The 119821-nt window shown below is 38.0% G+C and overlaps 2 protein-coding genes across 7 annotated transcripts; one reads left to right on the top strand and one right to left on the bottom strand.

Annotated features, from left to right (window-relative positions):
* Positions 1-20433: 20433 nt before the first annotated feature.
* On the top strand, positions 20434-45696 carry CCNH (cyclin H). 6 transcript variants are annotated; one of them, XR_009934191.1, is made up of 10 exons: positions 20434-21232; positions 22370-22443; positions 22703-22913; positions 23217-23380; positions 25111-25181; positions 27619-27730; positions 28274-28334; positions 29940-30030; positions 34502-34607; positions 45515-45696. XR_009934191.1 is itself a non-coding variant. In XM_062514026.1 (9 exons), the coding sequence occupies exons 1-8, from the start codon at positions 20906-20908 to the stop codon at positions 29982-29984; spliced, it is 1065 nt and encodes a 354-aa protein (XP_062370010.1). In that variant the 5' UTR covers positions 20434-20905; the 3' UTR covers positions 29985-30030; positions 45515-45696. The 6 variants fall into 6 exon arrangements, 5 of the variants coding, with proteins under 5 accessions (XP_062370010.1, XP_062370012.1, XP_062370009.1 ...); XM_062514026.1 differs by lacking the exon at positions 34502-34607; XM_062514028.1 differs by lacking the exons at positions 34502-34607; positions 45515-45696 and having other exon boundaries at positions 20434-21022; positions 21110-21232; positions 29940-30120.
* RASA1 (RAS p21 protein activator 1) lies at positions 31266-85501 on the bottom strand. Its single transcript, XM_062514023.1, has 25 exons — positions 85128-85501; positions 69299-69448; positions 67802-67937; positions 66973-67043; positions 64038-64155; positions 63142-63173; positions 60734-60786; positions 59967-60117; positions 56972-57050; positions 53905-54025; positions 51672-51828; positions 49977-50064; positions 47847-47924; positions 46541-46698; positions 46174-46250; positions 41877-42049; positions 41499-41658; positions 41177-41319; positions 40299-40414; positions 39048-39134; positions 36847-36914; positions 35143-35231; positions 34283-34360; positions 32950-33084; positions 31266-32298 (listed from the first exon to the last, which is right to left on the bottom strand). Exons 1-25 carry the CDS (start codon positions 85499-85501, stop codon positions 32215-32217), a joined length of 2976 nt encoding a protein of 991 aa, XP_062370007.1. The 3' UTR covers positions 31266-32214.
* Between the last annotated feature and the right edge of the window lie 34320 nt (positions 85502-119821).

The raw sequence follows: 119821 nt of genomic DNA, 5'->3' as shown, positions 1-119821 counted from the left end.
GTGAGTCACCTTCTCCTGATCCCATGGCTCATGCCATAAATACCATACCTTTGCTGTGCAAATGTGCAGCACCAGATTGCAGCCTCTTGTCTCAGGTTTCCAACATTTTCCCCATCCAGAGTTCAACTTGCAGCTGCACACTCAGCTGCCTGCACTAAATGTATTCCTCAACAACTCAGTGCTGGAAAAAAATTGTTATGCCATCCCTCCAGATCAAGAAAATCTCTTTAATCAGGCAAATGCCTACTGTGAGAGTTTTGACTGCCTAAAGATTTCATCAGGGCTTCAGAATTGTCTTGGAGTGATTTCCTATTCCCGTGATTGTCTACTCTATGCCCCGAAATGGTTGCTGTAACTTTAAGGTGGGTTCAGGGCAGGGGGGAACCATGGGGGCTTTTCTGTAGGGTTTTTCAGACCCTGACTCCCCAGGCATCCTTCATGCCATGTGGGAAAAGACCACGAGATCAGAAGCAAGAAAAGGAGCGGGGCTCAGCTTCCAGGCTGGAGCAGCCTGTCCTTGGAGGACTGCACCCCGTGGGAAGAGGGAGCCACACCGCAGCAGTTTTGGGAGGGCTGTGTGCCGTGGGGGGAGTTCAGGCTGCAGCAGGTGTGCTATGGCTGCTTCTCCTGAGAGTGGACCCACGCTGGGGAAGTTCATGGAGAGCTGTCTCCCGTGGGAGGGACCCCACAGCCTCACAGGGGAAGGACTGCTCTCCTGGAGCAGAGGAAGAAAATCTCGGTGATGAACTGACCAAAACCCCCACACCTTGATTCCCTGCACTGCCGGTGGGGAGGAGGGAGGGTCTGGGGGAAGAAAAGGTGTTTCAAGGGCTTATTTTTACTTCTCATTATCCTCCTCTGATTCCGTTAGTAATAAATTTCACTGTGCAACTTAAGTTGAGCCAGCTTTGCCCTTGGAATAATTCTCCCAGTCTTTATCTCATTCATGAAGCCTTCATTAATTTTTTTCCCCCTTTTTCCCTCCTCTGCCCAGCTGTAGCAGGGGAGGGTGAGGGAGCTAGTCTTATGGGTGCCTGGCATTAGGCCAGTGTCAAACCATGACAATAATGTAGAGCAGTGACAAAACCATTATATCAGATCAGAATTTATGGGGTTTTGGCTTTCTTGAATCTAATTCAAACAAAACATTTAGCTTGATTTAAGATGCAGAAAAGGCATGCATGTATGTATGTACGTACCATAAAACAGTTGTAATCACGTCTATTGATACTGAAATTTTAATAACTCCCACAAGTCAACCTACAAGTAAACCAGGAGAAAAATTCAGAAACTAAGAACAGTATATGTTAGTCATGGGGAATTGCCACGAAGGAAATGGTTGCCAGCACTGAACTACCACCAAAATTCACTGAGGACTTCACAAAATACATCTCTGATACATTCAGGATTAGCATTTGACTCTTCTCATTTAACTTTCCTTCCATGCTAGTAATGTTTTTACTAAGTTTTGCTAAGTGGGATTGGGAACAGCATCATCCTGAAAGACATTTCTGAGTGTGAGGTTTTGCAGCAGCACAAGTTTGCCCAGTCTCTGGAAGCTTCAATGCATCTTGTTCTTCTACAAGGAAAATGTTTCTCCTCTGTTCCACCATCCTGCACCCCAATACAGGACATCACAGCACTTTTCAGCACTCAGATCTGCTCCAGATCTAACAGTCTCCAGACCTTGCATTCAAGTTAATAGTGAGGAAGCATGCCACCACCAGCAAAAGATGCCAGTAATAAAAATAATTGTACAGTTACTGAAATGATACCCAGTGAACAGTCTACTCAGAAAGGAGAGGGCCACAAGAATGAAAATCCTTGCAATTACAGAAAAACGTAAAAAGCAGTTTCAGATATACAGTTTTTTTTCTTCCATTATTGATTGTATCTTGGCAGGATGGAGATACAAAAGGTAGATGTGATGAGGATGATTTTATGATCCACTTCTGATGAGACCGAACTCCTCTGTAAGATGCTAAGCACTTAAACCAAGTTACTGAATACTAGTCAGAAAAAGTGGTTTTAAGGAAAGTGCCTCACTAAGGTTGCTTACCTCTACTGTATCATATATATTTTATGACAAAATAATGTTTAAATTAAGTTATTCTTCTCAGCAATCACTGTGAAATTAATACAATTGCGCTCCACATCAGGGGCATGACCTAATGACACAGTGGTATCTCTGAGTTTATCTATGGGTGACCCCATAGTTTACAAATTCCTCTCTTATAATTTCTTGATGAGCATTTCCATTCACTGACTCATCTTCTTTGGTGTACAATCAGTTTAACATTCGTTCCTGCCTCTCAGTGGTTCGTTTCAGCTCAGCTCACCTTCATGGATTACCACAATAGGTATCTCATGACCATTCTGGATCAGCTGATTTGATCACCCTTAGGACCTCAGTTAGTCAAGTGATTTGGCCAAGCACTTGCAGTTCACTGTGTCAACAGGATCTGGTTGTACCCATAATCCTGAACATCCAGGTGTCTTTGAGGACTGGAGTTGTTGTGTTTGTACTTAGATTGTTGGTTTCCGACTGTGGAAAGCACAGCCTCAGCTATTTCTTCTGGCTCCAGCAGGGCCCTTCTGGCTTTCACCTATTGAGAAACAGGCTTGAGAGCCTCTCAGTGCTTTGGCAGGCACTGAAATTACTATTTAAGCCATGTCTTCAATTAATCAACAATTCTTCTTATTGGAAATAAAGGGCCACCTGCCAGAACATCTTCATTAGAATTCCTCTCTATTAAATGATCAGAACCAAATGAACCAAAACAGGTTTTCTCCTCTTTTTCTTTTTCTTTTTCTTTTTCTTTTTCCTTTTCTTTTTCTTTTTCTTTTTCTTTTTCTTTTTCTTTTTCTTTTTCTTTTTTTTTTCTTTTTCTTTTTCTTTTTCTTTTTCTTTTTCTTTTTCTTTTTCTTTTTCTTTTTCTTTTGTTTTTTTTTTTAAGGCTTAGAATTATTTAATGCACAAGAACTTTGTACCCTTGCTCCTCACCCAGGAGAAATAAATTTAAAAGGCCACCACCACTAAAAAGAACCCCAAGCCAAAAAATGAACAACAACCACAACAACTAAAACCAACCAAACAAAAAAGACCACACCCCCCCAAAAAAAACCAAAACATGCAACAACAGAAAAACAACAAAAACTAAAACAAACCTCAAAACCTGTATTTCCCCCACAAATTCCACAAGCTAACTTAACTTTTTGTCTTTCCACCACATTTAATCACAAAAAAAAATCTCATAAAAACCTGATTTAGTGCAAGGTTTGCTAAAAAGTGTCTGAGTTCGTGAAACTTATTTGGGTATTTGGTTAGTAACAAACCATTCAATCTGGCAACTTCATTGATTTAGAATTTGCACGTTTCTGGAAAAAGAAGCTTCTCTTCTGCAGTGATTAGAAGAATGAAAGGTGCTTTATGGTTTAGCAAATTGTTAAATAGTTTTTATGGACATTTGTGAGTTTCAATGAAAGAACTGATGTTATCACAGAATCAAAACAAAAACCTTCGCTAGAATTTTGCAGAGGAATAGAAAGGAGTGCTTCCTTTTAAATATTTCCAAATGTTTATTAGCAACATTTAGGAATCAGTTTTCAAAATAGTAAATAAATAGTGCAGGAGCATATAGAGCAAACATAGTTGTTTAAGCCATCACTTGTCTTGCACTCTGGGGAGCTCAGAAGTTGTGTTTATTCATTTAGTCCTTTATTTGCCTTAGTCAGGACATGAGTAAGAAAAATATAGTTTTCAGGCAACCTATTAGAAGTGAGCTGCCAAGGACTTGAAATACCAAATGCTTGACATCATCTGTTGATGTTAAAAAAAAAAAAAAACAAAAAACAAACATTTCAGCATTGTGTTTTGGTTGCTTAGATGTGATGTGCAATCAGCAGATAAAACTAAAAATTTACAAAGTTACTTATATAAGTAGCAGAGAGTTATATGGCAGTATCCTCTGCTATTAAAAATATTAATCAAACCTGTGAGAACCTGTACATGACCTAATCATCTACAGCTACAATTAAGCATGTTGTGAAACTGTTTGATAAAGCAACCTTAGATACTCTCTTATAGTACTAAAAGAAAGCAGAAAAAAATTCAAATAATAAACAGATACAAGAATTCCTAAAACAAACTGTTTTTGTGCATCTGACTAAAATTGAATTATGTTTATGGGTGAATAGTCAGGCTGCCACACTGACCTTCATTTTATTTCAGGAAAAATACTACTTTCATCAACATGCCTGAAAAGCTTGGAAAATTATTGTTCAAATCATAAACAGCAATAGCTTTAACTAGTCTTGTTAATAAATGATAGTTTGAAAGGAAAAGAAGAATAGGATAAAACCCTATTTTCTTTCTTTATAAGTGTATAGACTAAGGTATTGCTAAAACAAAAGTAAAACGTTTGTGCGTCTTGGTTAATTAACACTTTGTTCTCTATTAAAAATGCATGTTTAATATCAGAATAATCTATATGGTGTAACAACATCAACTGACTTGAATGAAAATGAAGAATGTACATTTCAGAAGCAATTTCATTCTCCTGGGGGAAAAACAAAACAATCTAAAATCTCTAAATGAAATTAAAATCAAAACTAAAATCTCTATACTTTAACTTTTTAAAGTCAATATATTTAAACTTCTTAAAGCATTTGTTAGCATTGTCTTGTAATTTTCACTTGAGAAACCCTGAGAGTCTGATGGTTCTTTAATATACCTCAAGCTCACATTTATGCAAATGGAGAAAAAATGCAGCTATATTCTCAAAACTCAAACCACAGATCTGACTCAATCCACAAAGAAACAGTAACGAACCATTTAATGTGTTCTTCCCTGGGAAACAAAATCAAGGAAAAATAATTTCACACAAATCTTTGCGATACAATTGCCTTGAAAAGACTACAAATATTTCTTACAAAATGAATATTGTCCATTCCTGTCAGCCTTTTCAACCTCTGTTGTGTTCCCAGAAATTACCAGTAATGAAATCGGAGCAGAGCCAATCATATTGTTCTATAAACTACTGCACCATGGGAGATAGGAGCCTTGCCTTTAAAATAAGTCTTACGCATTATTCACATATTATGTAGGCTTATGTAAATTATGAAGAAGAGTATACTAAAGCAGAATAAGAAGTAAAACAGTGATGTTAAAAATATGAGCGGGGAGATAGAGAGAGAGATGTGTTTTATGTATATGTATATGTATATGTATATGTATATCTATATCTATATCTATATCTATATCTATATCTATATCTATATCTATATCTATATATCTATATCTATATCTATATCTATATCTATATCTATATCTATATCTATATCTATATCTATATCTATATCTATATCTATATGCATGTATGTATATGTATGTGTGTATATATATATGTATATATAAAAATATTAAAATATAAATACCCTTTCTAGTCCTCCTAGTTAAAAGAGTGTGAAAAGGACATATCCCACATAAAAAACCTGCTTCCTGGCTTCCAGGACCAGACATATGTTTCAAAATTTATATTGGAACAAGTATATAAATATAAAACAGGGTATGTGATCCTTTCAGTTAGTCAGAAAGGCACTGGGAAGGTTTGGTAGTGCTATTTCTAGAGAAGATACATATATTTAAAACTACATAAGGGAATGTGCAGAAACAGGCACCTGCAAATTTATAACAACTGAAAAGAATCTTGAACTTACTTTTTCCAACAAACCCAGAACATTTCCAGGTAAAAGCTGCCTTTTCCTGTTTATTTACACTTTCTGTTATCAAGGTATATATCCAATTTTCTGAAAGGAAGTGTTTTAGAAAAGATCACATTCAGTACACAAATACAAGCAAGGATTAAAATGTTAATTTCATTCAGACATTTTGAGCAACAAAAGGAGGAGGAGCATTTACATAAAAGGCCTTTCTATTTAGAAGTCAACTCCGCAGCCCTCTGCAGCTGAGTAGCACACATGGCAGAAACACATTGGTGCTCTTGTATTCACATATTTGCATCCAAAATGTAGTATCTTCCCTCTAAGGCATTTAAATTTTACATTATATAATTTCAAAATACATACCTAACTTACATGCTATCTATTATATATGTTAAGCAATATAAATGACTATAACACATAATATATTAAGTGAATGTTACATTACATAAATCATTCTCCTTTTCATTCTTTAAATGAAACTATTGTTTCTTCTAAGCTCAGAGTATAATTTAGTGAGTGACCACAGCTAGAGAATTCCACATTTATCACGAACAGGAAATTGTTTTTCTCATCTGTATTGCAGTCTTCTTTTAATGCTTTATAACAAAACCATTACTTTTCAGAATATTGCAGATTTGTAACTTGCACCTCAAACAATCTGAGTTGCTTTAAAAAGAAATGGGTATTTTGAGTATTCCACACAAACCAGAAGCAGAAACAGAAAAAACTTGGGCTCAATATGACTGATAGGAAAGTAGAGTTTTGAGAGACATTTTTCCACTCTACCACAGTGCTGATTTTTGAAAGTTATTATCAGGATTATATTGTGACAATATCTCCAAAACTTTATTGTTGAGATTGTTCTAGCATGTAGAGAATACTGTAGGATGCAGTTGGACCTATAATCCTGCAGGACCAAAAACCAGTCAGTGAGTAACTGCCTTCTTGTGCCAAACATCTCCCTCCAAAACACTGTTCCATACCCTTTCTTTTCCTACATGTACTCAGAGATGAAAAACCTCTCCATCACCATTTTCCTAGAAGTGTATTAAAGAGATCATTTGAGAATGCCCATAATGAAACAGGCAAGTAAAAGTCTGGGTTGTTATCTGTGCATTAGCATAAAAAATCCCTGAGGGGAAAAAGGGCCTGTACCACCATGACAATTTTCCTGTCTCTGGGCTGTAGTCAGAAATGGTCAATGACATTTAAGTCTGAGAATAGAGCACTATAATTAGTTTTTACTGTTAACCCAGAAATAAGCAGGATCCAGTCAAAAGTCTTCCAGAGAAGAACCTTCTGCCTTCAGACCTCCCTGGAAAGACTTTATGTCTTTGAGTCATATGTTGTACCAAACAAGTATTGAAATCCCAGACAGCAGTTATTTGATACAAGCATCTTACAATATTCAATGACAGTACTCAACATCTCTGATACTAGGGAATACAATGGTTGGCTACAAACTTTACCTGGTATTTCCTGCATATAATATATAGAAACATCAAATATGTCAGATGTGTGATACTGTGTAATATATTGTGTTATATAACATAGAAGATTAACATATACACGTTTCTGATAATATTGTGACTATAAAATGAGTTATTAAGTAAGGAAATCAAACCATATTGTGCATTTTTAGGAAGAAACATGGATATTTAATCCCCTGCTGGGGCTGACCAAAGAAAAATAAACAGTAAAAGTTTTGTTTTGTCTAGAGTGTGCAAAGTTTATTTGAGAAAAATTATCAGTGTAACCCTTGGGATGTATAAAATCCATACTGGTGTCCTATAATTTTTCAGCCTTTGTTCTTCTTACTGAGGTCTTTTAGTTAATGATTGTGTTTCTTGTATGTTTCTGAAAATAACCTCTCAAGTAGCAGCATTAGCATACTCATCATGGTTCAAAAGGGCAGCTGTCCATCTTCAAATAAAACACTCTTCCTGGTGCTGAATGTTGTCACTGAAAAGTACTATGACCTGCCAAATTAGAAAGAAAAGCTCTGTTGTTTTTGAAAGGTCGCCTTGGTATATCCAGTCTGTAACTCTGGAAGACTGCAATAGCTGGCTACAAAACAGAGGAATTTAAATTAGTGACATACAGAAATTTAACAACTGCTATGTAATGATCCTCTTTCAGTTTATGGTGAGTACAATTCCAGTGAATACCTTTCAGAAGCAGACATCTCAGAGGATGGTTCTTAGTACAAGGCAGGCTCTCTGGGTTTGTATGGGGGTCAACAGTCCTCTAAAAAAATTACCTCCATACTCACTAGTGAGTGATGTTATGTAAAAGTACCTGGACATGTATTGTATGCACAATTTCACATCCTCATTTTCAAATTGTTTGTAGAAGTACCACTCTTGGAGGTTTTATTTGGACCACTCCAAGATATGCTGTCAGTGCAGAATAACTATGGTGTCTCCAATGCTGCTCTTTCAGGTGCCCAGATGGGGTGGCAAAGCAAGACACTAAAAAAATATAAATGTTGGACAATGGGACAGCACTTGATACCTGTCATTTAAAACTCTTTATGACCTCGCCAGCTCAAGTAAAAGGGATTGCCATCTTGTGGTTACAGGAAAAAGGGTGCCACTATGGGTGTAATCAAACTATGTACTCTACTTCCATCTACATCATGAACTGATAACGGTGGATCACTTGCAACAGCTTCCCAGCACACACTGCACCCCTCAGACTATGAGGTGGGTGTTTGAGATAAGGAAAAGAAAGAGCCAAACTTGAGAGGCAGGGTAATTACTCAGCCCTGATAGCTCCCTCCAAGGATACACAGACACACCCATTTTGAGGGAGTCATGCCTGTTAATAGGCCATCAAAAACTCAAGGCTACAATGAGCATCAAGGACTCAAAAAATACCCTATGACTCAGGATTACATCATTCCATTGTGCAACTCCCTGCTGTGGGGGTGGTACTACCTGAATCTGACCAGGTATAATCTCCATGTCTGAGGACTTGGAACACCACCACCACTGAACATCCATAGGTGGACCCCAGCTTCCACAGGAGGACCAGACCTTTCCACAGGACTCCTGCTTTCAACAAGACCAGAGCCATCACTCCGATGGGACTGCAACCACTGCTTAAATGGACTGTGAGCACCACTCTGACCAACCAAGGTGTCAGGTTGTACTCTGACCGCGTTGGTTTAAGTCAGTGTTTCTGTGCTACTGCATTTATTGTAATCATTCTAATAAATTGCATTTCCACCCTGAAATCTTTCTCAAAGTGATTGTGTGGGGGTTGACTTTTCCTGCTGGTTTACCAGCACACGCTACTGAGATATTCTATACAGATATAATCCAAATTAGGCATGAACCTTGCAGTATAACTTGACCTAAAATTTTGTCAGTAAACACTTGGTGAGAAAGCAGCTGAAGGATGGACTGGGGCTCCTATTCCAACCCTTTCATATGACACAGGAGAATTAGATCCAGGTAGTGTAGCTTAGCTAAAATTGGAGGATGTCAGTTCATTAAATCATATGTGCAGTGGCATTACAACCATACTTGCTGAACAGTCATTGACCGAATGAATATTAAATCAATGAAAAGGTATTTCTAAACACTACAACAAAAAATATAAAAGTCACCAGGATGGCGAGAGATTATTTGTGACAATTTTCTTTATGAAAATCTCTCTCTCAAATGTACACTAAGCAGTAATGTGAAAATGGCATTATTGCAAAATGCCACCAATTACTGTGCAAACTGTGCTTCCGCTGGCATGAAGGTGCAGCTGATTTACAAATAATATAGCTGGAAATGAAGTAATGTGACACACAAGACTTCAGATCAGACAATCCTGCTATAAATTCTACTGGCACCTGCAAATAAATGCTGCCTCTTACAGACCAAAGGCAGCACTACAACTGTTACATGTTCACCGTAAAACTCTAAAAATACTTGACTTTCCTTTTAATGAGATTGGAACAGGGAACTCCAAAGTAGCAAGGCAATAATTTCTCAAATAAACTAAACTAACATGGTTTTCAGCTTATCATGGGAAGATACAGATATTTTCAGTTAGACTGCCAGGATTTTTTGGAACAAGAAATTGTGCAGTGAAAGGATAAAAGTCTTCAGGAACTGGACACTCTGAGCAAACAACATGTACACAATCTCATATTGTTATGTAAAGAGCACTACTGTAGTAACAGCTTCATCCTGAACTGAAACTTTGGGATAAAATCACAAGGTTTTATACAGAAATGTCCTGTTTGAAATATGCTGATATTTTTACATGAAACTCTGGCTATTCCAAATCATGCTTCAGTAAAGTGCCCTTCAATGCTGTAACACGGATGCCATGTCAAGAATAAAAACATGAAATTTACCTCTTAAAATACCAGAATAAATCCATGGTAGATGCATACGTTACTCTATGATTTCTAAGTTAATTTCAAAGAAATCATAAATGGCTTGGGTGGGAAGCAGCCTTAACAATCATCAGTTTCCAAAACCCATTCCAATAGACCACATTGCTCAGAGTAACAAAATGTTTCCACGGACATGAACAAAACAGATTAAATGGAAGCATGATCCTGGATTCCATGGACACAGAAATTTGAGATGCAATGTGTTGTTTTGGCACTAGATATTAGATTATAATTGTTGGTCTATAACTGATGGCAAACAGGTGTTAGTATTGGCCTATATAACTGAGACTACAGATATCACTAGTGGTGCTTCCAGCAGTAGTCAAGAAGGATTGAGAACTGTGAATGCAAAATAAATTTTAAAGATACTTCTAGATATTGCCAGTGTTTAGTCTTCCTAAATTTCCAAAGTAAATGACCCAGGTGCCTCAGCTGCTAAATATTCACAGTCTCATGATATATTAACAGGGACAAAAGCAGCAAGGATGGAGTTAGAAGAGTAATTGTACTCCTTTGAGAATGTAGGATAAACATGGCAAGCATAACCACACCCTTCTGACTGCCACCACCATTGCTACTGATGACAAAAGAGCTAGTGTTGAGGTAATGGTGTAAGGTAGGAGCACATAAAAAATTGGGGAACACAGTCATTTTCAGCTGGAGGACAACAGCACTTAAGGACATGTGCTTTTTCCTCAAGATTAAACTGAAAATAATTTTTGAAGACTAAAATTTACTCCTCCTGGATTATCTGGAATACCACCTGCTTTGACAATGAGTCTTCACCGTTCCATGTTTTGGGGATAAATTTTAATACAAAGATGGCATTTACCATGGTTTTGTATTGAAGAATGTTACCCCTTACAGTATCTCCTGAATTTTACTAATTTTTCATAATGCCCATTGCTGTACACAGAGAAGGGATGACTAGTAACACTTCTGTCCTGTCTTCCAGCATACAAGCAGCAGCCCCATATTTTCATTTCATATAAACCTGTTTTATTAACAGGTTTAATTTACAGTATCAATACTCCTGACTCCAGCCACTCCAAATGACAGCATTGGCATGGACTCGTGAGGGTGAAAGAAAGTGCTAGACTTCGATGTACAATGCAATTTCAGATGCTGCGGGCTATCCGGACCCAGCAGGTGGAAATTGGTGGTAGGTGCTAGGGAAGCCTGTTTCATTCTTTGTGTCTGTCATTGGGATAGCAGAGCTGCTGAGGTGTCTTCAAGGGGGGACAGGAATGAAATCTGATCACGTAGAGCAAATCTGTAAGGAAATCTGTGTAGTTAGGCGAGTCTGGGAATAATTACTGCAGTCCATGGTGTCATAGAAATGCTCCTGGAAAAAGGTTCAGGCATAGCTAAACTAAGCTCATTGTATCTAAAGAAAATGGTTTTAGCATACTTAATTACCAGAACACTAATATCAGCAGTTATAAAAAAACAGAATCATCATATGACAGCAGAAATTAGACCTTTTTTGATTTGAATTAGGTTTGTACCAGGCTTATAGTTTTGTTATACAGAACTTAAATTCCATTAAGTTGTGTTTTATTCACAGTATCAGTAAAACAAACTCCATAATAAAAACAATGCAAAACATAGTTTTTAAAAATTCTTTATTTGATAGACACCAACATGCACTGACACTGACTAGATTTTTCACCTTTTTTTCTTTTGAAAATAGAATAAAAAGTGTGAAAAACATTGGAATTTTTGTACAATGAGAAAACATGTAGAGAAATCTTTTGAATATGTGTGAATAGGCTGCAACACATTTGCTAATATAATTGTCATCTAACCTGTTTCTGCTGATTTTCAGTAACACACAACAGCTGATATCTCCTCAGGTCTCTAACAGCTGAAATTTCTGCAGCAAGATCATTTTGGAAAGTCAATTCCCTCTTTGAAAAAATCTTATTTCACTATCCTGTGAACTCACTAAGTGTTTGGCAGCAAGGGCAGAAGATAAAATACTTCGAAGGGCATAGATTCATCCGACCATGGAATCACATTAAGATTGCAAAATCCAGATTTTCCAAAACAATAAAAGGACTACAAAATATATTAAATTCCAGTGAAGGACAAACCCACTCATATATCCTAAAAACCTGTATTCTGCATCACAGATACCTTTCCATGGGAAAAGAAAAAAAATCACTACGTTTTGCAATATGATCACTGAGTGGTGGAGGGTGGTGCCACAGAAGGGCAGATTGTGACACTCCAGAACCTGGCTCTCTAGCAATACTGACCTTCCTGGTGTTCTCTTCTGCTGGCCCATCTCAGAAACGATGTCTGTTAGGGCAAAGCTTCTTGTACTCTGCCCAGCTTCCAGAACACACAGGAATTCTATGAACTAGTCATTCATCAGCTTCTCGATTTCAAGAGAATAAGAGCTTCTCTAAAGGTCCAGACCAAATAACACATAGAAATTACTCCTATTACTTGGTAAAAAAGTAATTTTTAATTTTTTTTTAATTACTTGGCAAAAAAAATCAGTTTTGAAAATATGGTCAGCAAGTTTTTATAATCCTTACTCATTTTTTGGATAAAAAAGCACCTCAGATCATCTTATGTATTGGACCCCCTAGTCTGAGACTAACAGGGATAATCAAAAGAACTCTCATTCATCAGCAGACAAGCCACATAACTGAAAACATGAGGATGTAAATTATTTTCCTGCCTCTGAATGTCATGCAGCCTTTGTGTACCCTTGTCTGCATTAAATGAAGGATGCTCAACAGGACAAGCAATGTGATTCACCCCAACTACCTCAGCAAACCGTACATTTCTTCCCCAAGGCGCTGAGCCGAAATGGTGCAAGGCATTCCTATGGCTTTCCATTGCTTGCTTGAGGAAAGCCTGATCAGTCTTTCACTTATGACTCCTCTCTAAGCACTGTCCTAGTTTCAAAGACAGGTATTTATTAAGAAAGCAGAAGCCTCCCTTTGAAATGAAGAGTGTGATCCCTCCTCCCTACAAATTTTTATAAGATTGGAATTAAGGGAGCTCTCAGGTAAAGATATGGAGATAGGAATAACAGCTCTTTACTAGTATATCTAACAAGACAAACAAGAACAACAACAACTATGAAATTACCCACAAACAGAACAGTAACTCAGTCCCAGTCCTTTTTGGCTGCAGGCACCTTTTCCCTGAGCTGCAGTTCCCGGTGCTGGGGGCGGGCAGGTCCCACAGAGCTGCAGGAGGGCTGGGGGTGATGGCAGAGCTGTCCCAGGGGGAGACAGAGATGGAGAGAGCCCTCCGCTCACAGTGTGGGTCCTGGTGCTCAGCAGAGTGCTGGATGGTGGCAGGTTACAGCGAGAAGGCAGCAGGGCAGGGTCTGACAGCAGTGAGGATGGCTCCTGGAGCTGGGATGGCAGAGATGGAGCTGAGGCACCGATCGTCCTTCTCGTCCGAACTCCACGGGGGAAATGGGCCGAGCCAGAGCCTTCTGTCTGCTCTTCTGGATGTTTGGATATCGAGGGGGTTCCCTCTTCTCTCCCCTCCCCCTTTCCACCAGGGCCCAGTCAACAGGTATCTTAACATGACAATGGGGAAAATTCCACAGAGGGAAAAGGGAAAGAACCAACCCCCAACAGCACCCACCTCAGTGCTTTCTCACGAGCATCATTGTGGCTGCAGCAGCATTTCCTGGGAGAGGCAGCTCTGCAACTCAGCCCTAGGGCTCCAGAAGGCTTTGGCTGACACTTGGGTGTAAGGGTAAAGGAAAAATGCTTCAGGAGAAGAGGAAGTAAAAAGCAACCTGAGACTGAATTAAGGAAATAGCCATTTATTTAATTTTCTTGAATAAAAGCCTTCTGTGGCCTTTCTAGAGCTGATCATGGCGCTGCCTCTTGCTAGAATGGGAGGCATCTGGGGACCCAGGGGTCCTCCTTTTTCGGCACCGCTGGGATGTCGCAGGTGAGGGGTCACTGCCCTGGCCTGGGGCAGAGGAAGCTGCAACCACTCTTGTCTCCCCCAGCTCTTCCTGGGGCTGTTCCTGCTCTGCAGGGCTGGACACAGAGGGAGAGTAGCTGTGATGTCCATGGGGGGCAGTCTCTGATATGCTGGCTTCCTCCTCCACGTTGGAATTTGCGACACCACTGGATGGAGCCTGGCTGAGGGTGGGAGCACCCTCCTGGGAGGCAAGGGGATCAGAGCTGGCAGCAGGGATCTCATCCTCCTCCCTGGCAACGTGAGACTGCCGCAGCCTCCGAACCTCTTCACTGCACTGAGTCTCAATGATATTGAGGATGCCATGGACCAGTGATGCTGTGTATTGCTGGAGACGGGGCTGCAATCTCTGGACCAAGACTTCCCTGTCTGGACCATAGACACAGAGAGCAAGCACGATGCCACTCTCTGCATTCTTCACCTGATACCACTCACCCCCATATATCAACTCTAGCGCCTGGCGCAGCCATGGCCGCACGGGGTTCAGGAGGTTCCGCTGTCTTCGGAAAAGTTCTGCCCAAAGCTCAGGCAGGATGTCACCCACGGCCTCTGGCCCTGCAGCCTGCTGCAGAGCAGCAGCTGTTATTCCTTGTGAAGAGGAAGCAAGGGAATCTTCAGAGCCATGGGATGTGTTCTCAGCAAGGCCTCTAGGAGCTTCTGCTGCCTGGCTGATGGTCTCCGGCAACTCTCTGGGAGGTGTGATGACAGAATGTAGGTAGTCATCTCCACCACGGTCAGAAAACTTCACTGTCAAGATGGATCTTCTGCAGAGTGGGCAGGCAGGATTTCTTTCTGCCCAACGTAGGATGCAGCCAAGGCAGAATGTGTGGCTGCAGGGCATTGCACAAGCAACGTCATCTGGTGCATCGCAGCAGATGGGACAGCTCCACTCCTTCCCTGTGGCCATGTGTGCTTGTTCCCATAGGCAGCCCTAGGCTCTGACAGCACCTTAATTTACAGACCAACAAATGTGAGGTCACAGTCATAATCTACCACCAGGATTATAATTACTCCTGGGATTATTATTGGGATTACTATCACCTCCACCACCCAGTGATGTTACAATGTCATGTCTGCACCTGTGGCTCTTGGAAATACACTTCTAGTTGGAGGCTGCCCTCTGCAGAAGTCTCTGCGGCAACCCAGGAAGGAGGGCATTACCAAACGATGAGATCTAAGTTAATGGATCCATGGCTGTGGAGAAACAGCAAGGTTAAAGTCTGGTCTATCACAGATGACCAGAAATTCAGCACAGGGGATTCAGGAAGCCAGGAAAAGTTTCAGATGGCACAAGGCAGAATGGCTGGATTTCATAATCCATGAAGGAGTGTTTCCCAAGAGATGGCCAAAATGCACAGATAACCTCAACAGGAGAACTAGAGACATGCTGGGAAAGGGAGCCTTGCAAGAAAAAAAGCATTGTTGCATCTACAACATCCTGTAAATTTGACATTGCCTAAATAATGCTGTCCCAAATCCCAAGTCTAGGACCAGCTCAATTCATGTTGGAAGTAATGGGGAAGAGGGTCACTGGGTGGAGTTATGTCGGTAGAGGCAGGACTGAAGAAAGCGAAGTGCAAGGGCATCTGAGGAGGGGAAGACAAGACAGAGCCTTTGGTGACTGGTATGAAATACCTATGGTGAGCAGAAGACATGGGTCAGAAGTAGAAAGTGGAGCTGCTGTAACCCCAGACATGTGCAGAAGTGCAGTGGAACATTGGGACAGACAACCCTTGTGCATCACTGAACTATGGAGGTTGACGTCACAGAGTGGCAGACTGTGACCCTCCAAAGCCTGGATCTTCAACAACAGTGACCTGTCTGGTGCTCACTGCTGTTTATGACTCATCTCCAAGCATCACCTCAGTGCTTTCTGAGAAGCTCTTCATGATCTGGAACATTATGGCACTCCTTCCACATTTTGTTTGTTGTGACAGATTGGAGAGAGCAGAGAATTAATGTTACTACCCCTCACTGGTGTCACATATTGCTGAAGGGTCATGGTCTTACTCATGGTCACCAGCTGTCCTGAGAATGGAAAAAATTCAAGAAATGTCCAGACCCTCAATAATGACACCCTCCTGGTTCCCCAAGCCTCAAACTCACCCCAAGGCCAGCCCCAGGGAGGTGTTTCATTGCACAGCTCACCTGCACTGTTACAAGTATTCTGTGGTACTTGGCTACTTGAACTAGGGAAAAACATTGATGGGGAGACAGAAACAATGACTCCTGGATGGGCACTGATAGCTGATGGCCACCTCCAAAGCACCACCCAGCACCAGGAAGATCATGGATCAGTAATCAAGACTCTACATGCACACTTGGCACACGAGGCCTCATGTAAGGCTGGGAGCACTCACCTTCATTGTTGTTGAAGATTGTAATTTAAGAGGTTCTCCTTAATACATTTCTGATTTGACAGAAGACAGTTTCTAACCTCACTGAAATTAAAGGAAATTTGTTCTTTAATCTGAAGTATTTTATGCTTAGGTTGTTCAGAGATCTTGTTTCAGAAACAAGGGTTTGGTGGCTTTTCCCTCAAGTGTGAATTCAGTGCCAAAAATACTTTTTTTTTATATTATGAAATAAAAAAATATTTTTAGTAGTGATCTATATATATACATCCAGACTTTATTGTATAAAATAATTTAAAAGACTGTAGTTCTACAAATGCTAAGCATAGATCTAACCCAAGAAAATCTGTAGATGCACTTTTAATTATTTCTTCAACTTACCAGTTCTGGACATAATAGAAGGACATGAAGGAAAAATGTCCAGCTTGTTGTTGTTGTTTTTTGACATTTATCATGACTGCAGGACCAAGAGGGAAACTAAAATATTCTTAGCTTTTATCTATAATGAAACCAGCCTCTTTTATTCTCCAAATACATAAAGCTTTTAGTAAACATTGTACTTTAGAATAGTCATAACTCTTCTCCAAGCTTTTGTTGATCAATTAGTCTCCTACCTTACAGTTATATAAATGTATATTTAGTTGTATATCACTAGAAACACAGAAAGGTCCTTAAATAATTATGGTATTCAACTAGATGACATTAATATTGCTCTCACATTAGGATATACCTTTACACTTGAGACCAAATGAATGTTTTGTGTTGTTTAAAATTCTGAGCTTCTGTGCTATGACTACCCACTGTGTCCACTGCCACATTACCTGGGATGGCTGTAGCTTAAGTCACTCTGATTACCTAAGCAGCTAGATAAATACAATAGCAACCAATATAATTTAGCCACTGTCTTCATTTAAACATGCAATAGTATTCACTTTGTACTAATGTCTAAAGCACAGATCTAATCGAAAAGCTCTTTGGCTTGGTTTGAAAGACAGGTGTCTGCAAAGGAAGGCAAGAGCATTTCTTGAAATGGAAAAATGAAAACCCCTTCCCTCTAAATTATTGTAATTTTGAAATTAAGGAGCTCTCAGGCAAAGATATGGGAATAGGAATAACAGCCTTTTACTAGGAAAATTAAAATAAGAATACAGTAACACAAAACAACAAGACACTGACAGAGTCATAATACAAGCTGACACCCCATCAGTCAGGGTGTTGGTAGCAATCCCATTAAATGGTGGCTGCAGTCCTTCTGGGGTGACAGATGTGGTTCACTTGAAGCAGTGGTCTTGTAGAAGGGTGCAGTTTTCTTCTGAAGGTCCGGTGATGATGTAGAAGGGTATAGTTTTCCTCTGGAATGCAGTGGAAAAAGGCTGCTCTGATGTTCTGAATCTCAGATTTTATCTAGGGAGGAAATGCTTGGCTCCTCCCCCTGGCTGGAGCATCTCCCAGGGGGATGATGGAATTTTATCAGTCCTACAGTAGGACTCAATGGCCCATGAACACACTGATATATCCCTGGAAGGAAGGATGGGTTGTGGGAAAGATAAAGAACACTGTCCCACCTGGTTTTAATAGATGGCCAATCAACATAAGATACCTCCCCCAGAGATAAGGATCTCTGCCTCACCTGGTTTCAACAGATGTTTGGTTACATACTTTTGGTTGCATCCTGCCTTACAAACCAAGACACCCCTATATGTTAGTACACATGGAAGGAGGCCTGTGAATTTATTGAAGAATACTGGCAGTAGGAATAGCTGCTTGCTGATGCCACGTCCAGGCCTTGACTTCAGACACGGTTTACTGCATACATTAGTCATACAGAAACTGAAAACCAAGCAAGAATATTTCCTCACTCAAACGAACCTCAGTGTACAGAGCCATGTCAAATAATCTAAGAAAAGGAGGGGATTTATTTAGCTTGAACAATCCATTTGAATGCACAGGGATTAGCAAAAATTGAGGCAGACTTTGAAAAGGAACATGTGTTTTCCTCAGAAAAAAATACTCCATATGGATAATTAATATGCTTACATATTGCTGTGTTTGTATCAGAGTAAGGCATATTGACCGTACTCTGTAGGATGCACAAATTCTTTATGTTCCTCTTTTTAGCTTGTGTTTATGTATGATGGGGTCACCCTATATAGGGCTCAACATTTTATATCTTTCTTAACATACTAATGCCAAATTGTATGGTGTAGGAGAGGTAGGATTTATTGAGGAGATGTGATGGCTACATATTTTTCCAATATTTATTCTAGAGTCTTTTGTAGCACCCATTTCCATAGTAACATAATAGCTTATACCCTCATTCTTCACTTTTCTGAAGGTAAAAATGTAGGAATTGAGATTCACAGCTGAAAATACTAAAATATGTCAGAACTGGATTTTTGCACCAGTACTAAAATTTAGATCTCTGTAGAGAAGACAAATCTCTCTTCAGATAGCCCTGTGAGGTCCCCTTGGCACTTACTCTGAGATAAGAAAAAATACTTGCTTAGAATGACTCATGCTAGAAAAAATGTAAGTTCTTCCTCTTATCTTTTTAGAATATTTTTGGTTAGGTTCGGTTCTTTATAATTTGTTGCCCCAAACAAAGAAAGATAATGTAGTTGGCCAAAATGTGTTAACCCTGTTTTTTATTGGTTTACTTGTGATCCCCCCCCAAACCCTTTAACATTACAAGTGTGATCCCCCATCTTTGGATTTGTAGCCTGATCCCCCCCTTTCAAGGATGAAAATAAAGTCTGTGGAAAAAAGTCTGAGCTGCTCTCCCGGTCTTTTTATGCTGGAAAAAGGTTAAATACCTTATAACTTTCCTCTGCCCAAGAGCAACAGGGGCAGGGGAGACAAGAAAAAGTTACAGATCTCTATAGTCCTGAAGCACTAATCTTAGAGAAATTAGGATTTTAGTTAAAAGTTAGTTATTTACTAGAATTAATTAAATGGAGATGGATAGGCCTTGCTGAAAATAATTCAAAGTTAGAAGTTAATTAGGAGAAACTGGGCTTGAGATAGTTATCTCAGATTTAAATAATTACTTGCCTGTCATTTTTATGTTTGCTCAGCTGTGCTTGCAATGGGAAAATAAGAAACTAGTAAATAGATCCAGAGAAACACGAACAACTGCTACCAGAAATTTATTCAAAATCACAAAGGGAGGAAATCGGAGTGCTCCCAGAGGTCATTTGTATTGTCATCAATAGAAAAGGTTGAGAGTTCAGACTGAGGAAGACTTGCCTTTCTTCCTCTTTTTAAGACCCCCACCAGGCAAAAACAACCCCAGACCTAATTCAAGAAGCCAAGCACACGTGCCTAATAGCCATTCAAGCTAATTATCATAGGAAACAAGGAATGGGAGGTGCTGGTGTTATGAACATGTAATCATTCAAAATTTTTGTAAATAAATAGACTCTGTGCTCGCCTGTGATTTTGCAGTGTGTATTAGGGGGTTACCCCACGAAGCTGCCCTGCACTGAATAAACATGCACTTTGTAACTTTAAATTTTTAGAGAATCTTTTATCTGTCAGAGTTGGGTATCAGTATTAGACCAATAGTCATATTTTAGTACATCAGTCCTGATGCATTGTTTTAATCAAAATTCATCTAGACCTTTACTGGAGGTCAAAGTAATTAATTAATTATTCACCAAATAAAATAATAATAATGGTTTTCATTTTTTAGTGTTTCTTAAATCATCTCCACTTGACTGATGTATCTATACCAGGGAAAATGAAGAGACAACATCTGTCGTTTTGAATATTTTGAGAGAATATTTCATAAAAATTTTCTCATTCTCAGATCAAGAATTCTGCCTCAGTATAAGGATGTAGAATATGTACTGGATAAACCTAGAAGAGAAGTGTCTGTCTCTGGATCACGTGGAATGTCCTCTTCTACAATACCGGATTCAGATGGAAACTGAGTGTTTAGATAAAATGCCCTGAAATCACGAAGAACAGGTGCAGTGCCAATAAGTTTAGACCACGTATCTCTTTGTGGGGAAAACGGCATCATGAGCGTGAGAGGTTTCAGCATCTGCTACCATTTTAGATGCCACCTGTTTCTGAGGAAGCTATGTTTTCTAGAAACTATGTGCTCTGGAATGAAGCACACAGGTTTAAAACCCTCAGTGCCTTGCGGCATGACTCGAGTTTCTGTAGCACGGCAGCCCCTTTAGTCGGGAAGTCAACACGGAGTCACTGCCAGGAGCAGTTTCTGATTTTTTGTTTTTTTGGTTTTTTTTTTGTTTTGTTTTGTTTTTTTGTTTTTTCCCCCAGTTTCCACGAAGGTTTACGACACGCCGTTTCGACACACCCCTTCCCTCCTCAGGAAGCCAAGCTCCGCAGAAGGGACGGATCCCTCCCCTCCCGGCACGGAGGGTCCGAGGCCCGCCCCGCGGCCTGAGGCGGCTCCCAGCATGCCCCGCGCGGGTGCGGCCATGTTGCCGCAGCCATGTTCCACAGCAGCACGCAGCGCCGGCACTGGACTTTCCGCAGCGAGGAGGAGCTGGCGCGGCGCCGCGCTGAGGGCAACCGCCGGGCCCAGGCCAGGGCGGTGGCCAGCGGGAAGGTGTGCGGGGCCGCAGGGGTTGCGGGGCGGGGCGGGGCGCCAGGGTGCGACTGCGGCGGACTCAGGCGCGGCTTTGCTTCTCCCAAGGTGCCGCAGGGCGACCCGGTGCTGCTGGAGCCGCACGAGGAGCTGGCACTGTGCAAGTACTATGAGAAGAGGCTGCTGGACTTCTGCGTCGCGTTCAAGCCCGCGATGCCGCGGTCCGTGGTGGTAAGCGAGGCGAGGACGGTGCCGCACCCTCCGCCCCCCTTATTCCTTCGCTTACTGCCTGCGTGGATTGTTCTGGAGAGCGCGGATGCCTTTGAAGCCTCTTTGCTCTCTTCTAGCACCACAGTCTGTGGCCGCTTTCTCTCTTTTTTTTTTTGTTTCGTTTTCTGACGTATACAGCAATTTCAAAACTTTATGTCTTTCAAGGTGATCTTTCGCCTGTGGCTCTTAAACTTGCTTGGGTTTCTGAATTGTTTTGCTTCTCTTTAGCAAAGAATAGAAACAAAATAGTCGTATATGGTTGATGATACAATGAAACAGTCTCCCAGTAGTTAAAGGAGACGGTCCCAAATTTGGGCTGTCATTCAGATGTTTTTCCAGCACTCTGACCACAAAATAATGTACTGACAATTATGTTAGAACATGTACTGGCAAAATAATAACCTGCGAAAAAACAAAATTACCTTGACTTGCTTGTCTTGAATGCCAGTGCAGACTTAGGGCTGAAGAACGGAGTGAAATTGTGCCTCTCTCACTAAGCCATTAAGATTTATGATTTACACTGTCCCCTGTTAGTCCTTCCTTTTTCAGGCAGGTATGGTGAAGAGTGCCGTGCCTGAGGATGATTTTAAAAGATGACAGTCGGTGTCATGGCATGTTCTGTGAAGCCAGGCTGATGTTTGAGAAGTAGCTTCTGCAGAGTCTCATTTTGGAAAGCATTGGTTTTCATGCTGATAAACATGCTGCAGAATTTAGTGATGTAAAAGGTCAATGGTTAGGATTGCTCACAGCTTTCAGGATGAATTTTTTCAGCCTTTGATTTTTGAATTTAATACCAATTTTTTTCCATACAGATACTGTTGGCTTTTTACACATTGTCTTCCAAAACATGTCCAAATAAAAAAAAATATTTGCTATGACAGTTGTAGTGTAAGGTTTTTGCAGGCAAAAATAAAGACTTTGAAATATTTAGTGACATAAAATGGCTATATGTGTCTTAGTGCCTCAGTGTATTATGTGTGCTTGTAGTATATATCCAAACTTGCCTGTTTTGTGGTTTTTTTTGTTTGTTTTTATGTACTTATTTATTTTTTTCTTAATCCATTTTTATTTTTTCCCTCCCCTTTTTTTTTGATTTAGGGGACAGCTTGCATGTATTTCAAACGCTTTTACCTCAATAACTCAGTGATGGAGTATCATCCTCGGATAATAATGTGAGTTATCAACACTTCTTGAGTTCCTCTGTCAAATGGAATATTAGACGTATGATCTTTATATTTTAAAGACTGAAAAAAAAACAATAAAGAAAATCTGAGAGCTTGAGTAAAGACAAAATATAGCCAGTTTTACTATCCTTTGGCTGTGTTCAGAACATGGTGTTTTAAATAGACACAAATTTTCTGAGCAGAACATAGGAGAATGGACACTGCATATGTCAATTGTTTTTTTGTTTTTTTTTTTCCCCTCCTCAAGGCTAACATGTGCATTTTTAGCCTGTAAAGTAGATGAATTTAATGTATCCAGTGCACAGTTTGTTGGTAACCTTCAAGAAAGTCCTCTTGGACAGGAAAAAGCTCTTGAACAAATATTGGAATATGAACTGCTACTTATTCAGCAACTGAACTTCCATCTCATCATCCACAATCCATACAGACCATTTGAGGGATTTCTAATTGATATTAAGGTAATACTCTCTGATATACAATGTGCTCTGTGTAGTAAATTAATACCAGTCTGTCACGAATCATCTTAAAAAACTTTACTTCCTTTTGTGCCTGTGAGTTGAAAGATCTAATTTCTATAGTGATAGACAAATACCTGAAAGGTAGTTGTTTTACTTGTGGTCTCTAAGTTTTTTAGGATATTTTTGGAATAAATAAGTGGTCTGCTACTTTTTAGCTTTATAAAATATTGTTGAATTGTGTGTTCTGAGCTCATGAACAGGAATGACGAAAGCTGCTTATTTTCCTAAATCACTACTTTTTAGACTCGCTATCCAGTGTTGGAAAATCCTGAAGTTTTGAGAAAAACAGCTGATGACTTCCTTAACCGAGTGGCTCTGACAGATGCATATATGCTCTTTACACCCTCACAGATTGCTCTTACTGCCATATTATCTAGTGGCTCAAGAGCGGGAATTAATATGGAAAGGTACTATTTTCTTTCTTTTATGTGTGACTTAAGCAGTTTATTTGCTTCTTGTATAAAATTGTTTTGCTTTAGACATTCTTAACTACTAGAATTGTGTATTTACTGATGGATAGCACTTGTCTCTTTATGTTTTAGAATGGCAGTCGTACTGTTCATTTTAACAAATAGGCAATGAAAGCAGCAGGTTGCTGTCTTGTTTTTTATATTCCTTTGGAAGAAGTTAAAAAAAGCTCCTGATGACTCTGCCTTAATTAGAACAGCATACGATTTTCAGACTCAGTTTAAGGGTTACACAGGGAAGAGAATGGCAATATGGTGGAAGCTGAGAGTCAACTGGAATTACCCTGAACTGACAGCTAATGGGCATGGTGTAACATGATGTGTTTGGCTGCTGCAACTGTTCAGTTTCCATGGATATGAACCAGGGCTAAGGCATTGTTTTAAATCAATCTTTTCTTTCCCTTTTGTGTCCTTGCCACTGGTGTTTGCACAGGCTTATCAAACACTTTGATGCTTTTGCTGAAATGTGTACTTTGTTTGGTTTAGTTCTCTTACGGACAAATCATATACTTTTCTTCAGATGAACAGCTGAGGTGGTTACTGTAAGGAGCTGTATCTGGCATGTTATAATACCATGCCACTGCCTGTGAGCATTTTGCATCTGGAGTGTAACATCTGCTCTAAATCCAAAAAGTTCTTTTAAAATAAAATCTTCAATTTGTTCTAAATCTCTCTAGTTCTAAAAGGAGTGTTAGGAGTATCCTCTACAGGATGCACTGTCTTCTCAGAATTGTGTAAAAACATTCAGGTGCTTACTTTAACTTGAAACTTGATCTCATTCCTAGACCTGTATTTTGTACTTATTCTGTACTGCTTGTGCCAAAATTCAGAAAGCTATGCTTGCAAAAAGAATTAAAATAATTTGTAGATAATGTGTGATTCAGCGTGTGTAAGCATTGCACATTCAGAAAGAATTCAAGTTTTTGTTACCTGTCTGTACCATACAGTTGTTGTAACCTTGTTAGTTGCTGTTTGATGTGAGTTTTTGCTGCCAGACATGAAAGAAGCTGATGGTGCAGCTGCTGGTCTGTGGACCTGTGATCAGGTGCAGCTGCAGAGGTGGTACAAAACACATGGGAATAGGGAAACCTGTTGCTGTCATGGGGGAAAGGATAGAACTCCTTGGTTGTGGGTGTTGGTGAGGAGGATTGCTCATGTCTTTATCCAGGCAGTGTGCACTGATGTTATTACTAAAGAGAAATTTGATCTCATTGGGAAGAGGAAGGGACCCATAGGCTCATGCAAGACAGCATTTAGTAATAACTTTCAGTTGCCAGAAGCAGCAGGCCTGTCTTGCAAGATCTGCTGTTGGTCAGTCCGAAAACCACTGTAATACTTGTTTGTCCTGTGGGCATATTGTACAATAGTGTGATGTTGTTGTAGAATCTTAAACTTAATTTTACTTAGCTTCCTGAGGCTTAGAAATGTCTAATTTGGCAATGTTATTTCCCCGTGGCTGGCGGAATATTTTTGTCACCTTTTTACAGCGACAGATTTGGTTTTTTATCACTTTATAGCACTTAAACAAAAAGCTTAAAACAAAGCATTCTTACTTACCTAATTATAAAGCTCTAGTAGATGTTAGTAATAAATACACTTTTTATTAACTCATAGTAATTGCCACAGTTATGACACTTTAAAAATTTATTTTCTTCCATGTCTCTTTGTAGCTATTTATCAGAAACTCTTATGCTGAAAGAAAACAGATCAACTTTATCCAGATTACTAGATGACATGAAATGTAAGTAAACATTGGAAAAGTATGATAAAGAATATCTAAAAAGGAGGAAAAAGCATATTTTTCCAAATTACAAAAACTTCAGATAGAAAGGTGTGCTTCACATGGTTTTCTTCACCTCAAGGCATGCATAATTAAACTTCAGACAGTAGAATGAACTACCCAGCATATGATCGAAGGGGAAAAAAGAATGAGGCAAAATGAGCAAATAAATTAAACAAATTTATTTATTTATGTAATTTGTTCATATTAACAGGCAGAGGACCTGCCTGATGCTTTCAGTACTTAAGTGCGGGAGGCAGTTAAGTGCTAGCCACTGATTCAAAAGTGAGAAATCTATTTTGAGAACTAGATAATGGTTTCTGTATGACAGAACTAAATTGGTTTTTAAGTTACTGTATCCTAAACATTTCAACTTCAGGCAAAGCCTGCATATAACAACTACCACCAGAAGGTACCTTCTGTAAGCTAAATTATTAATGTGATATGCCAGTATTTGTACTGCACAGCTATTTTGCAGCTATGTTTCAGAAGATGCTTAGCTTCACTAGTGTTAGAAATATCTATATGTGTATATATTTTACAAATATTGAGAATACTACCATGTTTAGCTAAGCTAAAAGGTAGTACACTGATTTTTACCTTTTTGTATTTAAATTAAAAGGCTGTGATATGGAATTCCAAGTAATCAGTTATTGAATGTGTTAAGCTAATGCATGCACTTCAAATGGGAGTGGTGGCAGTGAAATTGGGCTGGCTGACATGAGCAGTGAACGCACCATACACGTAACCAGGGTCTACAAATTCAGTTCACTTTTAATTTATAAAACTTAAGATGTCCTTGACTTTCTGGTCTTCTAACAAATCGAGTATTCAGACCTCCATTGCTGACATGGAAAAGAATGCTGGGATCACTTACTTTTCACTTTTCAGTTATTGTGGATTGGTAGATTTAGCCCAAAGGCCGCCCTTCCGTAAACACAAGGTGGTTGGAAGGAAATTTTCCAAACATTTGTAAATGACTTCCACAGAGTACTGATGGCAGAGAAAAAATCTTGTAAATTTAATTTGCATTATTAAAAACACTGGAACTGATTATTTTTAGGACAGCAGGTACAATGTTGATTGCAAAAAATACATGTGTATTTTGAAGCTTGTTAGCAGAGTAATGTGAACTCTGCCTTAAGGAAATTTAGAGTGGTGCTCAAGACTTCTTTCACTGTAGTTGCAATGAGGGAAGGAAGGATGAGCTGTTGGTTCAAGCCTGACTATGAGACATAAACAACACTTGGCCACACTGGAAACTGGATAGGGTTGTGTGATTCACACATGTGGTGGGTCCACCCCAGCTCAATGCCAAGTGACCACCAAAGCCACCCCTATCACTGACCTCCCTAGCTAGGCAGGGCAGAGAAAAGAAAACAAGTTTATGAGCTAAGACAAGGGCAGGGAGAGGTCACTCACCAGTCACTGTCATAAGCAAAACAGACACAACTGGGGGAAATTAATTAGTCACCAATCAAATCAGAGTAGGATAATGAGAACTGAAATCCCAATCTTAGAAAGGCCTTTTCCCCCACCCCTCCCTTCCTTCTGGATTCACTTTCACACAGGGGGAATGTAGTCACCTTACCATATGTTTCTGTTGCTCCTTCCTCCTCACATTATTCCCGTGCTGCAGTGTGAGGTCCCTCCCACAGAGACAGTCCTTTATACATTTTTACATGAGTTCTTCCTACAGGCTACAGTTCTTCACAAACTGCTTTTATGTGGGTCCATTACATGGGATGCAGCCCTTCAGGAACAGGCTGCTTCAGTGCAGATCGCCCATGGGGTCACAAATCTTGCCAGCAAACCTTTTGTAGTGTAGGTTCGTCTTCCCTACATGGTATGGTACATAGCATGGTATTCCCAAGGGTCACAGCCTCCTTTGGGCACATCCACCTACTCCAAAGTCACCTCCTGTACAGGTTGTCAGGTGCATCTGCACACTCCATACTCCTGCTGACCTCCATGCAGGGGCACAGATGCTTCACCATGGTCCGTACTAAGTGCTGCAGGGGAATCTGTTTCAGTGTCTGGAGCACCTCCTTCCTCACTGATCCTGGCAGATGTAGGGTGTAGGTGTTCCCATATATTCTCATTCCTCTTTCCAGCAACCATTAGTGTTGCCAACAGCATTAGCATTTTTTTCCTTTGAATCTGTCATCACAGATGCACATCCACTGTCACAGAACAGGCTTGGCCTTGGCTAGTGGTGGATACATCTTGGAGCTGTCTGGCATTGCCTCTGTTGTTCCTGAGGGGAGCTTCTAGCAGCTTCTCACAGAAGCCACCCCTGTAGATCCCCCCACTACCAACATTTTGCCACGCAGACCCAACACAAGAAGGCAGAGCAGAAATTATCTGTATGTTTACAGCTGTGTTGTTGCCATTTCAGGCATGAAAAATCTTATTAGAAAATACGAACTGCCGAGGCCTGAAGAGGTTGCTGCTCTAAAACAGAAGTTAGAGAAGTGTCACAGTTTGGACCTTCCATTTAGTGCAAACCCGTAAGTATATCTTGGATGTGTTAAACTTCATCCTTTTTTATTGGCACAGGAAGGTTAATATTTTCTTGCCTGTGTGAGTGATGGAAAATGAAAACTAATGTTTGTCTGCTTGCTGTATCTACTGAAGCTGAGACTAAAGACTCAAAGTACTGCTTTCAGTAATACATAAATAGGTACTTTTGTGCTGATTTGCATGGCAAGCTGATAGTTTTGTAACACAAAACTGGAATACAGAGTGGCTTCTAAGGTGTGCCACTTGATGTTGTATGTAATGAGAACTGAGGGCTTAAAATCAGGTGATTGAAACAAGTTGTAAAGGCTTAATGTTTTCTTAAGAATTATGTGGATGGCAAAGGTCTTCCTGATTTTTCTATTCTGCCCATTTCATTTCAATATGCACCCTGAACTTCCAGCAAGATGCATGCTGAGGCTTTGCTAGTTTTTTTTTTTATGAAAAGGGTACATCCATAATGTAATCCTGGTGTCAAATGGAGTCTTTAACTTACAAAAATACCTAAGTATTTCACTTTTCTTCTGTGTTAGGAAGAAGAGGAAAGGTTATGAAGACGATGAATATGTCACAAAGAAATGTAAAATGGATGAGGTCAGTAAAACTACAAGTTTTTCCTGTTTTTTTTTAATTCTTAATGCCATGACAAAAGTGACACAGCTACTAGGATAAATTTGTGCATCTGTAATATCATTTTACTTGTTGCTTAAACTGAACCTTTTTCAATGTTTTTCTGTTGTTTTTTTTTTTGTTTTTTTTTTCCATTTTAAATGAGCCAGATTTCATACTTGCCTGTGCTTGGACATGTTCCTGAATACACCTGTCTCTGTGTGGAGAGGGCAACGAATATGCAGACCATGCTTACTGCTGTTTCATGTGCTTTCAAAGTTCTTATTTACTTTATTTGTTTTCTTGCTCAAAGTAGTGTGGAGTATTGGACTAAATTTATGTCAGAAAATTTGTTAACAAGGCCACATGAATTACAGAAAGTACTTTGCATTTTAAGACCAGGTATAAATAAAGTGGAGATAAACTGACAAGGATGACTCAAAAAATAAAAACAATATTAAGGCTATCCTTCACATCTGAGATGAACACCTTCCAGAGTTTTTGTTTTAATGTAGACAGGAAATGGGAGAGAGTCCATGCTGGCAGAGGTGAAGAACATTTTTTAACTGGACTGATCATGATACTAAAGACATTGGATACTGAGAGTTTAAGACACACCATCTATGGCATTTAAAAAAACGTGCTAAAATTTGATGTGGGTCAAAATCTGAAGATAAAAGATTTGTGTCATTTGTTGTTAGAGATTATCATAGTAGGTTGATACTGTAGTGTCAAATTAGAATCTAAAAAATTATTTAAACACGATTATTATAAAATCAGAATTTTATTGTTCTAACAATACTGTGGGACCTTGAACTTAATTTATAATCTTAATTGCAAATTTATAATTTTATTGCTGCAAAAACTTTTGCTTAGTTTTTATCCAAATGCCAGTCTTCAAATGAAACTGACAACTCCATAAAAGAGGAACTTGGAACACTTTTCACTTGTTGTATAATTTTACTTCTGAGAAATCATCATACGAAAGAGCAGATCTGAGTTGACCAGGACATAAAGAAAGTGTGCTTAAGTTTTTGAAAGCTTCCGGAGTGTGCAAACGTGGCTTCATTAATCTTGTAGTTACCTGCGACTGTAGTCTACAAGTCCACAGTCAAATCTGATCTAAGATGTTTCTGGATTTGTTTGTGGCTGAAGGTTAGTATCAGTAGGAAAGCCAGAAGTGGTATGGCGAACTCATCAGTTTGAAATTATACAAAAAACATAAAAAGTAATGGCTGAGCACAGGTGTGACTCAGGATTTTCACAGCTTTGTCACCTTGGCAGCTAACACCTTTGTAGAAGGTGCAGTATGAGCTGTTTTGGAAATCTCTACATAGTTATCCAACATAAAGCTCATGCTTCTTTATCTCAGGTGCTGAAAAGGGCTGGCTAACATGACTCTCTGCCTGTGACTGTAAGCATAGGTATGGATAACTAGCTTTAAAGGCCTGACTTGCCCTGTTAAAATATTTTTTAGTCTTCTGTTCATGAAATCTCTCTGTAACTTCTTAAATCCAGACTGTAAGGAGTACAGCACACACTACCATATACAGATGTTGCTCAAGATGTTGTGTTTTTCCCTTCCATTAGGAAGAGTGGACTGATGATGATCTTGCGGATTCAGCATTACTTTGAAGGAAGATGGACTCCTACCACTGCAGGAACTACTCTCTGGTGTCAGGTGTGACTCTACCTGCCATAGGTTCCTTATGTGTCATAATGTCTTATGCTGTTAGTTCTTATTGTGACAGTAAAGCCTTTTACTTTTCATAAAAAAATAAGTTGTGGTTCTTTTAAACCTTTATTGATTACAGGTCCAACACTACCATGATTTGCTTCAAGAAATCTGGCCCTTGTTTTTGGTTCAGAAACAGTTTGATGTGGCTGCAGTGTAGTGTTAAGAGTACCAGCTGATTTATTTCCTTTCCATACATCCTGTTAGAGTTCTACAATACACATGCCTTACATGTAGCTTTGGGTGTTCCTCAGTTTCATTCTCTTTGCTGTATTTTGTGTGTAACATGTAAATTACAGCTCTGTCTTCCAGTTTGTGTTTTTACCATATTACATTACCTATACAAAAGCAACTAAATCCACAAAATAATGTCTTTTATACACTCTGTTAAAGATCTAAGTAGGACAAAAATGAAAGGTTAATTAACTACTCCTCTGAGATGCAGTTTAATATAGGCTTGACAGGGTTTTGGGACAATCTAAGAAAAGACTTCTCTAGTAACAAGGTCTTGCAAACAGGTGTATTGTCACTATGGAAGAGCATCACATGTGTTTGCCCAGTGCCATACATGTGACATCTGGGAGCTCTCACCTTAAAGAAGCTGTTCCAGCTGGAGACCAGGGCAACACAGCAAGAGCCACTATAATACTGCAGCAAAGGTGAAAAAGTGAAGTCTCTGATTTTATGTGACAGTGATTTGGCAGTTCTGATAGACAGGAAAAACACTGCAGGTATTGTAGAAGTTTACAGCAGTGTTTGTATGATAGAATTATTTAAGTGGTTATCTCATTAGTCTTGTCAGTGAATCCTTTTAGTCCCTGTTACTGTATTACTGCCTAGAATGTAACCCACAGTGATGATTAAATACCCTCTAAATCAACAGCACATTTTACTGTTTAATTTTTTAAACAGTTTATGGCAGGGACACCTTCCACTAGACAAGGTTGCTCCAAGCCTCATTCAGCATGACCTTAAACACTTCCCAAGACTGGGGCATCCCTGGCTTCTCTGGCACTTTCTAGTACCTCACCCCACTCACAGGGAAGAATTTCTTTTAATTAAATCTCAACCTACCCAAGATGTTATAACATCTATTTCCTCACCTAATGTACAAATTAAGGCATAGGGACAAGGTAATGCTGTCTGAGGACTCGTACTCAAAAAGCGAAATAGTGTGAACACTTCAAAATACACCACCAGTACAGACACTGAAAAATTTCCACAGCAGCCAGTTAGCCAGTTTACATACAGTTTGAGATATGCAGCTTGATTTATTTTAAAAGCTTACTTTTCACTTATAAAAATAGTATTTTGCTAGACTTACAGTACAAAAAAGACCAAACAATACCTATTTTATAAAATGGTTTAATGAATGCATGCATGTCTGATATAATGATCAATAAATTTACCGAATTCAAATTATTTACTGTTGTAAACATTTTACAAAAGCATTGTGATTTATCTGGATATACAGTTCTTGATGGACTGAATCAGTGACACATCAAAAAAAACAAAGCTGACAAAATCCATTCTGCATATTCTCTCTCAAAATAATTCCAGCAAGAGAAACAGCATGGTATAAAAGGTGTACATTAAAGGTTGTTCCTACTGTAACATCAAATTCTGGAAGCTGTAAATACAAGTTAAAAGTGGTTGAAACAGTCAAAAGTCATAATTATTGTAACCAGTCAGAAATAACAGTAAGAAATGTTATCCAGTTATAGATGGTTGTCAGAACAACGCCTTTCTTCTCATGTCAGTTGGTAATTCTTTTCCAGTCAGACAGCAAACACTTTGGCAATCAGAGATGCTGAAAATTTCAAAGTTCTAGACACAGTCACAGCATCTTCTCTGTAGAAGGTGAACTGTACACCAAGGCTCAGAGGTTGTGAAATTTCATTGTTTCCAAGTGGAAAAAAAAAAGTGCAAATGTCCTGCACAGATAGCTTAAAAAAAGCTGCTGGTACAATCATTCACCAACAGCATCTTTGTTTTCTTTTTGCATAGTTCACACATCACTGAGAATGTGACAGGGTGTGCTATTTTTGGCAAGAGCAAGAAGAAAGTGATACTGGTGAGAGTTGCCATGTTGGGCATGCTGGATCCATGCAGAATTCAGGTACAGGGCTGCTACCTGATGTTGTTAGACACCGAATACTGATTTTGTTTTTGTTGTAGCAGTTCAGTAATGGCCAAAAGTTTCTTAAGAACGTGCTGTGAAAGAGAGCGAGTCAGTAAAACTACATGTTAGCTACTTGAGACAGTAAAGGCCTCCCTGAGCAGCCTATTTTCAGCATCAGCCTATGAGACCTGCAACTCGGTAGTTTAAGTATCTTACTAAAAAGAGAAAACAACTGATTCCCTACCCAGTAAAGGTAGTCTTAAAACAATGTTACGGACTTTGCCTGTCCTCCCATGGATCTTCTTGCTTCTTTGTGGTTAACAGGAAGGTGGAGGAAGTGTGCAGTTAACACACTGTTACAGTTTGCCAGGAGCGTTTGCCAAGCATACAAGTGTACTCACAAACTAGGAAGCAGAAATAAGGTTTTAATAGAAAACTAAAGAAAGCAAATTTGCTTCTCAACTGAAAAAAAATCCAGATCTGAAAACTAAGACCCAAAAAGTCTGTCAGGAGACAGTAATTTTGTGGGTTTAAGGCTTCCTCTAGAAACTTTAAACAACACCCAAACCTAGCTGGTTTTCTTGCATGAGGGAACAAAACTATGGATTAAGTATTTTCTTCACAGCTAATAACCTCCGGGTGAAAGACAAGGTCAGTCATATTGCTACAGAAATACCACAAAAGAATTACTGAGTTACTCAGGACACAGCACCCCTACCTGTGATGTGTTTGTGTTAACTCACCTGCATCACCCCTCGCTCATTGCTTAGTGTCCGGAGCTCATCCAAGTGTGCCACACAGATTTCATGCAAGGCCGCCAGGTCACGGGAGAGGTCAGTTCGAGAGTGCTCTGCAGTGTCCGGAAGTTCAGGAACATTCTTCAACAAAGTAGAAGACAGCAGATTTAGGGTGCCAAGACCAACTTTGGTCTTTCCAGCTAAACCTCCAGTCCATCTTTCCATTGTGAATTATCTGTTTATTTTCTCCTCTTCACAGGTATGTGTTCTCATACTGCAATTTGCAGTGCTAGGAGGATTCTTAACTATAAAATCTGATATTGCTCTTCCTTTTAGCTGACTAGAAACCTATAGCATATGGAGACTCAAACCCTCTAAATGAAGGGGAAATCCATCCATTAGGAGCTTTTTTAAATCTAAATGAGAGAAGAGCAACAAAATTCAGCAAAATCTGCTGCTACCTATCAAGTAACTCTGATGATAAACCAATAATGTTGCAATTAAAACAGCAGAATAATCCCAACAGGTATTTTCAAACCAACAGTTATCAGAGACCTCATAGAAAATCTGTCATTTAAAGAAAACCCATGTATCATAATATGCAGAAGTTGCAAATTAATCAGAAAAGGATTCCATCTGGAACCTACCAAAATGCCACTTGTGTTTTAAGTATTCTGAGATGTCTTCTGTACACTTCTAAAGGACTAATTTAGGATGCTTAGCAGATTTTTTATCACATTTTAAAATTAATTACTGCATTTAAAATACATATATGAAAAACATGATGACCTCACTCCTGTTACAGCTATCACACACACAAAATAGTCACATTTTAAAAGGATACAGTGACAGCAATTAACTTTCAAACTACAATATGTAGAATGCATGCCGTGAAGCTTTTGCCAGTGCTAACACAAATTCAACCTAACACTTTTTTTAAGAAAAATGATTTTCAGTCTCTGGTCAAAACCATGTGATCAGTTATATATAAAAACTTCTGATTTAGAAACATGTTTGTGAAATGTTTGTATTTTTTCCTAATATTTCTAATCTCATAGCTATAGAATTTCTTTCAGCTTTTCACTTTTACAGTAAATTTATTAAGTCTTAAATTAATTAGAGGCACTAAATTAATAAAGTGTTAAGAAGACATTTGATGGTTTTAATTCCATATGACAGACCAGCAATTTTTAAATATGTATTAAAAATATACTCAGGTAAAAGCATTCAGAATTATGTGGGAGCTGATGCATTGCTGAGCTAGTTAATAAGAGGTGTAAAAAATTTTAATTTACAATTCTGCTATGTAATTTCAGCAATTATTTTTTTAACCACTTACCCCAAGTTCATCCAAGAACATGATCATGCGATGTTTGTTGCTCTTGATGAATGGATTTACCCCTTCCATATAAGGCTCCTAGTAATTTTAAAAAGTATTAACAAATCAGTGCCAAGATAATTGTCACACCTGAGGCAAATACAGTGCAGTCAGGCAAATGACACTGCAGAACATGTAAATTGGAATAGTATATTTTTTCAAGTATATTTCTAATGTCAGGTATGCAGCCAGTCACAAGAGAACAGAATTTGGTATTTTCTTGTATTCAGAAGATTGACAACCTGTGATTCAATATGCATTACACATGATACAGATTTGCATCAAGGTGAGTGTCTCAACATACCCATTTGCAGTGAACAGATGCTCTCTGTTCAGATGTATCATCAGGAACAAGTGCCTTCTTTCCTGTTTTATCATTAACTCTTACATTCCAAGTTCTGTGTGTCATAGAAACAACTTTCTCATGCCAGCCTGAAGTCATATTAATTATGCTTAAGTCAACAGATTTTAGCAGTGTTTCAGCCAGAAATTGAGACCAGTCACTGCTGGCATTCTCTTAATGTTTTAATAGAAACTTTATTGAAAGCTTGGGCTTACTAGTGCAGTAGGTACACTTGACTTAGAGCTTTCATTATGTCTAGCAGTATGATAGTTTAAACAGGAGAGGTTTGAAGTGCTCTACCACAGAAAACTCCAATTTAACAAGTGATAAATGCAGGGTGAAAGTGGAGGAAGAAAAAGTTATTGGTTCTGCATCAGAAAACAGCAACAAATTTTTTGCATGCATTGAACAGGAACATGTGAAAAGTGTACTGGAAACACAGTTCTAGGTTGTTCTCTGTATGTAAAACTATATTCACCTTAGCTCCAAATTCAACCAGATTTGCTAAATTCTGCACAGACTTGGCGACCAGCGTCAGTGTTCTTGCAGCAGTGGGAGAAGGAGAATCTGGCAGGAAAGCAAAGTAGACAGTCACTTGCCATTACATTTAAAATTGACAGCAGTCACATGAAAAGAAACTTTTCCCATTCATATTTTTATAGATTCTTTCTTAATATAAGACTGCATGTGAAAGGTGCCACTTGGTAAAGTAAAATATATTGCTTTTGCAATGTCCAAAAGCCATGTTAATCTGATCATCTTATTTTCTGTAATAACAGCACACAGAACAAGAAGGTAAAATAAATGTTATTAAGAGTTAGGTGAAATGATAACCATTTGCTCAAAACTTGAGGAGTTTTATTGAGAGGAGGATTACTTGTTAAAACATTTACTTTTGAAATTTAAAAACAAGAGCACTTATATTTTCCTTATCTGCTTATACCCACATAAGTGGGCACTGTCAAGTTACACTTTTAATTTACTGGCAGCAGGAAAACAGAGTGAATGTTACATTTTCATGAAACTCTGGTCTGTAATCACTGTGACTATAAAGACTTGACATTAGCGACTTAAGTTAGAACTTCCTTTTCCAGTAAGTGATGTTACCCAGCACTATCCCACAAAATTACTTTTCTCTCCAGTTAAGGTAAATGGCCTGGTTGAAAGCATTCCACTGACAGGTTATATGGTCTGTAAGTTTCCCTTAACAGTAGTTGAGAATACTAGCTGGAGGTAACTCGGCACCATTGTAATGGACAAACTCAAAAGGCATTAATCAGATTTTTAAGTAATTCTTTACACCTGCAGTCACAGTGCAACCCAAGTTAGGAGGGTACCTGACTTGCAAACTACCCAAAGATAGTAAAATGCCAGAGAAATTATCACTTGTTCCAGAAACTTGTTCCAGGTTTCTCAAATGCCTTCTCCAAAGCATGTACAGAAACAATTACTGAGTGAGAAAAGGAACATGGATTGACACAGTCCTTCTCATTTAGTACAGTTTTAAAGACTGATGATAGAAAACATCCACATTGTCTTAAAAATTGTCTTTGAATAAAGAAAAAAGATTTCTGAACCAGATTTTTTATTATATTCTATATTTCCTAGTTTTCACCCTTTCTGAAGGCCACCCTCTCATCTTTAAGATTCTACATCTAAGACAACTGTATTTAATGAGTCAAAATACCACTCTAATGGCTGGAAGCCATCTAAGTAGGACATTTGAATTGTTCAAGAGTAATTTTCTAGGTGCACATATGTATTCCCAGCTCTGTAGACACCTACCAACTTCATAAATCTTGTACATTTCAGAGATACCACTGCATTCAGCTCTTAACTCTGGCATTGCACTGTATTGGAAGTGACATCTGAAGTTCCCATAATACATTTTTCACACTGGTAAAATAGAGTAAACAATGTAGTCTAGACTTTACTCAAAATTTTATTATTAAATATCACAGTGGATGGTTTTTGGACTTTAAATTACATTGGGGATATCCAAAATCAAGCCTTTGAGGGTGAAAAGCATATACCCTAAGGAGAAGTGAGCCAAATGAAATGGATAACTTGACTTGAAACACAGCATTCAAAAAAACTTCCTGTTTTGCTATATTAGATACTACAGTGATTTCATGTCTCCTGCTGCATAAAGTATAGATTTTGATCTGAGGCACATAGTCACCTGAGATGATATTAAACATCCTTGGGTTCAGGATAGCAGGACAAATCAGTCGAAGAAAAACAAAGCCACTGAAATGAAATAAAATTGTATTTTGTTCAAAACCATTAGAAAATTAATGTAAAAATGTGTAGTCTTTGAGGAATAAAGTTAATACGGGATCTTGTTGAGAAAAACACCAAGAAACTAGCCTATGCTCTGTAAAAATATAAATTATCATGCTACAATTTTATGAACAGCAGTGAAATCTGAAAGAAGAGGCACACTAATTTCCCAGTAAAGGTGAACTGTTGAAATTGTGTAGGAAGAAATTAATTGCCAAGTAATAATGAAGCCAATCCCAGACCATGCTCGCCTCAAAAAGGAGCCACCCTTGGTCTCTGACCTCCCAAAAATTTGCCACTGTCTGCTACTGCAAATCATTCAACCCACAGCCACCCACTTCCACAAGCCATCTGGACCACAGAAGTGGATGGGCAAAAAGATCTCTCTTGGCAGAGCACACCTTTAGGTCAGCTTCAACTGATCCACTATACTGATGATAGTACACTTCAGTAGAAAAATAAGGTATCTACCACTTTCCACCATGAAAGAATTGCCATTTTAAAAGCTCTAAAAAGAGTGCTCTGTTCTAACTGCAGAACTAGGAATTAATTCAACAGGAACCCACAGTAGGCTTCAGCAGCATGAGGAAAATGTTCTCCTGTTAATACCAGAGGTGAAAATCATCACTCAGATTAACCTCAACACCAACTAATTGCTGTACAATGAAGTGAGATACAGACCAGTTAAATAAATCTAAAATATCTAATTTTGTCCTTGGACACCACCAGCAGGCTGGATTTCACCACAGCAATACCAGAGCCATACTCCTAATGAAAGGAGGAAGGGAACCTTGCCTGTTGTAAAGTACACAGTTAGGGAAATGTCTGCATTTCTTGGAAGTGACAAACATTAGTGAGGTTGATGCACCCTCTGTAAGAGTGCCCAAATTTGACAGCCAACAAGGTACACATCTAGCAGAGACACTGCTCACAGGGAAGATCTGATGCTCCTTACCTTTGCCAACCTGCCTAAATTAGGAATGAGCAAATACCTGTATGGGAGTTTTAAAACAGAGGCAAATGGTAGCACAGTCTGACTGATATGATAGAGAAGGTACCCACATATCAAAAAAATGGCCATCTGGCTCTGATTAGTGAATCATTCTTAAATCAAAAACAGTGAAATGAAAGGTAATAAAGGTCTCTGAAGGCTGTGAAACTGCATTTCACAGAGAAATCTCTAGTACCCACTTGTGAAAATGGACCACCACAAAAGCAAGTGATAAAATATTTTTAGCATCTAGTGGAGACCACTGGGAAAACTGAAAGTGAGCTGTGTGTCCACTAAGGAAAACCACATGGTCCTCTTTGGAGCTGGGGAGGAACAGCCAGAGATAAGGAATTCACTACTGACCTTTACAGCCTTCCTGCAGCTTAGTCCCTCAGAGTAAAAGGAGCTCTCAGAGTAGGAGCAGTCTCCATTTGAAGGCAATGCCGCTTCACAGTATGAAACACATAAAGCTTCTGGTGTCAAAATGATAAATACAAGCCAAAGACAAATGCTCTTAAAGATCCCTCTGTGGGAGATTAACCTCTGCTAACCATACAACTGCCTGACACCACAAAAAGGAAAGCTGTGGCTCTGATACCCTTAAAATCCCTGCCACATTTAGAAAGTGTCAAGACCACGGCTTATCAAAGATTTTTGTTTGACCTGCCCTGGCAATGAACAGAGTTAGAATTTTTGTATCGCGCTGGTTTAATAATGTAGATTGGAGTTTTGGTAGCTGGTGTGAGTTCAGAAGAGCCATGTTTTGTAACCTCCAGCAGCATTTTCAGAGGAGCTCCAGAATATTTCAACATGACTGGGCTGTAGTACTATAAATTCAAAGATAAAACCATTAAGTAAAGCTATACTGACCTCTATACATAATTTTATTCTGGCAAAGCTCTAAGAACAAGACCAAGACCAAGAATCCAGCAAGCTCAATCTTTAACTGGGACATTGTGCTTCATAATCATAAATATCTTAAACACTGCAGTAACCTGTCTTAAGTTCATACAGTTTTGTCACTGAAAGAAACAGATAAGCACACTGAAGTATGTCTTCAACAAGGCTTGAAAGAACTATTTCCAGAATAAGGTTGACAAGTAACTTACCTAACAACTCTGGTTCTCATGGTAGTATTAGCTGGCCATTTGTTTTGAACAGACTTCTGTAGGCACCCGTAAATATACCTCAATGTCCTGCAGAAACAGTAGCTAATTACCCATTCCATTAAATTTACAGAATCAGAAAAGCTGGTCAGAAAGAACCTAGACCAACCTCCTACTTGATGCAGAACTATTTTCAACTTTATATTAATAACTTAGACAAGTCTTTAAATTATAAATTAAGTCCTAGTTAAAGTTAAAAAAATTATAAAAATTACATTTTAGAAGTTTGTTTTAAAAACTTAAATTTATAAATGACAAGGCAAATTAATTCTGTGCAATTCTGTGATCCTTCAGATGTGCATTAAATGTTTTGTAACTGTTCCCTTAAAGTAGTATTCCCTTTTTGGAAAAAAGACCATTTTGATGGTTGGTTTTTCTTTTAGTTTCTCTCTTAACTGAACAAATACTATTCTTTCCATACATGATGTATAGTGAAAAAAGCTAAGAAGTTAAGCACCACAGCTATTATTTTCTCCCATTAAAAAGAAAAAGGACATTTGTGGTGTTTTTCAAAAATGCTGATCACTGCATCATATAATTAAAAGGACTGCAATTTTCAATGCTAACCTTGGCAGCACTAACACAAAAGAAAATTCCATGCTATTCAAATTACTCAAAATTCCAAAATTCCAATTAGTCCAAATACTCATATACTTTAAAAGCTATGAAAGGCAACTCTGTACTATACACTTTTTATTAGATGATTCAAATCTGAGGTATGAAAACAAGTTACTCTATCAGTTAAAAGAAGTGGGGGAAAATGGCCTCAGCATTTCCCTTGCAGACAAAAACAAGCATAGCATGGTATCATTACTGCCTACCTATATTTTTAATATGCTGTTAACAATTCCACCTCTTTCTCAGAGAAGCACTGACAAATAAGTGTCATTGTCTGCTAATTACTACTGCTTTCTACCTTTTTGTAAAAATAAGAGATTAATTATTTTATTACTGTTTTGTCCCTGATCTCTTTAGTACAGTAGCTTCTCCTCTGAAAGAAAACCAAATGTGCCAGCCAGAGGCTTTTGTAAAGCACTAGTAATTCCCAGAAGTGTTATCTTCCCTGTTAGTTTTCCTCTGTGTCTACACAGCAACACTAAGGTAACTCAGTAAGTACATCATTTTAAGGTGCAATGTAATTAATGGAAACAAGAATTTTCAAATACAAATCTGAACAGAAAAGTGCAAACTTACGGGGGCAGTATCTCTGCAGCCATGAATATCTTCTCCACCAATTCTGAAAGTATACTGAGTAGATGTGCCAAATTAGTGTTTACATCTTCATTTTTTTCTAACTTCGAGGGATTTAACTAAAACAGAAAAAGATGAGGTTTCTTCAACTACATATATATATATACATATATATACATATATAGTTTCTGAATATTACATGCTGAATACTATTTCAAAGCAAATTAAATATTCTGCTTCCATACAAGTCTCTTACAGAACTCAAGCATGTTTCAGTGGCTTGTCAGGAAATGTGAAGCAATAGTTTTAAATTCTAATATACATATCTGGTTTTTATCAGCTTGGATATTCACCATTTTTCATCTGCGTGACTTTTTTGGTCTCTCTCAATCCAAATTTCTGATGACTCCCATCTTTTCCACAATGAAGTTGAAGTGAAATATCGGAGTTAGGAAGATCATTTTTAAAAGAGTTTCAGGATCAGTAACAACCATTTAATATCAGGAATTTCACAATTAAAGCAGAAGTTCTGACCTTGACTTCTACACTATCTTAGGTTTAAGAAGAGCTACCTAGATTAGGACATTCAGTAACAGCTACTGAATGCCTGCTAAATTATTAAAAGAAATTTTGATTTAAAAACTTAGTAGGTTCTACTGTGAATAATGTTTGAAGCCAAAATCAAGGAAAGAAAAATCTCTAAATCAAGGAAAACCTATCTTAATTAATTTAGTTCCCATATTTCTCATGTAACCAAAGTCTAGTTCTAAGAGATTATTAAATATCTCTACAAGTAATATTTAGTGTATACATAACATTTAATAACCAATGGATTTTTGTGTCAACAAATCAAAATGTTCAAAAACACAGTAAGGTATCACCTCACAGGACTGCTTGCTCTCCATGATCTTTAATATGGAGTCTTTCAGGGCATGATGAACAAAACTTGTTGCTGTGGCTTTCATATACTGCTCCATAAGCGTGCTTGCTAAAGTGGTGGCACGGAACAAAGTAGTAGCTTCATCTGAAAAAAGGAATTGGAAAGAGAAGAACTGAGAAGAGAAGATGTCAAAAAGAGAGGAAGATCATGGTTTTTCTTTGACATAAGCTGCAACTAAAGGAGAAAAAAAGGATAGCACCAGAACCCTTTCCTCCCCACCTGCCCCAAATTCCAGTAAGCTTTTGTGTGATTTAGTGCAGTACCTTCCATGTTTATCTCCCTGTCATTTAGTGTTCGTAATAACAAGGACTCGAGCTTTTCATGAAGAAAAATCTTCAGTAAAATGCCAGCCAACAGTGTTCTATCCTGTCCACAAACATGCGATAAGGCATAGACTACATGAAGTTCTTTCTGGAGTATAAGCTGGAAGAAAAACAATTTTAAAATATTCAGAAGCTTCTCCTTACATATAACAGCATTAGGAAAATATTGTATTATATATCTATATATCTATGTATATATAGCTGTCGTTTAAAAATATTATTTCATTACACCAACGAGTATTACTGATATTCCTCTCAACCAATGAAAAAAATTAGTTTTGACAGACAAACCATGGATGGTTAAACTTGAGTTTATACCTCTTTAAACTCATTGTACTCTTCTTCTGGCATGATCTTCTCCATGGAATATCGTGCTCGAACACGCAAAGATCCTGGCTCAATACCCTTTAATGGTACATGGGAACTGAGTTGAAACCACTCATCTGTTGCATGTCCTTTTTGTAATCGGCTTAATTGGCAACGCATAAACACTTAAAGAAAGAAAAGCATTGTTCAGGTACGTTATCTCCACCAACACAGTGCTACTACTGAATTAAAAAATAGTGTAATTTTCAGCACATCATCATATTTCAGGAAAAAAAACACCAGCAAGAGTAAACAAGAAGTTTTTCATCAATATATTAATGGATTCATTCTCTCTTCAGTTGCTTAACAGTGTCCTGTAAACTGAAGAAGACATATATGGCAATCTGTAAAGAATGTATACATATAAATTCAAAAATGCCACATGAATTTTGACATGATTTTCCTTGTAACACCCAAGTAAGCAGGTAAAACAGTACTACCCTGAAAATCCAGCAGGTAGTCAGAAACTAAAAACCAGGTTAAATCTTTAGAATTCACTACTTCCTTTCCAGTCTTGGGCTGACACCACCATCAGGGTCTGCTCTGATTTATTATTACAGTGTTCCTGTGATATTCCCAAACACTGACACACATGTTAGTTTTATAGTAACTCCAGTCTAAGTAACAGTTTATGTGTAGCAGGTTAAAAATAAGTGTTCCCAAGCACTTGCTGACTAGGTAAGTCAGCACTTGCTGACAGCTCAAGCATAGTCAAATAATTAACTGGTGATGATGGTACACTGAAATTGCCAAGCAATAACCTGGACTGCAGCTGATGTCTGGTGCAGTAGCTGGCTAGCCAGCTACAGCAGCTGGGAGGAAACACAGGCCCATCCAGAGCAGGAACACGTGATTCTGAGTGGATGGGTTTTTTCCACACAGGAAGGCCCAGGCACTTTTAGAGGCAATATTGTGCCTGTGAAAACAGGCACCATGCTCCAAGAGGAGCAGTTAGTTTTACATTTAACCTATCAGTCTGCACCTCTCAGTCAAACACGCTCTCTTTCCATGACAAAGATATTTGCGTTTACTTTCCTCACATGAAAAACAAAAAAGCCATAAAACCCAAGAGCTCTTTTTCATATTTCCACAAAGCCGATACACCAATCTGCCTTGCAGAAATTGTCAACAGTTCCAGCAGATTTCTCATTGTCCCCTGTTGCAATACATAGCAGGATATAATGTGACACTAAAACAGAAAAATTGTATTTATGTCTCATCCTTATTCTATGCTGCCTACTTCATACCCTGTGGAGTTGAACTGATAGAAGTTAATGCATTTATATCAGTCAAATACCATGAAAAACAATCTTTATCACCACCTGCTACTTATCACCAGTGTAGATGGAGTGTAATTAAACTACATAATAAACTGACTTGCCTACTATACTTCTCCCTGGTATCAAAGCTCACAATCCACAACTAAGCAATGTGCTTTTCTTCTTACTTACTTGCACATGTAACCCAGTGAGAGGAATGGTGAATGAAATACAGGACCTAGGATTAAATTATGATTTAGCTTTTCCCTGTGCTTATAGTAGCACTTCTTAACTATAATATAAATAATATGAATTTACTTGATGATTAAAAAAAAACCATACCAAATATCTGTACAAAGACTACAGAGTAGTTGTTATTGTAATTTATATTAAATTACTTGGAAGTAGTAAGACTTTTTTCCTGTTTATAATGTTAAATTGAATTGGTAGGCTCCTTTCAGTAAGACACTTCTACTCAACAAGAATTAATTTGAAATTAATCACAGTAGTACAAAACCAATTCAGAATCTCCACTCCAGTTCAATACATTGTGGTGTTGTCCTTCCAGACCGACTAATTCAGCTGTCAATAATAGCAGATGGAAGTCTACTAATAAATTCTAGGACTTTGGATATTTCAAGCCATATTATATACGTATTTGAGTAAGTCCTTATGCAGTATACAGTTAGAGAAACAAAAAAAAGGTTAATAGAATTCCTGTAATTGATCCTGAACTGTTTAGTATCATTTCTGACTATCTGGAATACTTAAAAAACTTTAAGTAACTATGGAACATTCTTAATAGGCAAACTACAATGTAAAGACCTGAAAACTCAGGAAATGTTTTAATATACTGAAAAGGTAGCCTTCATTCATGCATCATTTTGGTATTTAAGTTTTGCATGTTACGATGTAAGAAACAAAGCAGTGAATCCAACAATTATATTTTAAATCTTCAATCTGATTTACATGGAACGAAAAGCAAGCAGAAAAAGTGAGTTAACCCAATTAATAAATGGCAAGATGAATAGTGGCAGCTGTATAAGACTGCCACTTCATAGCATTCCACAGGTAACATCTATGGCTGAAAAGGAAAGGAAAGCTGGTTGGTTTAGGAAAGGAACCAGTTATCTTGCTTATGAAGAGTTACAGGTTTATTTTGGCAGTGCAATACAACATATGTCAGAAAAGATGTGGTTTAGCTCATTTTATCCCAGTGAATTTCTTTTACTTCATAGGGCCGGGGATGTAAGCAGAGGTGTATGTTCATTCAAGGTGACTTAGTGTAATCTTTATCTCAAAATGAGAGTTATGCTAGATTATGGTTATGCTGTAGGAGTGCAGATAACTGCAGTAATGAAATTCAGTCAATCCTGCCCCTGACCTAGAACAGGAAGCCTTCCATCCCCTGAATGCACAGAATTAACAGCATCTCCTTAATCTGAACAGAGAGGAGGAATCTACAAAAATACTTTCAAAAAAACTATTGAAGTATTCTACTCAAGAATTAGCCTTTTAAGATTCTCTTCCTAACCAAGGCTTTGGTTTAGATAGGTAATCAGTTTTCCAGCTCAAATGAATTCAAGACCAAGGTTACAACTGCAATTACAGCCTTTTAGTCTGTCAGAGGGAATATATCTATTCGTCCTGCTATGCAGAAACTTTTCTAGTGAGAGGAGGAGAAAGAGATCTGAAATTAAATCAAGATTCTGTAGGACCATTCAAAATTAGATGCAAATACCAATGTCACAGTTTTGGTTCAACTGGGCGGGAACACCAATTTCATGTAATGGTTTTGGTTCATCAGTTTGAAATTTTGTCAGACACAGAGGAAGCCTAGCTCCTCTCAGAAAAAAATCACTTTTTTGGGTTATCTTTAGTGACAAACCAGCACAACCTACTTTGGCTAAGGTTTCCCTATAGATCTTAATAAACCCCAGAAAACCTAAAGTCAGTAAATTAGCACTGGCACAAGTTACAAGCCAGTAACACAATATATGCAAACTGAAAACAAATGCAGTAGATTATATATACTCTGACTGCCTTGGAACAGACAGCTCAGAACATAAAGGAAAAAAAAAACCTCTTGGAACAAATTTAAAGGGGGCAGGGAGAGCCATCCTGCCCTGCAAGCATCAAAGAGGGGTCACAAGGCTGAAGCTGCTCCACAACAAGTATATTGGGAAACAAGATAACTTGATGAACAGGGGGAAAAAAACCAACCACAAAACAAAACTAGAAGTATTATGTGGGAAGAGACCTGTCCTTAAAAAAATTTTTTTTCTACCTAACAGCTTAAAACCCACATTCTTCAAACCCTATTTTTTCTAGGAATCTGACAGATTCTACCACCTTGTTGTTGATTTACTGGAACAGAAAACCACATTAAAGAAGTACCTGTCTGGCTAACACGAGGAGAAGAAAATACAGATCCTTTCCAATTCAAAATGATACTGAGGTAACATCAGATTTAAACCAAAGAATGGTAATAAGGGAAGAAGAAAGATGAGGTAAAATTGAAAGAAAAAAAGAGAAATTTTCTTCAGAGACTGACAAGATTATTTTTTTAAATACAGAATTGCACCCTTCCCTATCTCACTGAATGCAACCAAAAACCTGAAAAGAAATTCCATGTAATTAGACTCCATGGAACTTAACATTTTATGAAGCAGACTAACGTAGAAAATTTCTCTTTGCTCTTGGACTTTGATAAGCACAGTCATTGTCTAGCAGTAGTTACTGATGAGCAGAGCTATGTCAGCCATACAGGACTGGAGTATAGTGCATTTTATGATTAAAATCAGTGGAAGTTCTCATTATAAAAATTTTAATGGAAAACCAGTACCAGACATCGAAAACATACATACACAGTTTGGTGAACCTAAAAACTTAGTTAATTCCCTTATGACAAGCCTTGACAAAAGCAACGATAACCACACAAAATATCCATTGCTGTAATGTATAAGCATGTTTTACAGAAAAATACTTACATATATCTGGATCTTTACTTTTCTTTGTTTTGTTACTAAGACTTATCTCAAATCTATTAATATCAGATGAAAGATCACTAGGAGAAAAGACAGAGAGCCTCAATTAATACTATACATGGCAGGCATTTAATTTAAGCTTTTCCTAATTTCATTTCAATCCAAAGTTGTCACTATCAGCCACTAACATTAGCAAAGATAGATGCCTACAGAAAATTCTGCCCATGTACAATTTGTCTGAAAGGTTGCTTGTGTATAAATATATATACAGTATTTTTTAAAATACTGTAAAAACAATAAACGTGTTAAGAATCTTAATTCCAATACAAATCAAAAGTGAAATTTCTAATTCAAGATAATTAAGACTTACTCAAAGACAAATTCTTCAGACCAGACGGGGTTTTGTCCTTCCCTGATGTGTGTTTTTGCTACCTGGACACTGTTCAGGTAGATGTTACAATATGGATTTGTAAAATGCTTTACTGGGAGCGTATGAGCTTCTTCTACATGCAAAATGAGACTGCTGACCTGAAGAAAAAATTAACAGTTATTTTTTTGTTGCTAAAATACAAAGCACATGAATGAATTATTTTTAATCCTCTATGCAGAGGCTTAATGTTCACATGTGAATACTGAATACCAAACTCCTTTTTAGAAGAGCAAAGACCAAAGGTATTAGAACATTTTAAGAAGCACAAGAAACAAAGTAAGAGTAACTCAGATAATTGCTGAAAACAAATATCCAGACCCACGTTTTTATTGCATCTTGGGTTTTTATTTTAAACTCATTTTTGAAGTATTAGGAATTGCAAATAATTGCTTTTCCAGACACAGAAAATTTTACCGAAACGGAAGATGGGCACTTGAGTAGGAGCCATGAATAATTCCAAATACAGTGGTGTATTATTTGGTGCTTTCCTAACAGATTATGTAAAATTCTCTTGCGCAATGCATTACATTGTATTATTTTATGTAGATGAGCACTGTCTTTGCTTTTTGAAGAAAAGAATTCCCCTATTGCTTCACTTTTGCACCCTGAAGCTCCCAACTGCACCTGTCACTTTATCTATAGATTCACCTAATTTAGTTCACTTATTAATAAGAATCCAAATTTCTTCAATATTCACAACGAAACAGTTGTGGTTTATTGCTTTTATTCACCCTTTTATCTCCTTCTCTACTTCCTGTAATAAATAACTACATTCAGTGTTCCCAAGACTAAATAATATCAGGAATTCTTGAATTATTTCCCTGTTATTCTCCAATCATTACAGACATAGCTGTTTAAGACTGACAGACCTCTCTGAAGAAATTCTGACATATATGGCACTTTCAAGAGGCCAAGAGAAATTAAGACACAAGCATGGCTCAGCATGTATTTATTACATAAAATGTATATCTTTAGTTAAATAATATGTATTTATATGTAAATGAAATGTTATTAATGAGTATTTTCTGTATGTGTTATGTAATTGTTTATAAAATTTTTTGTTTACATGTTTTGTGAATTTTTAATGTTTTCTATGTGAGGTATATTCAAAAAGCTGCTGACTTCTTTAGACTTATTCAGGATTTGCTACTGTTGAAAGGAAAATTCTGAGATGTATGAACATGATTTTGCACAGAGACAAAATACTCCTTTACATGCACCTCCAACCCCACAGTATCAGCTTCACCTGACGCAGACGTTTATTTGATGTTCCTGGACTGGTTTTTCTTAAACTGCAGAACACCTGCAGAGCTTTCATCCAGTCCTAAGAGAGAAGGATGCAGAAGAACGTAATGAAACCAAGTCAGACAGCTTCTTGATGTGGAACAGACATACCTGCAAAAAGTATCTGAATTTTCACTTTAGCTTGGCAAAACCTAAGTGTTCTGTAATTCCACAGTACAGAAATCTGAATATTAGAGCAAATTCATTATCTTCACTAAGCAAAACCTCATAAAGAATCTGCAAATCTGAACCATTTTTGTTTAGGATTATCAAGCATTACTAGTGGCTATACAGTGTGACCTTTGCCAATTTTCCAGTGTAGTGATATTAAAAGAAATTGCAAATTGTGTATAAAATACAGCAAAATATGTTTGCTTCTGAAAAAATTGCATTTAATAGGCTGAACTGGTGTGATTGTTCTCTCCAGCACTCCCATATGGCAGTCATAACACTGTATACTTCAAATAAAAACTGAACAATTAACAGAGAAACATAGAGCATATATCCAACATTCTCAAGTTTTTATTTGGAAGGTGGAAGATACATTACAGCCTCATTCCCTAGTTACTGTCTCACAACCATTAAATCCTGTACATTTCTTGCAATTTCTTGCAAAGCACAAAATTTAGGTTTTGACCCACAGTCTTCTCTTCAGTCAGTATCTCAAAGATCTGCTACCTATTCTCAAAGTACAATTTAACAATGTCATTAAAACCCCCACAACACTGCTTCAATCATTCTTCACAACATCCTCCACATTTTAAAAATAAAGGAGTATGTGCTACATTTATTCCCAGCTTTGTGAATTAGGCTTCAGCTTCCAAGGAGAAGTTTTCAGCTACACCCCCACCATCTTTCTATTTTTCTATAAACTGTTAGAAAGTAAAGAAAGCTGAGCAGAAACAACTGTGTTGTGTATAAATGCAATGAACAGCTTGTCAAGTAGTTTCAACACCAAAAGCAAATTAAACCAAATATTCAGGAAACAAATCAGGATATTCGATCTTCTACATATTCTTAATTCTTTTACTTTTTAGAAAATGAAAGATTTTACAGATATTACAAAAATTAATTAAGGAGCACGAAATTTAGTTTCTTTATTTTCAATTATGATACAGCATACTGCTTATTAAAAACAGTGTTATGATGGCAGTATTATGACAGTTGTATGATAAATACCATTCTTATATAATTTCTGCAAATTTAACAATTTGCAGAAATTTAACAAGAAAATCTGTGCTTTCCTTTATATACAGCATACAAAAAATACTACATTTATACAGACTTCATGCTCTGGTGAATACAGTCTGTTATGAGTGCTCTCAAAGGCTTTCATTCTATTTCATTCTGTTCTGTTTCATTCTATTTAAATAACATCAAATGCAAAGCATAATTTCTAATGCAACATATACATCAGAGCTGTGAACTTGCAGAGCTTAAAACTTAAACTTAAGAACACTTTGTCATTTTAGATACAATCTGCTGGTAGAATAATTTCTCAGAAGTACGTTTTTATCCCACAATTCTTAATCAGTAAACGTAACTGTTAAGATGGCTAGTAATTAAAGATACCATATAAATCCAGTAAATCCTACGCTGTGCACCATCAGAGCCAAAGACTGTACATGACTACCAGTTAATACACATGGCAAATAACTGGAAAAGGCAGTTTAATGACTGCCTGTTCACTTTGGTCACTGGGCATATATACATGCATTAGCATTTTATTTATTTCACTCTGAAGTAAAACTCTCACTTATTATGATGTGTTTTATAACACAGAAAGACCTGGAGAGTACATTTTTTCTTCTGAATTGAACAGAAACAGAAAATAGAAAACAACAAAAGTTCTGTGCATGGGGCCTGACTGGAATTTGTCAAAACTGAAACCCTGAAAAACAGGTAATACAGATGCTGGATTTTTAGCACTAACCTTTCCCCTCAGACATCATCTACTAGTCGATATTAACACCTGCTATATAACCACTACATATTTGTGATACATTTATTTCCTGTTTCAGAATAGCAACATCACTGAACAACACAAGATAAAAAGTTACTTTTTTGATACTTAGCAAATAAAAGATCTCACCTGTGCTTGTTCTGGAGTTTCGCCTGCAAAGTAAAAGATGTAATGCTCTTCACTAAAGTGCTGAACTACTATCTGAAAACAGTTTGGCCTTAAAAATAAAATTAAAAAAAAAAACAAAAAACAAAAATTAAGTTTAATTAATATTCACATATTAACAGACACCTTCACTTGATCTGTGCCAAAAAAAAGTTTACACTAAACTAACAGATTTCGCTGTTTGTAAGCTGCAGTGAATAACTGCATCAATTTTTGTTCATCTACATGTTACCATCACACATGGAAAGAGGAAGAACTCCAGCAAGATTCCTCAAATCTTCAAAAACTGCATTTTTTAAAATGTATTGTGTCATTTTAAGAAAACTAAACAGTACATGCATCCTGCTTCAGAATATTTACATTTTCAGAGTGGTGTGTATTGAGCAAGCATGTACAACAGTCAAGGCAAAAAAACCAGCCATCTGAAAAAGCTGGTAAACAAGGATTATTCCTAGAGAGTTTAAAAGCAGCAGAGGTTCAGCATTACTTCACAACCAGTTAATCATACATTAAGGATTTTTCTTTCAGGAAACAGTATTAACCTAAGGAGTCCCCTTATATGAACGTGTCCCACAGATCTCATGACCAGTGAAATGTGTACAAGATCATACATCGTGTATGTGACACAAACCTCTTGACCTGAAATGCTGCAGAAATACAGACTTCACTGTACTCCTGCGAAAAGGGCAGAGACAGTTTTTTATCAGCTACTTGAAGTGCAGGAGGAACTCTGTCTCAGCTGCAGTTCCTCACTAAAAGCTTCCTAAGGTCCTTCAACCATGCACATCCTCCTACACGTTTAAGTACCACTTAGGACCTAACTATGCTCCAAACCCACAATACAGGGTTTCTTAAAAGCTGTTTTAGAGAAAAGAAACAGAAGATTTACTGATATACAATAGACACCAAAGCTTTCTGCTTATTTGTCAACTACGCAGGGAACATTTCAATATTTTTTTTAATAATCTATATCTGTGCTCCTCATTCCAGTAGTTAGAGGTTGGAGTTTTTCAAAATTATTATGAAGATTTTAAAAACCCACGAACAGAAAAAGCAAAGCATCAGTCTTTGCACATCAAGAAATGCCACTAATTTTAAATATTTGTCTCTTAAGGTTTTTCATAAAGTAACTAGAAGTTGACGATATATAGTTCTTCAATTAATATTAAGAACCTTAGGAAAACCAGAACTTCTAACTTCTATCACTTATTACATAAGTAAATGTAGTTATTTATTCTAAAAAACTCTGTAATACAGGCCAGTTGTTGAGGTTATTTTTGTAACTACCAATGAAAAAATATATAAACTCTCTTCTTAATTTCTAGTGATATCTAAAAGATTTCTGATTCTCAACTTTCTTGCTGATAATCATGTCCCTTGTGGTCAGCATATTTTGAATATCAAAATATTACAGTAAATAAGATTTGGCATGTAAGTAACTCTGAGTATAGCAATTGTGTAAAAACAATCTCTGAGGATGTTTACTTACATGAACTAGTGTACTACACAGTCCTTGTTTTTAAATAGAAAAGCACCTACAGATTTCCAACCAAGTTAGCTTTCAAATATCAAAATAATGTAGAACTTTTAGAACTTAAAAAAATGCTTTTTCTTATTAACTCTTGTTGCAATAGGATTTTATAAAAGCCAATGTCCTACCTGCCAAACAAACTGTCATGTACTCCATAGACAGAACATACGCTAAGGTCTATTAGTCCTTTGGGTTTTGTGGCTCGTTTTTCACTTTCAAAATAAATAAGCTGGGCATCATTTCCCTCTAATATAAAGTACAAGTTTTTCCATCTCTTTCCTTTACCTGTACAAGAACAAGCAAACGGTTATAACTGCATCTAAAACAACATGTAAATTTTGTAAATCAAGGAAATGGAAGAGGTCATTAAAGTTTCTGTCAAATTCCAAAGAGAAGAACAATGTACAGATAATGCTTAATTTATAACATCAGTATATACATTCAGTTTTATACAACATGTGACTAAAACCAGATCCTCTTCACAGACACAGGCAGAGTTGCAAAAAGGTTCTTCAAACATTTTCAGTGCATTCAACACCATTATGCAAGTGCATATTGAGCTGGCCCAACAGTGAGCTCCTCTCAGTGTTACACCTATATCTACACAGATTGCAAATAGTGACAGTGTGGACCCCATACATTACACTTTTTTAAAGAATTGGACTCTTGACATTAGAAAGTTATTCCTAAACTCTGACCAGTGTTCAAAAAATTGCATTACAATACTCTAAAACATACAGCTGAAGAAAAGAAATGGAAATATTTTATATGCAAATTTAAACCAGAATCAACCCACAAGAACAACCATATGTAAGAATTTGGCTGGTTCTACTTGCTGCAGAGAAAGGTTCTTTGAATTACAATCAATGAGGAGCATTCTGCAACAAATAAATGCTTTAAATCAGAATACTATTTAGAAAAAACTTTCAGCCTTTATTTTATACTTTAATCATCATAAATCCACTGGGTCCTCAATTAACTATTAGCAACATTGTTTTCAAAATACAAATGTAACACTCACTCATTTATTATACTATGACTCCTAGATTGAAGAGTGATTTTATTGCATTTATTTCATATATACTATGTCCATGCCTCCACAAAAAAAGTACTCCAATTTGCCTCATTTAGACTAATTCTTCCAAGTCATTCTCATTTCATTCCTTACTCTGTGACACATCTCTACACCCCTCACACTTCTGAGAGCCTTCCCAACAAATGAGGTGCTTCCCTTGTTCTGTTCAGAAGGTATAGTATGGCGTGGTTTGGGGTTTTTTTAATGTCTCTTCTATTAGGCTACATGTAAACTCTTACCTTCTTTCTTGCATTTGGTCATTATCCATAATACCACCTGTAACCTATCCTTTTTGTCATTTGCAGAAGTTTTTATACCAATATATTTTTTCTGTGTCCATTAATGCTGATTTTTTCAAAAAAGTAGAAATACAACACTCTGCAAGGGACTAGCTTCCTCAAAACTTCAAAGACTTGTTCAATGGAAATTCCTCAGAGTCATACTGAGGATTACACTGAAATAAGTCAAGCTGTCAGTTTTTTAATGTGCCTATTTTATGTTATGCTGTGTCAGCGTTAGAACCCTAAAAAGTCACTATATCTTTTGTAGGGCAGACTGTGCATTTTATATTTAAGATTGAAAACATACAACCTGACTTAGAGTAACAAAATTAAACCAGCTGTTCCTTGCAGTGAATGCACAGATTTACACTATTCTAGCTCTCTCAAATCTCTATCAATTAGAACTTAGTGAGTTCCATATTAAGCACAAACACTTTATGAAAGTATATTTCATTTCATGATTTTGAATGCTACCTTTGACAAGGATGCCTAGTTTTTGTGCTGTGTTGATTTTTTCAGAACTGCCAATCAAAATTTTCACACTGCATGTAATTACATTGTTCTATTCATCTACTACTTAAGGAAAGATCTTTCATACTCCTTACACACTTTCTAGAACATTTTGCCTACTTCAATTTTGTTCTTTCTAGTACCATTAAACTCACTAAATTCAGCTAGGAGGTGCTGATCTCTGCTCTCTAGTGACCAATGGGGCACTAGAAATAGAAAGAAGTTGAATCAGGGATAGTTCAGATTGGACCTTGGGAAAAAGTTCTTCACTGAGGAGGTGGCTGGCCCTTGGAACAGGGTATGCAGGAAATGCTCACAGCGTGTCAGGGTTTAAGAAGCATCTAGATCATGCTCTTAGTCATGTGGTTTAGCTTTCAGTAGACCTGCAAGGAACATGATCTTTATGACTCCCTTCCAATTTAAGATAGTGTATGATTCTATGATCCTTATCTGCTTTTTCTCTTTCTTTAAAAAATAGGGGCAAACATAACTCACTTTTTTTCAGAAGATAACCTTTTTTGACAATATTTTTATAAAAAGCATCCTTTGTTTTCCGACGAATTGTATTGTAGATTTCTTTTCCATCCACTGTATCATTAAGCACTTGTTCTTGGTGCTAGAAAACATATCAGAAAAACATACTTTAAGCTCAGAAATTGCCATTAAAAAAAAGCATCCTATGAAGCTGAGATCAGGATCATATTACTGAATGGCACTAACTCACTACTATTGGTCTCTCATATATTTTACTAAAGAATTCATTTTTCATACAATACACTTGCTAGAAATTTACTATAACTCTTTCCCATTTCCAAAACTGAAAGAAAACAATTTTCAATACAGACCAACTTCGACAAAGTCCTTTTCATGTAAAAATAAAAAATATTATTTTTCACTGTGTTAAAATTCATGCCAGTCTTTGAAGGTTTATCTAGCTTCTGTCTTCTACCAAAGCTCATAGGCCTGAGTAATCATGGATAAACTCTGAAGCAACAAATATGGTGCAGATCACAATTAAAACCGTCTCCAAGTGGCACATTAGAACTCACATGTTGTAACTGAGAAGAACTCAACAGAAGAAAGCAGAAACAGGAAACAGAAAAAGGATAAATTCACACCAAAAAAAGTATCTAGAAACACAGGTAATAAATATGACCAAAACCCAGGCCAGGTCTGACCTTACTAAGTAAGCTGATCAATAAAATTTCTTTAGCCATAAAAAAACAAAAAAAACCAACCAAACAAAAAAAAAAAAAAAAAAAAAAAAAAAAAAAAAAAAAAAAAAAAACAAAAAAAAAACCTAAAAAACCACAATAAAAGCAAGAGTATAAAGTAGTAAGGACATCGCTGAGATAAAGAGAGACATATGAACTGGTTCTTACATAATATTCTATTTTTCTTCCTGTGCATATATCTGCAAGAATTATAATTTTTATCAAAACAACAATAGAAAGATGAAGAATAGTTTGGTAATACTAACAGGACTTACAGGACCTACAGCGGAAGCTATATCCATATGTTATTAAATGATAATGTAACATAACATCATTAACATAATTATCTGTCAAGAGAAATGTCTGTAACATAAGAACACGAGTAGTACACAAAACAAGATATCTAGTGACAAATATTTTATGTAAATATTATATCAGAAACAGGAATTCCATCAGATTGACCCTAAAATTATGCAAAACTTTTTAATTCTTTTTCCTCCTCAAAAATACGGAGCATGCTGCTAGGTGGAAGGGAGGTAACACAAAGCTGAACATTAACTGCACCACTGAGTACTAATTTTTTAAATAAAGTCACAAGTGTATCTGGCTAGGTTAAAAGAATCTGAAGTACTCTCACATGGAAAATGAGTCAATGCATTGTTTATTAATACAGAAACTGTAAGTTTTGCATATGTGAAAAGCTAAAATGAAGACTTACTGCCATGATTAAAGAGGAATAATGGAGCAGGAAGAAAGTTACTAATTAAGTTTTTCAAGGAGCAGAATTCCTATTTGCTTTCTGACCCAATAAATACTGAACACAAGTTAACAGCAGGAAACAACAAAATTAACAGTATGGGAAAGATTGCAATAACAAGGTATACATCTCGCAGTGCAACACAGCAGTTACACTGATACTCTGAGAAAATGAGACATGAACAGCTGAGTCACTCACTGGAGGACTGGGCTGTGATACAGTTGGCTGTGCCAACAGAATGGTCTCACAACAATGGATTTAACTTCTGTCATTGAAGCTCCTAAGGTGCTGTGTTTTGGTTTTGTGACTGGAACAGTATCAGTAACACACCAGTGTTCTGGCTCTTGTTGATGCATAGCTTCAAGACTTTCTCCATTTCCCACTCTGCTCCCTTCCTCAGTGAGATGGCTTGGTGGACAAGATGCTGGGAGCAGAGACAGCCACGACAGATGATGCCAATTGATGAAGGGATATTCCCTGTCATGTAACATCATGTTCAGCAATAAGTGTGTGGGCAAAAAGGTCTCTCAGAGCAGCTGGGCATCAGTCTACTTGTAAGAAATGCTGAGTGATTGCCTTTGCATCACCGCTTCCTTTGCTTATGAAACAGTGTTCTAAACCCAGAAGCTTTTTTTTGCTTTTGCCCCATTCCACAGGAGTGGAGAGTGCACAAACAAAGGCGTGGATCCTTAGCAGCTCACCAGGGTTAACCCACCACAGAAAATTACATGTATATTCATTAAGTGCTTTCCAGAGGGAAAGGAAATCATGCATAACATGGTACTATGAATTGTTGTACATGTTCAAGAAAGGTGAGTTCACACCAAAACTGGTAGCAGCAAGGCAACTATGTAAACACCACAAAGAGACAGGATCAGCTTCTGTGTGTTTAACTTGGTGAACAGAGGAAATGCTCTCATATTAATAATAAAGATCCCACAGAGGGGTATGAATTGACTGCAACTCTCTTTAGGGAGGAGAGGAAGAACAAATTTCTTATTTCCACTGAAACAGGAAAGCTTGAGAACAGAAAAAGAAAAAAATATGTATGTAAATTTTCTAACTAGCTGTAAGCTCACGAAAAGCTAAATGATGTGGTGTGCTTATTACTGGTGATCTCTTAGAATCAACTTCTGCTATGGAGCAAGTGTGTTTCAGAAGAAGTGCTGGGGTTCCAGTCCTGCAATCATCCCTGAAGCTTTTCAGTGTGTATAGGTTTCTTGTGACAGGAGAAAAACCCCAGACAGAGGAGATAAGGGCAGACTGGTTCCCCTTAAAATGGGTCTAAATCAAAGCATGAATCCAGGAACAGAGCTAGGGGCACAGAGCAGAGGTTGAACACCTCACAGCACAGACAGAACTTACCATACTTTCTACATATTTTGACTACAAGCCAGTCTTCAGTAAGTATGTATTTGAGGATAAAACAAAAGAAACAGATGAGCTGAAATCATTGAAACTGTTGATGACTGACTACTGGTGATGATGCTGTTTAACTGCTGGTATCTCTGCTGTAATTTAGTTCATAAATTGACTTGATAATGATTCCGTCTGTGACTTCAACATGAAAGGCTCAGAGATTAAATCTTACCTGCATTGGAACAGGATCTTTTAAGTAATATCCTTCAACAATCTGTTCTTTTCTGTAGTGCTCAATGATGTCAGCAATACTGTTCCAGTAAGAAAAAGAATATTGAAATGTTAAACAGATGCATTTTCCACTGTTTGAGAATCTGTTTTTTCATAAAACTACAGACAACTTTTCCTCAAAGTTTTAATAAAGTGTTAATCATAATAATCTTATTTGCAGGAAGAAAAATTTACTAATATACTGAAGTCAAGAAAGTTCACAAAACTGTCTTCAGAATGTATTAATCCTAAACTCTGTAAAATATTTTAATGACTTGCTTAAAATGCCAAATAAGGATACTTCACTTTCCCCATTCAGGTAGTACATGCGCATTACCCACTTTCCAACCAGACTGAAAATTGCTATTTCACTGGCAAGAATTTTCCAAGTAAGTCCTACAGGAATTAGCTAAGTGGAATGGGAGATACTCTGAGTGAAGTGCAATCTCTTTCTAGGAGGACAGGAATAGAAAACGGAAAAGGTGTGTAGCAGGGCTTATACAGATTATGATTGGACTACCACTGAGCTATCATTTTAAATACTCATGTCAGTAACATTGCTCTACAAGGAAGCATTCATTCTAGTTACCAGATTCAGACTGTAATTGCACTTGGAAGGCTCAGCAGACAAGTAGTGACAGATACAAGCTGAAATTCAAGGCATTTAAGTTGCTCTAATTTATTTTTGCATTACTGAAATTTACACTGTAATAAAGAACAGCAAAAGGGACATCAACAGAAATTAATAATTTACATGCAAAATATCAATCTAGAAAAAGAGATAAGTAATTAAGTAGATCAAATATGTTTAGTGTGTGTGTTCTCAGTTCATGCATACTCAGCTGTGTGTGCACAGATATGAATAAGGCATGTGTGCAACAAAGAAACAACAGCTGATACTGCAAGTCTCAAAAACTTCTAAAAAAAGTTATATGAAGGTATCTTGGTTGGCTTTTCTGTTTCATTCTGAAGCCATGAACTTGCAAACTTGTTAAAATTACCTTCCCACAAATATTTTAATTTTTCAGGTACATAAAATGAGATTTCTTTCTGTTTTAATGAAATTGAGTAATTAATTTCAATTTTTACTGATATGCTGTCTGCATATGCTGTTTTCTACATAAGAATTTCAACTGTCACACTACAAAAAATAATGACGCAGTCATTATATTTCACAGGTTGAATAGCTACTACCACCATTTTCTAATCAATAAAACAGTATTGTATGAATTTTCTCACTCATCAGATCAGTGACCTTCAGTGCACCATCTGATTCCTTGATTAAAAATGCCATTAAGAGTTCCTCAACATAAGAAGCAGGTGCCTGTAAAATTTCTGTAATTTTGTAATAGGGGCTGAAGAATAAACTCACTTGTATTTTAAAATTCCTTCTGTAGTCAGAGTAACATATAGACTATGACTCCAAGCCTTGATGGAACACCTAAAGGCTTCATTCTTCATTATATGTTTGAACTTCCAAAGAGTAAGTTGAACTGAATATGAGCTTAAGAGTGTAGTGATAATTCTCCCAAAGATACAACAAAAACAAAGATTTTCTTTCACACTGAGGAAGATTTCTGCAAACTATGCAGCAAAATAATAAAAAAATTCTTAAAGAACTTTGTCATAATTTATTGCTGCTTAACCCTAAAATCTTGTTTTCTGTTCAGCAGCATAAAATCTCTTTCAGGCAAACATAATCTATACCCCAAGTGAATCCAGCACCAAATTATGAAGTAATCTGAAGCAATAACAATGTAGTAACTTTCTGAAAGTATATTATTTAATTCTACAAACCCATTTCAGACTAATAAGGGTTCCTCTAACCTGATGATTAATTTGACATCACCAAGGGGGGCTCCTCCTTGCCTATCATCCTCCTAATAAGCCATGCAACTAGAAATTGGCATTTACCTTCATGAAAGGCTGACCCTACAGCTAGCCTAGTTTTCAGTGATGATGGCTGGAGGTGAGACTGATTAATGAAGGTATTCAAGCAGCCTGGATATGAAATGGGCATAGGTTCACGAGGATCCAACTGCTTAGCCTTACAGCATCATGTGAGTGAAGTCACATGAAAAAGTCCACTGAACCTGAGGAGACCTTGACATTTTCTCAGACACCAATTGCTGAATCTCCACCCACTCAGAAGCCAAGCTGAAGTGACTGAAATTCTCTACTGGAGTAAGAATGCCCTGGTTCTAGCTGAACAGGACTGAAAAAATGCTGGTTTTTTAAGGAAGGCAATGACCTCTGTTTAAGGAAGAAAGTGAGTTTTCACTACTTAAAAATCTTTAAGACACAACAGTTCTAAAATATACTATCAAAAATGGAATTGTACTGACAGTTTTTCCCACAAAAGGGGAAACACCTCATTATTTCTTTATTTTTATACAAATTACTGTATTTTTGCACCAATGGCAAAAGAAATGCATCTTAAGTTTGTTCACTCTAAATGAACTGATTCGTATTTCTGTTCCAAGTACCATGTACATATTTCAATGCAATTTAGGAACTTTTTCCAACAATGAAGGTGGTTTTCCCCTTTCTTATAAATACCTATTTCTATTACTTAAAAATTCTACTGATCCTCTCAGATAAAATTAGTGTTTTTCTTTTCCCTTTTCAAACAGACAAGAACACATGGAGAAGCTTCCAGGCTGCTTCAAATAGAGTAATCTCTTAATTACAGGTACACACTTTATGGTTCCACATGATCCATTCAAACCACAATTTACAGTATGCAGAAGCAGCACAAATACTTCAAGAGAAATAAGTTACACCTGGGCTATTTAAGCTGTAAGATTTTGCTCAGTTAGATGTAACTACTAAGGAAATTAGGGAAAATGTTTTGTATAAAGGAAATGACAGTCTTAAAATCACAGTAGTAAATAATTATCAGGAGCAAGTTATGCAAGCATAAAATATGCACAGTTCCTTTTGCCACAAGGACTCACCTATTATAGTATCTGCCTCCCATCATAAACTGATTGTTTGATGTTGGACATATTTTAAAACGCTGAATATTTTCACTGGTCCGGAAATAAAGTGAATAATCACCAGGGGTATTATCTGAAGGCCTCACAAGAAAACTGCACACCTGACCAACTGAAAAGACATCATAAGTTTTATTTTTGTACTGATATATATAGACTCTTACTAAATCTATTTCTACATAAAAGAACTGCACACTTGAAGAAATACAAACCCTATAAAAGTAAATTCCAGTAGTGATCTCGGACTAGAAGAACTAGTACTAAACCACCAAAATTAATGAAAAATGGCTGAGCTGTAGCCTGCAACCTAGTTACATTTTTGCCATCTCTTAAAACAGCATACAAAAAAGTTTGGTAACATTTTCAAAATGATACAATCTCTCCTCCAGTATTTAAAGTAGGGTATTAAACAATATGGGTCAGAAGTATGGTTTTCATCTAAAGAAATATTTGCTTTATGAAAGTGAAATAATTTACTCAGCATATAATAATTTAAAAATTAATTAAATCAAAAATTATTAACTTTACTTAAGACTATACTCAGTTCTGATAGCCATGAAAGTTTTCTTCCTTTGTAGTGGTCTACTGAAGTAGCATCCAGAAGGGTTGGGGAATCTAAATCACTCATATTTCCATACATATAAGGAAGTTTTGCCACAGTTTATTATTAACAGGATCGCTTTGTGCCATTTCACTATCACTGTGTTTCACATCAGAAATACACATACCTGTCATCAGCAAATTGTAAGCTTCTTGTTTGGAGATCTTCCCATGGAACCATCTTAACAAAGATGAAGAGAAAAATTAGAAAGCAAGACTAGCAGCTCTCTTTTTTGGTTGTGGTGACATCCAAGGCTCTGGCACCTATGAATTAATCTTTATTTAAAAAGACCCAATACATACAGATGAGACAATCAGTGTCTATGCTACTCAGTGATTCTCTTCCACCAAAAGCATGAAAAGACTAACGCTCATAGGTATATAAATAAATTACTTTCAATAAAAATATTCAACAATCGGAGCTGATGTTCAAATGCAATTGTGTTTAGAGATTGAGATGAATTGTCTAAAAAGTAGATAATTTGATAGGCATTATTTGAAGTCATACAGCAATGTACTACAATAATGAAATCTGAAGCTCAAACAAGAAGTTAAACACATACAGAAAACCTCAAACTCAAATTTACCAGAGCTGTGGAAACAAAATCTAGCTTTGTTAGATTAGTGAAAACAAATTGCTTTGATCTCACACCTTGTATTTTCCCAGAGTCTTGTGTCAGAGCAGTATCCCATAAAAGCCTACAGCCTCTGCCTAGTCTCCACCTGATACTTACCACTATTCAGAAAAGTCTGACATGCTACAACTTAATAATTTGTATTTAAAGGAAAGCTAAAGATGTGGTGCTTTTATCTATCTGAAAAGACCCCAATTTCTAACTTTCTTTCTATACTTCCTTCAGATATTGATTTATGGATTCCTCTGAAAGGTAAACAACTGCTGAAAAACAGAATCAAATCTCCAGGCATCTCCTACAAGCTACTTTCCAAATACAAAATTTCCACATTTGAAGACAACCATATGGCCAAATTGATTAGCTGGACACAGTAAACCAAACAGACCACTGAAATGCCTCCTTTTCCCACCAGACTCTTGGAAAGTGGGAAACAGCAAAAACACAGCAAGCACAAATATGACAAATAAGGATATCAGATTAAGTCATCAAGGCACTAGAAATTTGTCACAACTCTCTGCCACTCATCTTCACTTGTGAATGTAATCTATCAACAGACTGACATAGCTGTTGATTCTAAGCTGCATTCAATTTTTAAAGATCTTTGAAGTATTTAAGCAAATAGAAGTAAACTTATAGCCATGTGACTTTTTCTTCAAACTTTAAGTGTTCTAAGCATCACAGAATTGCAACAGAATCCTTTGGTTTGGAAAACACCTTTAAGATCATCACATCCAACCCTTAACATAGCACTGCCAAATCCATTAGTAAATCATGTCCCCAGATGCCACATCTACAAACCTTCCAAATCCCTTCAGAGATGGTAATTCTACCACTGCCCTGGGCACCCTGTTCCAGGACTTGACAACCCTTCCAGTGAAGGCATCCTCCCTAATATCCAAACTTAATAATCTTAGTAGCTAATCTTCCGTGGGTGCAACATGAGTGAGTTTCCTCTTGTCCTATCACTTGTTACTTGGGAGAAGAGATCTCTTTTGGCAATAACCTCCTTTCAGGCATCTGTAGAGAGTGATGACATTCTCCCCTAGCCTCCTTTTCTCCAGGCTGAGCCCTGCCAGCTCCCTCAGTTGCTCCTCACCAGACTTGTGCTCCAGACCCTTCCCCAGCTCAGTTTCCCTTCCCTGGACTCACTTCAGCACCTCAATGTCTTTCTTGCAGTGAGAGCCCAAAACTGAACCTAGAACTCAAGGTGTGGCCTCACCAGTCCTAAGTTTACAGGGACATTCACTGCCCTTGTCCTGCTGGCCACACTATTGCTGACCCAAGCCAGGACACCATTGGCCTTCTTGGTCCCCTGGGCCCACAATGGACCATGTTCAGCCAATCTTGACCAGCATCTCAGGTCTTTTCTGCTGAGCAGCTTTCCAGCCACTGCCCCAGCCTGTAGCACTGCAGGGGTTGTTGTTATCCAAGGGCAGAAACCTTCACTTGGCCCTGTGGGATCTCACACCACTGGCCTCATTGACCCAGCCTCTCCAGATTCCTGTGCACAGCCCTCCTACCCTCCAGAAGATCAATGCTCCTACCCACGAGGCAAACAGAGAAACTGTTCTAATAGTACTTTGGTACAGTATTTAGAGTAGTTATCTTCAAGGCAACTGTGTTCAGGAAATACTCCTGTTGTGAATATTTTGGCTGAAAGTGATCATACATGGATGGCCTCATCTAAGATTTCAGCACTGCAATACCCATTAGTAACAGACATACCTATTACAGGACTTTTTCATGTTAATTATCCCTGCATCTGCAGCAGCTAGTATATAAAGAAGTCTTGAGATAAAAAATAAATCTCTTTGGTCACTTTCTCAAAAACTTAGAAATCTCATAGTGGAAGTTTACAAACAGTTACGATTGCTTTTAAACAACAAAACAAACATCCTTACATTTTGCCTTCATGGGGATCTTCTTCTCTTCCCTATGAGAAAATTAACATATCAAGTGAATGACAACAGTACAAATAAATTTTAAAAAAAATACCTTCTGGAGAAAAAAAATTACATTTAGAAGTCTGAGGCATTTTTTAACTAAAGGGCTTACTGCAGATCTATGAAAAGTTTTCCTCTTTATTCATTAGGTTAAAATTCAGCAAAAATGTTATTTCTGATGATTACTTCAGTCATGATCCAAGTCCTTTAGAGGTGATAACTTTTTAGAAAGTCGCAACCTTCTCAGCCTTCCTAAGGTTAAATTACCACTGACCTATCAGTCTACAGATTAACAATCTAGTAGTACCACCACTTCAGTTTAGCTGTCCACATCCTGACATTGGTCATCTGTGAGAAGCATCTGAAGTAACAGTGCTATTAGCAAAACATACGTACTGTGTAAGAAGGTACAAAAAAAAAATAAAATCTATTATTTTCCTTTTTTGCTTCTCACCAATAAATTTTTAACCCAAATTTTATCCTTGAATAAAGAGAAAGACCTACCACAATGCAAAATTACATTCTTTTGATTTAGTGAACATTTCATGGCAATTAAAAGAAATGCAATTTAATGATTCTTCCCCAGGACAGCAGATTTTAGGGAAATACCTAGTAAATTTACAGTACCATTAATTTGTACTTATCTTTGGACAATATATGAATAAATATTTTTTGATAATAAACGAGGCTTACAGGTTTGTTTTAGTATTTTAGAAACTACTACATCAATCTACTAGATTTAGAAAAATACATAATTAGAAAACAGGCAATTAAAATGTCATTAGTTTTTGTTCAATATTATTTTATAAAAAAATCCCATTAATTTAAGAAATCTGAATACAAAAATTACTTACCACTTCTTCTACCAGGTCTTCCACAATAAGACCTTGTTCATCTGTCCGTAGGTTTGTAACCCACATCCAGCCATCTTCCAATTCGTTATGGACAATAAACATGTCTCCTTTAAGGAAACTGAAGAGGGTTACAGCAAGATTTAAATCAGAGATACAATAATAATATAAAGTTTAAAGAACATGATGAATTCTTGAGTATAATTTCCATAAAATATTTGGGAAAACCTATTTGTAAAACATGCAGGAATTGATATTCCAAGCATATGGGTATTTTTCCTCACAGTTAAGTGGTTACTATATGCAAGTTTTCATTCTTTAAAATAATATTTAGTATCTAATATATGCTGCCAACTTAAAAGTGTGCTAATGCATAAAACAAAATCCACAGCAATATTCAAAAACAGTCATATTGTTATTTTATCAAGAGAGATCAAATATGAAACACAAGTATAATAACCCTTAGTAGTCTGTAAGAAAATAATATTCCTTTCATTGAAAAATTGCCTTGCATAATATAAGTTATGGAATACCTATTCATTATGTTCTCACATACAAAGACAAGTGATACAAAGAGAATACAGAGCAGTTACCAGAGATGACATGCAATTAGCTACAAGCATAAGAAGCATTAACATTCAGAATCAGAGAACCACAGAATCAAATAGGTTGGAAAAGACCTCTGAGAATCAGTCCAACCAAATACCACATGTCAACCAGACAACAGCACTAAGTGCAACGTCCAGTCTCCTTAAATGCCTTTCAAGACAGTGATTCCACCACCTTAACTGGGTAGTATTTAGCATTTCAATGTCTGATCACCTTATCTGTGAAAATTTTTCCCCTAATGTCCAGCCTAGAGCTGCCCTGTAGACCAAAGGGTAATTTAAGATTACGTTCTCTCTTCCTGTCACTGGTTGCCTGGCAGAAGAGACTGAACCCTACCTGGCTGCATGCTTCTTTCTGGGCTATGTAGAGCACAATGAGATCTCCCTTGAGACTCCTTTTCTTCAGGCTGAGGCCCTGCAGCTGCTCCTAATAGGACTTATACTCCAGACACTTTACCAGTTCCATTACCCTTCTCTGCGCACACTCCAGGACCTCAATGTCATTCCTGAATTGAATGCCCCAGAAGTGGACATAGTACACAAGGTGTGGCCTCACCAGTGTTGAGCACAGGCAAAGAATCACTTTCTTAATCCTACTGGCTACACCACTACTGATCCAAGTCAGGATGCCATTGACTCTCCTGGGCACAGCTGTCTCATCTTCAGCCAACTGGTTACCAGCACCCCCAGGTCCTTTCCCACTGGGCAGCTTTCTAGCCACTCCTCCTCCAGCCTGTAGGTCTGCAGAGGGTTTTACTGTAACCCAAGTTCAGGACCCAGCACCTGGTCCAAGTGAGTTTTCATTTCTGGAAGGCTAGTTAGTGTAAGTTACTCCTTAAATGTTAAGAACACAAACTCAGGTCACATGAAAACCTTTCACTGTGGCACAGAATTTTTGATCATGTTTCATGATGCATCAAGGTACAGGAAAATAATAAAGAGCTGAAGCTCATTAACTACCATTTCAATTCAAAATTTCATAGCAAATGTCTATGGTATGGTTCTCATTTGAAGAAAAAAAAAAGGCAGGAAACCACTACTGAAAACAAAGAATAAATCCAACTGCTGTTCAGCTTTAACTGGTGACAGACAACAACCCAACCATTACTGTATAATTACTGCATGGAAGACATACTGAAATTAACTCAGTAATACTTCAAACTTAATTAATATTAACTATGATATTAAAATTCTAAGTCAATATTCTCTGAAATACATAATTTCTTTAAGAGAAATTAAATCAATTTAGAACAAACTGAAAACTTTGGTCTCAGCTATGCCATGAACAGACCTATTTTAGCCATGCAGACCTCAAAACCCAAATAACAACTTTGCATTTCAGTTCTATCCTCAAAGAAGAAAAGGTTTAATTGCCTACAATTTTTGTTATGATGGCAAACAATAAAATGCTATTTCCTCTTAAGATGATAGGTGGAATAAGGCACATAAAACACTTTTTTCTGTTCTCACACAGTAGGAAGCCTTAGTTGCAATGTGCCATTAGAGAGCCACTTCCCAGTCCTATCACCTTACTAAAACACTATTACAAAAACAAATATTCTCATATAATCCTTTAAAGGATCAGACTGGACAGTGAGTCTTGGAGTAAATTTCCATCCAAATGAGGATACAAAACTCTGGTGTCTTTCCATACATTTTAAGATAATAATCCTAAACATAAAAAAATTCCCAATTCAACTGGTATATTACATCATCTTATGAAATCTGTCTCATTAGAGAAATTAGAAATCACCACAAATAATTTTCAAATCCTCCTATTTTTTCATCTGCAGAAAGTTATCTCAAGAAAGCAGTATCAATCCCAAGTAACCAGAAAATGGTCTTTAATTGAAAGACTCACGTCTTCCATTCTTAAATTTTAAGCAGTCAAGTCTCAAGTTTCTCTTTCTAATGATCTGAATTGTTTTCCTTAACTACACATCTATTAATAGTTCTGTGGCAGTTGAGAATAAAGCCTAGCTCATTTCTTTCACACACTCAGGTAAGGCACTTCTGTATAGAATTCTTTGATAAATTTATCCTTTTGGTAAAAGGGCTTTATAAAATATATTTCAAAATTATAACATTACTATTTTTAATTCTGTGTACCTAATGTACCTTCTCTTACAATTAATACAAACAAATATACTAAGAACAAAATGTCTTACTTTTATTTCCAACCAAAGAACAAAGAGATATAATCCTGTAATCTAACTGTGTCAAGTTTAAGATGCTACTGAAAAATATTTGCATTCAAACACCTACCTGAATTACTACTATTTATAAATACACTTGAGAACTTTACAGCTACTACTGTTAATCAAACATACCTTATTTCATCAGTTTCTGGCACTTTGGTGTAAGGTAGAATTGCTCGAACTCTCCTTCTGTCTTCCACAGGCTAGAGTTTAAAAAGAGAGCGATGTTTTTTTCTCTATACTGTGTACAGTATATTCTATACTGTAGAATCTTTTTCCCCAGCACTATGCTATTCTGAGGCTAAGAACTTGTAACACCACTTATATCCGCCTTGCCAGTTTTATATTTCCAAAGCTCAAAACCACTGTCAGCTAGAAACGTGTAATTTGTTGGCTAAGACAGCACTTATTTTATCTTTTGTTATATTTAGAGTGGAGGGAATGTCCAGAATTTTAACATTCAGAAACAACTCAATTCAGGTTTTGGATTTTGTTACAGGGGAGATTTTGCCGATTTTTGTTTCATTTTAATTACTTTTCTTGTCTTAAGGATGGGTATGTGAAAGATAACTTGGTTATCTCCAGGATGCATATCTGAAACCATTGTTAGATATGCAAAATATCACAAAACAGTTAAGGTTACATTACAACAATGCTCTTTATTAGCCAATAAATCAGTATGTTCTTGTTTTTCTCTGTCCACTTAAAATGATGTTACCACATTGTGCGGTAACTGCAGTACCTCTATCTTCTTCATCATGTATTTTTATTAAATAGCAAATTTTTTAAATCATTATTTTGTAACAGTAAAAATGCATTTTTGTTCTCCATATAGTTCCACGTATGCCTATACAAAACCACAGGAAACTTCGTAAAATTATTTTCCCAAAGAAAATTTTGAATAGCGATTAAAGTTACAAACATTTTAGTAAATTAGTCTTCAGAATTTTTTTTTACTTGCCTCTGGAGGTGCTACTGGAAATAAGAGCTTTTCCCCTTTTAGCAAGCAGGACACATGACTGTAATAACCGATCAGGTCTGAGAGTGAAGCAAAGCGACGCCCACCAATGTAATAGTCTCCACACATGGCAATAATCCTGTTAATTAAAAAATAACAGAAGCTTGACATTAGAAAAATTTTTGCTCCCAAATTTTTTTTTTTTAACAAAAGGAGATTAGGACCATGTTTAATTCTTAAGATAGTGTCTATATTCAGTAAAATGCAGTATTACAGGCTCTCTGTAAACATATAAATAAACCTAATGAATGTTTTATCAAAAATATTCATATATATATATATAATCCACCATTTTTTTATCTAAAGAAAGTGCTGATTCACAGAAAAAGACAGTACATTTGTCAAAATTAAATGAAATCAAAAAGAAAAAAAATATAAGCATGAACATCCTGGAAAACTGCAATAATGCACTAGTACACAACAACATTATTACTTGTATCATACACAACATACACCTTTTATAACAGGCATAAACTGAACAAAGTAGCAAGTACTTCAACAAAAAATCACTATACTTCTAAACTATACAATGCAGAGAACAAAAATCATCAAAAAAATAGTCATTTTGTTAGAGTTAGTTTAGCATCCATATTAAAATTTAAGCAATTAGATTGGAATAATCAAAGTATTTCCTTAAACTCAATTTTAAAATTTGGTATCTAATGGGAAAAAGCTCACATAACCATTTCAGAAGTTTAACAAAACAAAGACTTCTAACAAAACAGTTTATTTTTTTCTTTAACGTTTGTGTATTTTCTTCAAGAAGAGATTATTTAATGCATAATTTGAATAAAGCTGTTTCTTACAAGTAGTAATGTAAAATTAATGCAAAGATGAATCTTCAGAGATTAAATCCAAGCTCATAAGCATATAGAACTGCAAGGGGAGTCAGGAAACAATGCTCAGGACAAATGAAGAAAGCTGTTCCCAGGAAACCTTTTCATTACTACAAATGTAATCCATTGGTGTTTTTTGCTTTGGGATTTTTTTGTGGCTTTTTAAAAAATTGTTTGGTTTTTTTTGCTTGTTTTTGGGAGTGTTTGTTTGTTTAGGGTGGGGTTTTCTCCCCTCAAAATTAAGAAAGCAACCAGATGTGCTGGCACTTTAACTGTGCTAATTACAATGATTACTATGGAACAGACACAAAACAATCTACTTGACTGACTAATGAAAACTGCATGGTGCTTTAAGTCTATTCAAACCACTTTAGGCAAGCTTCTCTATCCAGATTTTTTCGTTTCCTCACACTTCCGTTCTACACCCTATAAAGTAATTTTAAAGTAGCATGTTTTAAAACAATCAAACACAAGTAAAAAGCTGTACAATGAAAGCATAAACAGTCAAAAATACTGCATTATAATACAATCATTGCTGACTTTGTGTTCTGAAACAAAAAGTAGATTAGATCACAGTATTCAAAATAAAACACTTAATTCTCACCTAAAATGATTGACATTTGTCTTACTAAGGAATGAAAGCACAAATGAACCTGGTCTCCGATCACTCTCTCGAATAAGGTAACTTCCAGGTTTTCCTGCTTGTCGAAGACGTTCTTCTGCAATTGTTCTGTCAAGTTTTCCATGATACCACCTGAAAAAAAAGAGTAACAATGGGTGTCCTTAGAACTTAAGGGCCTCCTTTACTCTCTCAAAATAGACCCATGAAAGGAAGAAAATATTTTAGTCAAAACCCATACAACTCCAAAACTTTGTTTCAAAGCTATCACAGCGTTACAAGTTCAACCTTCTAGTTGACTTACTTCCAAGAAACAGCATTTTTAACACACCAGAGTTTCTCAGATAACATTCTTTTCCCAAGGAACAACCCTAAGAGTCAGAGGCTTTACACATATCATCAGTTTTTATCTCCTCCCTAGTTTGTTTACTTTGAATAAACAGAAAGGTGACTGACCTGACTAAAAGGACTACTGTATTTTAAGCCTACACAGCTAGCAGTCCAGGCTAGGTATTTCTAAAGCACAGATGGAGAAGTGAATTGTATCAGACTATTCCTCAGCTGACAGAAATGCTGCTGCAGCAAAGCTAGTAAAGAACTGGACAGCAGTCACCAGGCCACCATCCAGCCCCAAAACCACCCCACCTAATCACAATGTGTATAGCCTATCAATGAAAAGTGAGTGCCAATGCATGACAAATCATAGACTGCAAAACATGACAAAGGAAAACTTCACTCTACTGCTACCATTCAAGCATTCAATCACCTATCTCAGTTTATTTACACAGTCTTTGTCAGAGCACTTGTTCTACTCCAAATGATCGACTATAACTTTTTTTTTACCAAGAAGAAAGTGATGGAGAGCAGTTTTCAAAGACAGACATTGCTCTCATTACCTTCACCAAGTCACAGTATGTTCCAGAGCTATATATTACAATAATTCATTAGCTCCTCCAGTAATTTTGCTTGATTAAACCTTTAATTTTTACACTCAGAAGCTTCAAAACAGCCACTGTTTCAGAAAATGTAAATCCTTCACCATTTCACATCACATACCATTTAGTTCTAACAGTTCACAGACTGTTTTGCAAGACTCACAAACACGTTTAGAAAATACGCGAATCATCTCTTGAATTAAAACATGCAAAAATATCAGCTATTTCACAGCATACCATTAAAAAAAAAAAAAATGCAAAAAGCTGAGCTGTTGATAAAATCTGAACAAAAGCAGGTTTTTTTCTACAAAATGGAAACAAAAGCTTTGAGAGCTTTTATCAGAACAAAACCTTGACAAACTAAACCAAAAAAAAACACCATTTCACCACTAGGAGCAGCACAAGCATAGATATTGTCTAACCTGGCAAAACTGGGTACTTGCTTGTATTGCTCCCCTTTGCTTCTGTTCCTCACCGTGATCAAAACAAGTCAAACCAGTAGAGGCACTGTTGTGTCCGTACATCGTTTAAAACCTGAAACTGCCGCAGGCCTAGGTATATTAGCAAGAGCCTGTGTCATTCTATTCCAGAGCAAAGAAGCCTCATGAACAGAAACCTCTCATTCAAAGGCAGTCCACAAAGAAGTGGATCACACCTTCCCTAACAGGAGGGTCTTTTAGGAAATGAACCAAAATCAAGACCGCTGATTTTGAAGTAACTAGGAAGAAATATTCTGTGTGTCAGTGCACACACAGCTGAAACCTGAGTGAGCTTGTTCCCCACACATCTCAACTGGGCATTGCTTCCCTGGATAGACTGACTTTCATGAAGTATAAAACTCCCCAGAGAGCCAAGAAACCAACATTCAATTTATTGAAATCTATTTTAGACTAATAATAGGTTCACTGAGCTTTTATTTGTTCCTATTTATCCTATTACCACTTGAGGAAAATAATCTTAACTCTATTGAGAGACACATTGCATTACAACGCCAAACTTAAAGAAAGGCACCATTTCAAAATGGAGAAGTGGGAGTCTTGATAAGAATGCAAATTACCAGTGAAAAATTTACAGAGTAAGCAGAAAGGCAGGAGCATATGCAAATAAAATAATTTTTCTGTAAGGGAACAGGATTTCTAGTAACAATAGCACAAATTTAGGTGCTACAATTTTCAATCCAGAAGCTTGCAACAAAAAAGACACCCTTCTTGCTGATGCTGAATATTGATATATCCCACATATTGGAGATCACAGTCTGTTAATCTTGAACAGGCTATATATATTTTGTCCCACTCAACACTTTCATATCAAGTGTACCAGAAGACATTTATTACCTGGTAAAGCATTTACAGAAAGGTTTGTTTTCTAAAATAAAAATATTAAGTTAATTTCTGAGTGCAATTAAATTCAGTATCACTAAGCCCACACATAAAATGTTAACTTTTGATGGCAAAAAAATGCTGTATTTTACAGCTCACTCTGCCTTAGTGTAATGTACAAAGTTACTCTATACTGCCAGTCACAGAAATAAATATTAACAGTAAATTTAATACAAACGACAGTAAAACAGTCAATATTGAGCAATCATAAGAGAAAACAGCTCAAGTGATATCCTCACGAGAGCTCTGCAGCTTTCACACATCTGTGAAAAGAACGGATACACACTTAAGTGCGAAATTATTTAATACCATTAGAGTATACACAATGATTGTCCAGACATCACTGCATTTCTAAAGAGAGCAGGGTTCCATCAACAGATAAAAAGTTTATTCAAGTAATATAGAATATAAGAGCACTGAAAGACATTACTGTCAGTAGTGCATGTCTTATAACCCATCCTGCTATCACCAGTATTCAGTATTATAGAAAGATACACTCCACAACTTCCCATCATTATCTTCAAGGACTCTTGATAGTGAACAGTAAAGACTGTAAAACAGTAAAGACTGCAGTATTCAATCTCATTTAAGGATATTGATTAATCTAATGAGCACTAATGAAAGCTTTTAAGATCTCATGCTGTCATGATCAATTAAAAAGGAAGGCCCATCCAACAGTCAGTGCTATCCACAGAAAATAAAACAGAAATTAGTAGAGCTAGCCATAATTTCATCAGAGAATAGAGCACAGAACACTCTGAAGGATATAAACAGAGTACCATAATTTCTGAACTGATATAAAGTAACCCCAGCTCCTTTGGTTTTAAGCTCCAATCAGGTATCTGAGTGAAGCCTGAGCTCAGTATTTCTGCAAAAATGCATCACAAGAAACGACGTCTCTGAGTTTTCTAAGTCAAGATGTACAACTTAAATGTTTTGCAGTCAAAACAGCTTCAGGTTTAATGTTTTCAGCCAGCAGCAATGCTAACCATAGAGATTCTTAAAGGATACAAAAGGAATTGCTGTGTATGTTGTACTAAAAGTCTCATGAAAGGAATTGAGGTTTGGATAGAAAGGTATCGCATTAAAAACCTGCCTAGGTGTTCATAAATAAGTTGCCGAGTGACTGTGACTTGCAAGTGCCTGCACTCAAAGCTCTCATTCACTAAGATGTACATCCTCTGTCATTGCCAAAGACAAGGTCCCTACATTTTCTCATCAGTCACCTCTGCTTGTTTGCCTAATCCTACCTAGGAGCACTTCTGTATTTCTAACATCAGCTTTGCATGTTTATAAGTGCTGACAATCCACTATTTTCATTGAGTTTTGAGCAAACATAATTCAATAACATTCTGAATCAAAATGAGCACTCTAACAATGCTGTTGCTGTTATGACATGCACTGAGAGTTAAGTAGCTTTGCAAGTTTATATTATGAAATTATTTAACTATAAAATGCTCTATCAATTATAGATCACAATTCAGGTGTTTTTTTTCTGTGACCATCTGTTTAATTCATATGCTTTAAGAAACCTGTGTAATTGTTCTTTATTTTGCTTCTAAGAGAATAGCAATAGAAGGTTTCCATGTTTTAGAAACCTGCCAAAACTGTGCATGAAGATACTCCCATCTGCGAGTTTATTTCAAAAGCAGCATGTTCAAAACTCCAACCCTATCTATCACAATTTAATTACAGCAAGCAGAGAGAACAAAGACACAGCATCACGAAGAGCTTCTATATCCACACAAGCAACATACAGGTGTGAAGACTGGTGCCTGTATCACTGCCCCAGTGAGTGGCTGACAACCATATGCCAAGTCATGAACCTCAAGGAAAGAGCTGCACTGCAGTCAGAGCTGTGACCTCTGGTCCACACACAAACAAAAGTTCCCTATATTTTCTCATGCTCCGTGGAAGCTGCTGGGTAGTCACACCAACCCCATTAGGCCCAGCCAGCCCTTTCCACTGTGAGGAGGAATGCAGTTACACTGCATCTCTTTAGCAAGTTCACAGTATAGCTACCCAGTTTCTGGCCCCCAAAACAGCCCCAGCACCACAATGTCCAAGCAAGGAACAGGCCATTCACAAAGAAGCAGCAGATGGTGAATTTACCATATGGAAGAAGGCAGCTGCTATTACATGTGGAAGCCTGTCACACTGTACAAACAAATCTTTATTTACATATTTCCTTTTTACATGTGAGAAAAGTTTTCTGCTCTACTAAAGGATTCTGCTCTTGCTTTACACTGTATTTTTTTCTTAGGAACACAGTAAGTAAGGGAGAAGAGAATGCAAGAGAAGTGCTGAATTGTGAGTTTCAGCAACTTAGTACAATACAGATGCTGATAGCAGCTTAGATTTCTCTATTTACATCTAAAAACACTACAGTGCACAGTAAAAACAGTCTTCAAATGCCACATCCACTCCACTCAAGGCTGTTCTCAGCTATACCATGGTGCTTCAAGCAAAAATGCAGTAACAATGGAGAACTTGTAGGAATCATAGTCAGAGCTCATCTGAGTTCAGACTGCCTTAGTGCCTTTCACACATTAGAGATTCTTGTCACCACCTCTCTTCATCATGTCAATGAGCTCTGCTTCATTTAGAGGCAAAAGAGAGAAAAGATTACCTTGAACTGGGAAAATCCTCAGTATCAAAAGACACAAAAATCTCAAGGTATTTCATGAAGACAAACGAGAAAAATTGCACAACAAAACATCCTGATTTATTGTTTTTGTCTTCTTATTCTAATGATGGTTAACATCAACCATCCTTCTCTCAAGTCTCCCACATGATGATTGTCTTGGGGGTAGATCATGGTGACAGGGATATCTCAGTCATTTGCACCAGGACTCCTCACTGTTTTCCCTCGGGTCCCCCACAGCTCAGGGAATATCACAAGAGGTGTAAACTCGGCCTCAGATCCTGTGAGGTGTGGGGCCAAGACTGCCCCTTCCCTCTGGCAATCAAGGAGAGGGGACAGGTGGGTGACAGTGTGGCTGGCCTAAGATATTGCTACCCCGTGGTTTTCAGCAGTGTGACCGAAACCTCACTCCTTGCTGCAAGGGAGCCCGGAGCCAACGCCTGGGTGCTGCCAGAGGCCAGGGCCATCACCACGTGGGAAGGTCACGCTCTTGCATCCTAGTGCCCCCGCCGGCTGCAAGGCAGCGCCAGCCCCTTCCCTGCCTTGGCAGGGCCCGCTAGCACCCCTGCTAGCACCCTCAGACGGCTGCAAGGCCTTGGCTGCACCTGTCGCCCCACCGGAGCCACCTGCGCGCCCTGCCCGTCGTAGTCATAACTGCACCAAAGGGGAAAAGTGGCACTTAACATGAGAAAATTTTCAGGGGTGCTTGTTCATTTGTTTGTTCTGAAATATATATATATTTATATTTATATATACATACACACACATATATATACGTGTGTGTGTGTGTATCATATATATATTTGCTAGTAAAGAACTGTTATTCCTTTCCCTACATTTTTGCCTGGAAGACTCAACTTTTGAAGTTACAGTAATTTGGAGGGAGGGGTTGTTTTTCCAGGAAGGTTTTCAGCTTCTTCTTTAGCAGATTATTTGTCTGGCAGATATTATCCTTAGCAGATCTTAAACCAAGAAAAGATTCAATGCTCCTATTCATTGCTGGAGCTCCATTAGAGTCTTGTGCTTCTCCCAGCCTAAACTGCATTCTTGCTTTTATTATTTTTATCCAGACCCTGTCTTTTATCACTTTATTCCCCATTTCTGCCATATCTCTAAGGTATGATACTAAGATACTGATTTGTAGAGATAAGACCAAACTAAATTTCAGTTAGCTTTTACTACATTCATCTCATTCTTCCATCTTGTTAGCTACTATTCAGTAGTTACCAACTTTTGACCAGGTCTTTGCAGTTCTCCACATCACAAAACTTTGCTACCAGAAAAAGATCTGCAAATATACTAGAATGGATGCACCTTTAGGATAAGCAGTTAAAACTAACTTCTAGCCAAGTAAGTGTTCTTTGTCCAGTGTGCATGACCCTGAGTGTTACATACAGCTCTAGGAACACAAGGCAAAGATTTGCATCCCTTTTGCTTTCCTATGCATTTATCTAAGAGGCACTCAGGCACATCCATGTAAGCCTAACAAAGACTCATCCTGCTTTTCTTATTTGACTGTTCCAAAATCCCCCCAAAACAGCATGGAAAAACTGAACTGTGCTGCACTACAAGACTAGGAACCAGCCAACTAACATGGAAAGTTGCCACCACAAGCACACTTTGGCACATTAGCAGTGTCAACCTGTTAACTGTGGGATACACCTCTGCCTTGCAAACACCTGCACAAAAAAGGCATTAAAACTCAGCAGAGTTTATGTCAGCCCTGAGCTTGAACTAAATGGAACAACTGAAAACCTCAGTATGTCTTAACACAAAGATTATGAAAACATGAAATAGCAAGGTATGTATACAGTAAAATGAATAATACATTTAAATCATTTCACAAAGGGCAGAAAGCTTCTAAAAGTTTCAATTGCTGTAGCAAATAATGCCATAACTTTAGAAGAGAGAGAGGTGTGACACTGAGAAGACCGACTGCCTCTCTCATTTTCACAAGAATTACCAATAAGCAAGTGAAATACAGCTAAAATCCATGAAAAAACAGCTGTTGAAACAGCTGGCATTTTTCTTACTGAAGAATCAGATTAGGAAATGAATTCTGGAATTCATTAAAGGCCACAGCAAGAGACTTTCCTATTTTACATGCTAGGTATCTGTGCCCTTAGGTAAAAAACACCTTTTTTGAGTAATTAGTTCTGAAACAATGTCAATAGGGCTACATAAATGAGCAGATACTCTTGACAATAACTAAGGAATTTCTAAGATGATGTCCAATTTGTTTGCCATTACCCTCATTAAATGTACCAGAGGCTTTTTTCATCTTCCTCCTCCTCCTTGCACTTCACCCTCTAATCAAACACAGGTTTTGGTTTTGTTCTCCCCTCTCACCTCCTCCTGCAAACTGGATTGTTTTGAGAGAGAGATGTGTCAAGTCCACAGGTGGATTAACTGCTTCTATAATGAGAAGCCCCTGACAGTTTTTTATACACTAGAAATCAAACCCTCACCTGAATTGTGAACATTTGAACATGGTTGAATCATCTAACATGCACTAGGAATAACAGCTCATACAAGCTAGAGTACAACCCATACAGAACAAATCTCACAGTGTAACATTAAAAAAAATTATGCATAAAACTGAGGAAAAAAAATCCCACCTGTTTCTAGACTGGAACATGAGTTGAGATGATTACTACAGAAGCATGGTAACATGCTGCTTTTAGAGGAATAAAGACATTTCTCTAGCATCCTTTTTGTTTTATTGTAAGGAATGAATGTAACAAAAAAATCCACAGAGGCTTAGAAAGCACAAAAAATACATGCAAGAAAAAAAAACCGAGGGGAAAAAAAGTGGTTTGAACAAGATAATGCAAGCAATTCCTTCTTGTTCAGTATTAGACAAGTATCCAACCCTTAATCTTGTAACATCTCTAGGGCTAACTCTACTAACAGATGGCAATATTGAAAAGAAATTGATTGACTTATGATAATTCCAAAATTTTATAAACAGAAAAAAGAATGCCATTTATCTATAAAATAACCATACAAGGCCTAATGAGCCATAAACAGAATTTCCTTCATACAGGTAAACATTTACATACAGATGCATAATTTTATGGAAAACAAGAGGTAGACTCAAAATAGGAACAATAAAAAAGATTAAAATTTCAGAGAAACATCGTACACAAATCTACACATAATTACCATATGATTCCTGAGTTGATTATCAAAAGCTGGCTAAACCTAGATGGCAATCATCCCATCTCACCCAGCTGTGCAGCTGCAGCTGGAGTACTGTGTCCAATTCTGGTCCACATAATACAAGAAAGATGTGAACAAACTGGAAACAATCCAAAGGAGGGACACTAAGATGAACAAAAGGCTGGAGAACCTGTCCCATGAAGAATGAATGAGCTAGGCCTCTCCTCTCTGACGAAGAAAATGCTCAGGGGCATCTCATCACAATGTTCCAGCAGTTAAAATCATTCACTGAAACACTGTCCCTCAGTAGGAAAAAAAACCTCACTGCAAGTTTTCAAGATGTGACTAGACAGGTTGCAAGATAATCTCAGTTATACTCCCTGTCCCCCAAAAGATTGGGACATAAGAACTCTCAAGGTCCACCCCAATCTGGGCTGATTTACGGTTCTATGAGTCTATATATTCCAACTCTGATGAAAATTTATACTTACAAAAAACCACAAAGTATTAGCCCTTGAGTATGAACAACTATTGCTATTTCACTTTAACAAAAAAAAACAGAACACCAACAAAAAAAAATGGTATAGTGTGAAGTTGGCCTGGAAAGTAGCTGAAAATACTGAAATTTGAACACAAAAATTAGTTTTCTGGGTCTGATCTCTGTAAGAATCAGACTGTAACTTGCCATAACATACTGTGTATGCTAAGTTCTGGGAAACTTCAATACTTCATTCCTGAAATATGACCGAAACTTTGAAATTAGTCCAGCAACATTGGGTACATTAATTTGTACATGTGAATAATTATAATAAAAACCTACCCTAGATTCAAAAGTTAGGTCTTTGAAGCAAATTATTAAATATTTAAGACACACTGTTTGCTACTTCAGAATAACCTTTTTAAAGGCAGATTCCTGAGCTTTTACCAGAGAAATTAAGATATGTGTCGATACAGAAAGTAATGGAATATTCTTCTTGCCAACCTTAAAATTTCTTGTACTTTCCTTACTAATCTCCCCTATTAGCATCTGTCCTGATTTTATTCCTGACTAATTACAGTAACATTTTTCAGTAAACAGTCCTGTAACATGAATCCTTACCTATAACCAGTATCTTTATAAACATAGATAGAATCACTTGAGTTGAGATGACAACTGAGGATCATCTAGTTCAACCTTGCCCCTTTCCACCCCCAGCTCAGGTAGGATCAGCTACATCTATCTGGTTGCGCAGGGCTTTCTCCCATTGGGTCATGAATATCTTCAACGATGAAGACTTTATGACCACTCTGAGCAACCTTTGTCAGTTTGATCACCATTAAAAGAACCCAAACAAAACAACAAATAAACAAACAAAAGTATCCTGTTGTATTTAAATGGAAATTCACGTTTTTCCATTTGTCTCCATTGCTTCTTGCCCTTTCACCTCACACCACTGAAGTGAGTCTGGTAATCTCATCTCAACCCTTCCACATTATTTTTATACTCATAGTTAAGACCCACTCCATTTCCTCTTCTTCAGGCTTAACAGACCTAGACCTCTCAGTATCTCTTTATCTGACATATGATCCAGTCCCTTCATCAACTTGATGGCCTTGCACAGACACCTCTCAAGTAACTCCATGTCTGATGTGTCTCACCAGTGCTGAGCTGAGTGGAACAATCACCCCTCTCAAGCTGCTGACAACACCCCTCCCAATTACACCGGAGACACCATCACCCTTCTTTCCCCATACAGGCTGGCTTTGTTCACATCTTCACCCCCAGATGCTTCTCTGCAGAGCTGCTTTCCAGCTGTTTAGCCCCACCACCACGTGCTTGGGGCTACTACGCACCAATGCCAGAGCTTTGTGTTTCCTTTGTTTAACTACACAAGATCTCCTGCCACCCAATTCTCCAGCTTGTCCACATCACTTTGGATGTCAGCACAACTACCTGGTGTTTCAGCTACTCCTTTTTCAGTTTTGCATTATCTATGAACTTGCTAAGGGTGCATGCACTCTGTCCAAGCATCAAGGTCACAGTATTGGCCCCTGGAGGCACCCTCGGGAACAACCCCAGTAATTTGCCTCTGTCTTGGACTTTGAGCTGCTGATCACCATGCTCTCTCTGTTCCCAGTCATTCAACCAGTTTTCAATGCATCTCCTGTCCATTAACCTAACCTGTACTCTGTCACTTTGTCTGTAAGAAGACTATGGAAGACAGCATCCAAAGCTTTATTAAAGTTATGGTAAACTCTCTCCATTTCTCTCCCAAGTCAACATGGGAGAAATCCATACTGATTACTCCTCACCACCTGCATCACTAAATAAGATTTAAAGATAAACTAATTTAGTAACAGAAACGTTTTTCTGCTCTATCACTATCAAGAGTGATAGAGTGGGTATTTTATATAAAAATAAAAACCATTGAAGACCACCTTCAATCTTTAAATAGCATACAGAAGTAAATAAAGTATGTCAAGTAGATAAACTCTGTCAAGCACTGTAACATTTTACTGGTACTAACCATACTCTGGAGGGACAATGAGAAACCAACCTTGCAATACTTACATGCAGCACAAAGACTATGCTAAAACAAGATGCCTTCTCCTCCCTCCTACTGTGCCTACCAGCAAGACGTATAACAAGATGCTTATTTTGTTCAGAAGAAAGATATGAAAGAAACTGGAAAACTACCACAAGAGTTTCATGAATGTATGCCTGAATCAAAATATAGAGTCCTACACTGAAGAGACCTAAGCCCTCACTAGAAAATTTGTGTTCCTCTTCCCTACACAATCACAAAACATATAGACAAAAAAGAGTGAAAAAAACACAGCATGGTATTACACTTCTCCACAGGGTAAGGTAGTAGATGAACTGCCAAAGTTCCACACTGATATTATGGGAGTCAATCTGTAACACAAAATAAAAAACTGAAATAACCATGTCAAGAGACTCCAGTCACTGTTCACTGATATAATTCACTATATTTCACTAGAAATACTGACTAAACTACTGAAACATCATCCTCAAACTTCTGGCTTCAAATGCTATCCTACTTCTGATTTTATTTAACTCAAGTTTTCATTTACCTATGAACTAGCACACTCAATTTACTTACTGCTTCACCTCCTGAAGCAGGTTATATATAAAGTTGTTCTGCTATACTTATCCACTCATTTAAGACAGCACTTTTAACCCCACACAAGCAGCCAGAAGTGGACCAGAGTACAACTTCAGAAAAATAAGGTGCTCCCTTCCACATATAACAGGGACTGATGAAAAAATGCGTAATGTAAAAATTAAAATATTCAGTGCTAACTACATTAATTGCTGAACAAAGAAACCTCATACAGTATAATCTATTGACATCACATTTCTTTTTTTTATTCAATACCTAACTGAACACACCAGCATTACTTCCTCCCAGTTTACAATGCAACAGATTCATTCATTAGTCTGAAAAAATGCCTTCTGCAATTATTCAGTAAAAAGTATTTATTGAGTTACTGAATGCTAAGTGGGAGGCACAGGATACTATGGAATAAAGAGGGCAACTCTATTTAGGTAATTTTTTCCCTTGCTTTCTGCCCCATTTACAGAGCTCAGTGGCAGAGGCTCAGAGAGTGTAAGAAAATGCCTTTGGATTTAATGAATGAATGCTGATTCTGTTACATATTTGATTTAAAATCTTAGTTACTGAAACAAATGCAGAACTCTCAGTTTGCCACCTTGAACATTTATGTGAAGATACTAGAACTTCAGTCTATGATAAGGTAGAAAAATGTTCTACTTTAATGCAATCCATTCTTACTTAACACTTCTCTACTTGTCTTCATCTTCAGTGCTTTTTCTCATTTTTGTGTTGCCTGAACAAGCACCAAGAGTGACTGTAAGAACATATCTGCTCTGGGCAAGATGCGTTTTAACCAGACAGTATTTTGACAGCGTGTTTCATTTTGTGTCATTGATAACTTTCAGATTTGAACAGATTTCCATTTCAAACTGATAAGCACTGCTCAAAAAAACCATGAAAATGTCAATTTTGCTGTAATACTGGAATGGCTCCCGCCACATCAATGCAGCACTAGGATATAAAATTATTTTGTTAACCAAGATTTTAAATCAAATATGTAACAGAATCAGCATTCATTCATTAAATCCAAAGGCATTTTCTTACACTCTCTGAGCCTCTGCCACTGAGCTCTGTAAATGAGGCAGAAAGCAAGGGAAAAAATTACCTAAACAGAGTTGCCCTCTTTATTCCATAGTATCCTGTGCCTCCAACCTAGCATTCAGCTGCAATGTAAACACACCACTGCTGTGCTCCACAGAAATGACCCCCCACCCACACACTGAACAGTGAAGCCTCAAGTCAGTTTCACTCCAGATCAAAGATTTAAGAAATCAAACCTACTTGGGGATTTTCAGTTTGTGAATAAAGAGGTCTTATATGCTAGCATCCTCCTGAATATTAAAGAACACACACTAGAAGAAGACATATTCCCTTTATCACCCTGAACAAACTATATTTATAACATCCTGATGGGAAGTGCAGAACTTGCATGTGCTTCATTTCCCATCTCTTTGTATTAGTTACTATGAAAGCCAGAATGTCAACTTTACACTATTTAAAAGCATACTCATGTTTAAAAAAGCATTTGTAACAGATTTACAGCCTAAAACTTGGAAGACTAGAAACTCATTTAGTCTAGTTCGTGTTTGAGTTTTCTTGTCTTTTTTTTTAATTTGCAAAACAAGCTCAGAGAAGTGATAAAGTCGTGCCAAACTTTACACAGAACGTTTTATTTTATTTTATTCTTAGAAGTCTAATCTAAGATTGGAGTTTGAACCTGGAAAAGCCAACAGCAACATTTACCAGATATTTCTCTGTGGATGAGAGTAACCATTCAGGAAATTCTAAAATGCGATGCACACCAATGGGAAGGCAAATAAGCCTACTGAGTTGTTACTATTATAAAAGAAGTAACATCTTTGCATTCTTATAGAGAAGAACAGTAATCTTGTATTATGGCAAGGCCAAAAATGAAGAGCACTCTGAAATTTCAGACCTACAGGCAAGGTATTTTAAGCAATGAGAACGAACAAAGCCATGTGACAGAACTGAGGAATTATCTATCAAGTCACCCTGCATTTCTTCTATAAAAACTGAGTAGGGAGGGAGTGTGCAACGGTGGAGCTGACAATCACACTTAAACAAACGGAACAGCAGCCCTGTAATCACATCCAACTGGAGAAATGTAATACAAATTTAAACTGAATGAACAGTTTGTCTTCCCAAAGACTCCTATTGTAGCTTCCATTATATAGGATGACAGATTAATACTGATGTCTGGTTTTGGTAATAAATCAGGAGCTCAGTTCTATAGAAGCAGATGGTATAACTACAAAGAAAGGGCATTTCCAAGATAAAATAGCAGTACTGAAAGGACAGAATTTACTATTGACATATATAAATCGACAATTTTATGACTCAAGTAAGAATGGTAAAAACTGATGCTGCATAGCATAAATAAGAGATGAATGAAATGGAAAAAGGCTTCTAAATCATCAGACAGCTTAAATATTTTATGGAAAAGTCACACACCAAAGATAAAAATTACAAAGAAATAAGTATTTGGAAGAACAAACTTCTGAATCAATTTCTAAATGTATTTTACTTCTTGTCTGCTTCAGTATTACATTCTTCAACAGAAGAACCTTTAACTACGGAGCTATGCCCTGGGCCTGTGCAAGATAAGAAACCTTCTTAGCCAAAACAAAACCAGGACTGAAGTCTTTCCCTACCCTGTACTCCTTGCCAGAAACCTTAACATTCTTTTCTGAAAGTTAACCATGATGTTTGCACATCATTACAGTATTGCACAAGACAATGTTTTGACTGAAAAATTCACTCAGAATTGTAGACATAACAATTAATTTAGTATCAAAAACTGATTACCCATGAATGATTACCCTGCTTTCCAAAAATATTATAAAAAGCTTGATTTTTGGCTTTTTCCTCAGTTCTCTATGGAACTTAGGTCTGACAGAAGCACTTTGAACTTTTCAGAGAGACAAACCAGAAAAGCAAAATCCCGTTCCTCATGTGCTTGGCACACAGTCCTGAAGAAGTAACTTTGCTTTTTACATGCTTCCATTTCCCAGATTTCTTTCTAAACTTCCTAATCTTATTTCTAGCTCATTAGGGACTTCTACAAGTTTAAGACTATTCAAACACTATCTTCAGAAAACAAGGCTTTAATGTTTACACACTTTCACACAAAGTTCAGAAACTAAAAGGATGAAACGCTGATATGAAGTCTATCAAGGTTAGAGAAATTAATTTTTAAAGAAATCCTATAGTATTACCATTTTACATCCTATTTAATATCACAATAGTTCCTGAAATCCCTAAAGTGTGTAACATAATGCAGAAGTTAACTCTGTCAGTCAAGTTATGACAGACTATGAAGAAAGAACCTAAAACTCACACAGATTTTGAAGTTAACTTTCTGACCTATCTATCTATATATACATATATCTTTAAATACCCCCTAAATTATCAACTACACTTGCAAGAACTTCAGGAACAACATATTTATATAAATGATACCAATGAAAAAATTTAAACCTCTAAAACAATTTAAGCTTGGGGAGAATATGATATGGATATTGAGGAAAAGGTTTATTTTTCTATTCTAATACACACCATGGAAGTGCTTTGCATAAACCTGCAGATTCTCTACAGTGAAAGACAAAGGTTGTGTTTAGAGTATTTACTAACTACATGGACTCTATATAACATTATTTAATCTTATGTTTCACCCAACATAAACTGCCTCTAGTGCAAGATGCCTTCTATTACCAGCACTACAGGAATCCAAATTATGCTGATGTTTGGATAAATACAATAAAACCTAACTATAAGTTTACTGTTTATTCCAAATATCTCGTTTCTCCAAGCATAACCTAAATGAAAACAATTTTAAATTGGTTAAGCAGCAAGGCAGTTAAAACATTTATAAAAACATCCTTCTGTCTACGTTTTGAAAATAAGAATTTATTTTAAATCCATTATTCAAGACTGCCTGATTTTTTAAAAAATCCAGTGTGGGCATTACTTTGGCTGCGTTTCTATTTCAAATGGAAAAGATAAGTAGCCTTCTTTATTTTCAGCAGAAAACAATAAATACACAATTACAACATGGTAAATAAAGTATTTTATGCCATGGAGAGGGTTTTTATACCTATTTACAGAAATTAATTTTATCTCTCTAGCGAGAAGGGGCTACCAGTGACTAGAAAAGTCTCCCCAACAGGTAGTTTAAACCACAATCAGAACAGCTCGCTCTTCCTGGCAGCCTGCAAAAAACTAATTCAGCCGCCTTTTTCCCATGAGCTGATCCCACTCAGTACCGAAGTACCAGCTCCCGGCGAAGGGGAAGGAGCACGACCTCCATGCTGCCGCTGCTGACCCTCCCGGGTTGCGGGTGGGCTGCCCTCCGCAGACCCCGGGCAGCGTCCCCGTTAAGAAAACTTCCTGCTGGAACGGAACCGGAGGAGGGAGAGAAAGTGAAGGGGTAGGAGGCAGAACTTTTGCGAGACTTCCAGCGGAGTTTGACAAACACTTTCCCCGGTTAGCGATAGGGGCCCGCCGGCGCGGTACCCACTCCCCACAAGGATTGAGGCGAGGACAGTGGGTACTCACTGATTGGTGGGGGGCGCGTTGAGCGGAATGGCCACCTCCTCTTCCTCGTACTCGGGCCCGTCCAGCGAATCTCCCTCGTCCACTGTCCCCAGCCCCCCGGCCAACGGGGGCGGCGGCGGAAAGCCGGGATCGGCAGCCTCAGCGGCCGCCGGAGGGGCTGGCCCCGCGCCCAGCTCCAGCAGCCCCAGAACCGAGCACAAAGCCGGCCCGCCTGGGGGGCCGCCGCCGACCAGGAAGGTACCTTGCGGCTCTGGCGCCCGGCCCCGACACAAGGCGGGGCAGTGCCCCAGCTCCCCGGCGGCGGCGGCGGCTCCCGCTGTCCCGGCTGCAGTGCCCGAGCCGTTCTCCTCACCCGTGGCCTCGGCCGCCATCATGTTGAGCCTTGCCGGCCGCCTCACGCCGGGGAGGAGGCGACAAAGGGGCTCCAAGCCCCTGCCCCCACCCCGCCTCCCCCCCCGCCCCGGCAGGCAGCAGAGCCGGGACGCGGCCGAAACTTCCCGGCGGAGACAGGCCGGGAACAATGCCCGGCTGGGCGGGGGCTGGGTCGCTCCGCAGGGCCCCGCGCGGCCGCCTCGACCCACTGCCGCCCCAGGGAAGCGCCGCCCGCCCGCCTGGGGAGCTCCGCGCTTGCGCGGCACCTCTGCGCCTGCGCGGGCGACGCGGCGCCGGCCGGGCCGTGCGGGACGGCGGGTGTGGGTTAGCGGGGGCGTACGGGCCGAGGAAACAAAGAGCTCCTTCCGCGGCCGAGGGGCTGCGATCGCACGGGACCAGGGTAGGATCCACTAGTGCAGCCCAAGATGAGCGCTGTAACTCTGAACCCGTATGACTCAGCGCCACATCCAGCACCTCTCGGGATGAGGACTCCATTACCTCGCTGAGTAACCTGTTCTGATGCCTGACCACCCTGACAGTGAAGAAACGCCACTGGGTGTCAGCTCAGCTTGTTCTGTGTGATTCTGTGTAATCTGAGTCTCTCCTCGGTCTCGGTTTGAGGCTGTTTCCCCGGTCCTGCTACAGCAGACATAGTAGAAGAGACCAGTGCCCACCTCACTACGCCTTCCCTTGATAGAACAAGTGGAAATGGTTTTGTCAGGGGAGGACCAGACTGGATATTAGAAAAAATATTTCACTGGAAGGGCAGTCAAGCCATGGAACGGGCTCCTGGGGCAACAGTGGACTTGCCGTCCAAGAAAGTGTTCAAAGACCATGTGGATGTAGTGCATGAAGACATGGTTTTGTGGTGGGTCTGTCAGTGTTAGGTTAATGTTTGGACTCGATGATCTTGGGTGGTATTTTGCAACCTTAAGAATTCTGATTCTCTTCTAACAATAAATTTTAACAAATGCATCCTGGTGGTGGTTTGCCTTATAAAAACACTGACTCCATTGATACTTTACTGTGTACTTCCCTGAAACTGTTTGTTGGGGGTTGGTTCTTTCCCTTTTCCCTCTGTGGAATTTTCCCCACTGTCATGCTGATACCTGCTGACTAGGCCCTGGTGGCAAGGGGGAAGGGGTGGAGGGGAAAGGGGGAAACCCCTCGATATCCAAACATCCAGAAGAGCAGATGGAAGGCTCTGGCTCTCCCCATTTCCCCCGCGGAGTTCGGACGAGAAGGACGATCGGTGCCTCAGCTCCATCGCTGCCATCCCAGCACCAGGAGCCATCCTCACTGCTGTCAGACCCTGCCCTGCTGCCTTCTCACTGTAACCTGCCACCATCCAGCACTCTGCTGAGCACTGGGACCCACACCGTGAGCGGAGGGCTCTCTCCATCTCTCTCTCTCCCCCTGGGACAGCTCTGCCATCACCCCCAGCCCTCCTGCAGCTCTGTGGGACCTGCCCGCCCCCAGCACCGGGAACTGCAGCTCAGGGAAAAGGTGCCTGCAGCCAAAAAACACTGGGACTGAGTTACTGTTCTGTTTGTGGGTAATTTCATAGCTGGTGTTGGGTTTTTTTGTTTGTCTTGTTAGATACATTAGTAAAGAGCTGTTACTCCTATCCCCATATCCTTGCCTGAGAGCTCCCTTAACTCCAAAATTATAATAATTTGGAGAAAGGGGAGATTACACTCTTCATTTCAAAGAGAGGCTTCTGCCTTTCTTTAGCAATAAATACCTGTCTTTCAAACCAGGACAGAATTTTTTTTCATGTTACTCAAGCTTGCAAACTCTTAACCCCACCTTCTGCAAACCTATACCTACCTTTACCACCAGCATTTTTTTTTCCCTTAAGTGGGTTTACTTGGTACATCAGATTGACTTCACACCTAAGTACCTCTGGGATCATGTGATTGCTATTACCAGGCAATACAATATGTAGATATCTTTAGATTTTTTTTTGCCCCCAGTGTTAAAAGAGATGACAAATATCAGCATGTTTACACTTGCATGTTTCTCTACAATTCTCAGAAGGCATCTAAACATTCAGGTTTTTTCAAAGCTTTCCATTACCCAAAAGTATTAAGTGAATTTTTCCTGAGGCCACTAAAACAAACTACTGCTCCCGCTTTCACAGCTCCCAACCTCTTTAAGCTCTTCTTATCTGCTGAAATTGTTTCATATCTTTCCTCGGAGGGCAAACTCTGCTTTCAACTTACACTACTAAGATACATGGAAATATGCTGGTTTTGTGCCCAGGGTCACAGTGAACAGAGAAGCTGGCTCTAGCCCTCCGTTTATTCCATTGTAATGCATCCATTTACCGCTGTTTTTCTGCTTTAAGAAATTGTAATTTCAAAGAATTTTGTAGGCTGCTCTCTCTATGGGTTTCCCCTTACTGCTTCTTGCTTTCCCTCACAGATTTCTAAAAAAAGTAATTTCAACACAGCCTTGTCATTGTACTAGTAGCAATAAGCCTAAATATAGAAATGCAGTATAAATATTTAAAAGATTCCCTTTATGAGGCAAGCTTTTCTAAGTGCCTTCCAGAGCAGCAGCATGTGTGTGGGGGTGTGGGGACTACAAGGACAGCTGTGCTAAGAATTTCATTCAGGAGGGTGTAGTGTGTCTCCAACACTCTTTCAGGAGGTTTATTTTGGTGACAACTGTTTTAAATTGGAAAAGGGTTGTGCAAAGAAAGAGCTCCTAGTAATATCTGCTGAGCTGTTACTTCTCTGCTGATGAACCTTTTGTGTTCACTTTGCAGGCAAAGTTGCCATCCCAAGTCACTTGGTCCTGGAGATTCTACACATCACCTTGTGTCACTTCTCAAGCCTTGGAAGTCTAATTCATCTTTAGAATCCTGACATATTTGGACTGGAAGTGATCTGTAAGGATCATTGAGTCCTCTCAGGTCTAGTCAAAACTACAGCTACAAGCCTTCATGAGACTGTTTTTTTAAATGAATGTATTTGGATGAAGATGCAAGTGTAACAATATTTTTCTTGATACTTCTTGAGCTTCTGCAAATACATCTTTTTCTGAAATTCCTGGTATAAATAGCACTAGGATAGTCAGTCCTTCATCCCTGCTGTGTCTGAATAGTGTCAGGCTAGATTGCCTGAAAAGTGTGTTTGTCCGTTCCCTAGTTTGAGCTAATATAATAGCACATATTGTAAGAACAGTGATGGAGGGGAGATATTCCAGGCAGATGTATGCCTGATGAGGAGTTCAGGTATTCAGGCTGGGTTTGTCATTGATTTGTATGTCATTGGACAAGTAATTTGAGCAAGGCTATTCCTTCTCCATCAGTAAATTAAGAAGCTATTTCACAGATATGTCGGAGAATCAGTTAGGGGTTTTTACAACATTTGAAATCTGTTAAACACCCTAATTATTAGGGTGAAAAACCACATAAAGTGTGACACAGTATTTCAGTTATTAAAAGAGAAGGTGTTGCTTAGATAGTAGATACAAATACCACAAAATCTTCCCTTTCATTCCTTATTTCCTGCTTCTCTCTTCTGCCTGAGCACAGTTTATTTCTAGTTTTCCAAAGTCTTATCCTATATCAGAAATTAATAGTAGCTAGAGGAATTTTCAGTTCTTCTGTCATAGGACAGAAAGCAGCTTTCCTGTAATAAGATCCTGGAATGCTCCAACTACTCTAGTTCTTCCCCTTGTGCTCCCACAGGTATAAAATAAACTTACAGAGAGTGCTGTTTCTTCCTACCTGCATAGCTGACAATGTTACATATATTGCTTTTCTGCTTTTCATACACTTGCCATGCTGTTGAGGAAGTTGTGGGTGCATGGGGGCTGGGAGGAGACACAACCAGGACAGGTGAACCCAGCTGACTAAAGGGGTATTCCAGACCATGTGATATCATGCTCAGTAGATAAATTAGAGATGAGGAGGAGGACGGAGAACATTCAGATTGACGGCATGTTTTTTTGCAGGTCACTATTACATGTAATGGGGCCCTCTCTCCTGGTGATGGCTGAACAACGGTGTTCCCTTGGGAATCAGTGGATTGATTCCTTGTGTTGCTTGTGTGCATGGTTTTTACTTTCCCTGTTGAACTGTCTATATCTCAGCCCATGAATTTTCTGGCTTTTATCATTCCAATCCTCTCCTCAGTCCTACTGCGTGGGGCAGTAAATGAGCAGCTGTCTAGGGCTTGGCTGCTGGCTGGGCTTTTAAACCATGACACCCTGTCTACCCAACACCCCTTTAACTTTAGTAGCAAACAGAAAAGTGCTACATGATTGCTCTATCAGTCTTTCTTAATTGTTATGAGCCTTTTATTAAAATTCCATATTATTGTCTGTGTTTAAATGGGAAAGAAACCTTTCAATTTATACTGGCCTATATTTGTAATTTATGTCTTCATAAAAAGCATGTTTGGATTCTTCAATGAGCCTGTATACACTGAATCCATGTATAGATACATTGAACAATTTTGCTACATTTTAAGCAACACCAAAATTACCCTTATCTTTGCAAGCAGATTTGTTAGTTAGTGAGTTTTTTCCATAAGAAGAAATTGAAAACTGAGTTGCAAAGGACAGCTTTTTATTTTTTCAATTTTAAACATGAAAATACTTGCATGTAATAATTTCCATGCTTAGTTAATTACATCTAACTTCTAACTTCTGTAATGGTTCTCAGTAATGATGGAGCTTAGGTTTCTGTGGTATATCTCTGGCAGTTGATGGACAAAAGTTACATGTTGAAAAACATCTTTGTATTTTTGCAGCTGCTTAGGTATCCTCTGGATGTTTGCATAGGTGCTTCTACAGCAGCTAGGGAAAGGAAAAAAGCATGATAAGAATGAACAAACAGGAAAATATAACTACACTCTTAATACCTACAGAATTTCCTCTGAGACCGCTGATGTAACCTGCACAGGATAAACCCAGCTGTTACATGGAGGACTGTCTTTCATTTCAAATTTGGGTAATTTTTTGTGCTGTGTACTCTGAAAATTTTAAATAAACAGTTAATAACACTGTTGAGGAATGCATCATTCTCACTCGTTTCAATAAAATAATTTCTCAGTTTGTGGTTATTAGTTCCAATGTCTTAATATAAAACATCTGTAAACTATGTGTAAGCTATAGATTGGTCTTTCAAGGAATGTTTATATAATAAAGCTTATAAAGTAATAATAGTGGAAGCTACTTGGAATTTAGATTTTCATGTAAGTTTCCTGAAGAAAAAATAATTCCATGTAAGTTACCAGAAAAAAAATCTTTTTGACCTGCATTCTTAAATTAATGTCTTCATGAATTGTGTAATTGGAAACTGAAAAGTAAGGAGAGAAAATGCTGAGTCATATAACAGATGTTTCTTTATCTAAGATTTGGCCAGATCTAATTTCCTGGACATCAGATCTGTATTGAGCTAATTAAGTTTTAAAGTATCTGCTTACATGGTTCCATCAAATCTTCTGTATACACTTACTGACTATACCAAAACTAGTATTTGCATGTGAGACATATAAAATGTACTTACAAAATGCGTAACTGTGTCTAAGGTCATATTTATGTATTCTGTATATGAAGATTCCTATTTTCATATGTACATGCTTACATGGAACAAATTCCTTCATGTGTTACACTGGGATAGTTTAGGTGTCTTTTTGTTCTACCTACAGTTTAATTTCTATATGTCTTCCATCGTGGGATGAATTTTTCAATTAAGATATGTTTCTTAATTAGAAGAAATAGATTGTTAAAATCCAATATGCTAACTCTGACTCTTAGCTATTTTTTGTTACAGGATTCTATGACTTAAAACACTAAATTAATCTAACTGCAAGATTAAGTAGGTAAAATGCTGTGGTTTATATTACATAACTGCCCAGACTCCTAAACTTCTTGACCTTATAATGTGTTAATCTGGACATTTGCTTCTCACATAGTCTACTTATCACTCTTTTGATTACTGTTATGCTTATTGCTTGTAAGAGAATTTACTTGTATGACGCAATTTTTTAAGCTAATTGTATTTCTGTTGTTGACTTTGAAATCAGTTCCAGAGCATGAAACTGCTACGAGTAGGAATATATGTAGTCTATAGTTTTAAGGAGTGATGCAACTCATTCTAGAATAATCTAAACAAATTCACAGAGTGATTATTCAATTTTAACTTACTGTGGATTGAATTCTAAAAGGTATTAAACAATTAAAATAGCTGTCATTTCATTATTCTATTTAAATCAGAGGTACCTAAAGATTTAATAGTGATAATGCTGAACCAAATTGCTTTGAAAAGTATGGAAGTCTTATATATATGCTTCAACATGACATTCATGAAGACTAGAAAAAGTTCAAACATTGCATCTGATGTATGCCATCTGCTACATAGGGGTAATTATTTCAGCAGCAATTAGCTACAAATAATATTAGTTTCATTTGACATTTAAATGATAACTCATTAGCACTTTAAATTTAATCTAAGATTTTCCAAGATGTGCTGGTATATAGTTGTTCATTTGCTGCTTTTTCAGCACCTGTGAATAATTTTACAACCTTCACTGATATTGCACAATTTGCAGGGATATCCATTTCCTCATAATAAGCAATGACATATTGATTTTTCTAATTTTACTACTGTAAAACAGTGAAAGATGAGCTGTTTGGAGAGCTGTATCAATCACAAAGTATATAATACAAATACACTAGGGTTTGGCTGTATTTTCAGAATTGTGCTCTGTACACAGCAGTATATGTGCTTATAACAGTAGCAGGATTTAACACAGTGAATAGAAAATTAGGGAAGGCTAAATACTAGTATCCTTCTAACTAATTAGAAATCGCAGTGTACATGGTAAAAAGGAAACAAGGAGCTACCTTGGCATACACAAGGAAGAGGCACATCTAGTCCATGCAGCAGGTGAGCGTAGGGGCACTATGATGGAAGTAAAGGATTCTGGCTTCTGCTTAAATTTATGCCAGATGGTGGTCAGCAATTCCCAGAAGAACAAAATCAGACTCGCAGATATCAGACAAGCTTACAGTCCCTTTCTAATGGATTTAGAGCTGGCAGTGGTCTTCACTGGTCTTCACTGTGTAGGTATTTGAGCCTACTGCTCCATCTTTTTAATCTGGTTTTCACTGTAGGGAGAGATTTCTCTATAGCAGCAGATTAGCTCATGTTACATCTGCACAAGAGAAGACAGTGTCCCTTCTCACTCAGAAAGGATGCTTCCTAATATTGGTGTTTCTTAGGTTTTGTGTATTAGGGGAGTGGGGCACTGACAGATTAACTTCTATGGTAACTTGCTACTCTTAATTGGTCTTGCCTTTGAAAGGCTGGCTATTCCATGCCTCAATTAAAGCAGATAATAATTGGAAAAGTTATGGGCCTGTGTATGTGATTTACAGCAGTGCACAAGATACTGTTCCAGTCTACAACTGAACTCATATCTGTAACTCAGATTTCCTCTGGATAATGTATTCTTGTGGGAATGAAAATTTGCATCTACATAAATTTGTTTAGTTACATATATGCCTGTCTAGTAATTCTGCATTTTCCTTCCTCCTTTGCTTTCTCACCCTTCCAACCACTCTACTGTCCTAACCAGCCAATCCACCTATTGGCATCACCTCTGTTTCCCAGGGAATAGAGCACCTGGACAACAGGAATGCCTGACATTACTTCCTTGTATGAATACCAGCATTTGGTCACATTCTGCCTTTTTCTCTCCCTCAGTTTGGATGCCAGCATGGCAAGAATATACACTATTTTTGTTAGAACTTTACCATGCCTCATCACCTACCTTAAGAGCATGGATCATATCAGACTCCAAGAAGTTAAAGCAAGCCCTACCTATCCGGCACAGAAAGTATGGCATATTTGAGAGTAGTACCATTTCAGTGGAGAAGCAAGGTCTCAGATGAATTGCTCTGCAGTGCTATAGTGAGAGTACTGTTCCAACAATTCCATAAACAACAATATGAAAACTTTACTACCAGTGTCACATCAACAGTTTTACACATTACCAATTGCTTAAGATCTTAAATTGTTGAGATTTATTGAAAAACAGCAATCCTGTTAACATAGAATTTAATCCAGCCACAGGGTACAAGATACCATGTTTCAGATGTAAAAACTGCTGTGTTAAAGCAGTAGGAACTGCCTGTCTCCAGCCTGCTTTCTTAAATACCTTCCAGGGTGATAGCAATTTGTATGAAGGGCCAACACAAGTCCACATCTGGAAGGAGGATTGCTCAGCTGTCTCATGAAATGCATTATCATACCTCCCCCTAATAGAGGGGGAAGAAGGGAGATGGGAAACATTTTTCTCTTAGTTTTATTTTAGTACCTTTGCTTGTATTTTTTGTACCTTCAGTTGTATTTTTGTCATGTCTTCCTCAGCCTTAAGAGTTACACTTTTCCTTTTTTATTATGTTACACAGATTAGCAAAATAACTTTCACTATTAAAAATCATGTATATTGAAGAATTAAACAAGTCTCAAAAGGAAAACTCCTCTTAACTCAGTGTCATGCTGTAATTATTTTTTAATTCAAAGATAACACTAAGAGACCCATGCCATCTTTCAGTATCCTTATTTTAAATTAAGAACAGCTCATCTATAATCAAGTGTATCCAATATGGTACACAGCCTGTACTCTGCTAATGGAGGTATCTCTGAGATGGGTGGTTCCACAGCATGTTTTAAAGTACACAGAAAGAGAAACAGAAAGGGATGTACCTTGAATATTTAAAAACAAACAAAAGAACTGAACAACACAAATGTTGTGGGAAGACAGAAGTTGTAACTTCTAGTACTTCTGTGGAGAAGTACTAACATTCTCCAAAGTCTTTATTGTTACAGAAATTTAATAGTGCAGACTGTTGTACAAATCCTGAAAGTCACTGATATTAAGTGCATCTCTCTGATTATTTTGTTTTGTTTGGTTGTTTTAAAAAGCAACAGCATAAAAGAAAAGGCTAATGGAAATACTGAAAATTGTTAAGAATGTGGGAAGTTAACTCAGAAATTCATGGAATCATAGAACCACAAAATAGTTTGGGTTAAAAAGGAACTCAAAGTTCATCCAGTTCCACCCCTCTCCCATGGTCGAGAACATCTTCCACTATCCCAGGTTGCTCCAAGGCCTGTTCAACCTGGCCTTGAACTCTGCCAGGGATAGGGCAAACACAGCTTCCCTGAGCAACCTGTGCCAAAGCTTCACCACCCTTGCACCAAAGAATATTTTCCTAATATTTAATCTAACCCTGCCCTCTGACAGTTGAAAACCATTCCCCCTTGTCCTGTCACTACATGTCTGTAGGGGGTTGGGGTTTTTTTTTATTTTCCTCTTTGCCTGTGGAGTTTTCCCCATTCATATTCTAAGAAACATTGATGGCTAAGTACTTGAGATGGGGTGCGGGGAACCTCTCTGGTTTTTGGGAGTCTCTCTTGGAGGGAGGCACAGAGACACCACCAGATTAGAAACAGGTAAAAGGAGAGTGGGGAGGGGGTTCAGAGGAGGCTGGTCACTGCTACCACCACCATGGCCCAGCCGGGAGCTGCCTTCTTCTTCTTCTTCTGCTGGACCCTGCACCCCTGCCCCACCAGGACACCCTGCTGTTTCAGCATGCTGTTTCTGAGCGTCCTGCTGGGGCACCGAGACCGACACTGTCCCAGGGTTCATGAACCAAATCCTCTCTTTTCCATCCCTTGTGTCTGAGCACCAGGACCAACACTGTCCCAGGGTTCAGGAACCAAATCTTCTCTTTTCCATCCCTTGTGTCTGAGCACCAGGACCAACACTGTCCCAGGGTTCACGAACCAAATCCTCTCTTTTCCATCCCTTGTGTCTGAGCACCAGGACCGACACTGTCCCAGGGTTCACGAACCAAATCCTCTCTTTTCCATCCCTTCCCGTCTGGGCCCAGCCGCCATCCCCGCCTGCTCCCCGAGCCCGCCCCACAGCGCCCCCTGCAGGCGCGCGGGGATCATCGCACCTGCCCCGCCCACCGGGAGCCGCCATCGCCCCCTGCCGCCCGTGACGGGAACTGCGCCAAAGGGGAAAGAGCCCGCGGCCCGGAGGGATGAACTGGGTTCCAGTTCTGGTTGGTGATAATTACATTGTGGTGTTGGTTTGTTTGCCTTGTTGTACATACTAGTGAAGAACTGTTATTCCTATCTGCCTATCTTTGCCTGAGAGCCCCTTAGTTTCAAAGTTATACTAATTCAGAGGGAGGGGGTTTACTTTCTCCATTTCAAGGGAGGGCCCTGCTTTCCGTAACAAACGCCTGTCTTTCAAACCTACACAATGCCTGTGTCAAAAGTTCTTCTCCAGCTTTTGGAGCCCCTTCAGATGCTGGAAGGGTCTCTAGGGTTTCCCCAGAGTCTTCTCCAGCAGAGGAGCTCCAGCCCTCTGACCCTCATTGTGGTCTCCTCTGGACTGGCTCCAACAGATCCATATCCTTCTTATAATATGGACCCTAGAGCTGAACAGAGTACTACAGGGCAGGGTCTCACACAGCAAAGCAGAGGGCGAGAATCACTCTTTTTTTACCTATTCTAAGTAATCTCATTTTTCAAGAACTGATTTCTTCTGCTTGTAGAAATGCAGGATGAAGGGTGAAAGAAACCTAAGTAATCCAGATGGGATGTGTCATTCCTTAAAACCTGTTTAGGTAAAGTAAGTGTGAAATGTTACATAGTGATTCATGTCATTATAGAAATACACAATGCGATCAATATAAACAAGAATATTGATCCCAAAGTAAACCATGGACTTAAGAGACAGGAAAATCTAATATTTTCATTATATTTGTTTAAATAACTTTGTTGTAAATCATGAACTTTTTTTTTACTATTACTATAATCATTCATTATATCCAGTTTTATGTATAAGGAAAATGTGAGCCTGTTTGGACACGAGCAGGCTTGTCACTGCTGTTACCTGCTGGCTAGGAGTGGAACCTGAGAACCTGTTCGAGCCTTGTCCACACCCGGTGGACAAGGAGCCTTGTCCTCACCGCTGCCCGAGCCCTAGCCAGCAGGTCGGGCCTTGCTCGGACTTGTACCCCAGCACAGTGGGCACGACACAGCCCACCAGAGACTGCCCACAGAAGGAGCAGTGACCAAAGGTGAGATGGATGTGTTGGTGGAGCGCAGACTCCCCGCGTCCCCAGCGCTGCTTGCCTGTTCCTTATCCATGAACTAATAAATTGCCTTATTGATTGACCTGACCCACCTGATTTTGGTGAGTAGGAGTAACACAAGGAACAAAGCCTGCTAGCGGTGTTCCTGTACAGACCAACTCAGTTTAGAAGAGTCATTTCAATGGAACATCAGAGTAATGCAAAGTAGTCAATACTTAATAATTTTAAAAGCTTGTGGGAGCATCATATTTTCAAGCTCTGGAATAAACAAGGAATATCAACTCACCCTTGCTTTAACTGCATAAGATTATGTTGCTTTGGGAAATAAATGTTTGTGTTAATTTGAAATAGTTTTGTTCTGTCCTGATTTTTATGTTACATAGTAAATACAGTATGTTGTCATAATTTAAAAAGTTAATTCAGTCCCTTAAATTTTCTTTTTGAGGTATTTTGAGAGAGTAGCACAGAGCAAATCCAAATGCCAAAGCCTCCATGTATTTTATGAAACATTTAAGCCTGTTCAGATTTCCACTCAATATATATAAAAATGGCATTATAGTCTCACCCTGATACAAGCTCTTTTCACAGCATTTTTTTCAAATAGGGTCTGATCCACTAGAGGCTCTCTGTAGTGAAAACCACATGCAATTTGGCTCACAGTTACAGAGGATGTGTTGCACAATTGCTAATGCCCTCTGAACATATAATTATGCTTTTTGGGTTTGTTTGTTTGTTTTCCAATGAAGATCAGTGTGTCTCTTATTCTGAGCATGCAAACTACTTGGTAGTATGCCATGAATATTTCTCCCCACATGTCATATTGGCTGGCATTTACAAAGAAACAAAGAAGAGTTGGTTGTAAGAGCTGAGATAGAAATACTCCTAAATACTGCCTGGAAGAAAAATGGTACAAATGCTTAATCTGAACTACCATATTGCAGTCTTTCCTTTGAAAAACTGAATTCTTTGGGTACATGTACCTATTAAAAAAGCAAAAAAAACCAAAAAACAAAACTAACAACAACAAAAAAACCAAAACCAAAACAAAACAGAAAAAAAAGAAAAAAAAACACAACAAAAAATCCCCCAGCAATTTATCCAATTTATGTGAAAACATTCAAATCCTGTGCAGTGAAAAATGGCACTAAAGTCTATTGAAATGTTCCTCTAAGAGCAGGCTGGATTCCCTAAAACCAGTATGTAAAATGATGGTTATTTGAATAGCTGTGAGGTGACAAAATACATAAAAAGGAGGTAACTGAGGAGGAGGAATAGGAGACTGGATAAAGTGCTTTAAATCTGTATGCTGCTGTTAGAACAACAACAACAACATCAAAATTATATATCTTGAATGACTAACATCAAGTTCACTTGTTGCTTTTGGCAGTTTTGGTTTCATAAAAGGAACAATATTTAATGATTAATCATTAAAAGGTGGGAATAATTTTTTAAATTAAAAAGTGTTACTGCAGTTATTTAGTATAGATGATACCAGATACATGGAATTGTGTTTTAAGGATTCTCACTCAGGCAAAATCACATTACACCAAAGGAAGAGTGTATCTGTTCTCTTTAGTTCTTCACTATGCATACTTCATGTATATATGTCTATACATATATACACACTTCACAGATATACTTGTTCTTGGCTACACTTTAAGATAACTACTCCATTGAAGTTAAAAGGGGGAGTCATGTGAACTTTTCTTGCATAGAAGGTTAGTGGACTAAAACATAGAGACTGAGATAAAGGTGTTTGTTTTAAGTTTTTTTTCTGCTGGCCCTCTGGCATTTGACAGAACCATACCCCACACTGTCCATTAGTAGAGGAAAGCATCACTAAAGCTAATGTATTGGCTAATTCCCTTGTTTGGAAAGCTCTTAAATAAGCTTTGTAATTCTCAGTAATAATAAAGTATTATTGATGTTCTACATAGCTGTCATTCATCAGCTATTATGCCATTGAACAATTTTTTCAGAGAAAACTTCAGTAATTTTCTTTTTTTGTTATGCTTATCTTCCAGGAAAATGCCCCTGTGTCTCACTGATGAGAGAATTAGTGGTCTTTGCATTCAAAGTTTTCTCTCCCATTTAGTTTTAAGGGCAACTGTAAAGCTTTAACATTTGCACGTGAAAGACCATATCTGTTTGTCTCTATTTTACATTTACTACAGTACTGGGTTATTGTCATTACTTAAGTGTTCTGTTTGTTCAATAAGATCTAGTACTACAGAAAAGGGAGTGAATTCTTCAGGGTTGCACTTCTGAATATAACTGTTTAATTGCTGATCTAACAATATAGGGATTTTTCTTTCAATGTTTTGTGTTTCATGGGTTTGATTTGATCTATCTCATTGCTGTTTAAAGAAAAAAGCAAAAAAGGAAACAGAGAAGGAGACCCTCTCTTGAAGTTCTTTATTATGTGGATAACATTTACTTTTGTAAGTATGTGTTTCAATCTTGAGTTCTGTTCTACAATTTTGAAATACCAGTTCCTACAAATAGCAAATCTAGTCATTCTGAGTGAAATATACCCAGCTTTTAAAAAATGCTTCTAGTGAAATACAGGGAGAGCCCAGTTTTCTGACTGTATTGGGAGATGAAGCTGAGAAGGAAAGAGCTGTCAAGGGAATAAAAATTCCACAAGTGCTGTAGCATTAAAGGAGGTTATATTTATTCTGTCTACAATACCAATCCTATAATTTCCTGTATTTTGAGCTATGTATTTGTAAGTAATCATTAGAAGCTTTTCTTTATTTAAAATATTATCAGATTTTACAAATCTGAGCAAAATGCTGTAATGTAATTTTTCATTTATAGAATCACAGAAGGGGTAGGGAAGAAAATGTGTAATGTATTTAATAATACCAACCTCATATCATACACACCCACACCCACACCTACACCCACCCTCCTCCCCCCCCCAAAAAAAAACTAAGAAGATTGAACCATTACTCTAAATTCTGCCATTTTATCATTACCCTTGGATGCACTTTAACAACGTCATTGATGGTTACCTTCTAGCCCAATGGGACCTCTAGGGTTAAGTGCAGAGCTGCTTTCCAGCCAGGTGGTCCTAGTATATACTGGTTCCTGGGATTGTTGTTCCCAGCTTCAGAATTTTACATTTCCTGAATTACACAATCTTTATGTCAGCCCATTTCTCCATCCCTCTGGATAACAGCACAACTCTCAGCCATATCACACACTCCTCCTGGTGTCTGCCTGTCTTCACGGTGTCATATCAGCAGTAAATTGAGGACACTTTCCACCACCATCCAGATCATTTGCAAATATTTTAACTCGTGTTATGTGATTTGAGGGTGGGCAAGCACTGAACTAGTGGGTTACTACCTGTTCTTATAAGAAATCAGGCATAATAATAGTCACACAATAATAATAATAAATTGCTGGTTTGACAAGATGTTTGTAAATAAAATTGTTGATGTACAAATTTTATAAATGTTTTATATTCTACAAATGTTTGATGTACATAATTTTATAATAATATTACCTTACTATAGTCTTCCTTCATAGCCCAATGATGGAGAGTGAAAGCCTGACTTTTCTTCTCCAGGTCTATGTGCAAGAGAGAGTTCAGCAAGTCCTCCATCTAATTTGAAACTGTGAGCTTAAACATTTGAAAACCACCAGGCTGTAGATTCAACTAGACAAGGTGAACTCTGTTCCATTGCTGTATCCATTGATCCTGGTTTTCTTTAAGGAAATGGTTAGGAGGAAGAACTATCTCTCATCAGAAAAATCTGACACTTCTTCTTTAAAGTCATAACTTTCTGACTGTGAGGGCCAGTGCCAAACAAACAAGGGAAGATGTAATTTCTTTGTTGCAGGAGAACTAAGATTAAATGTAAGGGCTTTTTCTTCCACTCCTGTAATGGCAATATTGAGAAATGTATTAAGTACTTTGTGCTTATATTTTGGCAACCATAGGTGATTTCATTAGAGCCCTGAGTACAAGTATGGTGAAGTGTCATGCAACAGTTGATATTTTTTCCCCTCATTCAGAAATAACCACTTCCTTTTTAAAAGTAATTCAGAGTATATTGAGTCATTCAGGGTCTGTCTCAGAGTGCTATTTCCACCATGTTGCTGTTTTTGTGGTTTGCTTAACATGTGAGTTATCTACACTAGCTTCTCCCTCCGTTTCAGATTCATGCCCTTGCCATCTCTAGAGGAAAAAAAAAGATAATATTTTTAAATAAAATACCATAAAATCACAGAATAGTTAGGGTTGGATGGGATATCTGCAAATCTAAGTCCCCTGCCAAGGCAAGGTCATGGTAGGTTTTGAGTACCTCCAGAGACTACAACTTTATTGGGCAGCCTGCCCCAGTGCTCTGCCACCCACATGGTAAAGAAGTTCTTCCTTATGCTGAGATTAAACTTCTTGTGGTTTTTTTTATGGCCATTATCCCTCATCCTGTTGCTGGGCACCACTGGAAAGAGTCTAGCACCTTCCTCTTGGCACCTGACTTCGAGATGTTTATATGCATTAACAAGATTCCCTCTCGGTGTCCTCTTTTTTAGACTAAACAGGCTCAGCTCCTACATTCTCACCCCATGAGAGATGCTTCAGACCCCTCATCATCTTTTGTGGCACATCCGGACTCTCTCCAGTGGTTCCTTGTCCTTCTTGTACTGTGGAGATCAGAAGTGAACGTAGTATTTAGGATATGACCTCACTCAATATAATGTATTATGAATTATTGTAGATATTTGTTCTTTCCCAGCCCCATCCCCCAGTACTGTACTGACTTTCTCACCAGTGATTTGTGAGAAGGAAGGTGTTATCTATATCAAGAGTAAAGATAATCTTAAATAATCCAAGAAACCTATTGAGAAAATTAGTTAGCATAATTTCATTTTAAGTAGATTTAATTAACACTACTAGTTAAACTTCTTTACTGCTGACATAATAATTATCATGATAATCTCATCATCATTATTATTAACTATATAATAAATTATCAATAATAATACAATAAAAACAAAAAATTACATGTGTGTTAGTAGTATCAAACTGCTTTTAATTTCCTCCAGTAATCTTTCTGTCCCTTCCCTTATAATGTGCTCAGTGTCTTCGCTATTTTTATTATATCAAAGGCCCAAAACAATTAAAAAAATAAGTAGTGCAGCCTTTGAATCCTCTCTCTATGTTACCTCCTGCACATTTAGACATATAACTTCATCTTCTACGAAAGTGTTTTGCACTTTCTTATCTAACTCAGCTGCTTAAGTTTGATCCTTATCTTTTACTGAAAATTTGCCTATCTACCCATCAAGAGGTGTTAAAGCTGTTTCCTTTCCCTTTGTTGAGTTTGTGTAATCATTGCCATACTTTCTGCACAAGGTAACATTGCAAAAGAATATTTTTGAAAGCTAAATTACCCAATAGTAATAGTATTACCTTGAATTTTTTAGCCTAAAGTTATAAGAAGTATGAGTAAAGACTCATGGCCATTGAGGTGCCTATCCCAGGATGATGCACTCATTTTTAAGACCAATTCAGGACCGGTAAACTGTAGCTAAACCTAGAAACTTGAGCCAGGACCTGGAAATCTAATAGACTTCTGAAGGCAGCAGTGCATTAAAGAGTGAAAGGGCAATTCTACTGTGAAACAAATGTTAGATGTCCATAAGTAAACAAATCTCCACAGATAGTATTGTATGCCTTAACACAAGTAGCTAAACCTTAGGCACAGTGTGTCTGCTGAAAATCTGTGGAAGCAATTTTCAGAGGTATATGTTCCTCAAAACAAATTCATGACCAATCCCAAAGAATTAAATAGGGCAGTTTGTTTTTTGTGAAACAGAATGTGACATATTGTACTCTGTATACTTCATTTGTGCTTTTACTTGCTGTCCTCAAATGTAGAAACACTACACCAAAAGAAAAAACACAAAGAGCTGGTACAGCTGCTGCACAATGAAAACATATTTCAAACTCTATTCATTACGTTCAGAGAGAATAATGACTTTGTAATTACTCTTGCCTACTTGTAGTTGTTCAAAGCAGCCCATTTCACTTATAGTAGAAAACTCTATTGCCCTTCATATACTTAATTGTTATGCAGCAAATTCTCATGGTTGATGTTTCTGTGATGGCTTTCATTCAGCTGTTTCTCTTTACATATTTTAAATAATTGAAGTTCAAATTCACAGTGTATGCTGAAAGATTTAAAAGTATATAATTTGTTTAAAACTTCAAGATAATATGCACAACTACTTGCTTCAGAGTGGCCAGAGTAAGATTCCCATAAACTACTTGTGAGCAGTGTTCAGGCTTTGTTCATCCCATATGCTAAATCAGAATGTGCAACTATCACATATATATAACTTCTGCACCCTTATGTTCTCTGAAGCAAAGATCATAGATTGTCATCACACATGTGTTTAAAATGTAAATATACAGATGGTATTGTAATTGAATGACAGAAAAGATTGTTATCCTGTCCATTGTAATTCAGAGAATTCTTTATAAAATCAATAGAGGCACATAAGGACCTCCAGTGTGTCATGAGATAGATGTTAGAGAGGGGGTGACTCACCCTTTGGAGATTATCTAGTTACCATACAGGGCACCACCTTAAAGTAAGTCAACTTCTAGCCTGCTCTAACATGAATTTTATTTCTTTTCATTCAGAAGCACTAAACCACTCATTGCCACAATGTTTTGATGCTAGGAAAAGAGAAAAGCAAGTTCACTTACTTTGTAAATACAACTGAAATACTGGTATTTTTAGAAGAACCAAAGTCAAGAAACAGACGGTAACATCCCATAGGTATGCAGTGCAGTATCTTAAGATTTATTTCATCTTCTACTAAAATGAAAGTGTTTTTTTTGCTCCATGCATACCTTTTAGTAATGCTATTAGATTCAATCTCTCATACTTAGTGTCTGTCACAATGTAGAATTATGATATGATTTTAATTTTATTTATTTTATACTTACTGGAAATAAGTACACACCTCATGGAAGGTGTCCCTTACCATGACATATGGTTTGGAACAAAATTATTGTTAATATCCCTTCCAAACCATCCTAATCTGTGAAATCCGACCTTGTTTCCTTGCACATTCATAGCATATATATGTAACTCATTTACCCCATTGCTTCTTCAGCCTGGGTGAACCAGATACAAGCCTAATACATATGTTATTTCTAATTCTTCAGACCCATAATTATCTGCCAGTCCTGTAGACCTTGTGGTTGTTTTCTTTTTTTCCTGTAAAAGAATCAGTAATATTTCTAGATGAGCTTTAATAAAACACAGTAATAAAAAAACTGAAACAACAACCCAAAGACTCTTTCCTCTCTGTGATGATATTCTTACTGTAAATTTGGCTTGTCAATGCTTTACCTGTTGTCAACCAAACTCTGAATTATGTAAGATATTTATTTGGATAAGGACTGTGGGATAGTTGTGGGAGTTCTTTTGGTTGTTTTGTTTTGTTTTTTTTTTTTAGTATGGCAAGTAAACCCCACTGGGCTTAATACAGCAGTGCTTGTGGGGCTGGCTGCAAGACATTTCAGCTGTCATTGTTCCTTACAGTTCTGGTTTTTGGGGTTCTGCTTTCAAAACAAGATATGAAGCCTTAAGCTGGCGTGTAGCAGACATTCATGTGACTGTATATTCACCTTGGTGTTGATTTACAATACCATTTGTTTTACAAAATTGGCAGGAAGCAACACCTTGGCATTTAAATTCCCTGTCTGCATGCAGCTCCGTGAAAATAAGTTACAGATTTATTGTAGCTTTTTTTTTTTTTTTTGCCTTTTCAAATGCAAGTACCTCTGGAATCATCTTCTGTAATCAAGTAGAAAAAAAATTCCACAAGCTCATCAGATGGTGCTTGACCTTTTTGGGCATTTTCTTCACTCCAAAGTGTTATTTAGCAGTTATTGAGATGAAGTTCCCTTTCTTTAGGTACCCCTTGCTATCCTAATATTTCAGGTATCATTTCTTCTCAGGCTTTGGCTTCCACTATCTATTAACCTCAAAAAATATCTGGCTTTTGTAGTGATTTTTATGATGCAACATTTGTCCTCTGGGGATGCCTCTGTAAGTATTCCTGAAGCTATCAAAGAGTCACAATTAAAAGTGAATTCTTGTGGTTAACATGGTCTTATTCTTCTGAAGGGCATTACTCTCCAAATCCTAACATTTTTCAGTGTAAGAGCCCTGCCTGACATTATCTTCCCCCTTTGTATTTATTTGTTTAGTATACCCATGATAATATTTAGCAAAATTAATCAGTGGAATAATTAATTGGTAGACCTAAGTACTTGTTACCCTCTGCTTTTGCACAAAATGTTTGCTTGAAGGGTATCAGTAGGGCTAACTGATCATTTGGATCAGTCATGTTTTTCAGACATGCAACCGTCTCAGAAAAGCATTCTCTTTTGCCTGAGCTAAAGCATTTTTAATGCTATCATGATGTCATGTGGTGGGGGGTAATCACTTTGATCACTTCGGTCACCTTGGGTCAGCTATGTTGGCTGTGTCCCATCCCAGATTGTTTATTGTGGGGAGGGGTAAAAAGAGGAAACATGAGTGCATTGTGAGCACTGTTAACACTGTTCTGCTATCTAAGCTCCTTTAGCCTGAAATCCAAAGCACAGCACTTCACAGGTTGCTGTGAGGACAATGATCTCCATCCCAGCCAAACCCAGTCCAATCATTAATAACTGAAAAATCACTTGCTACAGGGGAGTAGAGGAAACTCTATGCAGAGCCCTACAATTATTTTTTTTAGTGATTTGCCATTTAATTTGTTTTAAATAATGAATAAAATATTCAATCAACTTTGATTCTAAAGAAGTAAAGATTTGCTGAAATCTTCCTCAAAAAGATAATACTGGAGGTAACCCACACAAATTAGCTTTCTTAGTAGTGGAGGGACAAATTGCAAATCAAGTTCAATACTTCTGCAAGAAGATGCTTGCAAAATTAGTTACCTTACTCCAAGGTGAGCTAGAAGCAATGTATTATTTTACAGAAAAACATGCACAAAAATCCCTCAAAACTCTAAACAAAATCACATCCCAAGAACTATACAAATAACACAGAGGGAAAATGTTTAGGATAAGGTGTGATTTATTCATTGTAAAGTGAAATCATAGCTTTAAGTTGTAATCCAATTTAAATTTTGTGCAAGTTCCATAGGTACTGATGTCAGAGTTGAAGGATATTACAAAAAGATATCCTTATTGCTAACCTAGGAACAATTCATAACTTAAAATTTTAAACTTTCATGAAAATTAATCTGTTTCAGCTTTACTGGACTTTATATATACTTCAGTTTTTTCAACCTGCAGTATTGTGGCTTCTCAGTGAAGGATAAGCATGTTTCAGTGCTGAATGTCAGAAATTTGAAGAACTGAGTCCAAGGCAATGTAAAATTAAGAAAAATCTAATTTCAAGACCTGAAAGCCACTTGAAACCCCCAACGTACAGTTTGCATTTCATGAACTGTCATTAAGAGAAACCAAGGTTATCTCTCTTCTAAACTGGGAAAAAAACAAATGGATACAAATGGTGATGTTGAATTTATTGTGAAATCAGGAAAAGGAAATAATGTGGGAATGAGATGAACAAATTATCACAGAATATTTCTACTCAAACAGCAGATACTTTTAATTGCTATTCATTCAACCTGTAAATTTGCAATGCTCAGCCTACAGTTTCCCTTGCTTGAAAGACCCACATATTTTAAATTTGTAGCATTTTTCATCCTTTTTAAAATCTATCTGGGACCCTGTCAAAACCTCAGGAAAAGAAAATGGAAAGATTTTTCTGTCCTTTTTTATTGCCCTATTCTTTGCTGAACCTGAGAAGGAAGTCAATATGGCCTTTAAGAGAAGAAAAGTTACTGCTGCTTTTTATTTACCTGAGAACTTGCAAAGCTATTTTCTATGAAAGATTATTACAACATATTGAATGCACGTTTGTTATCCCAATAAGAACACAGCAGTTTGCTTTATCAGTAAGTTGCAATGAAGTGGAATTTTAAAGTTAGATACATTCACATGTACCTGTATATATACACAACCTCAGTTCCTGATGCTACAAGTTGCAATAATTGAGAAATACTTTTTATTTTATTTTGTTTCATATGTAGGTAGGAAGATACCAATTTACAAAGCTGTTTTTAAGAGGGAGCAAAAATTAAAGTCTGAAATCAGTATAGACAACTCTGAGTCTTTTCAGAAGCATCTGCATTCCCTTTCAAGACACAAAAGAAGTTAAAAAAAAAGAGGAGTTCTTTCTGTTTAGGTATTTGTGTAAGAAGAGGAAATAGTGTGGTTTCTGATGCTGTGTTGAATATTACAGTTGAACTTTGCAGTAGGACGTGCTTTCAGAATTATGTGAACATAGCAATGCTAGTGTAAGTATTTAATCCACCCATGTAACAGCAGAATTAATGAAGTAATCTGCAAAGAATACATAAATATCTGCTTTGTTTCATAAAAAATCAGAATAGTTTATCTTCTGCACACAGTTCTGAAATGCATTCCCTTGTTTTCCCTTGTCGTGTTCTGAAGCCTCAAGCAGTTGATAGGCAGAACGTCCTTTCATTTTAAAAGTTACTGATCAAAAAATTTGTGCTGAGTATTTGCAGCCTGTAGACATCCATACACTGAACAGAATCCCTAGAGTGGTGGGGTAACAACTCTAGAAACATATTTTGAGGGGGCAAAGTGAAAACTTCGAAGTTGTACACACATCATGTCTCAGTAATTTTATGGGCAATAAAATTACTTGTAAAAGTTTACTTATATTTAATTTGCAAAGATTTGTATCTCAGTTCACAGAACTTCACAGATGTTCTATCAACCACCTAAATGCCCAGGCTTGCAATCAAAGGATGACATCTGTGTCACTAATGGGACTGTCTTGCCTTCAGCCACCATGGTGACATACACCAAGCTTGCCTTTGCTGTGCTGCTTGGGGCATATGAGCTAAGCCAGATGTATCAAAGGGTTGGAGAAGGAGGTAAGAACCGAAGAGTCTCCACCACAAGAGGTTTTCCAGATGTAGACAGGGTGTTAGGCAAGCTCATCTAGGTTCCATTTTCCATGAAAGTTTGGACCAGATGATCTCTTGAGGTTCCCTCCAGAGAGAGGTGTTCTGCAATCTTCATTAACATGCTGAGTGGAGCAGGGTTAAAGCCAGCCTATAACCATCTCCTTTATTCCCAGTGCCATCCATTATTATCTGTGACCTTATTTGAAGGTGGAAATTATTACAAGGAAGGCTCTTGTACATCTCTGATAGAAAACGTCATTGTCCTGCATTTAATTCTGTTAAATAACACATAATGCCTTGTGTGGTTATGCAGTATTTTTGGCTCAGTTTGTTTTGTCTCAGAACATATTGGTGGAGGTTGCTTTGGGAATTTCTATGTTCACAGTGGTGAGATTTAGAAAAACACAAACCTGATATACCTGGCTTGGTGCATTCCATCACTAACTGTGATATATCTGTTGCACACATAGTATTCATTGAGAAGGACAGCAGGTGGCAATAACAATTTGTAGTCTTTTATTTGAGAAGGCAGGTAGTCTGAGACTTACATAATGAGTTGGCATAACTACCCTGGTATTAAGGTTCAAAAATTATTGCAGTTAGTGTGGTTTTAGTTCATAGCTAGCCATTTTGTAATGGGGATATAATTTGTTAGGACGCTTGTGGTGGAACCTTGGTGCCTTTAATTGTTTTTTTTATAGAGAGTGGTTGTTGGAAATGTGCCTGGAATAGCAATTTCTTTACTTTTTCTCCCCAAAGAACATGTATGTAAATGGATTTGAGTATCCATGAAGGCAATAGAATGTCACAGAATGATGAATTATAGAATTTAAATTAAAAATAGCTTGCAAGTTTGAATGGACAGCAATTTTACATCATTGCTGTATTAAATTGAAGGATTACATACATTACCAATCAAAAATTTATATCCTTCCTTCAGGTAATACACTTATTTCAGAAAAAAAAATCTTCTTAAAATTGCTAAATGGGAAATTGTTTTCAAGCCTTTGAAGATGTCTTCTCAAACAGCATGCTGAAAATTATACTGACTAATTATCTCACTTAGGCTCTATCTAAACCATACAGAAGTGAAAGCTCTCTCAGTTTCACACCTATGACACTGATATTCTGATACTCAAACTCCCTTTCCTTTAAATATTCTCTATAGAAATCATGGTAGCAGACTGCTCTTTCTTTACTGGCATTTAACTCCCAGTTTCGGTTTTGATTTGTCATTTCACAGGTGTTCAGACGTTACACATATTTCTCCTTCACTCAAAGGCCAGGTTTTAGTTCCCCAAGGGGCATTTATTCCACCCATTTTTAATGGCCTTTCACAGGACTTGAGTGTATCCTTTTTAGGGTAACCAGAAAATTTTCATTTTGTTTGAGTGTCTGGACTGAAAATTCTACAACCACCATAGGCTGCCTTCAAAATAAACATTATATTATGGTTTTTGCCTGAAAAGGAATGCCATTTGTGGTCCTCAATTCTGTTTCTAGCATGAAGTAGAAATTCATTGATATGAAAGGAACAGTAAAGATACTGAAGACATTTATGCTTTGTATTCTAAGCTCTGGTGTTTTGTTTGGATGTGATGCAAATATGAAGGGCTTTTTGGAGAAGTAAGGACTGGAACGATGTCTCTTGCAAATAACAAAAATATTTATGGGTTTTACTTCTATGTGGGTGATCATCTATTTAAATATTATCTTAATGCTGAAATTTGTATAAGCATTAAGTGGACATAATAAAAATCAAAATTATACTGCAGAAAAATAAACAATCCACAATTATATAAAATGTGGGGTATTTTATATAGGCATAACAGCTGAATGTCATTCTCCAGTACACAGTGTCAATAAATTCCCAGCGAGAGTCATCTCTATCTCCATAGAGATAGCTCTTAGATTTATTTTTCTGTGCTTAAATGGGTTCCTGCATGGCAGCCAAAGCAACTGGTTAACCACACCCATGGAATAATTTATATTTGGGTTTAAGAATGCTTTAATGCAAGCTTGTTGTGTTTGCTTCAGTAGCTACCATTAATATTTTGCTCTGCTAATACTTCACCTTCTTTTCAGCTGGGAAAAAAAGCTTTAAAGTGGCAAAAATTAGTATCATTACCAGTATCAAAAATCATGCATTAGTTTTGATAGAATTTTCATTCAACAGACAATAATATAGGCAATTATTTGATATTTTTCAAGTTTCTAGTGTGATATTGCTATACAAAACCCAGTAAAAATCCTTTATGTTTCCTATTGAAGTGTATTTCCAGGGGAAAGGTTCTGTGTTGCTGCACTGAGGCAGTGTGCCTTGTACTGTGTGATGACCTTTCCTGTTGTATAGGCTCCAAGGGCCTTCACTACTGAAGTTTTTATTTAATTTGACAAAAGCAACCTATTGTCAGATTTTGACTAATATCAGCCTAATAAATTAAAAAAATTATACTGTCATGTAGCAGCAAGGAATACTTACTTGTCTTTTTAGTTCAGAAGAGCTGTGTCTTGAGAATAAATCTTTTTTTTTTTTTTTCCTCACTCCTGGTCTTTCAGTGCTCTGTACAGTTTGTTGGTTCAGGCTGATGGAAAATATTCACATATTTGGATCAAATTTGCTGAACAAATTTGGTCACAGTGCACATTTCCTTTGTTCAAAATTGCTCCAGACATCACACCACAGAAAAATTCAATACTAGTCATAAGATGAATAAGCAACTCTGGGTCTGAAGGACACTGAGATCAATGGGTCTCACTTGAGTAGGTGAGAAGTGCTACCTGTATTATGAGATGGATCTTATTTTGAAGCCCCATTCAGTATCACATTTACTGTGAACAATGTCTCTAAGCTGGGATTGCCCCAAAATAAGTGCATATAAATAAGAAATCAAATTACTTAAAGATACTCTTAATAGCAGCTGGGGAAAGTTTTACAGTGTCCTTCATTGGCTGACACTTTTTTCAGTGGTCTGATTTTGATTCTGCCAGTTTCATTTATTTAGAAGATCCTATCATGGGATCACAGAGTATTAGATAAATGAAGATTCTGCTGTGGGACAGTCTCCAGTGATGCAAATATTGACTGTGGTTAGGTCTGACCTAAAGGTATCAAAGAGCCAGGTGTCCCACCACTGGAATTGATACTGGAAGCCTTCCTCTTGCAGACATTTGGAGTTCCACTCTAATAGCAGAATATTTTTATTTTCTTATCAAAGCCTTCTCACACAAGCTAGGATGCAGAATTTACAATGCCACCATTACCTAGACTGTGAAGTGAGTGGTCAACAGAGCACACTGAGTATTTTTCAGGAGCCTGCTATGACCTGATATTCAGAGATGCAGGCTATCCCACTTCTGTGTTCAAGTCACATTTTTAACTTTTCTACCATTTTACATACAAAATATGTTGAGACAAACTGTAAATATTCCAGTATAAAATTTAAAAGTTGTTTCATCAGTCTCCTTGCACATATTCAAAGTCAGTTTCTCTCTCTTTGAATGTAATTTAAAGCAGTATCCTATTGGTTCCCTCCAGCTGTTCAACCTGACACATAACCACTAGAGAACATCAGGCAGGTTGGTGACTTCATTTCTGAGGTATTCATCCCATTCTGTCTCTGTTATTTCCTATATATACTAGAGGTGTAGACATCAAGTTCAAGCAATCCTACAATTCTCATTTGTTTCTTCTAAAAATATCCTGTAAAAAGCATTCTGCAGGCATTGTGTTTAGCTACAATCTATGGAGCAAGTAAGGAAGGATATGTTCAGAATAACAGCAGAACCCTGACTTAGAAATCAGCGTAATATTGTCCTTATTTTGCATCGACATCCATCTAGAGAAGGATATAAAACAATTATCATTAAGTTAATTCACACCTATGTTTACAACACACTAATTTCTGCAGATAGGTAAGCTGTGGGACATTAGGCATTAGTGAAAGGTATGACCTTATTCAATAACTTCATTTGAGAAAGCAGAACAAACACCATTTGAGGAAATGTGCAGATTTTTTATTAAGCCAGGAAGAGTTGTGAGATTTTTAAAAAGAGGAATACCACAAAGGGACCTCAAAGGAACATAAACTTCAAATTATACACTGGTGGTTTCAACTAAAAAAATTATACCCACTTTATTTTAAGATTAATTTGAACATGAGAGTAAGGAACCAGAGAGGAAGTGAAGCTGCAAAACATGACATCAGCTAATAGACATCATGTGAGAAGTTATTTTCCAGGACTGTATTATTTATTTCCAATCATATTTCCTAGTACTTACAACCAAAATGACTTTTCGTGTCACACACATTAAATAGAAGGCTTTAAAACATGTGATTCAGCATTGCTGCAATGCAGACATAATTTACAGCAGAAGGAAGAGGCCCAAGTAATTTTTAGTATATTCACATAGATGGTCAATGTTGATTACTAGAATATTAAAAATAAACAGTAAAAATGGAGGACTTACTTCCAGAAAAAATCTGAAATGCTGTAATAAGGAAAAGTTTAGGTGGTAAGAGAAAGGGTTAAGATAGTGTCCTGGTTTAAGACAGGTGTCTGCTAAGAAAGGCAGGAGCCTCTCTTTGAAATGGACAGTGTAAATGCCCTCCCTCCAAATTATTAGAATTTTGAAATTAAGGGGCTCTCAGGCAAAGATATGGGAATAGGAATAATAGTTCTTTACTAGGAACATTAAATTAGAAATACAGTATTACAAAGAACAAACCCAAAACACTGACAGAGTCAGAATACGACTGACACCCCATCAGTCAGGGTGTTGGTAGCAGTCCTAATAAATGGTGGCTGCAGTCCTCCTGGAGTGACAGATGTGGTTCAGTTGAAGCAATGATCCTGTAGAAGGGTGCAGTTTTCCTCTGAAGGTGCAGTGGTGATGTGGAAAGGTCCAGTTTTCCTCTGTAATCCAGTGAAAATAAAAGGCTGCTTTGGTGTTCCAAATCTCAGTTTTTATCTAGGTAGGAAATGCTTGGCTGCTCCTCCTGGCTGGAGCATCTTCCAGTGGGATGACGTAATTTCATCAGTCATATAGTAGGACTCAATGGCCCATCAACAGAAGATATATTCCTGGAGGAAGGATGGGTTGTGGAAAAAATAAAGATGACTGGCCCACCTGGGCGGGTGGGGCAGATGGTGATAGAATATATACTTTAGGTCACATCTTGTATTGCAACTTAAGACAGCTAGAAAAGATGGCAAAGTGCTGAGAAATGCAGCTAATGGACAATGGGGAAAAATAGGAATGGAATCTATTTAAATTGAGGACTTAGTCTTTTGTACAGATGGATATCTAAGGCTAATGGATGAAATGTAGAAATAAAGCCTGACTGGTATTGCTTCTTTTAGCTGCCAATAAGGGAAGTGATATAAATCCCAGTTTAAGTTCTGAAGACTAGTTTGAAAAATGTTTCTACCCTGATTCTCCAGTTAACAGACCTGTCCTGAGGGATGGTAAGTTTACTGTTTACACACATTAAGTCTTTCGGCTATGTCTTCCATTAAATCATTCAACTCCTGACAAATTATATGGTGTACCTAACATATATGATCTATCATTCCCATTTGTGTTTTCATCTCATGTGATTCTTTTCAGCTCAGTTGAAATATCTTTTGTTCAGTCTTAAAGATCTGAATCTGTTTGTTCTGGAGATTTCTGCTTTGTGTTCACAGAAAAAAACCAAAACTAAGAGACTTTCTTTGGATTACTTTACTCAAATAGCTTTACTGGTGTGCAAGAAAACACTGCAAGAAAGTTGTGTGTAGATTTTTAAAGTGGTAGGCATGGGTAAGATATGCAAAAGTGAACTAGGATTTTCCTAGGTTATCAGGCAAAGCATTATTTTCTCAATATTCTGATAAAATACTTTTAAGAGGGATAGGTAGATGGCTTCTATATACCTACCTTCTAGCAGGGACTAAAGGATAGGAAAAAAGGAAAGAAAAAGTCATGTGGGAAGAAAACAGACATGAAGAGCTGACAGCTTCAACAGACATCTGCTTAGAAATAACATAAAACAAATCCCTTTATTCCACTATCTGACATCAACATTAAATGTGTGGCAGCTGCTGACTTTATACTTACTGTGAAATTACCCAGTAAGAGTAAGAGATTCCAGGAAATTAATTTATGTCTGTAGTTTTCCTTTTGTTTCTAAACATAGAACAGCAGGAGGAACAAGCTGAGATCTGCCATATCTCATCCCTCTGAATGTTGTTCTAGATGGGTCTGGCCTTCCAGTTACTTTTAATTTTTAAATTTTTTTAGTGGTTTCTGATGTTTCTGGTGTAAGCAATGCTGCAATGGTTAATTAGTGCTACACATAACTTATTCTTCTATTTGGAAAAGTAAATGTATTCTTAAAGGATTTCATGTAAGAAAGTTCCAGGAAGGGAATTTCTGGGAAGGGAAGGGAAGGGAAGGGAAGGGAAGGGAAGGGAAGGGAAGGGAAGGGAAGGGAAGGGAAGGGAAGGGAAGGGAAGGGAAGGGAAGGGAAGGGAAGGGAAGGGAAGGGAAGGGAAGGGAAGGGAAGGGAAGGGAAGGGAAGGGAAGGGAAGGGAAGGGAAGGGAAGGGAAGGGAAGGGAAGGGAAGGGAAGGGAAGGGAAGGGAAGGGAAGGGAAGGGAAGGGAAGGGAAGGGAAGAGAAGGGAAGGGAAGGGTGTCTCTCTGATAGGCTGTCTCTTCAGTGAGATGTGAGCCAATACTCTAAGTTGTAAGAATGATAATCTTAGCCCAGGCCTTAAGAAGGCAAATGATCTCCAGAGGGAACACATGCTAAAACCATGATCTTGAATAACACAACTCGATAGAAAGTGCAACAACCCTGGGAGAAAATTTATCAACACAATGAAAAGAGATTGTTAAACCGATACAATGAATTCTTATAAGAAATTAGTTTTAACAGACTCTAGACTGATCTGTCAGTATCTCAAACTTTTAAACCTTATGACGACTGCCAAGAGGAAGAAAGGACTGTTGAGGACCCCAGCTGGCAAGCGAGAGTCACACAGACATTTGGTGACTAGTAATACAGTTGTTCACAGGCTACCCAGCCCCCTGAACTGGAAGACATGGATAGGGAACAGAATGAAGCCCCTGTAATCCAAGGGGAATGGTCAGTGACCTGCTACCAATTAGATACACACAAGTCTATGGGACCTGATGGCATCAGGTAGTGAAGGAGATGGCAGAAGTGCTCTGTGAGGATGTTTTCATGATTTACTATTTGGATCTACCCAGGGAGATCCCAGCTGACTGAAGGCTAGCAAATGTGCTGCCCATCTACAAGAGTACTGGAAGGAGAATTTGGGGAACTACAGTTCTATCAGACTGACCCCAGTGCTGGGTAAGGTTATGGAGCTGATCATCCTGAGTGTGATCACATGGCACCTACAGGAGAACCAGGGGATCAGATTCAGCCAGCAGGGGTTTGGAAAAGGCAGGTACTGATCTTCTATGACAAGGTGACCTACATAGTGGATAAGAGAAACTGCTTCTACCTGGGATTAAGTAAAGATTTTGACACTGTTTCCCACAGCACTCTCCTGGACAGACTGGCTGCTCAAGGCAGATGGCTGCATTTTTCCCTGATTAAAACACTGCCTCTGGGTGGCTGATTGCAGAGACTAGTGGTGAATGGAATGACATCCAGCTGGTGGCCAGTGGTGTTCCTCAGGACCCAGTAAATGGGCCAGTCCTGTTTAATATCTTTATCAGCAATCTGGGAGAAAGGATTGCATGCACCATCAGTAAATTAGCAGATGCCATCAAGCGTGGGAATGTTGATCTGCTGGAGAGCACAAAATCCAGATCCTGAGGGATCTGGATTGATGGGCTGAGGTCAATCACATGAGGTTCAATTAAGGTGAAGTGCAGGACTTGTGCTTGGGTCACAACCCAAGTTTTGGATTTGTGACTAAACCAGTGTCACTAGTGACTAGTCACTAGTCACCAGCGTCAAACACTGTTTGAGCTATGGCTGAACTGTGAGCAGACAGTGTCAAGGCCTTCTCTGCTCCCACATCAGAACTGTTCCTGTATCTGTTAGCCATAATGATTTATTTTCATGGCAATAACAAATGCTCAGGCTCAGAGATGACTGAAAAAGATACTCCAGACATTGTGGCATATTCTCAGACTGTATGATCCAACTTGGGCAGATGTCCAACAATTGCTTGAATCAGTGCTCACTCTGGATGAGTGTATATGATTCCAGGAACATAACCAAAGGTGGTCTGCAGATGGCCTATGCTATCCAGAAGTATAGTCAAAGATCACCAGCCCAAAATGGGATCATGGTACAGAAGCAGAGATAAACACCTTGAGACAATGTAGAGATGAAATTCTAAAATTCCTGGAGTGAGTAGAATGAAAAACAATAAATTTGAGTAAGGTAGGGGAATTCACTAAGCGTTGACAAAGCACCTTTGATTTTTAAGTTGTTTAGCTAAACAAATAAGAATCTATGGAACTTCGAAAATCAACCACTAGAACTGAGTTAGGATTATTCACTTAGAGACCACAGACAGAAAGAAGAAGGAATAAATTCCCATTGAGTCACAAGGGATTCTCTTGCTCATGATGGATACTCTTGCTTTTTAAGCTCCTTATGGAACCTTGGTGCACCTAGCTAGGTGCAATCATATTCTGACTTGGAGAATGATTTATGCAGAAAATATACAGAGTTTATTATAGTTCTGAGTAACTAAATGAATTAGTAATTTTTTAATAGTAATTATCCAGCATGCAATCAGTCACTTATTGAGGATTTGTCATGGGTAAAGAATCTTTCTGCCTTGGATAAAAAACAATCTCTTCATCTCAGGTAAAGTGTTTCTAAACTCAAGAAGCATCCCAGCTCTAGGGGAAATTGGTGGGGACATACAGTCCAAGTGCAGTTTGGGGACAGCTCAGATTGTCCCCATATGTCCTGATGGTGATATTTTTAGAATGAAGTAATTGTACAGGCAAGACAGATTTCATTTTAGTACTGTTATCTTGTCCTGTACTTTAGTTATCTTGCATCTTTGGGTTTCAAAACCACTTTTCTAATTATTTTTCAAGGCATCTTCACTTCCTTGAATGTGAGATGGGGTTCTCCAGTTCACAGGTAAACCATGAGGATATGAGGTTTGCTGCTCTTTAGTGAGCCTAAAATGAAGTATGACAAGACATGAAGTGCAGCTGTCCCCTCAACTTCTCCATCAGTTCCTCTGCCAAGTGTGGTATCATCAAGCACCAGCATGACCAGGTTCTATTCAGTATCTTACCATTGTTTTATCCACCAGTGACATAAACACCCACACAAACCAGGCTCCTATGTATGCACTATGAGGAACTGTGCCATATGTAACATCATGTGTACAACTGAGGTTCCTGCAGCTGCCCTACCAGCTACTCAGCCACCCATTATGTTCTAAGCATGTTGAAGAACAGTATCCATTAAATATCCTGTCAGCATTCCTGCCACCAGTAACATAAAGACCTGAACAAGCACTATTCCCCTGCCTGCCCTATCAGGCACTCAGCTACAACTCATAGCAGCCCTAGGCAATGCTCCAGTTGTGGAGAAATGTGTCAGGAAGGCTGCCCTGTGGAAAAGGTGCTGGTCAACAGCCAGCAGAACATAAGCCAGCCATGTGCCCAGGTGGCCAGAAAGGCCAATGGCATCCTAGCCTGTATCAGAAAGAGTGTGAACAGCAGAACTATGGAATTGATTGTTCCCCTGTACAAGGTTCTTGGTAAGGCTGCAGCTCAAATCCTGGCTTGTTTTGGGGCCTTCACTACAGGAAAGGCATTGTCCTTGTAAGGATTATGCTGTCTCTCTCTACTACCTGCTGGTGCCCCTAAATCCCTGCTGTGAGTACTCCTTCCAACTGCAGCTGAACACCCATGGAAAGCTACCTGTACAATATCACTTCTCCTCTCCATGAAGCTGCTGTCTACCAGCATGAGGGAGTAGCTGCTGGAGGACATGCTGTCCTTCCTCCACCACCCTGAGAAGGAGTTGAGGAAAGATCAGGTTTCCAGTCTCCCAGGCACCCTCTGTACCAGCCCTTACCTCATCATGTTACCCTCTAGTTCCAGTTATTGTAAAATTCGCCTTGGCACGTTTAGAATCTATGGAGACCCTGCTATCTAACAGGGCTGCTCTCCAGGTGATCCCTCAAGCTCTGGTTAACAACTACTTGACACAGAATCTTCTTGATGGAGGCAACACTTGGGTTGCAGCAAGGTGACCTTCCTGAGCCTTGAAAAAGCAAAGCCAGTGCTTCAAGAAGCACTTACCCTGGGACCTGATGCCACTGAAGGGGCCATTTGTAAGAAGCCTCACAAGAGAGAATCCCCCACCCTGCTAGGATGTGCAAGAGATGTGCTTTTTAAGATTGCTGAAGTGGGGCACCAATTTAATGTGTTCCATAAATCAAAGAGCGCTCGCACCCTGTTTTTCCAAACTGGGTAGTATGGAAAAATCATGTGAACAGCCGCGCCTGGAGCCGTCCCGCATCCCAAACTCGATGCTGTTGTTCGCAGCCGCGCTGAGGATGCGCAGCCACTCGGTGCCGCTGTGAGACAAGGAATCGGTGGCTTTGGCTTCGCTCAGCCCCTGCCCGGGCTCTACAGGACTCACCATCTCAGCTCCCACCCGGTGTAAGGAAATAACCAGAAATTTAAAGACGGAATTGGTGGTTCACCCAGTTTAAATTCTTTCTAGCAAGTTTTAGCAGCTGAATATAGTTATTTTGTGTGCTTAAGAGAATAAAGTATTTTTTAATGTAGAGTTAATTATTAGACTGCTCACTTAAAAAAAAGTGGGGGGGAAGAGAAATATATGGACATGCAATCTCTTCTCAGTTACTTATGGTAGGGATCCATTTTTTCGTATCACCATACCTGGAGGTGTTTATGAAATGACTGGATGTGGCACTTAGTGTTATGATTTAACTGACATCACGGTGTTTGGTCAAAGACTGGATTTTATGATCTTGGTCTTTTCCAACTTAAATTCTATGATTCTTTTATTCTAAATGAGGAATTTCCAAACATCAGGAAAGGGTTTTCTCATGGCAGGGAGTATTTTTCAGGAGGAATCATTGTGAGATACTAAAAAAATTTGAGATCATAGTGCTTGCAATAACTTTACAGTCTGCTGGCAGTACATCCCAGCAGTGCTTGGCATGGGGAGGTACTGCAGGCATTGACCTATCCTGGAGCAGCCTGTCAGGGAGGGTAAGTGAAGGAGAAGAACCATGAGGATAAGACTGTAAAGAAAGAGCACACTGTACCATTTCTGCAATTCGTAGTATGCAAAATTATTTCAGATTGTTTTCAGATGCATGCCAACATGGGATATATATAAAAATCATGAAGGCCAAAAAAAAAAGCATTATATAACCATTCAGGAAAAGCTTTTTGGATCTCACCCCAATCCCCCTTGCACTGGTACATTTATTTCATTAGCAAGAACTATGAGGGTTTTTTTGGCATGCACACAGTTCTAGTGATGTATCATGTGCAGCTCTGAACTACAGAACTATTGTTCAGTTAAGCTCACAAATAAATCTGGTTTTATTATTGAAACTATTAATTCAACTGTGCATTTTTTCTTGACCACTACAAGGCCAAATTCCAGTATTTACTGGGACTAAGGGCAACACCCCATCATATTATGTGGAGCAGGTGCAGGTGAGGGCTACTGAAGCCTGCAGCTATACTGAAAACTGCACATTGTATACTAAAGAAAGAATGAACAACATTTTTAAGAGGAAAGTGCAACACAGAAGAAGTCTCAAAATAAAGCAAAGTCTTGTTCTTGCCCATAGATTAACCCAGATAAATAATTGTATATTATAAACAATGGTTATCTCTAATATTAGAAGTAATAGCCTAGGACAGGCAAGGATCTGCTAAGGAACTTTTGCGGATAAACTGTGGAGAGGCTGCAGGCAACACAGTTTTCTGGTGTAAGGTTTGCTCCTCAACTACACTCCAAGGCATCAGGTGGCCTCCCCTCAGACTGATGTCCTGTCTTGGTGCTTTTACAGTGAAAACAAAGTAGGATATTAAACTGATGTTTGTGTTGGAACTGTGAGGGTCATCTAGTCTAAACTGCCTG

This window comes from Cinclus cinclus, chromosome Z (assembly GCF_963662255.1).
Source record: "Cinclus cinclus chromosome Z, bCinCin1.1, whole genome shotgun sequence".
Classification (NCBI taxonomy): Eukaryota; Metazoa; Chordata; class Aves; order Passeriformes; family Cinclidae; genus Cinclus; species Cinclus cinclus.
This window is presented reverse-complemented; position numbering and strand designations above follow the sequence as displayed.

What these genes read in the sequence shown, in the direction of transcription:
- CCNH (XM_062514024.1), top strand. Translation starts at nt 20,906, where the DNA reads ATGTTCCACAGCAGCACGCAGCGCCGGCACTGGACTTTCCGCAGCGAG. An exon ending in TATCATCCTCGGATAATAAT is followed by an intron (nt 22,444 to 22,702) that starts GTGAGTTATCAA and finishes CCCCTCCTCAAG; the next exon opens with GCTAACATGTGCATTTTTAG. An exon ending in CTTCCATTTAGTGCAAACCC is followed by an intron (nt 27,731 to 28,273) that starts GTAAGTATATCT and finishes CTTCTGTGTTAG; the next exon opens with GAAGAAGAGGAAAGGTTATG.
- RASA1 (XM_062514023.1), bottom strand. Translation starts at nt 85,501, where the DNA reads ATGATGGCGGCCGAGGCCACGGGTGAGGAGAACGGCTCGGGCACTGCA. An exon ending in TTCCAGTAGCACCTCCAGAG is followed by an intron (nt 67,044 to 67,801) that starts GCAAGTAAAAAA and finishes TTTAAACTCTAG; the next exon opens with CCTGTGGAAGACAGAAGGAG. An exon ending in AGGTTATCTTCTGAAAAAAA is followed by an intron (nt 51,829 to 53,904) that starts GTGAGTTATGTT and finishes GTTCTTGTACAG; the next exon opens with GTAAAGGAAAGAGATGGAAA.